Raw genomic sequence first — 142,469 nt, 5'->3', positions numbered from 1 at the left:
TAACTTGTCCTCATTGCCCCTCATCTTCTCCATGTGATTCCTTGTAAAAAGAGAGTTTCCACCTTCTTTGTAGCCATCCTTTAAATACTGGAATGTGGTCCTAAGGTCTCCCCTAAGCATTCTTCTCTCAAGGCTGTAGAAATCCATTTCTCTCAGCCTTTCCTCAGGTAGCAGCTTCCCAACCTTTTGATCATCTTTGTGCCCTGTTCTGGACCCTCTCCAGACTGTCCACATCATTTTTGTGTAGTGGGAACCAAAACTGGACATGATATTCCAGGCATGGCCTGACAAACACTGAGTGGGACAATGACTTCTATATCTCTGCTGGTCATGTTCTTGCTGATGCTACTTAGCATCCTGTTGGCTTTTTTTGCTTGTTTTCCACCAGGATCCAGTGTAAAATTGACAGTGGGATAGATTTGGTTAATAGGCAAAGTTTGGGAAGGTATCTGCACTACAGGGAATTGAGTCAGAGGGGTGTAAATAGAAAAGAGTTCTGCAAGACTAGTAACTAGACTTTTGTATCTTTTTTTTTTTGGTCTCAGCTGGCTGGTTTTCTGGAATAGAATACTCTGTGTTTGGTTCAAGTTCAAACTAGGTAGTAGTTTCTTTTTCAGTTGTTGAACAACTGAGTAACCAGTGATGGGGCTTGCTTGGACAGGTTTGTGTCACTGGTCCATTCCACAGAGCAAGAGCCTTGTGTGGACATTGCATCAGCAGTGCTCTGCCAGGAGAGAAACAGTTCAGGCAAGATCTTTAGATCCATGTTTCTTTTCTTCTTTTTGTTTTCTTTTTATCCTCTTTAAAAAAAAAATCTTATTATTTTATCAAACCTGCCTGCTATAAGTGGACATGCACATATGTTTTTCCTTAATAATGGACTAATTAATATAGGGCTAACTATGTTGGTGGAAATGTTCCTCACATGAAGGAATAGGTTCCACTTTTTCCAGTTTGATTACAGAGCAGGGTGTTTACTATTTCATAACTTGCCAGAAAATATTTTCCCTTCTGCTTCTTATTAAGAAATTATTGTTGAAATCTGTCTCAAGATATAATGTGATTACAAGGAATGTGTTCATGTTTTAATCCGTTTTCAATAGTTCATAAGTCTTTTGCCATGCAATTAATGAAACAGAATATGAACCAGACTTTTATGATTTCAGATGGATGTGTAAGGGGAAAAGTTCAATTCTGTGTTAAAAAAACTTGTGGGCAGATGATCTGAATTTAAAGGGAAGAGTAGCAGGATTTCCAGAAAAATTACACAGCATTAATAAAAATGTAAGATGAGTTCAAGCTCAGTTCACTAAAAATCTCAAGCAGAAGGAATTAGAAACTCTATTTCAGTTTGACTTGAGAAGAGCAGAAATAAAACTGCCCAGAAATAAATATCAAAAAATCTTGCTAGTGGTGTACATTTCTGTTAAAATTGTTGGGAATTACCAACATCCCTCCAAGCCTTTAAAATGTCTGTCAGACTCAGATCATTGTTCATAAAGGGTTAATGTATGTTCCCCCATTCAAAGACAGACTTCCAGAGGAAGATTAAATTGTAGTCAAGTGCTACCAGAGCGCATCAGAGAAGCACATCTGAAATAGAAATCCTTAGGAGAGTTTAGAGCTGGAAGTTACTGGATACTCTGTAGGCATCTCTTTTTTCAAATGTGAGAATCTGAATGCTAAATATCTAATCTTGACTTTTTGTTATGATAACCAAAGATTACAGTCTGGATTTTCAAATGCAACCAGTGGTAGTTTAGCTAAATTCTGGGGAGTCCCCAGATTCAGCCTGCGGCATTTCTGGGTCTGGTTTGCAGCAGCTGTCTGCTTTACACCTTTTAAGAGCAGAGCTGCTCTTGGACAGGCTCTTAAACTTGCAAAAATTGATCCTTGCAAAGTTACCAAAAATTACAGCTGGCTCTGGAGATGACTCTTGTTTTGATTTCCTGAAAGAAGTAAATATCCCGTGCCGAGCTCTCCTGTCGCTCTGCGGAGCTGAGTTAACCAGCAAACACAGGGCCTAGGAGGGCAAGTCCCGTGCAAGTGTTTAATGGAACCATCATTCACAGCTATTGACCCTGGTGGACATCTGAATACTGATAGGATAGGGAGGAGTTTGTATAGCACTCAGGGGGCCATGCACAAAGCTTTTTGTCTAATCACCTGTGAGGCTGTTTTGTGTCTCATAATGACCTGATGGTAGCAGTAAGAGCATTCACTTCAGCAGGAGGAGATGGTCTGAGTGCAGTGTAACACTCCTGGTGGTTTGGGCTGTCCTCTGTGGATTCCCATGCTGGAGAAGTGAGGATGAGTTATGATCCACGGTTTGTCATTGCCCGAGACGTTATGGCTGCATCCCTTCCAGTAAACTCCTCAGTGCCTGGGCTGGCTCCCAGGCACAGAACCACAACCATTTACACGGGGATGCTGTCAGCATGCTTCCCATGCCTGTGTCAGCTGGGGGTCTCCCAAATGTTTTCCAGGCACCGTTTAGAAGTTAGGATAATCCAGGGACCATTCCCAAAAGCACATTGCGTGCCAGGTTCTTTTTCTGGGCAAGAGTTTATATTAATTATGGATGTGGGCAAGACTGACTTAAGAGAATCAGTGGGCATAATTTATTGGTATAGGTGTAGTCTCTGGGTCCATCTGTTCAAAAAAGGTTTTGGAAATGGATAATACCTTTAGCTTTGCAAATCTCAAGAAACTTCTTGTCATTAGCTGTGGTAGACAAAAGTGAACCAAAGGCATCTGCAAAGCTCTCATAGTCTTCTGGGTCTGGACTTGGGAACAGGGCCATTTATAAAATGAAGTGAAGTAGTTTTGGGTCTGGGTGGGAGGAAGAAGCAATAGATTGGTTGGAGTTTTCTTATTTTTAGTTTCTAAGATTGACTTTTGACATCCCCATGATAAGATGTGGAGCATCACAATTATCAGCCATGAGGGCTGACTCAGGATTTGCACAGGTGGGAACCCAGACTCTCAAGCATGGGCTTCTCATGGCTTGTGGGCTTTCTCTTTATAGAAGATGAAGAATATCTCTTTATATCTTCTACCTCAAATCAAAAAACCCATTGGTGCTATGGTCTGTGGTATATCATAGGATCATAGAATGATATTGGGTTGGAATGATATTGGGATGAAAAGATCATCTTGTTCCAAGCCCCTGACATGGGCAGGGACACCTTCCACCAGACCAGGTTGCTCAGAGCCCCATCCAGCCTGGCCTTGAACACTTCCAGGGATGGGGTATCCACAGCTTCTCTGGGCAACCTGTTCCAGTGACTCATCACCCTTACAAGGAAACATTTCCTCCTAATATCCAATCTAATCTCATTTTGAAGCCATTCCCCTTGTCCTGTCACTCCAGACCCTGGAGCTACTCTCTCCATCTTTCCTGTAGGCTCCCTTCAGGCACTGGAAGGCCACAATTAGGTCACCCCAATTTTGGCAGGTCTCTCAATAGAAGAGTTAGAGCTGACAAAATGCAGAAAGATGCCTTGCTGAGACCTGGGTGCACTGCAGCAGGCTCAGCCCCCTTGCCCCTGTGCACATCAGCCCATTGGCAGCTCCAGGGGAATTAGAGACAAGGTGGAGAGATCCTTCGGTGCTTCCTGCTCTTCCCCCTCAGACACCAAGGCTGGGCACGAAGAACAGCACCTGGATTCACTCAGTTTGAGGGGAGTCAGTCAGAGCTTATCCACATCCCCCTGCCTTACCCATGTGAGAAAACAAAGAGATTTTAGCAACTTTTAAAGGTCCTGCTCCAGGATAGGACAGGACAGGAACTGCAGCTTGGGACTGGCTCAAAGACAGAGAAGCTCTTGTGCCGGGAATTGTTTCCTTGTGACTGGCTTGGAAATGTCAAACTGTTGAAAACAACACATAAATTTGAGTTTCTCTGAAATATTTTTCTCAAAACAGAGTAAAACATGTAGCAGAATGTTCTATTCCCATGAGAAGATCAGGGGAAAATCATTGGAAGTGAATTATTTTGCCTGATTTAATCAAACTGTTAAGGAAGTGAAAGAAAAGCTGAAAACTCTCTGCATTCATTTTCTCTCTCAAGGTTACACTGCTCTGCTGCCAAGATGATCTGTCTTTATCTATATTGGATTTAGTTTGACACTTTGCAGCCTATCTTTTATGTGGATACCACTCTTTAAGTTTTACTATTTTTTCCTCTTTTTATCTACTTCAGATGCAGCTCATATTTGTGACTTTTTTTCCCCCCCCTCTCTTCTGTTAAAATTCCAGGATAGCAGCCCTGGAGTGCTGGTCCAAAGGCAGCTGAGAAGCTGAGTCTGTCCACTGCTGTTCTGTTCACAACATCCACGTCGTGACTGTCCAGCTGTGGACACTACTGGGATGATTTATTTGTGACCAAAATTGCAATTTGCATCCTTCCTAAAGTAGCTGCTGCCTTTAATGAAGTGAAATGGTTCCTAGCATAAAGATAATATATCTCCACATCTCTTCACCTCCAGATTATCTGCAGCTGGATTTCCCCGCAGCCGCAATGCTCCCAAGGAAACGCTGCCCTCCCATGTTGCAAAAGGGATGAGTTTGCTGATGTGTAGCCAAACACGGCTATTGTGCTCAGCCAGGTACTTTTATTTATTTATTTTCAGCTGTTTAAAGCACAGACTGGGTGCAAAGTGCCCAGATTTTGCTCCAAGGTGGCAAGCCCTGTCACGGCTCTCAGGATGTGTCAGCCACCCTGTTCCCACACCAGAGCAGTGGAGATCTTTGCCAGGGTGAACAGAGCTTTGAGGGGAGCATTTGCCAACATCAGCATCTTCTGCCAGTAAAAATCACCTCACATGGGACTGTGGTAGGCACAGAAAAGGGTCAGTTGGAGCAACCTGCCTTTGTTCTGAAGGAGTCCTGAAATGCATGTGTGTGAGTGGCAGAGCTTCGTTCTTTAAAAGGGCAATTAAGCCTTTGTGACTTTTTTCCTTGGTTGTGTTGGGCTGGCAGAAGGAGAGAAAACAATGGTATGAGCTTTCTTTTGGTGTAGCCTCAGTGTAGATGAGTGAAATCAAAATTGCCCCCAGATCCAACTTGCTTTTGGTTACTGTTGGCTATTGCAAGGTTACTCTGATGAAACTGAAATGTTATCTCTCTCACAGGAGCTGTGGAACAGAATACACACAGCAACAGCTTTCTGAAGCATTTCTTCTACTCTTCCCCCCTAAAAGTGGTTCTAAATATGTGACAGTGGCCTTGTGACAGAGCCAGTAGAGTGGCTCTGAATGTGATACAGGGGCCCTCTGAAAGCAGGCAGGGATCCCAGGGCTTGTTTTGTTGGCTTTCTGTGAACAGGATCATGTTGTACGTGTGTGGTAAGCACAACAAAAGGGAAAGAGAATCATGGAATGGCCTGGGTGGAAAGGGATCTTTAAAGATCATCTCTACCCCATCTGGTCTGGAAGGATCAGACAAGCACCTAGTTCTTAGTTTCTAACAAACAGGGGTAGAGATTACTGGTTACACACCCTACCTCCACATGCTGTGTTCTGTAGCCAAGAGACAACTTTCAAGAGGATAAATTTTTACAGCTCCCTAGAGTCTTGACATTCATCTCTTTTCTCCCTGCCCACCCCCCTCCACCCATGCCCCCATTATTTCTCACTTCTTTTTCTGCCTCAAGACCTAAGATGGAGAGGATTTGGTTTCATTTCCAGACCCATTTGACACATGCATTTTGTCTTGTATGATAACACAACCTCCCACACAGGTGCTTGAATCTCTTCTTCTTCATTGTGTGCTGTTTAGAAAGAAGTCTGAGGGAAAGTAAGGCAGTCCCCTGACTGTCATCCTGAAATTCAGGTGTAGGCATAGAGGATTTTCTCCAGCAGACCTACACCATTTCCACTGTCAATGTTTTGCTGAGATATATGAAGTCAGGACACCCTTTTTGCTCCTTACAGCAATTAATAAATAGTTGCCATAGTTATGCCAAGTGACATTTTTCCAGCCTCAGGGAAGTTGCATCTCTCCTTTTTCCCAGTGCTGGTAGCAAAATCTGCTGCTCTCAGCCTGCACACTCCTGTGTGGCTACATCAGCAGGTCCCTTTGTGGTCCCAGTCTTCCTGACTCCTTCTGCACTCCCTGCACCAAGGGAATTTTGGATTTAGTGAAGTACTACATTATTCTGTCTCAGAAATCTGCAAAGAAAGTTTTACAGTTCATTTTATAGTTCTTTGGTTTCTTTGCTGTATCTGTAAATAGGAGAAGAGGTGGATTTCTCTCCTCTGGGGATTTCTGAATGCTCAAGGTTGTAAATCCTGCCTGTCTGTGTCATCAGGTAATACTGAAAAATAAATTAATATCTTTCAATTAAATCAGAAATCTAATAAGGAGGAGGCTGTGTACAAAATATGGGACTGTAGATCAACAAGGAAGCTTGCAGAAATGTTTCTCTTTTATAACTGTAGTGGCAGGATGACTTGGAAACTATGTTTACTTGTAAAAAATATCTTACAGATGCTCTGTCTCAGGAACTATGATTCAGCCAGTGTATTGATCTAACCCATTTTTCAGAATTAACTGACAAGTTAAGAACTTGGGCTCCTTACTCTCTCTAAATTTTATGTACTATGTACTCTCCCTTAATATTTTAAGAGAGCTTGAACATCTTCCCAAGGATAAGACTGAATTCTTTGGAATAGTCCCACAAACTTTATTAGAATTATTCTTACTAATGTCTTCCTAAAGAGACAATTGCCCGGTGGAGGAAAATTATGTTCTTGCTTTGTCTAAGCCATTGGTCAGTGCTGGGATAGAAATTTCTGAGTGGTTTACACGGCACCTTCACCAGTGTTGAGCTGGCTGTGATGCCTCAGCAGCTCAAAGCAAAATGATCACCTGGTTGTGGGGTGTTTCTGCTGCTTCCCCAGCAAGACTTCTGCTCTGCAAAACCCCCGTCAGTAATTTCACTCGGTAATTATTCCAGGGTCACAGAAATGGTCTCACACCTTATCTTGGGAAGCTGTGATTCTGAGGATAAATGTTTTTAGTGGTGTCACCTGAGGTGGAAGGGGGTATGTCAGTATTTTGGCTCTGTTTGAGGAGAAAGCTCAATTAAATTTTCTCACTGGAAGGCCAGACTCTTTGTAGAGGCTTCACAGAACAGGTCAGTGTTCTCTTTCCCTCAGCAGCATAGTTCACACCCTCCCTGAGTTCTTGATTTGCTGCCTACCGGAGAGGTAAATGAATTTTATTATTTTTTTAACACCTACGTTGTAGCCTCCTCAGTGTTCTTAGCACCCTGTGCTGGGATGGTTCCCTGCCTCTCCAGGACTGAAGCATCTGGGACCTCTACCAGAGAAACTCTTGTAATGACCACTGAACAGTCCTGCTTTATGGGGCTTGTAATATCCTTTACCATGTGGAGCTTTTCCCCCACCTTCCCCGGAGCCATCAAAAATAAGATGTTCTCCCAGCAGAACCAAAACTTCCCCAGTTTGGGTCAGCAGAGCTGTGTGGCCATGATCACACTTACTGAGAAAACGGGGTTTGAGTTGTGATAAAGAGTAGGCTAAAGGTAAGGCTAAATAGGCTAAAGCCATTCGTGAAAAGAGGAGATGGAGTAAAATTGTTGTATTTTTAATAGTAGCAGCTACAGGGTTCCTGTAGAGGAACTGTGTGCACCTCATTTCTACTCTGAAGCCATCTGAGTTCATAGAAAGGTCCCTGGATCTTCTTGTGCCTCCCTGCTAGGTTGCAGAAAGCTGTACTTGCACTTGTTTTCCTTCCCAGAAGTATCTGTAGACCTACAATCATCATGCCCTTGCTGCCTCACTGTATTTAAATGCAAGCTCCTCAAGACTGTCTGCAGAATGTTTGTAGTACTTTAACAACTCCCAGATTGTTCTTCTCAGTCTCCTACTTTTCCACTTTCTTGAAATGTGGGCAGCAAAGCAGCTTGTAATATTCCCAAAGCATTTGTACCAGTATTAATGCAGAATTAATAGAGAAAGAACAATTGCTGTCTGCATTTTATCCTGGCAGAAGGCTAGAATTTAATTACATCAATTCAGGAAGATGTTTTTATTTCTTTCCTTCTTCATATGGTTTATAATTAATTTTTTATATGGTGATAGCCTAATATTCTTATAGATTTAATATGTCAAATCAGCTGTAACGGGTATGTTTACAGTGCAGCATTTTCCCACAGATTAAGCCTAGCCTTAAAGCTCATCAAGATACTCAGCAAAAATACAGACCATTGCTCTGAGCAGGTTTATTTTTCAATTTAAATTTAGATTTGGTTTGTGAAGCCACAGTAGTTGCACATTCCAAAGCAGCACAAGCAGTTCTATATGCTTTTAGTATCTATTGGAGATTTTCTATGTTCACACACACAGAGTCAAGGTACATTCCTATAATCAGTGATGAAACAAAAAGACACATTTTGACTTAGTTCATTTGATTGTCTCCATGGGGAACACTTGGCTATTACCTTTTGGCTAATCAAGCTCTATTCAGTGCTCCCTCTTTTCCATGCAGTGTGAACCTTCATGGAAAACCCATAATTTATGGAGCAATTAGTCATCTGGGCAAGACTGACTACAGGGATAATTAAAAAGCAGGGAACTTTTTCAGATGTCAAACCATTGACAGCAATTGTATAAATGGGTAAATTACAATTCTTTTGGAAATTCATATTAGTTTGGCCTAGAGCAATGCAGATGTTTTGCTGTTGTGCAAAGCAAACACTCGGAGATGTGAACAACAGGCACAAATTAATTGTCTTTTCAAGTGGAAAACAATCTTGGGAAACATATCAAGCGTTTAACTAATACCACTCAACAAACTTGAAATTCCCCATGCTGGTGTTATTCCCACTGCATGGGGAATATACACTGATTCTAATAAAATGTTGTTTTTCCGAATCACAATTTCCAAATCAAAAAATGCTTGTGAAAGCTCATCTTTAGGGAGAGTGTAGCATCAGCACTTCATGAATTTACATGTCAGGGGAAAACATCCAGGACTGAAGGAAAATGGACCTGTTGGCTCAGATGATTTTAGCTCGGCTGATTCAGGACACAACCTCCAGCCAATCTGTCTCTGTTTTCATGGACAAATATAAATTCATCAAGAATTAATCACTCGTGATTTTGCTATTACGAACAAAACTGAAAGTCTGGTGATCAGGGGGGAAAATTGCAGTTGACTGCCAGAAGTCTTCACATCTCTGGTAGCTGAATATTTTGGGCAGATGAAATGTACACCTGCTGTAGTGCAGCAAGCCAGAGGCGTGCAAGAGTGGGCTGCCATGGATCATAAGGAACCCAGGATGCTTCAGTGGCAAATAACAGGGGACCCGAGCCGGGGGATAGAAATATAATCTGCTGACATTGTTTTCAGTTTAAAAAAATTAGGAAAAAAAACCCTATCTATGACCACTTCCCTGTTCCTTTTTCTCTTTTCTCTGCATGGAGAGATCTTGCACCTCTTTAGTACTTCCCTCCAAAATCCTCGTGAAGGAGTTTCCTCACACACCCTCCCCTTCAAAGACACGTTTGATGCTCTTTGGTATCGCTTCTCCTGAGTTTCTGTGCTCCTAAAAGACAATTTCAGCTCAATAGGGCTTCTTTCTTTTAATGTTATTCAGCTTGTATGGAGGCCTGCTCTTCTGGGGATGGCTGAACACCTGCCTGCCCATGGGAACTAGTGAATTAATTCCTCGTTTTGTTTTGCTTCTGTCCACAGCTTTTGCTTAACCCATTAAACTGCCTTTATCTCAACCCATAGGTTTTCTCACTTTTACTCTTCCAGCTCTCTCCCTGACCCCACAGATGGGGGAATGAGCATGTAGCTCTGTGGGGTGTAGTTGCCAGTTGGGATGAAACCTAAACCACGACACAAGAGCTGAAATAATTTCTTCTTTCTTTAGAAACTGGAGGGAATTTACTGTTATAAAAATATGACTGATGGGTTCCCCCCACCACCCCATCTCCTGTTCCTGTCTATATGGACCTCATTTAGAGTCCCACCAAGCTTTTCTGGTGGAATAGCTCCACATTGCTCCCATATCCCCCCAGTGTTTTCTTTTGGCAACTTCATTGTTCATTTGGCCACAGCTGAAACCAAGCCGTGGTAGGACTTGTGTGCCAAATTCATTTTTACTGGGAGACCTGGTGCATTTTCAGTACTGCTGGGGCTTCTTGGTGCCCAAAAGAGAAGGAACAGGTGAGGTGACACGTGATGAAATAGCAGTAGGTGGGATCCATGTGTTGCTGATGTGTCCTTGGTGTAAAGGCAGAGCTGCACTGGGATATGGAATTAGCAAGTAAAAATAATCCCCTGGATAGACACTGTGCCACCCTTATGATCAGTGTGTTCCTTTGCAAGAACTGGCTTTTTCTAAAATAGAAGTAATGATTCAATTATTCTGACACCAAAATATGAGTTGTCTCCTAAACCAAATTAAAGCAAGGGAAAAGAGATATCTAATTATTAAGCATATAAATCTTGCTTTCAACAGCTCAAATTTGCCTCACAGTGCATTACAGGCTCTAAGCTGTAGGTCTAATTTAGTGATAGAACAAACTACTAAAGAAGAAAAAAAATTACAGAACATATGAATCATTCTCACTGCAGGAAAGTATATTTAATGTTACAGTGAAATTATTGCTTTATCATATTTTTAATTATTTTTATTTAACTTAAAGAATCTTCCATGCAATATTATGCAAGTTTAAGCAATAGGAATTTGAGCTGCAGAAGTGTGAGAAATTTATTCTTATTTTTTAAACTTTCCTAAGACTTAGAACAGGTGGAATATAATGACTGCATCAGGTTATTTTAAAATTTGGTCACAGAATCCTAGAATGGGCTTGGTTGTGAAAGGAATGAGAAGGAGGTGCTAACTCCTAACTAAATTATGAACTTAGTGTCTTTCTGGAAAAAAAAACATAAAAAGAAAATTTACAGCTTATATTTTCTGTTAAGCTTCTTTTTTGGATTTGCAGTCAATTTATATGTCTGTATGCCATACTTTGGAATACAGAAGGAAAAACTGCCTGCCTGAGTGTTCATTTTTCTTTGGAAAAGCTGGTAATGCTTCCTGTTCAATAGCAATATACTGTTTCAACTAAATGCAAATGCCACACCAGAAATAGGCTGGTAAAACCTGTCAGGAACTGAAGTCCCTAAGTTGTCACCCTCCATGAATGCACTTTTCTTCAAAGGGGCAGCAAAAAAGTCATGAAAGTGCCTGTACCAACCACAAGGAAAGTGGTGTAGGAGCTGAGTTAGTTGGCAACAGATTTAACCTCCTACTGTGCTGGAATATGATTTGTCAAGTGAAGACCACTTGTCAAATAGAAGTTCCTTTGTAATGTACAGGGGGTTCAGTAATTGCTGCAGCTCTTCAACCTCTCAGGCACAAGTCACTGGAACCAATAATCAAGCCCCTAAATATTATTGCCTGTACTCTGGTGACTGAATACAGCCTTTGTCAGCACAGCGGTGTGTTAGCATTTAACACTGGTGTTCACCTTCTGCACGGGCCTGCACTTCGGTACAGAATGATTGCTTGTTCTGACTTGGACACTGCTCCTTGTCTGGCACAGCTGCCCAGGAGGTCTGAGGACTTGGGATTCCTTCAGCCAGTCAGAATTCCTTTGGAATAGTGCGTGTGTGGTTAAAGCCAGGCACTGGTGTGTCAGTGCTGGGAAGGTGTGAGCAGAAGGAAAGGGGGCCTTATGACTAAATAGAAAAGGTGAGTTTCTTTGGATTTTGGAATTAAACTTTTCCAAACGCTATCTCTTTTTCCAGACCTGCCAAGGGGAATTTCTACCTAACACAAAACATAGGAGAATGTGGCCTTTGGTACACGTTCAGAAATGTTGCTTTACGCTGTTGCCGCCAAGAGGCTGCAGCAGAGAAGAGCATTAATTCCTACCTTAGAGCAATGTGTAAATCAGAGCTGGGGCTTCAAAATCCATACACTAGGATTTTCCACATCATCCATGTCACTGGAGAGAAACACAAGATTGGTGCAAAGGGCATTCTAAATGTCATAATTATATGTGGCAGGCATATTCTTCTCTCTCTCAGGACTTTTTCATAGAGGAGCACAGAGAGAAGAAAGAGAAAACGATTTCTATTTCTGCTTCTTGTTTTTCCCATGTGAAATGTGTTTGGAGAATTGTTTACCTGGGGTGATTGCTTGATTGGATTCTGGTGAGGATTGTTTGAGCCTGATGGCCAATCCCATCCCCCTGTGTCTGGACTATCGCGAGAGGGTCACGAGTTGTGAGTGAGTTCGATACGGTAGCTAGAAAAGGTAGGTCTGTAGTTTTAGTATCTTCCTTTGTATAGTATATTAATGTATTATAGTATAGTTATAATAAAGAAATCATTCAGCCTTCTGAACTGGAGTCAGACATCATAATTTCTTCCCACCAAGTTCACCTGCATTTACAATAATTATACACCAGGTGCAGCTATTATTTTATTGAATGAGAAAACTGAAATGTCAACATGTTTGCGTGCAGGCTTCCACACTGGTCCTTTCAGGAATGCCAAGAGGAAGACAGAATTAGGAGAACTGCTCAGCAGATTCTTGTGGCAACAGCAACTAAGTACCAGTTCCTTACTTCCCCCATGCAGATCTGGTGGGGTGAGGTGAGAAAAAAAAAAGAAAAAGGAAAAAAAAAGGCAAAAGTAAGAACAGTTTAATAGCTGGAACAAAGTAAAATATAAAAATAATTATTATATTAAGGAAAAGAAGAGAAAGAAAGGAAAAAAACCTGAGATAGGAATAAACACCACTCCCCACTGAGTGATGCCCAGCCCATTCTCGAGCAGCTCATGGCCAACTCCCAGCTTACATTCTGCTATGGAATATCCCTTTGGCCAGTTTGGTTAATCTGTCCCAGTTTTTTGTACACCTGCTCACTGACAGACCATGAGAAACCAGGAAATCCTTGATTTAGGGTAAGCACTACCTAGCAACAACCAAAGCATCAGTGTGTTATCAATGTTGTTCCCATTCTAAATCCAAACCCCAGCACTGCCCCAGCTCCTGGGAAGAAAACTCACTCCATCCCAGCTGAAACTAGGATGCAGATCCCTCTTGGTGTTGCTCTGTAATAGAAGGACATGCTGCAGTCTCCCAAGATATTTATTGGAGGTTAGTGAGCTAGACTCCGAACCCTGAAGTTTGAGTTATTTTAAGGGCCATACTGAGCAACATTATTTTATCTTCTGGTCATCTGTTCTCCAGCATTGCTCAGAATCTCGTTTAAATACCTTCAAAATAAATGTCCTCTGCATGAACTTTTTAGTTAAAATGATGAGCAAAAGGATTAAACACATTGATAAAAAACTAGGTTTGGGACAAAAACGTGGCTGAGAGTTGTCAGAGCAATAAATGTTTATCTAAACCTTCCTTTTTCTCAAGCATTTGCTAGCAAGGAATGCTGGAGGAGCCTTGAGAAGAGAAGCTTTGGGGTGACCTAATTATGGCCTTCCCATACCTGAAGATATCCTACAGGATAAATGAAGAGAGACTATTTACAAGGGCCTGGAGTGACAAGACAAGGGAGAATGGCTTCAAACTGACAGAGAGTAAGTTTGAATATTGGGATTAAATTCTTCCCTGTGAGGTTGCCCAGAGCAGCTGTTGCTGTCCTATCCCTGGAAGTGTTCAAGGCCAGGTTGGATGGGACTTGGAGCAACCTGATCTAGTGGAACAAGGTGATCTTACAGGTCCTTTCTAACCCAAACCATTCTATGGTTCTCTGAAGTCTGTGGATTTCTTTTATATGTATCTCATCTATGCAAAATTTTACAGGTTGTTTTTCAATGGGCATTTCCCACAACTCTCCACTCACCACTTCACATAATGTTTGGAAAACAGTGTTTGAGCTCAGGCATAGCATTTAGACAACATGGATTCTCCCTGTGGATCAATCAGAAAGCTAAAAGAGGATGTGGAATTTATTGGAAAGAAAGGAATTTTGTAATGCCTTTCCAAATTATAAATCTAACAGGGAGAAAGCTTTTTTTCAGTCACTTTTGAAGGAGTCTCAGACTTTACGGGCCCCGTGTCTTTGTATTAGGAATTGTTTGGAACCTGTGACTGTTCTCTTGGATTTGTGAGGAGAAGGAGGAGGCTGGGATTTTGCCAGATCTCAGCTGCACAGGTCAAGAATATGTATTTGGTGTTGTTCTGCAGGATTATTTTTCCAGCTTGTGGACTGCTCTATTAATATGATGGATGCGGTGTGAGACTTGTGGATGAGAGAATGTGAGAGAGCTGCCAACCCTCCCTTCTGAAGCATTTGGATAGTTTGGGAGCTGCTTCTATGACTGATGGACCTGCAGTCCTCAGCTGGAAACACATAGCTTAAGTGGTGGACTCTACCAGCGTGAGAGAAGGGGATGATGCTATCTGCATAGTTGAGAAGGAAAGCACAGTTTGGTCTAGTTAACAGCCTGCAAGGGGAGAATGAACACCAGAACTGGCTTTTTGTTGTTGGACTTTTTCTTTGCAAGCAACTGCTGGATGTTTTGAAGGGGTTCAAGATCAGCTGAGCATGAGAGGGTAGAGTGGTACATTGAGCTGGAGGGAAAGGATGCAGCTCAGTAGCTGTGAGTTACCTGTTGAGCAGCTGCTCCCACAAAAAAGGTTCTAAAAGAAGGACGCCGTGCTGGAAGTTGCATTTTCTTTTGCAGCCTACAAACTGCACAGCCAGCAAGGCAAGGATTCCTGTTCCTTCCCCGCCGCATGCAGGAGCCCGTGCCGTCAGTGTCCAAGAGCCAGCATCCACAGCGGAGCTCCTCCCCGCACTGCGACCCCACGAACGGGGCCGGGCCGGGAGAGCGCTTGTCTCTTCCCGGGCACTGTCAGCGCCCAGCAGAACCACCACACGACGGCGATGTCTCCTCGCAAAAGAAGGGACCGCACCAGCTCGGAAACGCCCCACGTGCTGAAGAGCCAGGCTGAAAATGTCACTGCTCTCCAATCCACTGTGCCAGGACAAATTTGCTGACCTTCCCCTTCCACAGACTAACTCCTATTTGCATCACGCTCAAACGGCAACACCAACTGCTTTGCCCTAGGAAATCTTTTCACTCTCACTGGCTACAAACTTGAAAACATCAGGCACAGACAGAGCTCACAAAAGTGCTAGCTGAGAAAGCTGTGGCTGCTTATAACTTCAGCTGCACCCAAAGAGCTAACAGCACACCTCTGGCACCTGCACTTCTCAGCTCTGTGTATCTCATCATAATCCTTTAGAGAGTGAGGATCTAAACTGAACAGCACCTGAGGCTGCTCAGACTGTAAAATGTACCAGGGCTCAACAGCTTGGTTCTTGCCTTCCCACCTCAACAGCTCTTGCCCATAGAACTGCCTTTTAGGAAAAGCCATGAAACCCACTAAGACCGCATAATGTGCACAACCAAAGTTGTTTTCTTTGGCAAAGAGAGGAACTATAAGAAATCTCTTGCTGTAGTTTACCTGCCCATGGAACCTCATAATTAAATGACTCTTAGTCAGTACCTGGCCTTCAGTACCATTGCCTGGTTTTTCCTTGCTACCTTGCTTTGCCTTCCCTTGCCCACATCTCCCTTGCCCTGCTGTGTCTCCAGCTGCTTTGCTTTGCTTTGCTTTGCTTTGCTTTGCTTTGCTTTGCCCACTGCCCCTTGCCTTGCTTACTGCCCTTTGCCTTGCCCTGTCTTGCCCTGCGCTGCCTTTGCAGGCCAAGCAATGCAATCGAAGCGCAGGCAACTCCAGGCAAAGACAGAGCAAGTCAAGGGGAAGGAAGGCAAAGCATGGGAAGAAAGGAGGGGGCAGATCAAGGCAGGAGATGTGAATGAAAGGCAATGCAAGAGAAGGGAGGGCTAGCTAGGGCTAGGCAAGTCAAGGAGTGGGTTTGCAGAAAATGACAGCATTATTCTGTGGGATGGAGGCAGGCTGCCCATTCAGAAATCATCTGAATTTCAGCCAAGGCAGTAAACTTGAATTATTCATGAATGTCTGTTACAAGACTTGCTTTTTGCTTGCTTCTTTTTTTTTTTCTTTTTTTCTTTTTTTTTTTTTTTTTTTAAGAAAAGTGGATAAAATCTCTGCTTTCTTCAGCACTCTAACTTTGGACAGCTGGAAATCTCCAGTGCAAGTCAGCAATAATGAATGCAAGGAACAGACTAGATAATCATGTGGAATTTATCAGGTACCTATGGGTGTCTATTGTCAGGGTGCCTTTGTGCTTTATATAGGAGTTTTTAGAATGTGCTTGGTCAGCAATAATGATCAGAAAAATCAGTCTGAAAAGAAAAAGGCATTTATAGAAAGTTGGGTTTTTAAATAAAAGAAAAAACTGCATTTATTGCATGCAGGTCACTCATAAAACAGACGTAGCAGTTTACTTTTAATGCAACTATTCTGAAATGCATTGGATCCATAATGATATATTTCTATTTATAAATGAATGGCATGGGAATTTATCATCAATAATATGAATTTGTTATAACCATTATTTCTGTGACTCAAATCAAGGTATTTAATATTTTTATTGCAAGTCACAGTCTCTATTAGTGTATTTTATAGGTGTGTTGGAGGTCAGAGTAGCAGCCAAATTAATGCAGGTTTGGATCACAGACTGCAGTTCACAAACCTTCAGAATATGTGTCTTGGTGAGTATATGCATAAAGGCATCCCTATTCACCCTGCCAAACTAAGGCCTATCAGAGTTGCTTTTCCTCAGCCATTATATATTACTGTGAAAATTTAATCTGTTTAATTGTTTCAATTTCATAGTGTGTTATAGCTCCTCCCTTTTAAAACATGTTGGCATTTTACATGGGAGACATGCTTGTCTTTGAGTTGTCCCTGACAACCTAGCTACAGTTATTTCATTTTTTATTTCTTAGTGATTACAGTTGTTATTCCAGTTTTCACTCTTTACTCATTGCTTTAATTTCATGCTCATCATTTAGGTATTGTAGATACCTAATAGCATGATGACTGCTCTGTTGTAAATAGGACAAGAAATATGAGACATCTTAAGGAATTTATAATTGAAAATAGGTTGACAATCACAGTTACTGCATTGCATTCCAAAGTAATCCTCCCTGACTCTGTGTTTTTTTGTGTTTTTTTTCCCCTTCTGGCTTCCAAATATTTCACAAACTGAATTCAATTTAGAGCACTGGCTCTGTGGTTCATAACTGCTCACCAAATCCCTTCTGCAGCTTTTGCAGCTTTGTCTTTACTGGGTGTTGACACAAAGATTTGTACCTGGGTTTCACATTGCTGAGTTACTCCTAAATCCTTGAATAGGAGACTAGAATATGGAAAAAGAATTAATAACAAGTAACTAATGTAATTATTACTTCCTTGTAATAAAATTTTCCAGAATGCAAGTTCAAGTCAAAGATACAAGTAGATAATAAAAGTAAAGATTGTGTAAAGTGTATGCCATTTCTTTTGGAGAGCTCATGGTATGAAACATATATCTTTTATAATTTTAATTTCAAACAAGGAGTGTAATACTTTCTTCATTTTGTAAAAAGTAATCCTTTCTTTTGGAATTTTTGAGGGTTCTGTATCAGCCAGTATTTTTATTGCTATCTAGATTTCATTTATCTCAAACTTGCCCCTCTTCAGGTAAGGAGGCATGTCCTCAGGTCATGTCTGCATCCCATGGCATGAACAGTTCAACTCTGCAAGCAGGTCAATATCAGTATTGCTATTCATGATCATATTTCTTCTTTGCTTTTCTCAGTTTGGGTTTCTTTGCATAATCTAATGATAAACAGTTTAGATGAAGAATGCATTGACTTAGAAGAGTTTGGAGGACCCCTGCATGAAGTGATGTAGGTCTCTTAAAAATACATATCCTGTTTCTATCATCTGCAAATCTGACTGAAAGAGGGCTGCCTCAGAGAATGTCTGTGAATAGAGTGAAAAGCAAAACCTGGCACATGTAAAGAACTAGTAAGTGTGGCAGAGATTTAGGATTGTCACTTGCCATATGGGCATGCTAAGTAAAGAAATGCAGCAGTGTTTCTGCCTTCTTTGCTGTGGGGGAGGCTAAGGACAAATACCTTAATTTCTTTCTCTTCTGTTGCATTTCAGTTTTCAAGCATGAAGATTTATTTATGTATTTATTTATTCGTGTTAGACAATTATTTCTGAAGCCCGCTGCCCTCAGTGTTTACTTGTCTCCTTCTTTAAGAGAGAAAAAAGCAGGTAAATATGGAGCAAATTATTATTTCATTGTGATATCATTAGAATTTCCACCCTGGCTGCAGATGGCTTAAGGTCTTGTAGCCTAATTTTTGGCAGCAAGAGGCCTCTTATTTCACATCCACAGCTAATACTTCAATAATCTAAGCAGCTTCTCCCATGTAATTTTTTTTCAGTTTGTGATGAGCATCATATCCTCAGACTAGCAGAAGAAAAAAAAAATAGCAAACTGTCCTGTACATTCTACACAACTCTTTCTGAGGCCAAAGAGATGTAAAGATTAGATCTATGTTAGGAATCCCAGTCAGGAATCTGTCTTCATCTTTTGCCCAGAATTGCCTGGAACACCGTAGCTGCTCTCTTCAACTTCTTCTTTGCTTGGAGTTGTAAATGCAAGAAAATATTTTGCATTTTTAGTATTTTTGTAGGGACTTGTGTAGATTGCTGAAGAGGGAGAGGGTTTGATGAAGTAAGAGAAAAAGCCCTGCAGAATTCAAGGTGAGGATTAAGGAATTGCAAGTGATGGGACAAGGTGAGATCTCAGTTAATGCTACAGGAAGCTCCAGGAGAGCTGCATCCCTCAGTGCATCATTTTACTCCCCAAAAGGGGAAAGGCTCATGCTTATCAAATGAACAGTGTTCATCACCCCATTGGGCCCTGGACAAAGCCCTGTTGGGCTTACAGACATATTAGTTTCCATTGTAGTTACACTTACCTTGGAACAAAGTTTGTGTTTTTTTATGCTAAGGTTTAATGAGTAGTTTATATCGGTATGATGTTCTTGCTTGTGTGTTTTACAGGGCTAAGGTGCAAAGTCTGCAGCAGGTATTATAACATTAGGTGAACTAGGTGACAGGAGCAAGGTGTGGAACGTGTAATAGATTTATGTTCGGATTGCTACAATGCCTGCCCTTAGAAAGATGAAAAGGTCTCTAGTATTTGTACTCTTTCCCCTCAGATTATTGACCTCAATTTATGATCAGGAATTTGAGGTCAATCAGGAATTTATTGTCTATTGTCAATAGACAATAAATTGAACAAAATAAAAATTCCCTGGGTTGAGGCTTTTGCCACTAATTGTGCTGGAGGATCTGAATACTCAGGTGAAAAAGCAGAACGAAGGGTCAAAAGAAACTGTTTGAATAGGAGATCCCTGGTCCCAGCTAAAGAACAAGAGAGAGCAAGGAAATGAGGCAAGGATGGTTATGGGGTTTATTACTTTGTCTAGAACATGTATTTCTTGGCTAGAGCCAGGAAAAGCAGTAGTCTTGCAAGGTTCAGGTGGCATTTTTGGGTATGTACCTATATGACTGCACACATATGTTTACACCTTTAATGCATCCAAAGAGGTAACTAAGCCAAACATGACAGTTGTGTGTCTGGGGTTGGAGTGTGTTTAGGTCACTGCAGAGCTGGACCTGGGAAGTGATGCTAGTGTAGTAGTTCCCTCATTGGTCACCCTTTTAATGGTGTGATACCTCAAAAAATGAGATGTCTTTTGTCTACCTATGAACTTTTCCGACTTCCAATCAATGCATTTTGTAGAACTATTTACTACTAGGTTAATTATCTATTTTGTATCACAGGTCTCCTCTGTTGGAGATTGTCAGATCACTGTCAGGTGTGCTCAAGTGCTTAACTTTTGTGGTGGAATGAGGACAGGCTTTCCAGTCCTGAAGTCACACATTTCATCCTTATGCCTTATTTTGGCTTCTTTGAAATGTGGTCACGGGCAGATAAACTGCTGGCTTGTGGAAAGGGGAAAGTTGAGAGACCATGATCTTTGAGTCTTTTCATTTTTTGCTATTGAATTTGACTTTCCCTGAAGTCTGTGTATTTGCAAAATACCAGACTTAGACTAGAAATATCCGTGGTTCTTAGACTTGTGTCATACAATGCAGGTATATTTTTCTAAGAAGATTTTTAGAAGTGGGTAGGTTTTTCCTACAAGAATGAGGAGCTGTCTGGGTCTGTTTAGTGCCTTAAAATTTCCCGGTCCTTCACAGCACTTAAGCTGAGCATTTTTAGGAAAGTTTAATCAAATTGGCTGCTTTTGGCACGAAAAGTCTGTTTTTGAGTCATTCCTTCCCCACCAGAAAATGCAGCCTCTGTTACTTACGAGCTGCATAGGCAGCATAAGCATTACTCCAAATAGGGAAGCAGCTTAAGCTGAATGCTTGAGGGAGCTGGTGTGAATTTTCCTTTCTGGATATGGCTGCATGGAATGGTGCAGTGCTGTGTAAAGATATTCTTATTCCAATGCAGAAGACCTACTGAAGTCAGTAGGTTTGTATTTACAAGACTGTTTGAAACATCAGGTCCACAGCTTTGAATGTTAAAAACAGCTGATGGATATTCACTATAGCCTAGGTTGAAGCAAGATGAATATTTTTTATATGTGCACAATAATGCAGCTGGTCTTCATTCTTCTGAATTCTTCTACACGTACACATTTCTCTGTCAATATGCACTACAACAGAAACCCACTGGAGCAACTGCAGAGCATGAGAATATTAGAAATACGTCAAACAGTACATTTCTATCTGAAAGCTTTAATACATTATATGGTGTGTATTTAGAAAATGATGTGTTGTAATTTAAGGCCTATCCTGCTTAAGTTAATTTGCTGTGAGAAAGAAGAAAAGAACTGAGAATAAAGAATTAAAATTGGCTTTTCTGAAGCTCTTCTGAGCTGGAATGAGTATCAGCAATATGATACCTGTGTAGGGAACTGCCAGGATCTGCCTTACTGGAGTAGAGGTACTTCACAAAAGATCTCTCATGAATGTCACAAAAGTTGCATTTACTATTCTGATATAGTGTCATGATTGTGTCTAAGATGCAAAAATCTTATTTGTTCTCTCCGTTTCCTCTGCAGAGTCACTGTGGGGGGAGTAGGATCAGGCATTCATTAAATATTTTGTTCTGTGCTGTCAGTCTGCACCTCCCTCTCTTATGCTCCCTTTAATCTTTCTAAGCAATTTTCTCTCTTCTTGCAAGGGTGACTGAAATGATCCTTTGAAGCAACCAGCTTTGACATTTGGAAAAAGGAATTAAAAAACAAAAGAATGCTCTAATTAAGGAAAACATCAGTTAAAGCTCAAGAAGAAATCTAAGATTTTGATCAGTTCTTTCATGTGTGCCTGACAACTGCACAGCATTAGCAGAGGGGCTCATTAGAGGGTGCTCACCCAAAGTCCAGATGAAGAAGTAGAAATACCCATGAGTGATATGCAAGACTGCTATGTGGAGGAAAATGAAATACCTGCTACCCTTTGCATAACATAGGTTGTGATCTACTGCCCAGGTAGTTCAGGAAAAGAGAACTTTTGTTGACAGTGGGGCTATTTAACACTGTTTCAGAAGTGAAAATGGGCTCAAAAGGGTGTGTATGTTCTCCACTGTTGGTTTCACTGAGATTAAACAGGATTTGACAATCCTCTGGGTCCACGTGCTTGCCCAGAGGTCTGCTTAATTGTACCTGCGTGACTTAACGAATATATAGCAAGATTAAGAGAAAGGTTTTTCAGGGCCATTTTCTTCTTTGTTCAAGTGTTTTGTTCTTCCCTAGTGTTATCCCTGTCATAGGGGCTAATACTGGTACCTTGATGCTCACAGTATGGTAGGTTGAGGAAGTTCTGAGAGTACAAACTTCACCTTGTGTCTCCATGTTTTGTGGCCACCTGCTAGAAAATGCTGAATTTGGATGTTGTGAGAGCTGAGTCAGTGCTTTTCTACACAGGATTCCCCCAGCTCATTGTTCCAGCTGTGATGCCATTGTGGATAAGCAATTTCTTTTATTACGAAAGTTGTACACATTGTAATGAGATTTTGTGAAGGGTCTCTGCAGGGCTGGGGAGGACATCAGGGGCCAGTGGTGCCTCAGCCAGACAGTTCACAGAATCCATAACAGTAGTGAGATACAGTTAAAAATGAATAATTGTAGCATGCTAACACAGCCCTTTGAAAAGCAAGTGGAATTATATAAATTACTTGCATTGTTTTACTCACTTTCCTTTTTTTGCTGAGTGAGGAATAAATTTCTGCAGTGTGGTTGTGTGCTGCTGAGGCTTTTTGCCTTACTTTCTTAATTAATTTAGTGGTTTTGGGGGAAAAAGCTAGCAAGATGGGTGGAATTTACAGAAGCCCCTGGTTTCAGCCAATTTTGGGTGTGTCCACTTCCTGGAATGAATGGTCTTCATTTGATTACAGGGTTTCTTGCTCTGGGCCTGTAGACAGTTAACTGCATCTTTAAAAATACATCCACAAGCCTTCCTACTGGAAGGCTGCACACCCACAGGAGGCACAGTGGATTAAATGAGCAGAGAGGCAGAAGGTGACAGCACTTTGGTAGTCCCAGGAGCTTACTGCCTGCATTAATAATGTGCCTGCGCAGCAGAAATAAATTTTGAGAAGAGAAGGCTTGTGAAGGTAGTACTATGGTGTGAAGACTTTTCCTGCAAGAATCCATAGGCTTTATCCTTCAGTGTCTCTTTGTCATCAAACACCATCCCAGGGAACTGGGCAGCTTTTGCCTGGCTGCTTCAGGGGCTTCTCTTCAGATGTTGCTGACCTTGCCTGGCTTACATGCAGTTGTAACACTCTCTCTGCATGGACTGCAGAAGGAGCCTCCTCAGTGTGGAAAGACTCTTGACTGCTGGGGGAGCAGGGTTCTGGTATCTTCCTGCTCCTTCAAGAGCACCTTGCAGAAACTGCAGTGCTGGGGCTGAGCAAGAACCTTTTCCCCTGGACAGAAAGATCTTTTATGGACAATGATTTTGTTTTTTTATGGGGACAACAGACGAGACAATTCCTGACTACTCTGGTCATCAGACAACACAGTGCTCATGCACGTGGAACAGCTTCTACCCACTTTGCAGTTATCATGGTGGTGCTGCAGAGACCTCCATAGTATAGTTGAGATGTGAATTCCTGTGTAGCAATTATTTTCTCATGCACAAGTACAGCATGAGTTAAATAAAGGTGCTTTCTGGAAAAAATGTGAAGTACTGAAATCCTGAACTGCTAGCAGAACAAGGAAGCGATTGTTCTTTACTTCTTCAGTCATCAGGCTTTTGCTGACAATTATTTTGGCATGCACAGCACATACACACACAATGACTGACTATACATTTATGGAACCTCCTGAAAAAATGAGGATTGTGCTATTGTGTGATTCTGCAGCCCTATCTGATGCCCACTGTGACAGAAAATAAGATCTAATAGAGTAAGTCTAGTTTTAGTTTTATAGCACACTCCCAGAACATTTACTGGCAGCAGATATGGTGATACCATTTTAAAGTTGATTCCTTTGATATCTTCCATCAGATCTGAAAAAGGAGTCTGTTCCCAACAGATATTTGGGGCTTCTTGGCTGAAGCATCTTCCCAATCTTTTGACAAATTCAATGTCTCAACACTCTGAATCTAACACCCACCACCCCTAAAATACTGTCAAAGCAAGTGGCTTTCTTTAGAAATGCCCTTTTTCCAAGTTTGGGATGCTGCAAATTCCTCTTCAGATGCATCAAGTCTAGCTTGTGGGAGGATCTGATGATGTCCTCTCTTTATCTTCATCTGTAGCGTATCAGTTGTTCCTGCCCTGTAGCCTTGGTGGCTGATCCCCTCTGCACACACCCCTCTGGCCTGCCTATGGGTATTAATGAGGCTGGAAGTTTCTTGGTGCTCGTGCTGGTCCTGGAAGCTGCCACAAGCAAAGGCTGGAAAGTCAAGTCATGTCACCGGATCACGTGGCTATCGGTGAGTAACAAATATTAATGCCATGTGCTGACTAAGAGTGACAGTTCTGTGTGACAGACAGCGTGCATTTTGATTGTGCTTGCTTTTGTAGGTTATCTCCCTGTAAGAGGAGAGTAGGTGTGTAAAGAGGTCTCTGAAAAAAGAAAGGATACTCCTTCCCTTAGGGAGCAATTGAATCTGGCCAAGCGAGAGAGATATTTGGGTCCTAGGGTAAACCAGAGGAAGCAGCAGCACAGCAGCAATTTGCAGCACCATGGGGAAATGAAAGACTGCTGAGCAAAGCTGTGAGCACACTCCAAGCTCTGCTTATGTAAGAGAAAATGTCTTAGAGAGCTGAGTGTGCATAGCTGCAACCCACCAAAAACCCCTAAAAGACAGCCTGAGAGCAATGGTCTGCTTTTCTAGGACACAATGGATAGGGATTTGTTTAAAAACCTCTTAAATTATTCCTCTGTCCAAGTGACTCCTAGAACACTTGTCATCATCTGATCTAAAAAGACAACAAGTCAGGTTTTTGGTGTAGGGAAGACAAAATTTGAACACCTTCTAGGTTGTCTTTGAGAAACTCCCTGTGAAAGAAAAGGTCAACAGATTTGTATAAAAGCTAGGTCTAGTCTGGAATTCCATCAAACAATCTGGTGATTTTCATAAAATGAATTAGAAATCTGACTGGATTGACAATAATTTTTAGTAGTAAATAACATTTTGTTCTCCTGCTACCAAAATTTTTGGAAAATCATGGGAGTGAATCATCAGCTCACCATAAAGACGAAGTGCTTTTCCATTCTCTGTGCCTGGTCTCTGCAGATCTGCTCTGAGGGCCTTGATCTTTGCACAGCAGTTGACACCTAATGATCTCCTCCATCACGTATTGTACACCTCAAACACTGAGAACCAGCCTCCCCAAAATGTTTCTTCTCATTTTGCAATATTTTGGGGTGGGTTATGCTTTCCTCTGTCTTAAGGGGTAGAGGGCACTGGCAAGTGCTTGGAGAAGTGGTCACATTAAGTGTGTGAACCTTTCCTTGTATGGCTTTTCTCCTCTCCATCTCTGTTCCACTGGTATCTCTTGGGGCACAAACAGTCTTGCACTGTGAGAAAGAACCACAGTAAAGGGAAAATAGGTACTTCCCACAGGTGAAAAAAAAAAAAGAAAAAAGAAAAAAACAACATTAGTAATACACAGCTGAACTTGAAAAATGTTATACAAATCACTTTGAAACTCTTCAGTGGATTTGTAGCTGTTCTAACCAGTCTTCTACATCATGGAATCTTCCCCTACATATTATTCATTAAACAAAGGTAATTATTAGAGCAGCATGTGGCATAGATAACATCTCTAGTGCAGAGGAAAGAAGCTCTAATGAGTCTTTAGAACACACCTTGCTTTTGTGTGAATGGCAGGTACAACATATGCCTGAGGCCTAGGTGCAGGATTCCCACCATGGGAGCAGGTAGGAGCCAGCAAATGCCCTACAGTTGCTCCCACCCACCTCATTCATCTCTGGCTGTTGCTCTTGGGATGCTTTTCTGCCTCATTTATCCTGGATGCTCCATGCAGCAAACTTCCAGCTGCTCCTCGAGGGCAGCTTTTAAAATCAGTACCTTTCACTTCTTTCCTTGGGAGTTCCTGAATGTCTGTGATTTTCAGGTGTCCACCCAAAGATACAAACACAAAAGCCATCCCTCTGGCAGGTGGGTTTTCACTCAGCATGTAGGAGGCTGCAGAGTCAGTCACTTGGAAGATGTTTCAATTGAAAAGCTAAAAGGAGGTTAAAAAACCCAGATTAGATAAGAGCAGGAAGGTTATACTTGTAATTGTGTATGTTTTGGCTGCTGGATCATGGTCATATTATGGAGCAAAGGCCTTCTCCAATAAAGCCAAATTACACAGGCAGCATTTCTGATGACACACAGGCCTTTCCTTCAGTTATTTGAATAGGTTGTTCATCTTTCTGTACTGATAAGCATTTTTGTCTTTTAAATGTCTTTGAACTTCTCAGGATATCAGCACAAAAAAATGCCTTTTTAACTGTACCTTGCTTCACCATGAAAGATGTTTCTCTCACACAGAGCTGTTCTTTGCAGATGTCCTGATGTTTTGACCAGGAAGCTGAGTTGTTCATGACAGCAAAGTTGTCCTTTAGGCAGGAATGCTACATTCCTATCTAGGTATGTACTCATCTGCATGGATATGACTTGGCCTTCTGAAAATATAAAACCTACACACTTTGGATCTTGATGGAGTATTAAGCTACCTACTGATGTTTGTTTTTTTAAATCTTCCCAAGTCTTCAGCTCCTTCCTGAAGGAAGTAATGTTCATGAACAGCTGGAATTTTCTTTGTCTTCAATTATTGCTCCTCTCCCTCACAGTGGGTTGTTCCAAGGTGTCTGTGTTGATGCCTCACTGCTTTATGCTTAAGCTCAAAAAACTTCTAACCTTCAAATATAGAAGATTTATATTTGCTGTTGGAGAAAGGTCAGCTACAGGTGCTGCTGCAAACAAGTGTTAGCCAAAGGATAAATGAGGTAGAACAGATCTGAACAGTTCTGGGAGCAGTATGTCTGGATACATTGAGAGATTAAACACTGCGTTTTTTTTAATTTAGAAAAAGTAGTGTCTGTTCAAAGCCAAATATATGGGATATACTGTTGAAGTCTTACAGAAATTTTAGATCTTTTATGGTAATTTTTTGAAAGACTTGTTTTAGCCAACAGCAAATATGCAAGGATTTATGATTTCATTGCTTTTAGTCTAGTATCAGAGTAATGTTATTTATTAAGGTAATTTTGGTGAATGGATTTTAAAGAAGATATTATCATTGCCTACACCATTACTAGTGCACTGCTATTAGTATTTAAAATCTATTATATAGGGCTACTGTAGGTTTGTTCTTCAGGGTATTAAAAACAGTACTTAAAGAAGAAAACAGACTCCCTTAAGGAAGAGCCTCAGCAGCAATAAAAAATTGTTAAAAAAACAAATCAAACATATAGAATGAAAAATATTAAAATGAAAGTATTTTTGTAGAAAGTTGAAATCCCTGCAAATTATGCATGTGGGCTCTTTAGCCAAAGAGACCACTAGCACTTAAACTTTTAATGATACGAGATGTAAGAATCCCTTTTTGTAATCAGGGAAATATAGCCAACACTGGTATGAAATGTGGCAACCCCTTAGTAGCAAGTCCAACAGCAGTCCAAATTTATTAATCACCTAAAATCATAGAAAGATGCCCAGAGAAATCCTATAAGCAATTCCAAATCTGGGCCTGAATTGAAAGGGCAAGAGCATGACAGCAAAAAACTACCTGCATCAGTATGTGCAGCAGAGCACTGCAGAAACAGCTTTTACCTCCTGCAAGACTTCAAAATTCAAATTGTTATCTTTTGTTTGTTTTGATTTGGTTTCTTTTGTTGTTGTTTGGTCGATTGGTTGGTTGGTTTTGGTTTATTAGTTTGTTTTTATTAGAGCTGCTCTGCTTTTGAGGAGATCTTGAGACAGTGTCCTGGCTGGCAGAGTCCCAATACCTGCTGACCAGGGAGAGGCAGGGACAGTGTGGAACATGAGGGAGGTTTGGGAAATGAAAGGACAAGGGAGCAGAGGTGTGTGCAGCCCTACTGCAGGGTGAGGAAAAGTGACCCTCTCTCCACAGGCCTTGCCAGTATGGGTGGGAATGGGGTGAGAGGGCAGCAATAGCTTCTTTGGTAGATTCCTTTTGCTGGTAGATCTTGTGCTAGGGACTCTTAGGATTCAGGCTGTCACAGTGCAGTTTTCTCATGTCCAACAGGAAGGTCACGGGGAAAGAGCCTCTTTCTTTGCCCAGTTCATAGTGAACAATTCACACCAAGATTAATAGTTGCAACAAAAAGACAGAGATGGATCCTCCTTCAAGCAGCCAATCACTGTTGTAGTTTTGTTCCTACAGATGCTGTGTGAGACCTGCCTGTAAATCCAGCAGTTGAATCACAGCAGGACTTTGGGTCTCTGGCATTCTGGACAAGCATTTTCAGCCCTCAGGTGCATTGTGTATTCTCAAGGCAGACTCGCTGACTGGGATCAAAAATTTCAGGTCTTCCTAAAGAATGCTTCACTCAAAAATTACCCAGTACTGGTTAGTTTAGGCAAACTCGAACACGGGAGGTTCTCTCTCCCCACTGTGGTTCATAGTGGTCTCCTGTCTGGGATGGTGGGTTTGTAGCTGTGGGCCCCTGCCAGACTTCACTGAGTGGGTGAAGCAGCGCTATGTGCAGAAAGAGCAGAGATCCCAACCAGCATCTCTGCAGAGTACTACAGTGCTGTAACAAGGAGTTTTGCTCAGGCTGACACTGCACTGAATTGCATCGTCAAAGATGCTGGGTTTTGAAATGTCAGCTGAACCATAGTTTCTTTTCCTTTCCTGCTGTCAAGTTGAAACTTCTGGCTTATTTCATATATCCTCCAATGTTGGCCAAAACAATTCCAAAACAAAAAGTGGTTTGAATGTTCAAACCTGTTTGTGCTGAAGCTGTGGTGGCAGCCATCTACTGCTGTACTTATGTTTAACTTACCAGGACACCTGGAGATACCTTGACGCTGGAAAGTTCTTGAACCTCTGAGAAGCAATAGGAGATGCGATATAGGATATCTTAGACACATCCGTGGTCCATCACTGATTTGCTACATACCCTTCAGCAGCTCATACCACCTCTTTTATTGTAAGTAACCTTCATTTTGATGTTTGTAACCGTTCATTTTGATGTTTTAGCTATTTCAGCTATTTTGTAAAATAGTTATCAACATCTCAGCTAGATGCTATGACAGAACCAATTAATTAACATTAGTGAAGCATTTGGTATTCTTGGATAAAAGACACTAGAGAAAAACAAATTATTATCCCTTTGCAAATCAAAATTCCACTCTATTCCTAAATAATTGTATTATCTTTGGCTGATGGCACAAACCAAGACAGAGTTGCCTGAAGGCATCCTTAATCAGAGATTTGTCCTTTTCAAACGAAAAAAAATCCTTCTGCAGTGAACAGTTTCACTAGCCAAGAAACAATAGAAAGGCTTCCATGCTGAGGTGTTAATTACTTTGTGGTTAGAGAAGGGAAGAAGCCTGAGACAAGCATCCATCTTCTAAACTATTCAGGCTATGGAGGAAACTAAAGGCCTACAGCTCCATTACGAACTAGAAGTTAGAGGTTTTTATATCAGGAGTCCTACAGTTGAGAAAATTATTTAATCACTTTTGCCTTGGTTGCCTTGGTGGGTTCCCTTTTCCACTCATTGTGACTGTACTTTTGTACTATAAGCCCTATTTAAAATGTTGTGTTTAGAGTTCGTCTTGACACCCCTTGAGCTTCCCATCTTCATCTTCCCTGATAACAATACCTAGATGCAACAGTAGGGACATGTAGAACAAGTGTGCACACAAACACTGTAACTGTGTCCAATAAAGTAAATCTGGCCTTATATTAATTGTAACCAGCTGGTGAAAACCAAGCTGTCTCTGCTTTTACTTCAAGCGTTTAAAAAGATGACTGGTAGTGAGTTTTTGTTCTCGCAGATGGAGGGAAATATCTGCCTCCAGTAATACCTGTGGAATGAAGTTGCCTGGAGTGGGCATGCCAAGGCTTAACCAAGGCCACTGTGGCAGTCATATTCTTCCACAGTGTGAAATGGCACTCTTCCACAGTCTTTACCTAGTAGCAGGACATCAGCCTTTTCCCATTAACTTGTCCTTCCTGCAGCTCTGTGGCTTCCTGTGCTTGTTCTGGTGTGAATTTCCTCCCATCCACAACTTTGTTATGCAGCTTTTACTTCAGGAGGCAAGAGGTTTGCCTTTGTTTTGATAATTGGGAACTGCAGAGGCCACAAAAATGCACTACCAGCTATCACCCTTCATTTCCCAAAGCCCTACAAACTCTTTCTTGAAGACCTGCCTTGAGCTTGGCAGCCCAGCCCAGTATGACTTCTTCAGATGTTCTCACTGCTCACTTTGGACTTCACTGCTGCCACTCAGGCTGCCCTGGTCATTAACACGGTTGGCAAGGGAAGAATTAATGCTTGGTTCCTGTGTACAGATAACTCTCCACCAGGCAGTTTTGCTGTCCTGGGAACTGGGGCTGACTACAGTTTATAGCACTCCTAGTCTGCTTCCTGATGCACCTATATCTGTGTGGAACTGACAGGGAGCACTAAAATCAGTTGATGTTTTCTCTGAACTATTTTCTCCACGTTAGAACTGTTTCCAGTGTAGTTCTGCTGTACTAAACTCTGCCCATCATCTCTTGCACTTACACTAGCAAGAAGTGCAAGTACGCAGATTAGACCCAAGCAGGAAGATGTTGCTAGTGATAATTTTTTTTTTCTAATGCAGCTGGATTCATGTGACTTGTAGCAAAATATTCTGACTGATGTGACTCCATCTGACACCAAGATTTATTTGAAATCTTTGGTGTTTTTTCCTGCTGTGAAAACTAAATATTTCTCACACCAAGATACCATATTGGGGTGGTATTTCACTTACCTAGCATAATCACAAATTAATCCAGCAAAGTGAGGCTCTGATCCCCTAAGAGGTTCCTAACAGAAGTTCAGTGCCCGTGCTAGTTTTGATGGAAGCCAGCAGAATTGCGGAAAAGTACAGAGCTCATTCAGCTCTAGCTATGATCCTGTAGTCATCACTAAAGTTCATTATAAGTACCAATTTCTCTTGGGTTTTTGTTTACTTGTAGATTTTAAAGCAAAGCTTTTGGAAAACTTCCAGAGAGAATGTAACCTGTGCATTTTTTGCTTTGCAAATGAATGTATTTGGGGCTTCTGATGACAAATTCAGATACCCATCCCTACCAAAAAAAAGTATGGCCCAATAGTGATTCTGTAACAGTTGGATCAAAGATACAATTCAGGTTCCTTTGCACGATACATAATTGTGTTTTAATAATTTGGTTTAGATTTGATAAAACAGAGACAACTTAAAAGAAAACAGACAGTGATGAAAATGTCTCTTCCAAAGGCTTCAGTTTGTCCCAGGGACATACTGTTTGAAAAAATGCTGGATTTGGAGAAGAAACTGCTCCTCAATTCTAAGATTAACTCTTCTTTGCATTCAGGGACAAGGGCAACTAGGGAAGTTCCTCTTATTCCTCCACTGAAGATTTGGAAGGGCAAAGTTGTCTTTCTCAGATTTCTGGGTCACTTAAGCTGATGAAAAATCATGGCTTACTTTTATGCTGGATTGAAGCTTTATGGCTTATATGACTCTTGTTCTACTTAGTCATGAACTTGGTTGTTTCACCATTTAATCATTAAAGACTTAATGAATTTGGCAGGTATATATGATGACCCAATAACAACTCATACACTGCTGCTGTTTTCTTTGCAGTCAGGAAATAGATAACAACTGCTTTTCAAGTGTAATGATTTGCCCTGAACTTTGCCAAGGAGGAGACCTTTATATGATCCTTATTTCTCCTCTATTAGATTCCTTCATATACTGTCACCATTTAAAGTCATTCTACTTGGAATGCAAACTGGATCAAATAGTTTCAGTAAATGGTGATGTCCAGCTTCCACTGGAAGACTATGAAGCATGAGCAGTCCCTAAGACTGTGTAGGTTGAAAGCCATGGTACTGTGACGTGATATAGTGGCAGTAACATGCAAACACGGCTGTTATTTGAACTTGCTTATTGGCACTGTCATTCCCTCAAGCAGGACAGCTGAAGCAGGTATGAGACCAGTGCCTGCCAGATATCCCAAGCTATGATTTGATGTGGCTGAAAGTCAAGGTGAAATTGATTTATAAAACTTCCTTTGCAAGGTGCAACCCTTGCACCGTGTACTTAAAATCTCATAGCTCAGATCAAAACTAGCCCTTCCAGCCCCGGCAAAACCACCCGTTTGGGATGATACAGGGGGCCGTGAAGCACACTCCGGCCAGTCCCACGCTGCACTGCATACTCCAGCAAAACCCTCGCCGGGACCGCTGCATAGCCGGGTCCGTGTGCCAGTGGAAGAAGGTGTGATGCTTCTTAGTGGCCTTCCACCTCCTCCAGCACTGGAGCACCTGGAGCAGCATCACTTCTCCTTGACAAGCGTAAATGCGCTGCTGCCTCCATCTGCACCTTTCTTGTGTCTGTGTCGCTGCCTGGCCGCTACTCCCTTGTTTCTCTGTGTCTGGAGCAGGGAAGGGCCCATTGGCGGGGCTTTTTCCGCAGGACAAACCGGGGGCCGCACGGCACCGGCCGTGGCGCAGCACCCGCCGCGACCCACGCCGGGGCGGAGGGATGCCCCCGGCGGCCCTGCCGGGCTGGGCTTGGGCGGGTTTAGCGGTCTGAGGTCCTGGTTTCCAGCCAGGTTCCGCCCGGCGGGGCCGCCCCCCGGCCCGCCCGTCCCCGCCCCGCCGGCGTGGCTCCGCGGCCGCGCATTGTGCGCCAGGCGCTGCCCGGGCGGAGCTCAGGGAGGGGTCGTGGCCACTCAGCCCCCCCGACCCTGCCGGGCCTGGCCGCCCGCTCTTCCCTCGGGGGCGCCGTCCGGGCTCGGGCGCGGTGAGTGCGGGTCGGGGGAAGCGGGTGATGCCGCCGCCGGGTCCATCGAGCCGGGGCTCGCCGCGGAGAGCTGGGCGCAGGGGGCGTAGGTCTGTACTCGGCCCCCGCCGGGCGGCCGTGGGCTGCGGTGCCGGCGGCTCGGGGAGCGGCTCCGAGCACCCCCCGGGCCGGGCGGCGGCGGAAGGTGGGGGGCTCTCGGTGGGAGCCGTGGGCGCGGGGGCTCCTGGCTTTGTTCGCGGCTGTGAGCTGCGGTGAGACACAGCCCTGGCAGTCTTTCGGAAGGTCCCTGGGAATGCCGGAGCTCGGGCTCGCAGGTTTTACTCCCTGAGTATTCAGTGTTTGTGCAGACGCTGCTCTCCTTCTCTTCCAGTCTGCAATAGCGATCTCAGGTAACTGGAGTTGGCTGTAAATGTGATTCCTGTGGTCTGACTGCTGTAAGCTTTATTTACACAAGTAAGACCTCCATGCATGAGTAAAATATTTTTTGCAGAATGTTTTTGCATGTTTCCACCTTGAAATGCACAGTCTCCGATGGCTCATGCAGGAGATGGGCTTGTCCCTTTCAGTGCGTGTGTGTATTTGCAGTCGCTGTTAGTTTTGGCAGCTCCTAAGTGATCATTGGTAAAGGTCGGGTGTCTTCGTGCTCTTCAGGAATGCATTAGGCTGGATGTGTGCCTGTGTTTTGATATTGCAGAAGCAACAAGAGTGAACAGCCTTTAAAAAAGGTTAAAGGAAATTGTTTAGCTTTCCTAATGCTTATAATTTCCAGCTGACATGCTTGTAAGCAAGTCATGGTAAATTGCAGGAAACAATTAGGTTTTGTATTTACTAGCACGCTGATGAATAATAGAAGATAGGTCTAAAGCTAAATTTTGATGTTTCATTTAAAATAAATTCTTGTCATTTCTTCTGTCTGTTGCACCTGTTAGCTCTTAGGAAAATACGATTATTAGGTGATGATTAGGCAGCTTTCTTAGAACTTTAATTAAAGGAATACTTCACTACAGGCCAGCTATAGAATAATGGACCCACTTGTCGTCTCATACGTAGTTGAATGTAGAACTGTGGTACTGCCTGGCAAAACTGTTCTTTGTCTGTAACTTCTCCCACAGCCAAAGCAGAGCTAAAACTTTATTCTAGGAGTCAGGTGAATACAGTGTATAAATCTAGTTCCTCTGTGGTAGACCAGTGATAAGTGGCTTATTATGAAATATGTATTGACAGGGATTTCATATCTATAACATACATCGTTGACTGAGTGACTTCATGCTTCATCTCACTATTTCTTATTAATAATCTAATTAGGGGAAAACTCTGGGAGGAATATGGAATTAAGACACAGTCCCAGTGGAACGCAGTAAAAAAGATATTGCAGAGCAGACAGTGTAAGAGGAATTTCCAGAAGTACTTACTCATCGCCCAAGACATAGCCAGATTTTGAATACTCCTAGCTTGTATTTAGGTTCCAGAGTTAATTGCTAGATTTTCAGGTCTTTCTTTTCAGTATTCAAACTTTTATATCCAGAGTACTTTGGAAGACAGTGAGGGAAACGTGTCTATTGTAAGCCAAATTCTCTATCTTCAATGCATAAGAAAATCACACCCTGAACACTTAAAAAAATCTGATCCTTGGATTGCAGTCATAACTCCTACCACTTCCATTCTGGAGGCACTTCCATTTAATTTGTGTAACAGACAGAATTATAGTTGTAAAATCTAGCCACAATAAGGCACGCCAGTAAAATTACTTTAATTAATTTTTGTAATGTAGAAGCTGTCGGGATTGATGAACATCTCTGTAAATATAGTAATAGTATGTGGCACTTAATCTCTGAACAAAAGTAATAGGTAATGGCTAAAAATAGTATTTCCTCTTTCAACAGGAGAGTTAAATATTGGTATTAACTGCAGCTTGATAGATTGGTCCAGAGCTGGAGGCTCAGATCATTCATGCTTGCTGACGTGGCCTACTTCTTTCTTTTCCTTTAAAGTATCACTTTTGAGTGTGTGTTTGATAATAAGTCACAAATGCAAATCAAAAAGCTGTTCTTTAAAGTGAAAATTGGAGCATGTTTTGCTGCACCATGAAGGCGGTGTAATTTCTAGAATGTGTTCTGATCCCATGCAGCTCAGCACAAACTGCTGAGCTGCGTTGAGGTTGTGCCTCCATTTACATGAGTGGCTGGTCTCACACGTGGGCAGCAACATCTCTGCGCCAGGGAGAGCCATTAGGTCCGGTTCTGATTATTTAACACTGTTTGAAGTGGTTCAATGTCACTGCTCAATAAATGCCTTCATAAAAAGTCAGTGAAAAATTTGCCTCTCCAATAGCCCTGTCACAGCCTCTCAAGGAACTGTTGAATTATGAGAGCTGGTGATTATCTGCCTTCATGTGTGGCCCGGGACTCATTGACACTGAGCACAAAGTAGAGAACAAAATCACAAGTGCTTGTCCAGCAGCACATCCTCTGGACAGTGTTTGCTTTCCCCCAGTTTCATAGGATAAGACCGGTGAGTTTGAAGTGTTGCTAAAAGAGTGATAACTAGTGCATATTTAGCCCTTGGAAGATGGAAAATAATGCATGGAGATGATTTGAATTAGGTGCTTTTATTCCGTGCTATTAAAGAAATTCCTTGCCCGCTCTGTGTCTCAAGTTGGAGCTCTGGGCAATTTTAAAGCATTATTTAAGCTGTGGCTTAGGTTTCTTTAAACAGAAGAGTGAGGGAAAGTCTTTCAACAGGAGAAAATAGTATGTAAAGATTTTCTCGTTTAAGCCTTTTTTTTTAGTAGCAGCAAATATGTGTATATGGGAATGAGGAAAAGGGAGTTGAATGGAACTGAGCAAGGAACTGTCGTGTGAGGTAAAATTCTGATATTGTTCTCTCAGGTCATCCTGGAAATACATTTGCATTTAAAATTTCCAGGCAAACCAAGCTGTAGGACCAGTGCAGAATGCTAAATGAAACCTGACAGCTAACCGAAAACGCCACACAGTGGTGCTGGGCATTCCTCTGCTCACACAATTGAGTTGAAGATTGTTTCTTTTAATGATTATGGATCTGAAATGAAGACTGGTTCTGAAAACAAAAGGGATGTCAATTTTATTCTGAGATATTTTCACTTGAAAGATGTTTACTTTCTGTCACATTACCCTACAACAGCTTGAAAACTCTCAGAAACTGTAAAGTGCAAATCCCTTTCTGCCCATCAGATAGTCACAATATACTCCTTTGTGTTGCTTAGGCTGAAATTCAATCTGCTTGGGAGGCTGATGAGTGGATAGGGGGACAGTTGTGATCTCAAAGATACTGGGTATCACCACAGAGGTACCTTTATGTTGCTTGTGCAAGCAGACAAAGTAGCAACTCTTCTGGGAAATGTGGTGATGCATTTCCTGAACAAGAGTAAAACCTGTTTCTGCTTAGGAGTAGTGAGATGTAGAAGCTAGGATGATGGCAACTGGGGAAGGAATGTGAAAGGAACCATGAAAAGCATCAGAAGAGATTGGTGAGTTTTACCTTTTCATGTGTCAAACTTGTGTGCCTGCAGTTATTGGCAATAAACTGTCACTGTGCAGACACACCAACGATGCAGAACAATCTGAGGAGACTGAGGGTTGGAAAGAGAGAAGAAAATGATTGGTAGGTTAATGTGTGTATTGGGTGTGAAAGGGCACCTGCAGTCACAGGGCTGGAACAAAATCAAGGGCCTGTGCTTGGCTGTGGCTGCTGCAGCGCAGCAGTTGTACGGACAGCACACTGGTCCATGATGTCCCAGTTATGAATGGAAGAATAACAGGCTTTACCTATGCAGTCTGGATGCATATTTGGCTCCCTAGCATAACTGTAGGGTGCTTGCCCTTGGAAAGTTTCTGAGGGAATGGAAAGAGTTGATTAGGAGAGCAAAGTGACTGATTAAATTATCAGTCTGAGGAATTATTAAAAATACTTTATATAGACCATCTGAGAAGCAAAGACTCCATTGATTTCAGGTATGATTACTCAAGAAACATAATCTCTAGCCTTTGCAAGAGGGTGTGATTAGACATAATGGGCTGCAAAAGAGAAGGTACCTTGAACATCAAGAAAAGCTGCTTGCAATGAAGCTAGATAATCTTCTATGAAAAATGGTGGTAATGTTGTTTGGTGTTGTGTGACACTCACAAAGAGCTGGAAAAAATGTTCTGCAGGGCTGGCCATTTGGAGTCACATCTTCCCTGGCTGAGCTGTGCCTGGTGATTAGGGTGGAGGTTTTGGAAACAAAACTCTTCAGTCTGCCAAGTCAGCTCCTCTGTTGAGAGCTGGCTGCTAAGCCCCCCTCTGTAGTCTGCTGGAAGGGCAGTCATTCCCTGGTAGCTTGGATTTGTATGGATGAATTAATAGGCCTCATTCCATCTTTAGGCTCTGATCCAGGAAATACCTGAGCATCAGCTGGCTGCTGTTATTCTGTAAAACAAATCTTGGAGCATCTTGAATTCTGTTCTGATCATGTGGTGAGAGAATATGGGAGGAGGCAAGTGATGGAAGGTGCTCCAGTGCTGAGCACAGCAGGCTGGGCTAGAAATGTTACTGGGTTTGCATTGACTTTGTTAATTTGTGTTCTTGGACCCCTTCTGAATTCTCCTCTTAAAGAAAAGCTGGAAAGCAACAGGCCTGAGGTATTTTCTGTTTAAAGATTCAGCCATTACTGGCAAAAAAACCCTAATGGATAGTGGTTGGACAGTAGTTGCCTTCTTGGACAGTAGTTACCTCTTTCTTTGCCGAGCCCAGTAATAGGCACAACTTGTTGGTAAAATGTGAAGAGCCATTTCAGAGGGTTGTGCAGCTCTGGGTTTTATTGTGTTACTGCACAGTCGTGATATTGTTCTGTTTCTCTCTTCAGATACGAGGTGGGTCAGTTCATGAAGTCTGATCAGACCACTGAGAAGTACAATGTATGATAACCTCTGTCTCCTGGGCGATTTGATGTTGTAATAGGCAATCTCTCCTCCACTAAACTTCTGGTATCCCACAATAAACTAAGAGTTTATATAAATTAGACATGCTCTTCCTGCAGAACTGGTGGAGTTATAAGGGCTCCAAGACAGTATGTTGTTGATAGATAGGGAGGAATTTGTTTATTCTGATTCATAGTGGCTGCTTTAAAAATTGGAGACAGTTTGTGTGTCTTCAGCATGAATGGTTTATTGAAGGGCAGGCAGGTAATACACGGACAAGCATTTACAACACTGGTTTAAGGATGAACCTCTTTTAATTAAGTGTAACTTGAGTCACTGAAGTTCCTCATCTGGTGACTTGGAATAAGGTTTTCACTTCCTGCATCATCCATTTGTAGTGAAGATGTAGAAGAAAAGAAGTTCTGATATTTCATTGTCTTGGTTGCAAAGGAAATCAGAAAGCTGAGAGAAGTTAAGTGACTTCCCAGCTTGGATGTGCTCATCCAACCCCTCTGAAAGCCTGCTGGTTTTCCTTTCAACATAATATTAACTTTTCTTTCTGTAAAATACTCTGTTACAGCTCTCTCCAAGAAGAGTGGAAGGCCACTTCTCTTTTCCTTTTTTAACTACTATATCCTGATCTATAGAAATACCAGTAAACTGATTGGATTTGGCGATTATCAGGTAAATAAATTTTACCTCCTAATTTCCCTTTAAAAGGAATACCCACTGTTGTTGAGATAGGTATGATTTGGGTTTATAGTAACAATTAGTTTTTAAAATACAGGCCCTAAGATCTTCATTGCAGAGTCTCGGTGCACTCCTGACTGCTGCACTGATGGTTACCATGACTTTGTTGGCATGGTTTTGCTTGTTCCTTTTGCTGGGTTTTGTGCTGTTTGGGCTTTTTTAAAATTTATTTTCATATTTGCTGTGGAGGATTAGGCAGAGGCTGCTGTCAGTGGGTTATCAGATGATTTGTTTGGATTGGCACAACAAAACCACCGCTCCTAAATAAAGCTCCTGGTATGAATTATCCTGTAGTGTATCCTATTGTTGGAGGCTAGGATTTTTCCTTTTTTTTTTTTTCTTTCTCTCCTGCAATTTTGTCCCATCTGTTGCCTAAGGGACAGTAACAAATGGTACTTAAGAGAGAGAAAAAGAAGTGGCCTGGGTGGGGTGAAGGGTGCAGCTGGCTGCCCTCTTGTAGCTGAGGGGCTTTCTCTTGTAAGGGCAGAGATAAGAGATCTTGGCTGGCAGGTGAGGGGCTGGGCTCGGCTCTCTCTCTTGGATTGGAGACTGCAGGTCTGCAGTTGCTGTGGGGAGAATTCAATTCACTGCCGCTGTGGAGCTCTGGCTTTTACTGCTTCTACCCTGAGTGAGCCTTTGCTCCTAAGAGCAGCCAGTGAACTGGGACCTTATTAACACCTTACCCCACTAGAAAGGACCCTCACCATCTGCTCGGGTGCCTCAGGGAAAAACCCGTGACCCCAAGCCCCTTTGAGGGAGCCTCCCCCGGCCGTGTCCGAGAGCCCGGCTGCCGCTGCCCAGCCCTGCCGCTTCTCTGCCACTGCTCCGGGTTTTTCACTACGCTGTAACCCCACCTCCCCTGCCTGCCGGGACACCCGCAGCTCCTGCTACAGCTCTGGAGTTTCTGATACGTTTCGTTTGCTGCTCTGGGGTCGGCTCGTCCCTGCGGTTCCTGCTCCAGCCCATCCCGCCATCCAGAGGGGCGCCGGGCCCGGCTGCCCCTGTGTGCTTGCTAAGGAAGCCCCTTTTCCATCCCGCCCGCCGTTAGCCACGCGCAGAGAGGCGGCGGCGCTCACGCCACAGCGCCCCCTGCAGCCGCGGGGGAATCACTGCAGCCACCCTGCCCGGCCAGGAGCCAGCAGCGCCCCTGCTGGCTGTGCCCGGAACTGCGCCGCAGGGGAAGCGCCTGGGACCGGGGTTGTGTTCTGTGTGCCTTGTTATACACTATTTACATACTAGTAAGGAACTGCCATTCCTTTTCCTGTTTCTTTGCCTAAAAGCCCCTTAACTTCAAAATTATAATGATTTGGAGGGAAGGGGGTCATATTTTCCATTCCAAGGTAGGTTCCCACCTTCCTTGGCAGATACCTGACCTTCAGATCAGGACACCTATCAGTGAAATCTGGATCAATCCAGTTCATAGTGCCAGGAAAAATAAATACTTGTGGTAATTCTGGCATCCCTGATGACAGAAGGTATTGGAAAATTTGAGAAAGCCCTCATTCTTATAAAATACCCAAGCCACTTTTGTCTAACTGAGAAGCAGCTTGCAAAGTTCAGATAAGAAGCCAGATGTTGGCCCGAATTAGTGAGATTTGCTTGCATGAATCAAATTTGGCATTACAGCATGCTTCCCAAATTAATTCTGTCATGTACAATTCCAGTGTGAGTTGATTTTCTATTTTATTCTGCATGACTTCTGTTCATTTATCATTATTAAGCTATTTCCTGGAGATATTCAGGCTTAAGTGTGTGTGACTATCAGAATTGTCTGCAGTTACACAGAAAATATTAATCCAGGTTAAAAGGTAAATTTTTTCCCATGTGTTATGTATACTGTGTTTCAGTCACCATTTCTCAGTTTACCTGAATATTTGATTTGAAGAATTATCCCAACCATGAATAAGATACAAGGTTTATGCTTAGCTTATTGTACTCATGTACAGTAAATTCTTTCTTTTGCTGTTTTTAACATTGGTAATACACTTCTGGCATCATCTCTTTTAATTTTTTTTTCTGGGAAAAGAGTATGCAAAAGAATATTTATTAGCTGATTTAAATTCAATTAACTTCATTTCCCTTTCATGGAGTTTTTAACAATGCTTAATGAGAGATGTAACTGAATTGCGGAGCTATTACTTCTCTCTGAATACATTGAGATCTTTGCTGAATTCTCATGAAGGTTTCTTGATCATTCACACTTTAATCCTGGCCTTCGTAATTATTTTGTAGCTAAGGAAAGTCCCATAGATGCTAATTCTATTAGCCTTTGCCATGCTTATTTAACAAATAGTTCAAGTTCCTCATTTATCTGCCTTAGTATCTGTTGTTTATTGGTGATTTTTTTTTCTGCCTTTAAACCCCTGGGCTGAGGCACTAAGACCACCCTGTGCTAGGCAGAGTATAAACACAAAGCAAAGTGCATTCCCTGCCTTGCACATTAACACTTTCATTTTATGGCTATGTGAGGGAGATTCTTCTTAACTGCCTTGTACTCAGACCTCCACAGACACTGAATTGCCACTTCAACCGAATTTAGAAAGTAAATCTCCAGCTCAGGGGAAAAAATAATTAAAATGGAGCACCATTGTTGCTAAAAAAAAATCTTGTGCTTGTTGAAAGATGCAAGAATTTAAGTTTATAAAGACTAACTATCATCTGCATGCTTAGGCAAAAATGTGATGCTCTTTCCTCTCTTCTCTGCCTTGCTTTTGCTCTCATTCAAGCCAATGAGCTGATAAATGCTTGGAAGTTGTGTATCTCTCCTATTAGCCTCCTTGTTTGCTTGCCTTCTCTCAACAGCTTCTCCATTCGCAGTGTTAAGCAACAGGAGAAGAAGCACACTTATAAAATTAAAATGCTCTAATACCGTGTAGTCCTGTGAAGAAGGGTGTCCTGCTTCTCCCACAGATGGTCAAACTAGAAAGGTTCATTTCTTGTCCTAAAGTCTGTTATGGCAAGAAGAATTATAAAAGCACACTGAAATTGCAGATCATTGCATTGCTGAACGCAGACTCCTATGTGTGGAGTGCTCTGAACTCCTGGAAAACTTGAGCCTGGAGTGTGATTTTGTGGGCAGCACAGCTTCAGAGGCAGAGCTTGTGGATGGTAGGGCAGTTAACTTAGCTAGGCTTTTCCCTAAGCATTTCTTAAGCATTCCTTGTTTTTCCTTTGGTTTTCCATGCAGGGGCACAGATGTACATGGATAAACGTGCAGACATACGGTGTTTACAGACTGAGCAGGATAGCTGAGCCACTACTCTTGGACCAGCGGCCCCCGCTCTGCTGGGTGTGCAGTGTGTCCTCCCTAGGGCCTGGTGTAACCTGGTTTGTGGAATTACGTGGCATATGACTTCCAGAAGCACACATTATGTGATGTATTTCTTCTTCCGGCACAACTGGTAGAAAATGCGTTCGAGGCTTGCCATTCTTTTCAGCCAGGAGATGGCATGTCCAGCCAGACCCTGGATGGCCTCTCTGAGGTGATCCCATCAGCTGCTGGGAAGGTTGGATGCAGCTTTAACTCTGGGACATACCCTTGAATGCTCCTTGCTTCGTGCTGCTATAGGGAACGCGGAGAATGCTGCACAGCCGTGGAGGCCACATCTGTTGGGATTCCTGCTCTATCCATCTGAGTTTTGCAAAACCTGGTAGAGCCTTGAAGAGCTCAGAATGGCTTTCTATCCACAAGCCCTACTGAACAATATCTACATAACTTGGGGCAGTGATCTGATCTTTGGGTATGACCCAGCTCTTTATGGGCTCCCATACAGTCTGGAGGCGGGTTGTGGTTTGGGATGGCCACAGCGATTAGGAGACCTCCTGGAGGGACATGAGGGAACTTAGGTAGTCATTGCTACTGCTTTGGCTGGCTGCAGAGCTCTGCATGCATTCAAAGATCCCAGATATGAGCAAATAAAAGCCTTTGCTTTGGTTCCCCCTTACTGGTGGTTTGTTTTTTTCTTTAACTCCTGAATCTACTATGATGCACATTCTCCCACCTGCCTGTATGAATGAGACAGCAGTGGAGCAGGTTTATTAGGCTGATAAATAACAGGAAAAAGAAATGCTGATAAAGAACAGTGGATTTAGTGGAATTTGAAGACAGTCCATACCACTGAGCAGCGCAGTATGCTGTGCTGGGATCAAGTGCTGCAAGATGGTGCCCTTAGTCAGGATTTGCAAAGTCATAGGGGATATTTGAAGCTGTTTAAGAGAGACTTGCTTTGATTGTGCTTTAAAAACACTTTCTTTTGCTGACTACAGCAAAGCCCTTATCTTCCTAACTTGGGAAGAGAAATCTCTAGGATGTGAGTGCTGCAGATCCTGCTGAGACCAATATTCCGTTTTGTTCTTAATTTATGATGGTTTTGGCTTGCTGTGAGGAAGTTAAATGTATTGTGGCTCTTTGGGAGGTGACAGGAGATGTCTGGGAATAGTGACTCCAGCCCTGATGCAAACAGATCTCAGTGTTCATGTCTTGTAGCTGCTACGGGGGTGTGATGGCCCGGGGCTTGCACTGTCCTGGTGCATACTTGGGTGAATTCTAGAGAAGCACATGGGTAAGAAATCAGTGAGTGTGGAGAAGCTGAGTGATGCCCGTGCATTTAGAATAGCCAAAGGTGCCCATTATTCAGTACTGAGTTTTTAGGTACAGCAGCACCACGTGCCCTCTTCCTTGGAGCTTTTCCATGCCGGCAGTGCTGTCTTAGGCTGTAGCTGAATCCTGCAGCACTGACAGCCGTGTCTTGGCGCTGTCCTGCTTCCCATCCCTCCTTCCCCACCCTCTCAGATTATGTTTCAGTTTCTTCCATGTAAGAACTGTAAATTACTACAGTAAACCTATTACTCTCTGGGGTTATGTTTGTCTGTTGCTCATTTTAATAAATGGAACTGTGCAACAGCCTTAAAGATAAAATCATGTGAATTAAGGTACTAGGTCATGTTGGAAGCTTTTACTTTCTACTGAAAGTGAAGGCAAATATTGCTAGCCTGAAGAAATACAAGGGAAATATTTACTGCGTCCTTTATACATGGAATAACTTGGGGAAGGATGCAGAATGGCCAGCCCTGCTGTACCTCACCTAAGTGAAGTGCAGTGCAGCTCTCTGGTACCTCAGTGAAAGATGGATACTGGCACAGCACAGCTGGATGCAGCTTGTGCCTTGTCCCAGCAAGGTTGTGCAGTGGGGGACAGTGGCAGCAGGAAACAAGGGCAGAAAGGATTCCCAAGAAAACCTGGGTCTTCTGAAGTCACCATTTTGCAAGTGGTTTCACATTCTCTTCCAGCCTTTATCTGCCTCCTTTTTCTCAGCTTTGTCCCAAGATGGAAATCAAATTTGCTAAAGATTAGAAACAAATACGTGTAAGAGGGATTAACCCGAGTTTTCAAGGCTTGAAGATGACTATGAAGGGAAATAAAGTGCACTTACATCCCTCTTTAATTCTGTTGGTTTTTTTTTAATATCATGCCAGATCCAGCTCAGCCTGTTTCTGTTACTGTAGTAGGACAGGCAGGGCAAGAGGGCTCTTGCATTTTTTTCTTTAGCAAAATTTGAAGATGTCTGGTCAAATCCCACCACCTTAGATAGGTGGCATATAAAATCAGCTCTTGAAAGCCTGCCCACAGACTGCTCCATCCCTGAAGAAAATGGACTTGGAGAGCTGGGAGGGAGGAGTGTTCCCTTCACTTTGATTTTGTCCTTACTTTTGAGGGCTCCTTTTATTTGTCTGGGTGGTTTGGTTTTTGTTTGTTTGTTTGTTTGTTTTTGTTTGTTTTTGTTTCTTTTTTTGTTGTTTTGTTTTGTTTTGGTTTTTTGTTGTTGTTGTTGTTTTTTTTTAATTTCTTTGAGCATCATTGTCAGGACAGAAATGTAACCTTTTAGAGAGACTGTCTCTCTTTTCCTGCCCTTTAATTAACAGGTGAGAGCTACTAAACATCATCCCATCAACATTTCTGCAAAATCAGGGTATTTCTGGTGTGTATATAGAGTAAACAAATTGAAGGAAAACCTTGGATTTAATAGCAGTCATACAGTATTCATAGTAGTCTTTCAGCTTCTTCTGAGGCTTCAGGATTAATTTTGAGGCATGGAACTAATTTTTTAATTACCTTTAAGCGAAGTGCTGCTGAGGAGTGAAAAAAGCTGCATTGACGCTGTGTGGGGAATGTAGCACCAAGGATCTGGCCCATCTTTCCTTGGGAACTGCTGCCTTATCATTATCTCAGTGACATCTTTGGAGTTTAGTGAGATGCTGACTCAGCATGGCCTAAATGGAGTCCACCAGCCTTTTGTGACATCTTGACTTTTTCTCCTTTGTTGTTTGAAAACGAAAGGATATAGGAGTTTTCAGGTTTGTTATTTAGTCATCTGGCTTTCTGCTGTGAGATTTTGTGGAAACACTTTCACTGTTCTTTAGTTACCCATAAATGATAGTGCCTAGAATGTATCCTGGGAGAACACATGCTTCTATTTTTGCTTAATGCTTAATTATCTTTTTTTGTGCTGCAGCATTCCCACAGCATCTACCTCTGTCGAATTTTGGTCTGTGAGTGTGTGACTGAGGTTCCACAGTTCAAGAATAATGAAAAAAAAAAAAAAAAACCCTAAGAAATAAGAATTCTGAATCTTTCAACACAACTGCTTTTGTGCTATTTGGTAAATGCTTAGGAACCTGCTCAATAAGGCCTGGGGGGAAAAATTGCCTGACTTGCAGTTAATTTTTACTGAGTGTAATCACACCTTCAAGGTGTGATTGCCCTTGACAGTCAGAGAGAGTTTTCCCTGAATTAAAAGACTAAGAAATGGTGCTTAGATTTGTGCAGGCTTTTGAGCATCTTTCTGGTTTGGGGTTAGTTTTTGGGGAGTTTCCCCTCTTAGTTTGCTTTGCCTGGACCCTTGGCAGCTTCCCAGCATTGTTCTCTGATGTGCTGGGAAGGAGTGGAGAAACAGTGCCCTCCAATTCAACAGAGGTTGGGTGATAGCATTTTGTGAAGGTTACAGCACTTACCAGTTGGCATTGTCCACCATCACAGATTCAACAAGCTCCCCAGTATGCCTTGATACCCAGATTCTTCCTCCTCTTCAGTTATCACCTAATTTTTGCTATTGTAAGATTTTCCAGAGTCTGGTTTCATATGTAGCAAAATCTTCTGGTTGGGTTGTGCCACTGGATGTAAAATCTAAATTGTGTTGTTCTTCAGTTACTTGTCATATCGGATCTCTCGTGTTTCCTCTGTTTTCATGGAAGCTTGAAAACTCTTCAGTATCATCTTTTGTTGAAGAAGCAGTTTTGTTCAGTTTTTAAATGACTTCTACTACTTGCACGGGGTTATTACCTGCTTGCAATAGGGCAGTGGAACTAGTGTTTAAAAAGCTCATAGGTTTGTGTTCTTCTTGCCCCATCAGAAACTTGCATCGAGGCTTTTGATGGATGACTCGGAGAAAGCACAGCAAAGGTGCTGCACTGCCATCAACTTTGCAAACTACTGTTTCCAGTTAAATTCTGGAGAGGCCCTTTTGCCTTGGCTGTTTGGTAGTGCCCCTTTGCCAGCAGTTAGTCTTGCATGTGTCTGCTTAGCAGAACAGAGCCAATTAGGTAAAATCAAAAAGCTCAGGTTAACCTGTGGATAGGAGATGCTTCAATGAGGGTGGCTGTTCTAGTTCTGCTCTGGCTGCTCCTCTTCTGGCCAGGCAGGGGTGATTCCCAGGCTGGTGACTGCTTTAACCCTCCTGCTTGCACCCACTAAGGGATCTATTTGCACAGGGTGACAGTGTCCAAGCAGAAGCTTTGACTGGTTTAGATAAATCTATTTAACTGTTCTGGCAGTGCTGGAGGGTTCCTGTGAGCTTGGATAACATTAGTCTGCAAAATGTTCACCTTTACATTCCTCTCCAGATGGTATTGTTTTTCCATCAGCTCTTTGCCTCTGTTTTGCCTGGTGAGAGGCTGATGCTTGAGACTGAGTCTCTTTTTTTGTCCACGTGCCTTTGTACAGGCTCACAAAGCTCACAGAGTACCATGTTAGTAGCAGGAGGCCTGTGTTCTCTCAGGAGGTCATACCTCTTCCTTTGCTGGAAACAAACTCATCCATCCATTTGTGTGTGACAATTTCAGTGGTCTTGAAAATGTTGGTAGGAGTGACAGTATGACAGTGAAAGTCTCTGAGGCCAACCTGGCAAATGAAAATGGAGAAGCAAAAGACACCACCACCACCACCCAGACTGAAAAGGGTTTTATTTTAAACTTCAGCCAAGCTGGCGACCTGTTGGGTGGTCCAAGGTAACTTGCTGCTTTATCAAGTGAAGGAGAATGGGGAAGAAGTCCTAGGTTGTTCTTTATATTAATGAATTGGTGTTCATTTTACTACCTTCCTTTCGTGGTAAGGTTGTTTATCTTTAATCCATCTAATACCAGTCTTGCCCTCAAGATGATCCTGAGGCATTCTTGTTTGTATGCCCACAACCATTGCAGCTAGATGCCACTGAGGATCTGAGAGCCTTCTTCAGTCTTCTAATAAAGGCCCAGTGCCAACTGGCACGATCCAAGAATTAGTGGACTCATCCATTAGGCTTTTCTCTGATTAAACCACCAGCCACTCTGCAGGAACAGCTTCCAAATCGCACTTCCCTCTGCAACAGGCAGGGATTTCTTCCTTGATTTCTTTGCAGCTCATGAGCCAAACCAACATCACACCTGCCTGCCATTCATCTGCCAGCACTGCTGGTGCCAGACCAGCTGTGCAACAGCAGTTGCTCTCTGTCTGGGGTGAGGACAGATTGCTACTACAGAGACTCAGGAAGTAATTGGATCAAAAACATAATTTGCTCTTTAAGCACACTGAGGTCCAAGTAGATCTCCTTCCCCCACCGAAAGACCGGGGCAGGGGAGAGGGGGGTTGGATAAAATAAGATGATATAGGAAGGAAATAAAGAGAGGAAAGAATTGAGCTGCATCCTCGCCATCTGTCTGCTTGGAGTGGTGCAGCTGCTCTGCCATTGACAGGTTGCTGTCTCTCCATTCAGTGCAGACAGCCAAATGACTTGTATCATGAACAAAACAGCTGAAGGTTAATACTACTAAATAGCCTGGTCACAAAATCTACCCCGAGGCAATGCTGCTAGAAAGCCTTAAGAATCCTCTCCCTCTCGATTTGCACTTCTCTTCAGAAACTTATACCATGTGGGAGCCAAACATTTCAGCACACATGCTTTTTCTGGATCAAATCCTGTGTCTTTGCAGCACAGTCAGTTTTGGAACATTGATAGGTTATTTAGAAACAAAGGGGAATGGCCAGTTGGAGTTACAGTGGTACTACTACTGTGCTTAAAATTAGTTAAGGATGTGTCTAAATGCTTCATTAGCTCAGGGTCTATCTGCTACCCAGGGCTGCACAGTTTTTGACAGTCCCAGTTCCAGGGATTTGTGGAAGATGCTCTCCTTTTAATTGTGAAGAAAATCCTCTTTGCATCAAGAGCTGTGGAAAACAGGCAAGCACGAACTGCAAGGTAACAGACTAAACAAAAATTCCAAAGGTATAGTGTGCTCTTGTGAATGGCTGTAAATACCTTTGTTGAAATATCAACTGGGCACTCAAGAGGTATCTGAGGGATTCACCCAGGGCAAGGAATGTGGGGTTTACTTCTCCTCTCCTAGACTACAGACTCTTTGAGGTGGTCTCATGACAACCTGGGTCCTGATCCAATACTGTTGACATCCACAGAATACTTTGTGTACCCAACCTAAAAAAATAAAATCCAGCACAACACAATTTTGGATACTCCTCTCCTGGAATTATTAATGATGATAAAGATTTTCCAGAGATGAGTCATGGGCAAGTGTCCCTTCCTGAGCCTGAAAGACCATTCCAGCAGTTGTTAGTCCCTGAGAATAGTTCTGCAACTGAGTCTAAATTACAGAAGATCTGAATATGGTTTAGGGGCTCAAGGTGTCTCTCAGAACTGTTCAGAGAGGTTCATGATGAGATGGCAGTCTTTACATCACGTATATTTGCAGTGTGGGACTATAAATTAGTGATGGCAGGAGCACAAAATGATAGCTGAGTTGAATCCAAGTGCTTTTTATGATAGCCCTGTAATTGCTGCTACTTCTATTCAGCTCTTCTTTTTTTGTTAGTTTATTTCCCACAAAACCATTCCCTACATACTGCCTCCAGCACACCAGGTCCTAACTTTGGTGCACAGCTTATCCAGCCTCTGGCTGCTTTCAGTTATGGAGAATCAGTGGAGCCATGAAGTTGGCAACCTCTGTAGAAGTCCAAGGCCTATACCAGCCCAGACTTTGTGAGCTGAGAGATGAGAGACCCGCTCTGTCTCCTCCCGCAGTAATTTGTTCTCTGATGTCCAGGCATATCATCCTCACTGGACAGGAGGCAAAAGCTTCTTTTATATCCTTTTCTTCTGTTATTCTCAAGGGGTTCAGGCAGTAGTGTGTGCTCCGAAAACGGCAGCAGATGCAGGCTGTGTTCTCATATTTCTGGGTTTCCTGGGGAAGCTTTTGACTAAGCAGCTGCCGTCTCATGCAGAGTCAGAATCTGAGTCTCAGAATGTGGTAGAAATGTCAGAGGAAATACAAGAAGTTGCTGCCCCCAGCTATTCGCTGCCTTTCTTCAAAATCTGCAAGGCTGCTGGAGCAGAAAGTTATCTTATCTTGTATCTGGCAGCTTCAGCAAAGCTTCACCTCCCTTGGCAGCAGAGCTGATACCAGCAGAGCTGCTGGATTTACACAGCAACAGTGAAACACAGCCCCACGACCATCCTTGCTTTGGTAGGGCAGGAGGAGGGGCAGAAGGGATAGTAGTTTCTTAAATTTACCTTTGCAGACTTGAAAGCCATCTCTAATGAGCTTAGGATGAACTGCCTCCTTAATATTCTTATTAATTTTTTTCCTGTTTCCCTCATACTATTAAATGCAAGCGACAATTATTTATGTTTTCAGGATTCATGATGGTAGAGTGCTGTCCATGTAAGGATTGAACTCTCTTTATTTTTGCCTTTTTTTTTTTTTTTTTAACATTTCCCTGTAGTCATTGTGGCCTGGGAATTGAGAATTACAATGTTTTCCATTCCTTTCCTTTCCTTTTGCCCAATCCCTGCCATCCATTCAGAGTTTTTGTTTGCCACTGGGGCCTTGTGAGCATCTCTTGTAAAACTCCACTACATCTTCTCCATGTGCCTCTATCTGGTGCTATTGCTGGCACCGACTGTGATCCCCACCATGGAAATAAGTAAGCCCAGCTCTGCTCTGAAAATAGATTCATGTGAGAGGTGAATTTCTGAAAGGTGGTGTGCCAGAAGCCTGGTGGTTTGAGTAGAGATGTTCATGATAACCTTGGTGATCCTTAGAGCATGTTCAGCAAAGTCTACAGAAGTGTGAAAAGAGACAGATAAAGTTCTCAAGGGGGTTTGTGGGTTGTGACTTAATAATTCCTTTTTTGCAATGCAGACTGTAAATTCCTGCTGCACTGGAAGTCACTCTTGGCTCTGCCCTGCTGTCAGGTGCCTCTCTCCCCCTCTCCTCAGTGCTCCTTCCAAAGCTTGCTCGCTGCTGGCCGTGCCAGGAGCAGTGGCTTGGATGAGAAGGGTGAGATTTGTTTCCCTAGGCTGGCTGAGAGTCCAGGTTGCCCAGGACCCATCGCTGTCTTAATCTCCTTAGAGGGTTGCTATTGTTCTTAACAGGAAGCTGCTATTCCTGAAGATGTTTTCCACATGGGGTCTGACACCTCAGCAGACAGACTGAGCACTGGGCTCATTGGGTGAGGATGACTCTGAGCAGGATCCCTCCCCATGCAGGAATTGTTTATAAATAGGAGGACAAATTGACATGTTCCCATTTTCTTTTCCCACCTCCTACAGTTCTTGGGAATGAGGAAGGAAGCCAATAAGAAATGTTGATGTTGGCATTTGGCATTTGAGTCAAAAGCAAAGGAAGATGAAATGAAATGCCTTTTTTTTTTTTTTGGTGGGCAGAGAAGTGTTGCTGCAGAGGTAGTGCCAGGCTGCTGCCAGGATTTGTTGAGTTTTCAAATTCAGGGGGAAAACAGTTGACAGTTTTTATCTCTGAGATTCCTAAAGTGACTGAGCCAGGAAAGGAGATCCAGCAGGTTCTTGACTGAAATTCTTGCAAAATGACCTCGTTTACACTCACTGCATCCTCTAGCATTAAAACCCTTTAAACACTACTTCAAAAATTCAGGAGTTCAAGTGCTTTAATGGAAGCAAAGGAGACACTTTTCTGTTTTGTCCTGAAAGAGCTCATGGAGAGTTCAAAGGGAACTTCTAGTGTGTAGTTATGCTGCGCCCACCCATCCAAGAGCTTTTCTCCTTGAGTTAACCTGAAGCTTTAATGTTTTCTTGAAATCACTCTGGGACGTTGACTTTAATGTGAGACTTACAAATGGGCAGCCTGTAAACCAAGGCACTAATAGATCAAAGGTGAATTTAACTTTGAATTATGCACTATGAATAGGATTTTCTAGTCTTTTCCTGATGAAATTGTTCAATATTTTTCTATGATTTTCATTAAGGCAGAGCTGAGACAGTGCAGAAAGATTTAAAAATCTCAGTCTATAAAGACACTTAGGAATTTGAGGAACATTGCCATCAGGATGGTTTTTTTATCTGTTTTGTTAAATTGTAGCTCACCCCTTGAAAAATGTGTTACTCTTCTACCTCCAGGATTAAATTCACAGCCTGCTTGCAGTGTGAAAATGCTGGCAGTTGCATTTGGAAGCTTCACTTGCGAGGTGTTTTCACTTAGCTGAATATGAATTCAGCTTGGGGTGCTGTTTTCGAAAGGCAGTTCACTTGGTGCTCTAAGCAAAGTGGAACATCACCACTCTCACCCATGTAGGCAGCTGGCAGAGATCTGTGCATCATTGTTCCTGTGATCAATTAGTCCTCAATGTTTCAGAGTCAGTCTATGGCAAGTGAAGAATGAGACATTCTAAATATGAATTCCTGGAGTTGTGAGTGTGAAGAGAGCTTTTAAGTAGGAGCCTTGAATATTGAAAAAGTCATAATCTGAGATAAGATGGGGGATATATTGATGCTTTTAGACCATATTAATCCTGTAATCAGCCCCTTAAATTTTCATTTTTGTTTTTGGTACATTCTAGTGTTCTCTTTGTCTCCAGAGTTAAATTTGACACTTTCTAATGCTGATCTTTCTATAACTTTTTCATCTGGCTTCTTTTAAGAGTAGCACAAAGAATTTTTGTAATTATTGCCTTCAGGTTTTGATCTTCATTAGTTTATGTCCTCAGAGATATAAAAGTAGACTAAGTGTAACTAATGCAAAAGAAGTCAGAATTCATGCAACAGAAACAGGCTGCCAGGAATAACATTCTGGTTTTGAACAAAACTGCATCACTAAGCACACTACACCTTTTCCTCCTCTGCCTCACATGTAGCATTTACCTGGAAATTGTACTGCCCTGTGGCTCAGAGCAGTTTGAGATGAGTCTGGATTTTGTGGCAGCTTTACGGTTCAAAAACCTCTCGAGTCATGTTTCTATCCATGCTGGTCAGGAGGTCTCTAAAGCTGCAGCCTGAAGGTAATTTTGGGTCATGAACAGGGATTCTTCTGAGAGCCTTGAGTTGCTGCTATCCCTGGAGTGGGAAAGTAGGCCAGCAGTGTGTGCCTGAGAAAGCTGTCATGCAATTCTGAAATTCCACTTCTGGGAAATGCTTGGTTTAAGGGATGGTATCAATACTTGATGACAAATGAAATCTTCATTTGCTTTATCTGCCAAAGAATGCACCGATTACTGAGCTGGAAGAAGGAATATGTAATTACAGTCTCCTGGAACTTCTATGCAACAGCATCATGAGTTGGGTTTTTCTAGGCATTCTCTTTTTCTCCTGAACCTATAAGTAGTTTAGATATACTGAATGTTAGATAAAGGCAAGATAAATGTATTTCAGCAAATTAAAAAAAAAACAAAACATACTTCATGCTTGTATTGATGGAATAGCTGAGCTTTAATCATCAAAGTTAGGTCAGTTTAAGTAAAAAAGGAAGTGGAATTTTATTCTGAAATGACCCCCTTAAATCCTAAAGAGTAGCACTATGATGTAGGTTTATTATGCTGGTTGATCAAATTATCACTGATTATAGGCAAAATGGAGGATTTTTTTTTAATCTGCTAGCATAGAAATGTCAAAGCAGGTTCTCCAAGCAAAACACTATTTTCATACCCATAAACGCTTCATTTTTTGAGAGCCAATTAGCTATTATTGTGCTCTCTGTTGATAATATCTGTCAGAAGTCAGGAGGTGTTCTGCCAATTGATGGGAGCAATTTAAAGGACACAGACACCAATGGAAAGAATGGTCTTATTTTACTGTGGATTTTAAGGCAACACAAAAGTAAAATGATACATACAGTAAAGCTGCAGGCTTGGCTTTAGCAACAAGCAAAAGTAAGAAAGGTAATGCACCTAATCATTACTATACAAGAGAAAGGATAGTGATTGAGAGAGATACATCACCAATTGCCTAAATACTCCACCATCATCCAGAGCCCACAGTCCCTGGGGGGCCCCGTTTCACAGCGAGGACCTGGAGAACCCTTCCTGGCAATTGGAAAAATCCTACACAGTGCTTCCACCCACAGGTGAGGTCTCCAAATTCACCCCAAAAGTGGGTCCAGCGTTTATAGGCGCAAAGCAGCAAGTCAAAGTGGCTTGATTGTATTTTATCACAGAAACTCCTGGATCTGATGGCACACTTCCCAGTCAGGAGGGACCAGGGCTTGGCCAGGGCCCTCGCCTTGGCTGGGAGGGTTTCCCATAAAATACCCTACAACCAAGTCTCTGTTCATGTCAGTTGGGAAAGATTCTTAAAATGCTAGATTTCTTGCAGGTGACTACGCAAGGTTATGTGAAAGTTTCTAAAGCAGTCAGTTTGATGTTAAACAGATAGCATCAGCATCTCAGTCATGTATTTTTAGCTAAATAATACTGATGGTGTCAGCAGCCACATATTGCCCAGGGTCCATCTTGTAAGTCAGCTCTGGCTGAGGCCTGCTCATGCCTCAGCACATCAGTGGGATTTCTCATACAATTAGAGCAGTTTTTCAAACACTCCTGCAATGTCCAGCTGTGTCTGCAGGAATTGTTGCTGCTCTGGGTGATGATGTTTGTACCTTTTGGTTTTGCAGCACATCCCTGGTGTCGATTTTGTTGATGTGTTATCTCCCGCATGCTGCTGAGGGGTTGCTTTCCCAACCTTGGCCCAGGTGCTCAGGACACCAGTGCAGGGCTCTGCAGCCTCCAAGCTGAGGGTGATTTCTCCAGTTCTGCAGCCTCTGCTGAGCTGCTGTGTTTGTGCTCCTGAAGGCAATGCAGGCAAAATGCACTGACCTTGCCCAACACCCTGACTAAAGCCAACACCTCTAAGTTCACCTAAAATAAGGCGTAACAGAATGAAGCTGATACTCGTGAAGCAGACAAAGGGGGAATATAAGGGGATTGTTTCATTCTCTCAAGTGCAGCAAAGATTAACTTCAAAATACATATTTTTGAACACATGTGGTCACATCCTTGCAAAGTGAGTATGAAATGTCACAAAACAAAAGCAAGAATGATTTATACCCAGGATGAACTAAGCCAAAAAGGACATATATATATATATATTCAGTTAAATTTAGCAGTGTGTTAGAGTTGGTACTAAATACTATGCAAAGTGCAAGGCATGAAGAACTGTACTGAGAATGTGGATGCATGTGAATACCACTGTGTATCTATGTGTATGGTATATGTATGCATGTATATATACATATATATATATGTATGTGTGTATATATACACACACACACATATATTATTTTACTAATGGCGTTCTATGTTTATTGGCCAGTTATTTGCAAAAATAATCTTTAAATTATGAAGGTGTTTATGTTGGGGTTAGAAGTCACATAATTCTTAATTCTGTGCTTCACCTATTTATCTGCTCTGGGGTTGTTAACTGTGTTAATAGTCACCTCAGAGGGACACTTCAAGACCAGCCCAGGGCAGGCGGTGATATTGTGCCCATCATTTGAAGCCCTAAAGAAAATATTTCCAGTACTTCTAAATGATACATTTAAGACTTTTTTGGGCCTTCCAGGACATCTGCTCTCCAAAGCTGATCACAGTAGACCATGTAGCATATTTCAAACTTTTTTCTGTCACCTCCTTAATGCTGGGACACAGAGCTGCTTGCACTGTCTGTGCCCATGGAAGTTTTCTTTCTCTTCTTTAGAGGTAAGTGTAGCTTTTAATATTGGTGCCAGTGAATTGCTCTCCATGAAGAAAATAAAACAGAAAATGGAAAAGTGCAAGAAGAAATATTTGAATCAGCAATGAGGTAGAACAACACTGATTATTGTGCTTATTTTACTTATGTGTGTGTGATTATGGGTTTATTAGTGCACTCTTTAAATATATTGTAGAATAGCAATATTTACAATACTGCTCTTTTGTTCATCTTTTGTTGCAGAGGTGACTTTCTTGCAAAGGCCTGACTTTTTTCAACTAGTTTGTATTGCCTGTCAAGAATTTTCATGCTGACTCTCGGAAACCTGCTGCAGAGTCTTCCCTGTTTACTATTCAGTGCTGTTTTCATCTTCCTTTAGCAGGTAAGCACATGTTTCTTCAATACTAATTCCAACTGGAAAATGTTCCCAAATTCAGACACCTGGAGAGTTCCATTTTGTTGGACTCCATAGGGTTAACATCTCTCCTCCAAAATTTCTGCCACAGGAAAATACCTGAATAATAGTGCAGTACTTTGGAGTCTTAGCATCAGTGCATGTCAGTCTGCATCCATCTAGCTTTAATGCAACTCAAAAAATGCTGTGCATGATCTTTCAGTTGGGAATCTATTTAGAGCTGAATCAGAATTGTGAGCGAGCAATATAGAAAATTGCTTGAATTGTTGCTGCCTGAGAGGAGCCTCTAAATAACTTTATGTCCTTGAGGAAAAAAGCCCTGAAGAGGAGAGCCAGAGTGGGTGATGGAAAAGCTGGGGTGTCACCCCCCAGAGTGCCCTCAAGCTGAACAAGAGCATTCAGCTACTGATCACCAAGATCACAGTCAGTGTTGCAGAAATAGATGTAGCTGTCCTGGCTGGCTGTGCACTAAAGCAACAAGGGATTCTCAAATGACCCATATATAATTTTTATATATATATATATATATATATATGTATATGGGTGTGGCAAGAAGGGACACTGAACAGCTGAGCTGTAGCAATGTCTTACACAGCTGCAGCTTTTCTGCAGGGGGGCCTGGCCAAACCCTTAATATTCATTGTTAGAATTGGATTTGTGTTTGAGATTCAAGGTTTTTAGGAAGAAAAAGATTTTTAATGATTTCTTGAAATCACTTTTGTTAAATGCTAGTCATCAAAGGAGAGTGTGTGTGGTGGTGTGCAAGTGCATTTATGTGAAAAGAAAGTAAATGTGCTTACTCTGTCTTTGATGTTGTTCTGTTTTCCTTTTAACATTATCATCGCACATAGGAACTCTTGGTTTTTTTGAAACAACTTAGAAATTTTCCCAGAAAACCATTGTCCATTTCCTCCTGCAAAAGGATTTTCTTTCTGAACTTATACAGATTTATTTACTTTATCACTAAACTGCAGAATCTAACCTCTGCCATGGCTTCGGGATTTTTACTTTTTTTTTTTAAGGAATTAAGTCTTTTCTAAAGGGTGTTTTTTAAGGAATGAGGTCTTTCCTAAAGGGTTGGCTCTTGAAAACTTGTATTTCCATTTCCTTGGTAGTAATGCATGCTTTTTTCCCAATCTGTATGACATGGGAACTCCTGTTCTGTGGGACTTTATTGCAGTGATAGCTGCGTTTTCCTACAGTGTTACTTGGTCTCATCCCAGGCTGCAGGAGTAAATGGTCCCCTATAAACTGCAGTTTGCCAGAGCCTTGCTTGGCTCTAATCATAGTCACAGTGTTGTGTTGGAAGGGACCTTGAGGATCATCTTGTTCCAATCTCCCTGCCATGGGCAGGAACACCTTCCACTAGAGCAGGTTGCTCCAAGCCATGTCCAGCCTGGCCTTGAACACTTCCAGGGATGTGTGCAAGGCTGAAACCTAGAGCAGAGTTTATCTTGTGCTATAAACTGGGCACAGATGTTTCAAACTAAGGGGAAAATGAGCCCACTCATTTTTACTTGTGCTGCACTTCTTGTCCCTTAGGATTTTGAGGGTGCTGTTTAGGTACTGCCATTCTGGATTCCCTGGCACGTGAGTTAAGGATGTCAGTAGCAGAGAGGGGATATTGTACAATGGGAACTTAACAGTCCCAAGTCATGAGGAGTATGGGCATCGCTTTTCTCTTCGTAAGTGATTCATCTGGAAACGGTGAGGGAAGAATTACTCAGGCAGGAAATCCCTGCTATCTCTGCCTGCATTATTTCAAGCATACCCAGAAAATTTCTGCTTCTGAACTTTACAACCCTCCCTAAAACAAATACCCACATCTGCTCTTAGCTAAATTAACAGTCCACCAACTAATCTGCTACTAAACATGAGTTCTGTCAGCTGCAACTCCAAATACTCCTAGGAGGATTCAGCCACTGCCAGCAGAACTAAAAGCTGCTTTCATGCTTCACTGGAATATTTTAAACATTCACTGTGTACAACCCATCTTTGGTTTTTTCAATGTTAAACTTTTTGTTCTTGGTATTCTAAATAACTCAGAATAAATAGAGACACATGTAAGCCCTGTTCTTAGTGCAGCATTTGCAAACTATCCTATTATAAACTGTTTATAGATTGCCATGTAATCTGTAACCTTACTGTGATGGACAGTCAGATCAGAGTTCCCACCATGCGAGGAGACATGATTAAACATTATGCCTTGAGCAATTTACCAGCACCTTGACAGAGTGTTTGCTGACTGGAAATATCAACATCTTATGAAAAATCACTGCCTTCCCACTGCAAACCCAGTATTTTATAACCACTTGTTTTTTTTTTTATTTGCAAAAATATATTATTTGGCTGGCGATATAGTAAACTTTAAGCAATGCTTGCAGTTTTATTGTATTCAAATTTTATTTTCCAACGTATTTTTATAGCCATAAGTATTACTTGCTCTTCATTGTGGTATGGTATAATCTAAAGAACTTAGGAGTATGGCTGTACTGTAACAGGGGCCATAGAAAACAGGTATTGAGGGCTTCAGGCCCCCGTTAGTTTCCATCTGCAGGCCACAGCCTTTGTAAATGTTTGTACATAGGCAGTATATGTACACAGGTTTGTACATTACTTTCTGGTTGTGTCCTGTGTTATTTCATGGACACGTCACAGGTTTCAAATCCAGCATATGCAGAAGCCCTGGCATGTCAGGGCCAATCAGGAATGGCAAAGTGACACATTTGCTGTCCTCATGAGGAGACAGAAGTCAGTAGGAGAGTGCTGAGATAATAAAGGAGGTTAGAAGGGTTTACTGTGTCACAGCAGAGAAACACTCATTATTATAGTAATTAGGATTATGGGAAATTCCTGGCAAAACTGTGACTCTTTGTTTGCTCCCTTTTTCATCTCCAAATACAAAGAAGAGAATCTGGCACTATTTTCCTTTATTGTTCCATTGTTGTTCACTGCTGGAGGGTGTAACTGTAAGCTGAAGTCTCCCTAAAATTTCATTTGATTCCCTAGCCAGAAGATGTTCTTAGCCAGTCTTTCTGTTGAGGTTGTCTCATGAAAGCCTTTGTCCTTTCCCTCTCAATCTCTCAATGCCTCTCAGCAGCAGATTCTTCAAGAAATACTAATTTAATATCTCCCAACTTGAAATACCAGCTGAGCTTGTACCAGTGATAGCTCTGGAAGATGTCTTCATCCAGGGTCAGAGCATGTTCTTGAGGTAATTAAACATTTGTTAATTGGATGTCAGATTATTTGCACAATCAGGCAAAAAAATCTTGGGAATGGCACTCATGTCATCTAATTTTAGGTATGTACAGCTTGGAATACCGTGTCCATACCTGAACTACTCACATTATAATACCTTTACAGCCAGTGGAGAGAACAGGCACATACCCAGCGTGACCTTCTCACCAGGCTGAAATATCCTTTAAAGGATGCATTGCACCCTGAATGTGCCCAGTTTTCTCCAGCAATTACAGAATGAGATCTGAATTTTCCTGTACATTTTCTAGTGGCTAGAGCTGAATGAGCTTTAAAAAAAATGGAAGACCAAACTGGAACGACAGAACTTTCTCTCAAGAGTGTCTTAAATGTACCTTCCGGTTCTGACCTCCCAGGCCACTGCACTGCTGTTGCTGTGGTCATGAGTGTCTTGTCTCTCTTCATAGCTCTTATGGAGAATTTAATCAAAAGGAAGAAAGTAATTCAAATGCTGTTTCCAGTTTTCATCCTTTTACTTATTTGCCATCTCACGAATGCAGGCAGTAGTAAAGTGTAGGTACAAGGAAAATATTCTATCTATAGATCTACCTGTTAATACTATGTGAAATAATTCTACCATATAACAGCTTAAGTCTTACTTTTATTACATTGAATTTTGCAGTAATAAAGGTAAAAGTAGTACCTTTCATTCCTCTTCCATTTTCTCCAGGAGGACAGGTCACATCACTGAGGTCTGAATAATCCTCCAAAAGTTAAATGATGAGGATTACATTCCACCTGTGTGATAACTCAGATGTTGATACCATGTTGTGTCCTATTGAAGACTGAGACTGGCTAATGAGCTCCAGTGACAGTGAAAAGTTCTTCCAAATCGTGCTGTGGAGTCGAAAAATTTCATCACTCTGCCCTTTGAGATAAATTATTTCCCAGAGCATCCTGAGGAAACACTCAAAATGTGATACATACTTGAGAGGTCATAGTACTGGACTTATTGACCTGGTGAAATGAAGATTTAAAGGTACAAGTGTAAAATAATCTGTGCAAATAAGGCTTTTTATACTCTAGCTTTTTCCACTGCCCAATATGTCAGTCTGAAGGGACAGTCTCAGCATGAGAAAGTGTGAAGGATGTGTGTGTGAAGGATGGAAAAAAGTCCCCATTTTTAAGTTCCTATGAAAGTTCCATCACACTGAGTGCTGCAGAGTCCAAGTGCACAGATAGATGTTGCAATTTTGGATTGTCTTTTCAATCTCTCTGGCAATTTTTTCCATTCAGAAAGATATCCTTGTGAGACAAAGGGAGAATGATGAATTTTCTGAAAGAATCCATTTGTATTGAACACTAGGCTTTTGTTGATTCTTGCAGGACTACAGGATTTGTTCCAAAGACCTATATAGTACCATGCAAATAACAGCAGTGTAATACCACCAGAGTCAAAGATTCCCTAGGTTTGCAGAGCTGGCTCATGCATTGCTCAGGTCTGAAGTAACTCTCCTGCCTTGGGCACAGCAGGGGACAGTAATCTCAAGGCACAGTTCATGTTTCTAGCCATGCTCAGAGAGAACATTGCACAAGCAATATCATGGCTTTGAGAGAAAGACAGGATATTGTAACTAACAGCTGCCCACCAGTGCAGTTCATTAGAAACTCAGTGAGTTGCTCAGTGGGTTTTTTATCTTGGTGACCTTCCAAGGCAATCAGAGCCTTCTTGGAAGACCTTGAATCAGAAATATTTAGATGTAAGAAAAATAGCACTGTGCAGCACATGCTTCTGATCTCTCAGGGTTCACAGATTTGGAAGGCATGGTACCATGTATAACTGTAGAAGACAGCACTGAGATACTGTAGCTGCTGCATTAAGGTCATGGTGTTCTGGGAGCCAATTAAAATTATGCAAGATGGCAATTTAGGAAAGAATTGACATAGAGCTCAGGAAGGCAAAAAATTGTGTATTATGAGCTCAGTTAGTTTGTAAGATTAATTTTCCACTATCTCATGATCTTGTAATACGAGCACAAAGTATTTTAAATGTTTTATTTACTTATTGATCAGAACTCTCGAGACCTTGCTTTCTAAATCAAAATTTAAGATTTGACTCCCGTTTAAATGTAAAGTTGTGAGCTTGTCTTGGAGTATTCACTGGTTACAATGGGTTGTTAATTCACTGAGTGGGCAACAGTAATACCTGAAACAGGTACATTTGGCACTCAGAACCCCATCTCCTTTCCTGGGGGCATGTGAGTGGAAGGTGGTAATGCCACAGGTCATGTCATCCAGAACATTGGTTCTCACTTCCTCCAGCAGAACCACTGCATTTTTTTGGACCACTGTCTTTAATTCCCAGAACCTTTACAGAGATAACTAGGAGTAATACTACATGCCAGGAGAATTGATTTATCATGGAAAGCTTGATATTTTTGAAGGGGGTGTAAAGGGCCTATTCCTGTCAGAATTCTCTCCTAGTGCCTTTATCCTGAAGAACAAGACAAAAAGATTTAGCTGTCTCCTCTATTTCAAGAACTGCTTGTATTGCTATGCTCTGTAAAACAAAAAACTGCTGACAAAGAGGGTGGGATTTCATGGATGCTTTCAGCAGGTATTGCTCAATTCACAACCTGTGTTAGATTATGCTGGGGAATGGGGTCTACATCTGAGTTCAGGACCCTATTTTGCTGGCTGAAGAACTGAGTGAATCCCCAAAGTGAAAAGGGTAAAGAAGAGCTCACAGTCCAAACAGGTGAACTGAAGCCTTGATTCCCTGAGAGCCAGCTGAAGAGTGGTTTGCAAATACTGTGTTAGTACCAACTATTTTCCTTTCCCTTTATATTTAAAAACTGCCTGAGAAAGCATTAGCTAGCCAAGAGAGACAAAAAACTAAGAGGGAGTACAAAAGCAAAGGGTGAAGGAGAAGCAGGAAGGAAGCAAGGTGGGGAGCTCAGTGTACAGGTAATAGATGTCATCCATCAGCAGACTGTGAAAAGAAGCTAGAATTGGATGGTTGCTGCAGTCTGGATGGTTCTTTGCTCAGATGTAGGCCTCTCTGCTGAGAAAGCCTCCTAGGCACACTCAGGCTGCTCTGCCTCACACTGAAAAACTTCTGGAAGGGAAGGTCCAGGAAATGGGCCCTGATTGTCTGCAGGTTGCCATGGCATGGATGGCCATGTTTGGTAGAAGCCAGTGTATCTCTGAGGCAGGCAGTGGAGCTGCAGCAGCCGTGGGCTGCCTGAAGGTCAGGTCTGAAGCTTTCCAGGGTGGACTATTAACTGCAGAAGTAGCGACAGGGGCAGAGCATTCCTTTCTAGCCCTAGTCAAAGGGCTCTTCCTGGGTGTCACCTTGTGATTGCTTAGGGAAGAGATACTGTCATGAGCATTTCTCTGTCACAACCTAAAAGGCAGATACCGTGTATGAATCCCACGTGGAGGTGAAGGGGCAGAAAGCCTAACTCTGTCCAGAGGGAGGCAGCTGTGGTCATGCAGACATGGTTGGTCACAGGATGCCGAAGTACAGGAGGTGTTCCAAAGGCTGGGAAGATGTCCAAGTAAGGCTAAGTCCTCACTTACAAATCAGTGCTTGGCTGTGGTGAGGGCAGAAATAAGATAAAGGACTAGCAAAACCAAGGGTGTCCTAGGACTAACCTCAATAAACAAAAAGGCATCCTTAAGAATGCCTTTATCTCCAGAGGTTGCAGAGAGTCAGTGGGATGGAGGAGGAAGGATGTAAATAGACCCTGTTTGGTTTCATACTTTCTTTACTCTCTTTATTCTTTGTTTTCTGATGATAAAGGAGCTTTATGTAGATACTATAGCAAAGGAATTGATGAGTCATAAGGTTACAACTTCATTTCTTCCTGGCTCTTTTTATTTTTTCCTGATGATTGCATCTCCTTCCTTTCTGCCTCGGCCCTTGTCTGCTGGCGTGGCAGGATGTGCTGTGCCTTTAAGAAGGCTGTGCTGCTCTGTCAGAAGACTAATTCCTGAGCTTTGGCATGTGTCAAGGCATGCCCTAAGTTTTGTGGTGTAGTTTATGAAAAACTAAAATGCATTTTTCTAGGGAGATTTTTAACTCCTTTCTGCCACAGAGACACTTTACCATTCTCTTCTTTGGTTGCAAAGTGTACACCGCTCAGCATCACTATAGGAAGTTCTGCTCTCTTCTCCAAAAGGGATAGGAAGATGAAGTGAAGTAGTGGGCTGCTTTTTTCTTTTCCAATTAAAATTTTTCTTTATTGAGTTGTTTTGTTTCATGGCAAAGCTCTGAATGGTGGATAAAGCTGAGATGGCAAATTCTCTTACTGTTTATATCTTCCCACTGGTACCAATAGCACTGCAGTGCTCACCTGTTGTTGCAGTAGCAGAGTGGTGTAGTCTAAAACATGCTGACCCATAGCAGTCACAGGTTTATTATGAATTTCATATATTGTGAATTTCCTAATGTTTCCCATTGAGAACATTACTTTTTGCTTCTTTTTCTCTCTCGTCATGCTCAAAAAGAAACTTGTAAGTAGACAGTACAATTAAACTGTAAAAAATAACATTAGTAAGTAAAATGTGTGGTTCTTTCTTTTTCTTCTATATTTTTTAGCAAATCTCATTCTTTTGAAGCCAAGTGTATGCTTGGGGATGACTGCCTGGATTTTGTTTTCTAATGTTTTCTAGGCACAGCAATACAGTCTTTAAACCACAGGTCCCAGTCGGAATGTTGCAGACGTAACTGACGTATCAGGAGGTAACGGTGGAGTAACCCTTGTGATTTTGAAAGCAGTGTTTAATAGTAGGTCCTGGATCTGTATGTTAACATGGTTTTCTAGTAAAAGCATAAATCCTCTTCAACTTCCAGCCTGTATTTATCTACCTATATATTGTCTTAGGCCTTGAGATAGAAGTAAGTTCAGGTAAGCAGAAATTCCCCTATGGCTCTGGCACTCTGGTGGCTCTGGGACTTGCTGTGCAGTCACTCGCAGGATGTGGGCCCCACAGATCAAAGAATTCTTTCTAGTAGAGACAGGCCTGTTTTTACAAGGAGAAATGTTGGAGGGGAAGAGAAGGAGCTAGGGCTGGCAGTGCCTTCCTCACTGAGGTGGTTGTGTGGCTCAGATTAAACTACTTAACCTTTGAGCTGCAGGTTTTGTGTGAGCTAAATAGTGGTATTAATACCATGTACAGCATGCTGGGTTTAAATGAATTAACCTACCAGTACTTTACAGACTCAGCTCTGTGATTGTGCTGAGTACAGTTGTTCTATTTAAGAAGCTTGTAGTGCTCCTTACTGAGCCTTTGGGAGGTCTCCCCCCAGTCCCCAGTCTCCCCTCCTCCCAGGAAGTCCAGCAGCGCTCTCATCCCTCTCCATGGCCAGTGGCGAGCAGTCTGTGCTGCGGAGCTGCTCTGGAAGCAGTGCTCTGTTGTATTGAGAGCTCTTCCCCAGGGGCTGCAGAGGCACAGCTCAGCACAAGCCCTTCCCCTGCATTGCCCCCTGGCTGCCCGGGCCCCAGAAATCCCCAGCTACCTATTCCCTGCAGGATCCACTCGTTCCTCTGCTGGAATGGGAAACAGAGGTCCAGGATCTCCTGATGTCTCTGCCACCTGCTTATGGGGTGGCCTGGGCAAGTCACACCACCTCTCTCTTTACTCATAATGCTGAAGTGCAGATTTTATCTTCTCCCTTCATACCCAAGAGCTGCTTAGGTCAAGTTAATGAATGACATGAAGTCAAGCATGTCTGTGGACTCACAGCATGGTATAATCTGCAATTATGGGTGGAGGTAGCCCTTGTTGAAAATTATTTATTTTATAATAAAATAAATTTTTCATTTTATCATTTATTTATTTTATCATAAATCAACATTTGGCCAGGTGTAATCATAAAAAGGAGAAAGGAGTGTAAAGAAAGCCTGTCCTCTGTTAAAAAATTACAGGAGATTGAAATGCTGGCTCACCTGTGTTTTGGTGCATGCATTGACTCTGAGTCTAGTACTGGTTACTGAGATTGATGGGGTGGCATATAAACTGAATGACTTCTACAGGTGTAGTATTTCACCATACAGATGGAATCAAAGAATTAAAAAATCCAAGGATCTAATCCAGTATAATAACATTTTGCAAAACCTATCAAATTCACAGCAAGTGAGAAACAGAAAAGCAACTCAGCTAGGTGGAAAATGAAATTAGAGGGAATTACATTGCCCCTTGTTTGTCTTACTAGTTGTTTCACTTAACAGGGCAGACAAACATTTTATCTGAGCCCTTAGCAGAAGCTTAGGCCGAGTTGTGTTCCCCTGCTCTCCCCAGCCATATTGTCCACAGAAATGGAGTGCCCTTCATCATATTTGGATAAAGCAGTGTTCTGCTGGAGCTGTGTTTGCTCCCTCGTGTGTATGCTGTAGAAGACATCTCATCCCTTAAAATATGGATATATATATATATAGAGTTGTATTTATTTTGCTTTTGCTGCCATATACATAATAGATTGCTGTTTGTTTGAAGGATTTAAACATCTGGAAGAGACTGGGGATAGTATTGTCTTTGTCCATAGGTTAGATAGGGCTGCAGGTCCCTTCCAAAGTGAAATGTTATATGCCATCTACTGTGATGCTGGTTTGTATACTTTCGAATTTTGGTGTGGGAAGGGCAATTAATACAATGCTAATTCAAGCAGCTGGATAAAACAACTATGGCTAGAACTGGCACAAAGTAAAAATAGATTTATTTCTCTAAGTAGTCCTACAATTGGTTCCAATGGAGTTAACACCAAATACAAGTTTTGGAAGTAAATATTTATATGAAATAATCTTATCTGACCTCTGTTGAATAGTGAGAGGAATTGGTGTTTTACTAAAACATGTCAGTATATGATGCACATGGAGCAGAGCTCTCTGTGAGAAATTGAGTTTTCCTGTAATGTAAGCTTTCTCATGTTATTTGGACACCAGCAAATCTGGTTATAGCCTGAATCTAGACAATGGGCTATCACAGATGAAAAGAGTAAGTAGAAAACAGGAAGGGAAAAAAAAAAAAAAAGAAAGGATAGGTTCTTCTATTGCAGCCCCTTTGCACTGAGTGTGAGGTTACTCTGCAAGGAGCCTTTGTGGCTTTTACCAGAGTATTTGCAGATCAGTGCCGTAGTGACGACAGAAGAGCCGTTCTTACGTTCTGGCTCAGTCTGTTGCAAACTATCCCAGAAAATTGGCCAGGCACTCCTGGATTTAAAACAGAACTGCAAGTGAGTGACAGCGAGCTAAGCATGGGGTGGAGTCTTGCAGCAGTATATCCTTCAGCTCCACCGCTGCAGTCAGAGAGACATTTTTCCTTTGAAGATAAGACACTTTTGTAGAAACTTTGTATGCCCCAAGTTGTGCAGCTGTTACTGCAATTTAAAAATAAAACAAAACCAATAAAAGGCAGAGAAAGGCAAAGCATCTGGCTCTTCTGTGCACCACCAAAAATTCCTCCAAATGCTAAACCCCAGACCATCACTTTCATTCCACAGTTATATTGCTTGTGAGTCCTTTGTGTGAGGCTTTGAGCCAGAGCAGCCTCTGAGGGTGTGGATGTGGATGTATGAGTGAGAGCACGAGTATTCAGTGTCGTAACGTGGCAGGGCACAGGCAGTTATGAAACTTCACAATAAAGTCTCAGTGCGTCAGTGCTGGTTACTTAGGTTTGGTGTTCTGGTTTTTTTTTTTTTTTTTTTTTCCTGTCTGTTGCCCTCCAGTTTTGTTTCCAGTGCAGAAAGAAGGGGGAGAGGTTGGGAAATGCTGCAAGACACACCCCCCCGCCCCCCCAGGCTGCTGAAGGAGCCAAGCAGTTCCTATGACAGGTGGAGCACCGCAGTGCTGAGCGAGATTCCTGGGACATGGTGCCTGGGGCCACGGGGAAGGGAAGCCTTCGCACTTGGGGCAGCTGTAGTTACAAGGGGCCCCTTCAATGTGCTGTAGCAGCAGCCAGAAGTTTGACTTATTTTTTGAAAGGACTGGAGAAATTATTAACCACAGTTGATGACGTCAGAGTTGATCTGATTAAAGGTTTGTTTTCTTGCTGGCAGAGGTGTGCTCCGTAGAGACTGGTTCTCTCTTCTTTTTTTTTTAAGTTTCTTTTTTGAACAGCAGACGGAGGGAACTGCTCGCACTGCTGCTGCTGCCGCTGCTCCAGCTGCGTGTGTATGTGTGTAAACAGGATGGTGTATCTGTAGCTGCCACACGCAAACACACATTTGACCATGAGGACTCTTCGCAGGTTGAAGTTCATGAGTTCGCCCAGCCTCAGTGATCTGGGCAAGAGAGAGCAGGCAGCCTTGGATGAGCGGGGGACCCAGCAGCACCGGGCCTGCTCCAACGCTACCTGGAACAGGTAAGGTCACACGCTCTGCTGGCTCCTGGCAGTCTGCCCGTGCTCCTGCAGTGGGATTGACGTGCAAGTGGCTGCTCCGTGGGCTGCAGGCTGGGCTGGCTCCCACCTCGGCAGGCTCACAGGCTGCCTTGGTACACGCGCTGGAGCTCCCACTCAGATAAACACAGGAGTGCCTTTTTTCCCCATGCTCTTAATCTTTCTCTGAAGGCTCATAACAAAGAGGCGTCCCTGCCTTCCCTTCAGCCTTTGTGACAGACAACAACTTGTTTCATAGGGTCTAGCTACAAATATATCTTTGTGTCTATCTAGATATTCTCATTCAAAGTTTATTTGGCTTAGATTATTTCTTTTTAAATTACATGTGCACAGCTATTAAAATGCATAATTTTATCTGCATATCTATGTTGCTGGTAGTTGATATAGTTATGACAAAGTCTCCTAAGTTTACTCATGTTAGTACAAATAGATGTGTGCATGTGTGTATGTACACATGCAAGCACCTGCACTTTGGACAGGGAAAATAAGCCCTGATTGTTTACTTCATTGTATTTATACATTTTAATTCTATGGCTGTTTTACAAGAAAACCTATGCAAACATTATGTTGTGAATGTATCAATTAGCTCAGCTATTCAGAAAGCATCTTACTGTCCATTTTGGTGACAATCTTAAAAGATGAATCTAAGTCTCTTAATCATTAGGAATTAAATCCTTAGGTCATTTTTGAAAATGAAATGTCACCTCCTGGATCACAGCTTGGAAAGTATGATCTGTAGTATTTTATAATTGTATGGTGGTACAACTGTAGGAAGAAAACCAGTGAACTACACACACATTTGCTAAAATTCTGAGAAAAATAAAATATATAAAATGTCATATCTTCTGTCCTTCTCACTACTCGATTTGTGGTTTCATGTCTGTATTAAGAATTAGTTGTTGAATGCCAACAGTGTGCTAAACTCTGAAACTGTGCTGATCACAGAAGAGACTGAGTTTCTTCTCAAATATCATGCTGTTTGTATGACCCTGAGTTGTACCTGATGTGTGGATGGATGGTGGTGGTAGTTCAAGGATAGATTGGGCCATCTTGAGTTGTGCCAGCTGGGACTTTATTTGGCCAGTAGCCCTAAGGGAAGCAGTGGGGAGTAAGACTCCTGGGAGGGGATCAAGGTGATGGAATGAGTCCCCAGAGCCTTTCTGTGATGGTGTGCTGACAGCTTTTGTTGGCACAAGTTAGTTTTTCCAGGTTTTGCATGTGGGGAGGGAGCTGTGGAGGCCGATGTGAATGGAGAGCAGGTCAGGCACCTGGCTTGCTGGGAGGCAGAGAGTTCCAGGCTTGGGGCTGCTGATATTCAGACTAGAGGATTTTCCTAGTTGAGATGAGTTTGTTAGCAAGCAAGAGTTTGTAACTTTTCATTACAACAGGACAGGTACAGCTCTGGCCAAAAGTGCTTGGAGCTCAATGAGCTGGACATCTGCACGTTTCATCCAACCAGTTACACAACTGTCCCATTGCCTGTTCCTTGACTAGGTGTCCGTGAGTCATCCTGTCACTTCTTTGCATGAACTCAGACCTAACCATGCTTTCCACCCCTGGGCTGGCTTTTCCCAGTGTGTGGGTTGCCAGGCTGTCCTGTTGATGGCATGCTCCCCTGAAATGCCTGGGAGCACTAGTGGGGTTGTCCTGCGGGTGCAGGTCAAGTGGGCATCATGTGCCTGTGTTCACAGCTGCCCAGAGCTGTGGCAGGTACTGCAGATCTGAGTTGGTTACACTCCATGGGCAAAGGGAAGGTCCTTGATTTCTTATTATACAGGGCAAGGCTTTCTTCGGAGTGAAAGAGTGAGGGGAATTCTTCTTTCAGGCTCAGAAAGACTTGTATCATCTGTTGCTGTTAAGGAAGTCAGATATTCTACAGGCTGTAAAACTGGGTCTTTATCCTGAGGAGGGTCAGGTCTTAAATGATACTGAATTAGATAGATTAAGAAATTACCTATTGTACCTTCTGCCTATAAACCAGTGCATGCCCATCCTGACATATATAGCAGGGTCTAGTCCTGAGGGAGTCTGTGTTCCTCTCTCCTGGGGACACTAATGTTCCTGGACATCTAAAGTTTGACTCACCAGAAATCTGGTCTGGCTTTTTAAAATTTTGGGCTGTGGAATTTCTTTTATTTTTCTGCTGCAAAATTGAAACAACCCAACATAGGACACTTTGCATACTTTGGTTTACAGGAATATTTTTCCTTCCAAATTAAATGATTGTTTGTGTTGTTTCATTCTGTGTAAGCATAAGAGCTTGCTGATCAAGCAAGTCAAGATGCACCAGCAGAGTTCTCCCCTCTCACCAAGGCTGGCTGTTCTATATTTAAATGTCTGCTGTTTTCTTGCCTAATGTTAGCAGCTGTGCCTGGGTGTGGCATGTGTGTATCTGCTTTTCAAAGAAGCTTTGAATGAAGTTTGTGAGAACTGAAGTGGGGAGAGTTGAAGCGCAACACGCAGCAGGTTCGGCCGCGCACAAACAGGCCGATCCCATGCTGAAAGGCAGATCTTTGAGGCAGAGCAAGGATGCTGCCCCTGGCCATGCCAGGGACTGAAAAGCTGAAGTGCTGCTAGTGGGGTCTTTTACAGGACAGCAGCTCTGTCACTGTGGGCATTTTCGGAGGAGGGGGTGATGCATGCCTGCCCTTCTGCACTTGTTCTGTGTGTGGGCACTGTGGTCCGGTGATGTCCCCTCCGCCACCTCTGCCCCCTTCACACCAGTCTCAGCTCAGGCTGAATTCTCATACCTGAGAATTCTTTCTGTGTTTAGACACCAGGGGAGGGCAACCTGAAGGAGCCAAATTCAGCCTGCTGGGGGAATGTAGCACTGTGGTAGCAAGGAAGTAACTTCCTCCCTGGGGACTTCCCTTCACGTCTAAACTAAAATGCAGTGAAACTTCCCAGCACTGTGACATCAAAGGGAATTTGGTGCCAAGCTGCTGCCTGCTATTAGGCAAATGAGATGTTATATCATGGCTTTTTCAGAGCTTGCTTTCCCATGGACCCCAGATCTGTGCAGCAAAACACTGACAGTGCAGTTAACTAGCAACCAATGGCAACACAGCAGAACAATATACTTCATTACAGCTCACAGAATTTCCATTGGATTAAAATAGTTTAGATTTTTTCACTAGCACTGTATTCAGTTCTTGTTCTCCCCCCAAGCCCCCATTTCTGCTTCAGGCAAAAAATGAGGGCTGAATGCTGACTAAACCAATTGGACTGAAGAACCCAGGGGTTTTAATCTTGAGCTCACACACCAGGGGGCTCACTCAGGCCAAATAAAATCCATGGCAGGGTTTTTCATTTTGACTGAGCTAGCACAGAGTGCCTGATCAGGAGCTGATACTGAGTTGTGCTCTGGGAAAGCCTCTAGTCAAAGGCTCTTAGACCCTCTTTGATGTAAGAAAATATGGAAAATTCAGAGAGACATGAAGGTGTAGGAGATAGCAAAGAAAAGGTGAAGAAAACAGGTAAGTTGCTTGTGACATTAGTGAGATCAGCAGTAAATCCAAGGAGACATACCGTATCTGAAAGGATTTTATGGTCTGGGCTAATTTTTTACAGGGTTGTAGGAAGCACAACTTGCTATAAAATAACTTTTACAGCCATTAAAACCATATTTCGTCTCCTAATTTAAGATTCATGTTTTTTCAGATCACAGGAAGACTTTCCTAGTGGAGAAAATATTCCAGATCAGCATATTTTTCTCTTTCTTCCATTATTAAGTTTTTATTTAGAAGAATTTTTAAATATTTCTGCCTATCTGAGGATCACCTTTTTTTTTTTCCTGACCCTTTATTTGAAGCCCTCTGTGGAGTGTTCGGCACTCTGTATGCTTGGGGGCAGACAGAATTTCACTGTAGGCTCAGAGGCAGAACAGGGCTAGTGAAGGAGACTTCCCACTAGCCCAACCACCACTGCTCTCCATGGAGGATTTTCCAGCCACGGCTACAGTAACAGAAGGAGATGGTGGGAGTAGGGAATTGCTGCTCCCTGTAGCCCTCCAGAATAACTTACACTTCCTTGAATGCAGGAAACCAGTCGTCCTCGTCCTATAGTCCATAGAGATATTGACTCTTAGTAACACCTCTGGGAAGTCCTCTCACCTGTCTCTCTCAATTTCTTGATGTGTAAGACCAGTGTTTATAGTTGGTGATGTTAGTGAACCAATGCCTCCAAACTCTTTGAAGGGGGAGCTTTCCAGAGCAGCTTATTTTCACTTGTATGACTAAGTGCTTAATTGCAGGCTATGCCTCTTTGCAGGTTGCCTTACTTTGGGTAGAAGTTCCAGGAACAGAAGTAAACTAGTATCTGCAGGCTTATGTTGGAAGGGTCAAGGCCTCATGGAAAGCTGGTGGAATCTCAGCTGGACTGAAGCTGTGCTGAAAATGGGCTCTTCCCAATTGGATTAAGCTAATTCAGAAAAATCATGTTTTACTCTGGAGCAAGGGTGTCTTCAAGAAGGTTTTGATGCAAGTATATCAGGTTAATTATTGTTAATTAGCTGTTCATGTAACTGTGCAGAAGAAATTTGCCCTAACTAATTTAGTCCCTTTTGAAAGTGAAAATACTGTCTTTAAGTGCCTTGTAGTCAGAGAGTGTGACTATTCACACAGCATTGTTTTTTCTTCTGGACTTCACCTGGAGCTCTGGGAAGGGCAGAATTTACAAACGCTACATAAAAATCACAGCAATGTTTTCACCTATGCTGTTTGCACACAAAGGCAGTGGCTGCTTTAGAGAACTGAAATTATCTGTGTGATGCTTATGGGATATTGACACTGGCCAGTCCTGCTGCCAGGAAATGCCAAGCTGGGAGGGCCATGGCCACGGTTGAAACACACAGCAGATCAGGACTTAAAAGACTTGCAAGTACAGCTTTGGAGTTGTTCCTCATCTCTGTGGCCAAAGTGATTCTGACAGAGAAACTGTTTTAATCAGAGAAGTTTTTCCTTCTTGGCTTCCAGATGTCAGTAAGAGAGCAGTTATGGGTGGTACTGGAGGGAGCCAGCCTCCCACCCCAGTGGTGTCTGGATGGACAAATAGCAACTCAGGAGAAATGTATGTTTTGGTGGTAATGAGCTCTGTAGGCAGTAGCCTATAACAGATTGATACTATGCAAAAATCAGAATAATCCACCCCACCATGCCCACCTTGACCCTGCCCCTGTTGGGCTGGTTGGGGATGCCATCAGCAAGCATCCAGCTCTGTGCTCCAGGGATTTGCACCTTCCAGTTCCCTTCAGGGTGAAGCTAATGGTGGGGAAAGTCTGTGCCGTGTGTGCTGGAGCTGCCATTCACCACGTTTTGGTCAGCTGGAGCCATCTCATCCTCTGGAGGTTCAGTCAAATGAGGAATGAGTTGTCTTTTGAAAGAGATGAAGTTTCTTAGGCTGCTGAGTTGATTTTTGTGGCTGTGAGTGCTGCCTTGGTTGCTGGTAATTTTCTTTGGCAATCTGTAGCTACCGTGTGATGGAGAAGTACAATGGCTACTTATGGGATAGATAGATAGATAGATAGATAGATAGATAGATAGATAGATAGATAGATAGATAGATGGCTCATTGCTGGAGCCAGCTGACATTTTGTTGTCATTGTCTAAAGGCAACCCCCAAAAAACCTGGTCTCTTCAGTATTCACAGCCTGATTTCCCCTTCTCCAGCGAGCCTGCTCTGTGGAGTTTTTTGGGCTCTATCAGACTCTTTTTTGTTTCCTGCAGTACCATGTTCCTGTGCACACACTTACACACAAAGCAAATACAGAGAAGGTGTTCACAGTAATATTAGTGCATGAGGGCACCCATTATTAACTCTCATGTTATAAAAGAGTTACAGAAGGGAGTTTACAAGGCATTTTCAGTTCAGGTTGTCTATTGCAATATAAGTTTAATTATGTACATCACTGACTTAAGCCTGGTTGCAGGCACAGGTAAAGTGATCCACCCACCTCAAGCATCTTTCAGGACTTCTGTGTGTAAGCAACAGCTCAGATTTTCTTTACACCAAATGTTGAACCATTCTGACCAATTCTTTTTAAGCAATCACTTGTTATAGATACCCATTGATTTAATGAAGATCTGCATTTGTTTTTTTCATTAGCTTAAGGTAACTAAGAATATTTAAGCAAACTTTTCATTATCCTTACACCAACTGAGGCCACCAACAGCATCCCACGTAACCTGCAGGCAGGGGCTATATCCTGCACCCTCCATACAAGCACTGCTGCCTGTGATGGGAAGGAAAGGCAGGTGGTCAGCTTAATGAGCCTAAGATTTATTTTCCAGACAAGGATATTATCCCTCACTACAAGGGAGATCCCAGGCAGATTAAAAGTTCACTGCTAGGATGTTTTATGTAGATGCTGTTCTATTATACAGACAACAAGTTAAATGCTCACAACCTGTCCCCTTTAATTCTGGTTAAAAAAGCTTTCTCTCTCTTATTTCTTTGAGGAATAATAATGAACCTGTTAAGCTGGAGAGAGCAGACCTCCTCCCTCATTTAGAAAGAGGTGCCAGAGGGAAAGAGAGAGAGCACATTGCCTTTTAGGAGAGATATTTAGTCATTCTTCTCTGCAGAAGTCTGGCAGGGATCATTGCAAAGTTCCTTTCTGAATCAGAAGAACATGTAAAGACTGCTTGTTTTATTCACTACATTGATCTTATTTCCCATATTACTCATAATATTAAAATTCTCAAGTCACTTCACTCTATACCAAAGACATTTATCTGCTGATTTTCAGGTAATCATAAATGGAGTGTGTCTGTATGAGCCAGCCAAAATAGTCTGGGTTAGATTGTGAATGTATGTCTGTGCTTGTGGGTGGAGGGGGTGAAGAGGGACTGCTGTGGCAGCAGTCGTGTGTAAGGCCTCGGAAGCATCTTCAAAGGAACAAAAGAGAGAAGAGGATAATGGTTCTTATTTCTGTCTGCATCTGTATTTCTCTACAGCGAGTCAGACCCTTCATCTGCCACTTTTAGTTTCCTTTTTCCTTGGATGAAGATGGCTGAGCTTTTCTGATAGTGCATCTCTTTGCTATTGTGTGCCTGCATTTTGAATCTCTCAGTGAACAGGGTGGAGTTCACCTTCCAACCAGTCCTCTGTTCCCAGCCAGCATTGAAAGGAGCTGTCTTATCATGGGCCTGGGAAAGTTTAACGTGGACACTGGCATTCCCAAGGCAATCTCTGCTGCTGCCTGGCATAGTTCCTGCAATGACATCCCCTTGCAGTGGGAGCAGCCCTGTGCAGCTGGATCTAGCCCTGAGTCAGGCCACAGCTGACCAAGTCTTCAGCACCTTAAGGGAGCCTATAAGAAAGAAGGAGAGAGACATTTTAGAAGGACATGTGGTGTTAGGAAAAGGGGGAATGTCTTCAAACTGACAGAGAGTAGGTTTAGATTGGATATTAGGAAGGAATTCCTCCCTGTGAGGATGGTGAGGCCCTGGCATGGGGTCCCCAGAGAAGTTGTGGCTGCCCCATCCCTGGAAGCATTCAGAGCCAGGTTGGATGGGACTTGGAGCAACCTGCTCTAATGGAAGGTGTTCCTGCCTATGGCAGGGGGTGGGACAGGATGATCTTTATGTCCTTTCCAACCCAGGACATCCTGTGATTCTATGATAAGCTCTTCTTCCACCATCAGGAATCCCCTGGAGACCTTATACCAGATACCGACCACCTTTAGCTCTTCTTCACAAGGCACAGCAACCCCACACCCTCATAGGTACAGGATGGGCAGACCTGGTCCTTGTCCTGCTTTCCAGAGATCTAAAGATGATTGCTGCTGCCTTGCACAGACTCCAGTGCAATGGAAGCTGTTAATTGTCTCTGTACTGAGCCATAGAGATAAAAACTATACTTTCAAATGCTTCAAATATACTTAATATGTGAGTGTATTAAAAGCTATAGTTGGCATACTTGAACTACTTAAAAATACTGGCCTAAGTTTTTGAAATTACTGATTTCAGATGTGCAGCTGTTGAAGTCACTGAGCTGGAAAATCAAAAGGAACTGATTTTCAAAGATGTTATCTATTTCCTAGGCAGTAATTTCCTTTTAGGCATCTGGGATGGGTGGAGCACCAGAAGTCATCTATGACTTTTAAAAGGTCCTGAAGTGTCTAGACAGAAATGCTAGGATAATTGTGGAGGTGATACCCTTCTTGAATCTTGCTGGGCACTAATGACTCTTCATGTCCTCTTTCAGTATCCACAATGGAGTGATAGCAGTATTCCAGCGTAAGGGTCTCCCAGACCATGAGCTTTACAACCTCAATGAAGGAGTCAGGTAAGAGACTCGGCCGCAGGGTGTTCTCAGCCAGGTGCTCAGTTCTGTTTGCCAGCCCTCACACTTCACAGCTTCTGCGGAGCGTTACGGTTTTTCTCCCAGTGGCACTTGTGACCAGCACAGTCCGTTTAGCCTCAGTAATCTCTGCTGCTGCTGTGTGTCAACACCTCACTGTGGGAGACAGCTGATCCCTCCTTCTGCAGGAGGAATTCAGCCCTGAGCAGTAGGGCTTATTTCAGAGTCCCTCTTGATGTGCTGGTTTAAAACTAAGGAAGGGAAAACCTGGACCTCTGTAGTGATGCAGCCCTATTGCACAGCAGTGATAATGCCATTTCCAGAGGTGCCACTCTCAGGTGCTTCCCTTGCATCCATGGAGGAGGTAAAGCCTGCAAGCACTCAGTGAGACATGGCAAGGAAAGATGTCCTGCCTGGTGGTCCCTTAGATCTACTGCTCCTTCCACACAGCATGAACCTATGTGAAGTGACAAAGCTGTCCCGTTAAACACCATGGCCTGGGTAACACTGTATATGTTTCCAACTCTTTTCCCATATTCTGATGATGCTGTCTGAAACAGACTGACTTTAGGCCAGTGAGATGTATGATGGGAACTTTCTTCCCTTTAAAAAAAAGTGAAAATCCCACCATTTGAGTTATTTAAGTTAACAGTTGAAAAGAAAACTTAGCAAGATATAAGCTGATATTTAGATTTACTACGCTTCACATTTTACTACTTTTTCAGCACTTATTATTACTTACCAAACCCTCTCACTGGCAAGGGCAAGGTAGCAGATTTCCTTATAGAAATTTGTCCAATGCTTTATAAAATAAATGGTGGAAAAGAATCTGCACTTACAAAAGACAGACACCTTATTACATTCCCTAGCTGTCTTCAGATATGATCTTTGGTTATTCCCTTTCCCTTACTGCTTATTGCTACTCTGTCTAGGCACTGGAGTCAGACTCTCCAGTATATCCCCAGAATACGTAGATATTCTGGGTTTATCTGTCCCTGTCTGATTCCCAGTCTGGGATAGTTGACCCAGTCTGGTTCCTTTAATTGTGAAAATATATTCAGAAAAGTCCAGGCAGATGATATTGAGCCTATGTTTGCTCTTCTTGAAGTTAAAATAAACTTACTCTTCAGTTATTTCTTACATTGCAGGTGAGAAAATGGCATACAAAGAATAGCTTTTCTAGGATGTCTGTCAGTTAGCATGATCCATCAATCATGTTGAGTTACTTACTGGAATAATGGTTAATCAGTGTTATTATTATAAGTGCCTTTAGGATTATTCAGCTTCATCTGAATGACAAAAAAGGTACTTCTGGACTGAGATTTCTTGGCCCAATGCATTTCCCTTAATATATTCATCTGCTCATGAGGGACAGAAGAGAAGAAATTTGCTGCAGATGTATCAGACAAATATAATCTGGTATGAAGCAACGAATAGATAGAAATGTGCCCAAATTTTGCTTTGATTTACTTGGCTATAAACCTTGCACCATGATGATGCTTGGTAATGTAGTTGAGGTGAATTCATTGCAGCATCTCATGTGGCTGAGCATGCAAGCTGACTAGAATACACTGATTTTTTTTTTTTTCCATTTTATGGAGGGCTTTGCAGCCACTTGATAAGCCCATTTCTTTTTGTTTGGGTAGGGGTAATGCTGCTTTGTTGGTATCTCAGCTGATAGCTCACTTCAGGGAGAATGCTTGGTGCCTTATACCTGAGCTGATGATGAAACTGCTGATTTACCACATGCCAAAAATACCTGTCTTGCTGCTTTTGTTATTTACTTCAAAATAACTTTTATTGAGGTAATGTAATTCTTGAGTATAAAAATACCTGATATATAAACATGACTCAGAAGGGGAACAAGTGTATACTTGCCTTATGATTGTTTTAGATGCATTTTCCCACAAGTACAAAATGAGATGCAAGTCCATTATTTCCACTGGGCAGAATTCAAGTGTGGAAGCATTCAGGTAAATGGTTAAAATTAGTTAGTTCGTTTTTTGAATAGTTACAGGACATTAAAAGAAGTTATTTTGCTTTACCACTTTAATTGGAGCAGATTCTGGAATATTTTTCATAATAAACCCCTGAATATCCAACTTGACTCACAGATCAAGTGTAAATATTTGAACAATATTTGCACACCATTGTTTTTACTCAGGAATGTCAGGTATATTCAACTACCGTGTGTCACGTGCATGCAAAAAAATATGTAAATTTTCTTCTGAACACACCTCTCAAGGTTTTGAACCCTGATTATTTAAGGAAACATCAGTGGGTACAAATCTGTATAGTACCATTTACTTTTAAGTTTGGCTCATAAGAGCTGCCACTTGTTTACACCAATGCCTTTTGACACCATTCTTGCATTCCTGTGGCATTAGAAAGTGGCCTTAAATACAGAATCACACACACAGCCCTCAGAATCCCTATTGCAATAAAACCAGTGTGGGAGTTGAGTCTCTCTCACACTGCTGGAACTCCTGAATTCCTCTGCTAAAGCTGATGAAGCACACTAAAGACCCAGGAACTGGGAGTGTCACCAGTATGTGACCTGTGCATTCCTTCTTCTGGGCCCTTTCTGGGTGATTTATTAGGAGATTGAGTCAAAAGTCTAGTAATAAAAATCTCCATGCATATATGGACTGTTTAGTTTTCTCTTGGTCCGTGTCTGCAATATTAGTAATCAAATAGTGTTTTCTCCTTCTTCATTTCATGTACCTTATGTCATTTCAAAGTGTTTATTTTGACCACTTCTAAAATAAAGAAGAAAAAGAAGCAAAGGGAAACACAGTGGAAGCTGGATGTCCTGTATTAAAGCTAATGCATATTTATAGCTGCCGCTTTTCTGAGTTTCAGGATACTGATGTGATGCAAACAAAGCACATTTTTAGTGGCATTTCCTCTTTTGCAGCCAGAGTTCAAACCCAGTAAAATCACTTGTTTGCTTCATTTAACTTTATTTAATGTCTATTATGCAGTGTTACACTTTCCATTCTGAGAAATGTTGCAAGAGTTAATTTTAAAACGAACCAATGAAGCAGCATGAGGGAAAAGAAAAACTCAGGAGCTATTTTAGCACATTTTAAGGGAATTTATGTTTTCATCTTAATTTATTAAGTCGTTAAACAGGCAATGAAGACCTGATATCAGTGATAGAGAAGCTTTATGAGTGCAAAATGCCTGCTTTAAAAATCAGATGTACTTGAAATAAGATCTGCTCTCTGGTCAGGGATCTCTTTTAGGTTTAGTCAGATTTTTACCCAGATTCCACCATGTTGTCCACATGTCTAGAGAAGGTTGGTCAGTAATTGAAATTATCTAGGATCTGACAGCCTAACTGGTTTTTGTTAAAGGAAATTAAGCAAGGATGAAAAAGAAATTGCAAGCAATGTCTTGGATCCAGTTTTGCTGTGGGTCTCTTTTAAATTAATATATACAAAGAATATCAAACACCAGTGTTCTGATCTGGCCTGAGGGCCTCACTAGAAATTTCACTAGAAAATAATTAAGTAGCTTGAAGTATCTGTATTATTAGGGATTCAGAAAGCAAGAGGCATGAATTGTGCAGTCAGTTCTTCTGCCCTGTAAACAGAGATGTTAATGTAAGCCTGGTGTGGTGCAGTCCAGTGCATATAAACCACCAACAAGCTGGTTGTTTGATTTCAGTTGAAAAAATGGAAGTATGGTGGGATCTTGTTTTCTCAGAGAGCTGGCTATTGGATAAGTAGAACATACATTTTTATTTCCTGACCTAAATACCAGAATTTATCAGTAGAACCTAAAATACTAAAAGAGAAGGTAGTTGCACATCACCTCTTCAAGACCGTGAGGAATCCATCTGGAGCTGCTAGCATGAGGAGAGGGTAGAAAATTAAGCAAGATCTGTCAGCATAAAGTACCAGTATTTTCTTGAAACAGTGGCACAAAGAGATACATGAGAATAAATTGTCGCTTTCATAGAAAAATTAAAATCTGCAACTTTCTTGTTAGTTCAACCTAAAAATGGTCTGTCTATCCATGTTCAAAGTACAATGAACCTTTGGTGTCATCACTTGTGATCCAGAAAAAAGTCACCTCACTGGAACTAAATCTCCACTTGGAGTGAACACACTACAATTTGGCTGTCACAACTTTGTTCTCCTTGACTTCTCTTAAGGCACTGGAACTTGAGCAGCCTTTGAGTGAGGTGGGGTTTAACCCCTGCCAAGGGCTTGTCGGTATTACTGTTGAGGGCAGTCTTAGGGCACTGCCAGAGCTGTCCTCTCCCTGTGAATAATGCCTCAGCTGGCTTTCAGAACTTTTCTCCATAAACAGTTTGTCCAAATTAATCAAGTTTCTAGCTGAAAAGGACATAGATGCTTAGGAGCATCTGAAAATGTCCTTCCGTCTGTTTATTTTTTGTTTAATTTCTGCCTCAACTTTCCAGAGCTGTGAGGTCATTGTGACATGTGCTTAAGGATAAATAAAACAAGATACCATATTTCAGCTTCCTCAAGACAGACATACTCCTCTCTTCCCTGAACTTGGAGGAGCTCTCAAGAGGCTGTGCTGAAGCATATGTTGGAAAAACATCAGAATCAAGTCCTGTAGACTTTCACGGAATATAGGGATTTGCTGGATTTGGTTTGATGTCTCATTGTTTGGTAGTTAAATAATTTGATTTATCAGTTGTCAGTTAAAGATATAACACAAAGGGATAGATGACATGCTATTGAATATATAATTAACGTAATTACCCTAATTGAAGTGAGTGTTTAGATTTTAAGTCACATTTGACATCACTTCTTCATGGAACCTGACATGGTCACACAGACAGGTTTTCAAGAGATTTAGATGTGTTCAGAAAACCCAGCTGGGGCTGCTTTTCTGTGAGGTCCAAGCTGTTGTTTATGCATCTAAATAGTGACCTGAGTGAAGCGAAGAGTTACCTAGCATCCAGTGTGTGAGATTTAAATAACACACCTTTTTAGCCATGTGGCTAATTTTACCTGGATACAAACAGGCTTATGGACCGAGTTGAACTCAGTTTCTGAATTTGAGAGTTCGTGGGAGTTTTGTTTTGCATGGCAGTTTTCATGAGAGTTGCTCTCTGAGGTTGCTTTTTAGGTTTTAGTGTAGAGGGATCATGAAAGGCAGAGCTAAACTGTTAAATTCTTCCCTGCCTTTTCATTGAAACCATATGAAACTTCAGGTCTAGTCTCCTGAGTGGATGTAGGATGGAAAGCATCCTCTTTTCATGGAATCTTGTTTTCCTTTCAAATGTGCAATTGAGGCATTTAAAATGACAGCAAATATTTTTCAACACGCAAAAATGCTGGTTTGAGTCTTGGTATTGTTGACCCTGTTTGCTCTCCTTGTAGTTAGTCATTAATGACAGTCTCTGTGCTCATACTAAAGTAGTTTGCTAGTAGTGACTTCTCCTCATTCATGCAGTGCACAGCTCATGTGATTTGCTGATTACACAGATTCCTTTCTTGTTCTTTTTAATACAGGCAATTACTGAAAACAGAACTGGGATCATTTTTCACTGAGTATCTGCAGGTAGGCCTGTGTTTTCTTTATTTAAATCCAATTCTGTTTTATGCTACTGAGAAAAATAATTTTGCCCGCCCTAAATGATGACCTGGAGACCCTTGAAACTATTTAGAGATGTCCACTGACTTCTCTGTGGTTTTGAAATGAAAGGATTAATGAGATTGGGATTTTATATACATACATATAGTTAGATAGGGAAAGCCCAACCTGTCACAGTGTTTCTGTAGGTCACTGCTGTCTGTCTTGAGGTTTTTAGCTTAAAATTGAAGTCCTTGAGTAAACTAGTGAAGTTCATTGCAGTAGAGTTACTAGGAAAAACTTTTGGAAGTAAGCATCACTGTCTGTTGAAGCAATATTCTTTCTGCTTCTCTAAGTACATGTTTTGTAGGTCAATCATTTGAAGTTCAAGAAACACTTTGTACTGCACAAAATACATCCTTTGTCCTAAAAACAGCAGGTGATTATAGCATCATTTCACAAGTGCCCCCAGTGAGTTAAATAAGATGGACACAGCAAGAGTCCTTTGATGATTAATTTTTAAAATAAAAGACCCCCTTCACTGTCTAAAGTTAAGAATGAACAAAATGTGAAATATCATGGCTGTAGGGAAGTACAGAATCGAGTAAATGTAGTCTATATTTTATTTTCAGAATCAGCTGCTCACAAAAGGCATGGTGATCCTAAGGGACAAGATCCGGTTTTATGAAGGTAACTTGGATTTTAGCATGGCTATGTATGTCACAGGTGTGTTAGCAAATGCACTCTGGAGGCACTGGAATGCTTTCCACTATCTTCCTGGGACTATGGATTATGTCTCAATCTATCCCTACAATCTCTTGTTGGGTCCTGCCTTGGTGCTCTCATTAACCTTCATAAAGGGGAGGTGATGATTGCCTAGAGCAGCATTGAGGGAGTCAGGGAAGGATTGCCTCCAGCAAGGACACTTCCTTCTCCTTCAGTTACATCCTGCTCAGAAAAAGTGAAAATAGACTGAGATATGTAATAAACAAAAAACTAAGCACAAAGATCCCAGTTAGTTTGAGTATCTAAGTCCAAAATAAGGCTGTAGCCTTGTTTTAAGAGTTATTCTGGAGTCATGCTGACATAAATGAGGCCAGGCACTGTCTCTCTTGTTTTAAAGGCAAGGCTTCATTCAGCTGTCTACACCTTCTGGAGGTGCCACCTCTGGAAGTAATATCAAGGATAAACTTCCACCCAGTGTGTTGCTTTATATTCACCAGTATTTTGTCTTACGCTATTATGTGGCGTTTAGATGTGTTGTTAAATATGCTGTCTTGTCCTAGATTTGGCATGCAAGTTGTGCCAGGTGAAGTCTAGATTGCATGTTATAAAAAAATTTCTTCCCCAGAGGAGTTGTTCAGGCATTGGAATGGCTGCCCAGCGCAGTGGTGGAGTCGCTAACCCTGGAGGTATTTAAAAATCATGTAGGTGTGGCACCTGGGGACATGGCTTAGAGGTGGCCTTGGCAGTGCTGGGTTCATGGCTGGATTTGATGATCTTGGAGGTCTTTTCCAACCTAAATCTGTGATTCTGTACTTCAGATGGTGAAATGGTTTCATAACAGCTTCAAGAATTATTGCCCATGTAAACATTCAAAAGATCTTTGGGTAGAGAAGGCAGTTTCAAAGAAACGCATCTTTCCTTTTTTAATGTCACTTAGTCTAAATATAATGCTTAAGCAGGAGCTTGGAGATAGCTGTTTTTCAGCTATCTATAAATCCTGGATGTTGACCTTTCATTACTGACAGTACAGTTGATCAGATTAAGGTGGTGTTATAGAATAAAGTTTTTCTGATGAAAAGACAGTAGCCCTGAACATCACAAAAAGAGAACCGATATCACATTAAAAACCCCAAAGCCCACAAAAAAGTACCAAAAGTCCTTAAGCTGAACACCATATTCCACAGTTATATAAAATAACAGCTTGGAGAGCACAAAGGGAGCTGTAGGGATAGCAAGGTCTTCATAGCTGCTTTGTAAATCACAAAGGAAGTTATTTTATAAGTAAATCAGCAAATGAGATACAGACCTACCTACATCCAATCCTTTTTTTTCCCCCTAGTATTACCAGCTTGAAAATCAAAAATACTCTATCTGGTGTTTGAGATCAAAGCTTACATGAAAACCTAAAATGTGAAACCACTAAAGTGCTTTCAAATATAGGACCATGATTAGGAAATAGCAAATTTCAGCAAGCTGCTGACTTTAAACTCATTTTGGTTTTTGATTTAGTGTATCATTTTGTGGTTACCCCTTAAGTTACGGTCAGAAATTCTGGTAAGGTGAGAATTAAACTGGTCATGGTTTTTTCCAAGTCTATGATCAAAAATGTTATCTCTCTAAAACTGGCAAGTCACAGGAGGGTAGCAGTAATTCAGGCATCTGTTTCGGATGCAGAGCTGTTTCTGACACACAGCTTTCCTGGGGAGCTGCTGGTAGACTTGAGTTTCCAAGGCTGGCATTTGTGTTTATTGGCAGCAAATGCAGCCCTGCCCCAGAGTCCATCCTGTAGTCAGTGTCTCTGTGGCTCTCAAAACACCCAAGACAGAGCTGGAAGCATGGAAGTCTTGGAGCTCCCATTCTGAGCAGGGCTTGCTTCCTGGGTCTGCAGAAGCAGCAGTCCTGCCCTCAAATCTCAGGTTGTCCCCATCCCATGGTTTGAGTTTCCGTCTCCGCTTGAAGTTTTAATAAGAGAAAAAGCCCCACACTTTGGAGGGGTTTTGTCCTGCAGAATGTTTTGGAAATCACAGAATCACAGCATAGTTTGGGTTGGAAGGGACCTTAAAGATCATCCTCATCCACCCACCTGCCATGGGCAGGCACACTTTCCACTAGACCAGGTTGCTCCAAGGCCTGTCCAGCCCAGCCTTGGACACTTCCAAGGGTGGGGCAGCCACAGCTTCTCTGGGGCAGGGCCTCACCACCCTCAAAGGGAAGAATTTCTTCCTAATATCTAATTATTTATGAGTTTCAATTAACCTTTGGAAGCCCTGTGAAAAGTACAAAAGACATTTTTATGCCATACAAAATTGACTGTATTGTGCTTCATAAAAATGAGCATTTAGAGTAACCCAGTTTCCTGGAATCCAGCAAATGCTTACACTAAGTGTAGAGATCTTTGCCTGACAGTAAGAAAAGGATCTATCATTGATAGCACATAGAAGTTACATTCCTTCATGTGAAAGATGATTATCATCAACAAATCACAGGAATTCTTCCACAGCTCTCAGTAAAAAGCTTTCCCACCTAAGTCATTCAACTCTGCAGCCTTTCTGAGTTGCTGTGCAGAAATTCATTACGTCTCAAAACAAGCTGCCCACAAGATGGAATAAGTGCATGATGGTAAAGGCATGTTTACCTCAACAGAGTGATTAACTTCATACTATTCTAGCAGCAAGATTTGAAAAGGACCAGATTTATAAGGGCTTTTAACTTCACCTTGTGGGAACTAGAACTAAATTTAACTCAAAACTAAATTTAACTCTCTAAAACTCTGCCTTCAGGGTGTAGTGGTTGGGCTTCTCCTTCGTGTTCCAATTTATATCTTGGAAGCACTTTGGTATTTCAGACACTGATACTGGATGTTAAAATGCAAGGTTGTTTTTGTGATTTAACCCCAGCCAGCAGCTCTGCCCCGTGGAGCCGCTCACTTGCTTCTCCCCGTGGAATGGTGTGGAGAGTTGGAAGGGTAAAAGTAAAAAAACTGGTGTGTTGAAATAATGACAAGTTAATAGATAAAGCAAAAGTTATGCACACAAGCAAAGCAAAATAGCATTCATTCCCCACTTGTCATGGGCAGGCAGGTGTTCAGCCATCCCAGGAAAGTCAAGCTCCATGATTCACCGTGGTGACTGGAGAAGACAAACGCAGTCACTCCAAATATCCAACCTTCCTCCGTCTCCCCCCAGCTCTGTATGCTGACCATGGCACCATGTGGTCTGGGAGATGTCCCTGTGGCCAGTTGGGAAAAGCTATCCCAGCCATGTCCTCTCCCAATCCCTTGATTCCCCCAGGCCCTCACTGGTGGGGTGGGAGAGGGGCCTTGGCTCTTTTCAGAAAAGACCCTGCTCAGCAATAACTAAAACATCCCTGGGTTATCAGCACTGTTCCAGCCCCTACCAGCTACTGGGAAGAAACTTATCCCAGCCAAAACCAGCACATGTTTATTATTACTATTACTACTGCTGCTATCATTGTTATTATTACTACTACTTCTACTGTTACAGCTGCTAGAAATTTTTGGAGTTCGCTCCCTGCTGTATTTCATTAGAAATAATGAAAAACAGATTTTTAAAAAATGTTTTAAAAAATGGAAACAGAGAACACCCTTTTCAGTCTTGTGCATGAGTGTGCAGGACAGAGAGAACTCCTGCCTGGTGGTGCTGAAAATAAGACCCTGGTGTGTTCCACAAGCCAGCAGCTGCAGTATAGCATGATGATCCACATCTGTCACTGAAAGCACTTAAAGTCATCAACATGGAAATAATTCAGGAGTTGCAGATTCACCAGAGCTGATGCTATTCATCATATCCTTAAAAAGGCAAGGGGGATCAAGTATCCAGTAGTAAAGATTGGCAGTTGGCTAACTCTGAGTGCAGCTAGCAGTGTCAGTGCTTTCATTAATAATTTCTTTGTGATAAGTGTGTACTTCTGGGCAAAATATTCCCTAGCTGAGGCTCAAAGTAATGCTCTAATACAAAAATTAATAATAGCTTCACATTCTGACACCAATAGCAATATTGGTTGATTGCTACTGAATTAGCTTCCTGGTAAGTCATATTGTCTTGTCTGAATAAGCCAGAACCTCTGATGTGTTTTCCTTTGCAACACTTGCTGGTGGAGGTGCAGGGGCATTGCTCTCCTCTCACAGTTGGGTTGGGGTCATAGCAATGGTAAAGAGCTTGTCCAAGGTCACATGGGCCATTTTGGAGAGCAGGTATCTGAAGCCAGAGCCCACCTATTGAACCAGATTTCCTCTGTGGATCTTGGCTCCTGCATTTGCCTCTGTGTTGTGTAAAATGTTCTGTGAGGAACTCAGTATCCAGCTTGGTTGAACAGCCTGGCCCGAGCTTCTCCAGATTCTGCTGGGGAGGATTCCAGGTGGCTGCAGCTTGGGAAGGAATGCACATGGAGGTGGCCTTATTGTGAGGACCATGGGGAACTCACCCCATAGCAAATTCTAACTGCATTGCTTGAAAGTTAGAGTAAACATTACAGCCCTAACATTATTGTTCTTTTCCATGGACTTGGGTGAGTTTTTCTGTGTAAGTGGAAAAGGGAACAGTGGAAAAGCTAGAAGGGATCAGTTTGAGAGGATGCTTTACAGAGCATCTCCACAGAGTGTGGTTTGCTCTCCTGCCCTGCAGCTTGAAAGGCAGGAGGGAGCACAGTTGGGTAAGTTCCTCTGCAGGAACCAATTTAACCTGCTGTGTCCTCCCCCTCTCCTCCACAGTCCTGTCCAGCAAGTACTACTGCAAGAGGAAGATGTAACCTGGGCCATTACTCTTCATTCTTCACAGGGTTTTCCTGAGTATCCTCAGACTCTCTGAGTTTATTAAGAACATTAGATGAGTCACCTGAAAAGACACAAATATGGAAGGATCTGATACACCACTATGGAAAACTAATTCCATACTACTAATAGTAGCTGCTGCATGATTCATCTTAGCATACAGTAGCAGATTCGCATTGTTTCCTGCATGTTTTACTTTTTGCAGCTAGCTAATTTACAACCAGAACTCTTCACTAGTTTGTTTTGTGTTTTTGCAGGGCAGAAGCTACTGGATACCTTAGCTGAAACCTGGGATTTTTTCTTCAGTGATGTCCTGCCCATGCTGCAGGCTATTTTCTATCCTGTGCAGGTGAAAAAATTACTCTATTGTCATAGAATCTTGAAAAACTAGAAAAAGCAACTTTACAGGTTCATCAGCAGATTGATGCAATCTTTAAGTCTCTCTCCTTGGGCCAACTTAGTGCAGCTGTTCTGTTTAGTCATGTCATGCAAATAAGTTACTTATGCAAATGGTTTGAAGTGCTCAGGTGGAAAAGATGAAGGGGAACTTTGAAAACAAAAGTGGAGTGCAGGGAGGCTGGTTAGTCCATCTGCCAATCACACTAAAAGTCAAAAAAGGTTATGAATTATAAACTGAAGTGTTGCACAGTGAAATAAATGGAGTTGTGTTGATTTAAATATATGCATTTCCTTCTCTGCAATGTGAATCTTGTCTTTGAAATATCTCTGCTTTTGAAAAGGAATTGTATTTCTGAGATCAAATTCTGTGCTATGGTAAGTGGACAGCAAAAGTCAGTGGAGTTTGATGAGCACAGATTTTGACTCCAGTAATTTTAAATACACAATAGGTACTTGATCTTCTAATTAGTGATAGCCAGAGGGTATTGTTTATCACTGAAGTCTCAAGGAAATCTGTACCAGACAGGTGCAAGTGATCTTTGCAGTTGGTCATAGATGCCTACAGATTTTAGTGGGAACTGGGTGCCTGAATATATCTAGGGAAACTTCAGAAACCTTCTCCCATTTTTTCAAGTGGACTTTATGCCGAAAATGACTGCCCAAATGTTAACAATATTACCATTTGCATCTTCAGACAGTTACAGGTATGAAGTCTGAATTTAGACTCTATTGTATTTCTGAGGCCTTTGAAAATATTTTAGTAACACAAGTCTTATCCCCTATCAGATGGAAATAATTACTTGAATTTCCAAAAGAACCTTGAGGGTTTAAGAATCCTAAGTCCCATGTAAATTCAAATAGATCTCATTGCTCATGTTCTGAGGTTTCTTCCAAAAGCCCAATTGGTGCTTACGTGCTCTTGTAAATTCTATTCATTAGCAGCTGAAACATATTTGTGGACTTCTTTTCTTCAGTTTAAATAATTTAGGAAGTGAAAAGGAATGGGTTGGGTCAGGCTTATTTATTCCAGACCTAAGTCAACACCAGTTGAATACCAAACCTCCCATATGTACAGCCAAGTGTACCCAAGGGAAAACCCCTAATGCCAGAAAGAGGAACAGTTTCACAGCTCTGCATGAGGCGGGCGCTGTTATTCTCTGCAGACAGAGCTGGAGTTGTATTCTTCAGCTGGGAGTCCTCCTCAGTGAGAAGGTATTGCTGAACCAAAGACAGATGGCTTTGAAAATGCAATATGAAACTTCAGCTCTGCACCTGCTTTATAGTGAAGTCTCTCAAACTGTACAGAGAGGAGGATCCACAGGTGGGCTGAGTCACGGTTCCTGCCAAATTTGGAGACAGTAAACAGGAGTACTCAAAATCTTACAAAATAATGGAAATTCAATCAATTTGCAGCCCTGTCTTTTTTTTTTAACTCATGATACATTTAATTTGTGATAAACTTGTTAAAATACAAAATATTCATATCTCACCCAGCTCTCATCCCACCCCAACCCTTCATCCTCTCCCCATGCAGTCAGACGCAGTCGCCATCTGTAGAGTTCATTACTGCCAAATCAAATTTACTGTGCAGACTTGGGGGCTGCTCTCTGTCCTTTGTTATGTTTCCTTTGTGTTTCATTTAGGTTTACCATTCTTGTAATCCCCCAGGAGTGGAGGAAGGAATTTGAACAGGGGATTTTGAAACTCATTTTCACACTGCTTATAATCTGTCTTGCTTTCTTTGTGTTTCCAAGGGAAAGGAGCCCTCAGTTCGGCAATTGGCTCTTCTGCATTTTAGGAATATAATTACCCTCAATATCAAATTGGAAGATGCATTATCCCGTTCCAGAGCCAGAGTTCCACCCTCTATTATTCAGATGCTGTTAATACTTCAGGTAAATTGGTTACTTTTCTCAGCCTGTCTTTCTGTACTGCATTGCTGAAGTATTCTTAAACAGTCTCTGATTTTGCTCATTCATTGAAAACGTCTTACCCAGAATGCCAGAGCTTCTATGCTCCTGTGGTCATAATATCTAAATCCTAATATTCTAGTATCCAAATATCCGAGTGTCTAGTGTCTAAAAATCTTATTAACCTAATATCTAAATTATCTAATAGTTTAATAATAATATACTGTATATTAATATGTCATCTAGCATAGAATAGCTAATAGAATATAATAATAAATAATGTGACATATAATGTTATAATAAAATAATAATTGTAATGTAATAATTAAACTATCTAATATCTTAAAGTAGGGACTGTAGAGATACCGTAAGATCCAGAGAGTGTGAGAGCACAGACTTGTTTTGCATCTAGGCCTTGAAACATGAAGTTTTGCAAGCTGACAGGTGTGTGGTGATGACGTGATTTCCATTAGTTGCTGTGTGTTGCTGCATTAGCAGTTCAGGATATGAAGCTTCACATCTGGAATAGCCATCAAAGGGAATATACAATTAATGCAACAGTGGTTGAATCATGGTCATATTTGGTCACTGGAACCAAATTTTATCCAAATTGGTGATATAAAAACAGTAGGACAAGATACTGGTATTTGAACTCAGTGTTAGATTTTTTTTCTCTGTGTGTGTGTAGTAGTAGGAGAAACAAATTGACAAAATCCAGGCAAAAGGCTATTTTAAGATATTTTTATTTGCTTAATTAAATAAAAGCATGAGGTATGATGTGGAGAAAAGGAATGAGGCAGAAGGGAAAGAGACAACCAGGGGTGGATTTTTAAAGGGTGAGGGAATTTATATTTTCATGGTTTCTGATTTTTTATAAATGTTTATTTGCTCTTCATCACAGTATGAATTAGCTCTGTATCTGAAATTGTTTTGAAGAGCAGGATAATCTAATGAGGCCAACTTTGAAAATGGAGGAAAGGAGTAAGATTCTGTCTGCTGGGTCAAGAAATGGGATTTCACCTCTCAGTGAAATCAGTGATATCTCAGCTATCTCAGTGTCCATTTGTTGGGGTGTTTAATGGTGTGTTTAGCCTGATGGTCTCAGAAAAAAATGCTTATCATATAGGAATGTCTACTTGGTCTTGTCTCCGTTCTCATAGCCCCCACCTTCCAGAAGCTTCTTGAAATGCTGGCTGATTGTGACACAGTGACAGCAGTATGGGAGTCTCATGGAAACTGGTGTCTGGAGAGGAGAGGAGCCTCAGGGAAAAGCTGGAGCGTGGACTTAAATGTGTAATGAAGCACAAAGGAACTGACAGTGATTGAGCCATGAACCTAGCTGTGTTAGCAGACACCAGAGACTCCACATGAGACAGTACCATTGCAAAAACCTTCTTCACAGGGATGTTTTTAGGCCTCAGCCCTTCTGAGGTGTGAGGTAAACTGCCCATTCTAAATCAGGCTTCAGCAGCATTGCTGCTAACAGGTCTGCAAGCTTTTTGTGATTACTTTAGGGCATCTGTGTTGGCTGTGGGCAGGATCTGGCTTTGAATGGATTCAGTGGTGAGCTGGCAACTGAGTACCATCCTGATTTTTTCTTTGCAAATCTGCTTTCTTCAGCAACCTGAAGTCTTAACACCGTGGATGCCTTTTTAGGGCAAAGGGTCAAATCCATTCTTCTTGCAATGCTGTTCATGGAAATCAATAACCAAATGAGAGGGAATTTGCCCTTGGGTGTTTATTTCTGCATACTTTGCCTACAGTTGTGTGGTGGGGATGGTGAAAATCTTTTCTTGGCAATAGCTCTGCTAATCCTGTGGTTTAAAACCTAATGGGAATTGTGGGAAAAGGTCAGAAGAAAATCTGGGAATTAGCTATTTACATTCTTAGCGGTGTTAGTAGTTGGAATTCAGAGCAAAGACTTTTTTCTGAATTCAAATGTCATGTTAAACAAAAGCAAATTTTATACATTAGTGACATTATGAAATTTTCTCAATTTAGTTGAACTCCATTTGTTAATAGGACTGGAAGAGAACAATTCAGCTGTCCAATGAGCACATGGTGGTCTTGCGGGCTTTGATTTCCTGGACTGAGAGATGGTGTCTTGATGGGGATGTTGTCTCATCCTGATTTGTGACCACTGTGAATACCTCTTCCATAAGAAATTCGGTGACTGGAGCAGACTCCCAGGGATGGAGGATGTTGCCAGTGATGGCATCTCGACCAAGTGTTGAACTTAGTGCTGAGATTTCCTGTTTCTGTCCTTGACAGCCTCATGCACCCATGTGATGTAGTTAAGGAATAGCTCATGTTCTTTAAGACAGCAGTTGTAATGTCAGAGGTTGAAATGCACCACTCTGTTAGACTGGATTAAAGTGGCAAAGCTTTGGGAACTAAGGCAAGGTGCATCTGGTATTATGTTTTACCTTCTCAGGATATTGGGGAAAAGCTCTGTTACTTTGTCAGGAGAAGACACTTTACTTATTGGACAGAAAGGGAAATTTTTTAAAGAGGAAATGGAACTGCTCCATTTAAAGGAGCAGAGATCAGTTCTCAGGTTAATTATTAGACTTGGGTTCATCAGTTCAATAGAGCTACTTCTCACCAGTGCTGTAACCTGGTGGAATTACAACCAGGAATCTTTCAAGAAAGAGAGAACTCTGGGAGGAATGATATTCTTGTTCTGGCAGTCAGTGGTAGTTTTATCACAGCTTGAAACTCACTGAAACTGTGAGTTGCCAGCATAGCCTGACTCAGTTACAAAGCACAAACTGAAATGTTAATCCTTTGTGGCTGCTCACAGGCAGCACAAGCTGAACTGCCTCCAGGATGCTCCTGTTTAAGTTGCAGGGAGTTCAAGAGCAGAGTTATGGATGAGGGAAGGAAAAGAACTAAAACTGCTTTTCAGCACTGAATGATGCACAGGAGCTCAGTCTACGTTAAATGAGGGTACTAGAGGGAGAGGGGTAAGCAGAGGAAGAGTTTAGAAAAGAATTTCTGAACCAAAAAGCAAGACTACCACTATCCGACTTGCTTCCCAAAGTATGTTGTCAAAGATTACCCTGGCTGCTGGAAACTGGAACATCTTATCTCCAGGTATCTCTCCTGAGGTCTGAGAAAGCTGAAAGAGAAGAACTAAAGAGTGTTCATCTGCATCTTTCAGTTAACGTCAGGATTATTTGAATTCATAGACTCTCTCAGGGGCACCTGACATATTTGAAAAACCAAGAAGAGCACAACACAATATCTCTTGTGCTGAGGGAGGAAGCCTCACAAAGCATAACACAGTATCTCTCATGCTGGGGGATGAGGCCTCACTAAATACAAGCTCTGAAGAAAAAAATAAAACCTGTGGTTTCCTCTTCGGCTCTCTGTGCCTCATTTGAACTCCCTTGCCCATTGTCTCTCTCTGTTGAGAAAGACAAAATAAGCTGCCCAGTGTGACCTTTTTGTTATTTCTGCGAAGTTCCTTCCATTTTAAAGGAGTGGAACAGTACATTGCAAGATCTGAAAGTGAAATGCAGAGTGCTGGTTTTCCATCTCAGCAGCCACACATCAAACTAAGGACAGCATAGTGGTTAAAAACAAAATACCCTTTGCTATCAGAAAGCTGCAGCTATAGAGGTGCTGTAACACTGTGATGCCAGTTGTAGTCAATTCTTTATGGCCACAGGCTTTCACAAGTGGTGGTTGCTTTTAGGAGGTTTTCTTACTAATTCTCTTAGACCTGAAGCGTAGGTTGAACAAAGTGGTGTGGGTGTGAGGTTTCCACATCCTTTAATTTCTCTTTACCTTTGTCTGAGTTCCTGGTTTAGAAGACACAAAAAGAGCAAACCAACCAATAAATGTATTGTAGACCTTATTTAAATATAAATCACCATGTAAAAAACCTATACTTTATCTGGGTTGTGCATAAATTGGGATGTTTTCTTCCTTCCTGGTGAAAGGGTGGTTTGTTTGTGTTCTTTGCATCAGCCCTATGAAGAGTCAGGTAAGAAATCTTGCAGCCAGGACACAAAGGGAAGAGCCCTCTGTTGCTTTGTCTTCAGACACACAAACCTGAGAACCAACCTGGCCCTCAAGATTCACACTTGAGAGTATTCTGTAGATACGTTTATTTCTGTGCAATATTCTCTCTTTTTCTAGTTTATTTATTGTCTCTATCAGCAAGTGCAGTTTCCAGAAGTTAAATTGACATAGGTTTGTTACCCTGGAATGAATTTGTATTGCTGGGATTTTTAAGAAGGCATAGCATCTGGTGAGGAGTACTTGTCATATTTGATTTTGAGTTTCTTCATGTTGTTGTGTCTCTAGGGGCAGAGGTGGGGGAGCACTGGTGGTTACTCCTGACCATTCCTGACTGGCAGGGGCTTGTTCAGTAGTGACTGCAACATAGCCCATGCTCCTGCACCACAGACCTCAATAGTTCTGCACTCATGTGGACCCTCTTTGTAACTAAGGCCAGTGGAAGTCAATTGCCACTAAAAAGAGATTTTATTTTCAGATCGAGTACTCTCCAAAACTAGCTCTCAACATATTTGACAATACCATGTGTTGTCAGTTTTGTAAACTTAAGCACTGGAAAAACAGGAAAGCAACATAAAATGATATTGTTTTCCTGTAATAAGTATAAGAGAAATGTGTTTTCCTTTGATATATGTGAACCTGTCTCATGCACACCATGTCATAGTAATTTAAATGTGCATCTTGTCCCTCACCTTTAGCAGAAGGATGGTTTTTCAGAACACAACCATAACTTTGTCCATACCAATTAAACACAATTATTTTTGAAGGCAGTTTGCACTGTGCAGATTCCCTTTGGGTATTACAGTCATGGTGCATTTTAAGAGTACCTCAGATTAGGTAAGTCAGTTCTGTGAAGGATACTGGTTACTTAACCAAAGGTATGTTTTCAGGTAGAGTTGGTTAAACTAAAATAAATGTCTCTAGTGATGAAACGAGTCCAAGTACATTGCTAGGCAAATCCTTTATCCTTATCAAAATAGAGTGAAATCAGTAGAATCATTCTTAACTTGAATTAGCGTGTCATTGCAGACCCTATAACTTTGTTGAGCAGGAGAAGGAGAAGATTTTAACTAATTACATTCGTCTATACAGATGTCTTTTGTGGACCCATTTGGGCTAGTAGATTAATCTGGCATAAAAGATAGCATAGAGATTTTAACTGCTGAAAAACTCTGAGCAGGAAGTGTTCCCACAGTGCAAGAATCCTTTGAGTCAGGGTGCTTTAATACTGTAATTCATGAGTTGGCTACACAAGGAATAGAAGAAAGTTAAACTAAGCTACCTTTAAGGAAGATTAATTAAACTCCATTAGAAGTCTGTATGGACACTCATTCTGAGAATTAAAGTAGTAGGAAGGGAGGCAATTAATGATGCTTCAATTCTCCATCAGAGGCCTAAGCATAATTTATCTTAACAGATTTCTGTTCTTAATTCAGTTAGTGCATTTTCATTTCCCTGAATGACCCAAGGTAGACAAAGGCACAAGGGAACAGTGGCTTTTGAATTGCCCAGGGCACTACAGGTGGGGGTCCTCGGGAGGTGGCACGCACTTTTTGACTGTTATCACAGACCACAGAGCTTTGAGCCATCCCAGGTGCCACCAGCACCCTGAACAGTGTTTACCAGCACCTGGCACTGGTAAACACTCCTGGCACAAAAGATTTTCTCTCCGTGACCGAGCTGTGTCCATGCAGGTAGCAGGGACAGCCAAGCCTGTGGTCAGGGTCACTGCTGCAGCATGTCCCATTCTGTCCTGGGGGATTCACTGGGCACTAGTCACAAGAAGAATGTCAAAAGAGATTTCTAAGAGAAAAGCTGCATGGGGTCATTTCCTAGTGTTGCAAACATGATCTTTCCTGTGGTTTTTGTAGCCAGGTCACCATGGGTTCCCAGCACTGAACCAGGGCAGGGTGTGCCATAGCTTGGCTTGTCCCTGAACGGGTGCCACCATGCCTATACCTTCTTAAACTGCCCAAAGTTTTCTGTCCAGGCACAAGGTGAGTAGAGAAGCTTCCTGACAGGAGATTGAGAGGCAGCCCATGTGCTCATTCTTCTCCATGAGCCTTTCCTGGCAGAGAAAGGGCTGCGCAGTGCTCCCTGTGTTTTGAACACTGGTACTTGCTGAGAACAAGGTGGGCATTGGAGGAGAGAGAGCCCAGTACGTCCTCCTCCCTGTGTGTGAGTTCCTACAGTGGGTATAAGAGCGAGATCTTTGAGTTTTTCCTTAGAGTGCTGTGCATGGCCACTGAAGATGGAGGGCATGTGAGCAGGAGACTTCAGGACAATGCTCTGTGGTGCAGTAGGAGCAGCAGCTCCTGAACAGCTGTGTGCTAGAGGAAGGCTTCGGCTCTTGGGCAACACTTGCTGCTCCGAGAACCACTGTGGTCTTGTCCAGAGCATATGCTGGATGGGTTAGACAATGAAACAGTGCTGTAGAGCAAACAAAAGCTGTACATAGCTGGCAACAACTCCTGAGGCCTCTTCTCCACTAAGTAAACCATAATGTAACTTTGTGCCATAGGTTTGTGTGTGAGTAGTCTGTGATTTTGTCTTGAAGATCAGTGCAAATTGGATGATTGGTTGTAAAGTATGTGCATCTATCTCTTCTAAGGAAGATGGAGGACTGCAGATCTCCATCCAGAATGTGACCCACAGTGTAACTGGGAGCATATGCTGTGCCATTGGTGATGCATGTGGCAAGGACTAGTGACCCATTTGTCTCCAGCTTGTCCCCATATGATTTCTTGCATGCCCTGAGGCAGGATTGTCTGTGTTACTCAAGTGAAAGTGAGTGCAGTGAAAGTGAGATAACAAGTAGTCCTGACCTGTAAGGGCACTGGTTTGCAAATGCCTCACAAGCAAGGCTGCTGCTCTCTCTTTGGCTATGCCAAGCAGCACATCTTGCTGTTTATGTGGTCACCAGGGTGTGCAGATTGCACTGCACCAAAAGTCTTCACCACCAGTGTTGGCTGAATAATGTATTTTCACAACGGATATTGTTCTGCATCTGCCTTTTGACATTTAATTTCCGTTTTCTCTGGGAGCGTTTGGGCAACAATTGTTATCCAGTATGTGTCAGATTATCACCATTGCCTAAGTGTTTCTTTTTGTCATACTGAGTTTTCCTTTTCTCCAAGGAATTTGCTGCTTGTAAGCAGAAAATAGTTACATTTCTTAGCTGTTTGCCTCTGTGGTTAAAACAGGGCAATACATGAGGCCAGGACCTCATTTTGCTTTCAGAAGTGATCCTGTAAATGCTTCTGGCAGTGTTTCCTTTCACATAGCACCAAGTCAGGACTGTTTCAGCATTTTCTTGGTAGCAAGGGTGAGTCCAGCCATCAAGGTTACCCCTGATGTCCCCATACAGAGGATGCTCCAGGAGACTGAGGTCCAGAGTGTGTTCTATGGCCATGAGCTGAGCCATACACAGTCACTTCTTGTCTGCAGGCAGAGGACTTTGCTCCTCTGTTCCATTAAGTTACCAAGAGTGATCATTGCTGAAATTACTTTGTTAAATAATCCAGTAGTTTGCCTTTTGCTCCTTTCTTTCCTAAGTTCAGAAGTTGGTAACCAAAGCACCAAGCCATGCTGTGCGTCCCTTAGTACTGTGTCTGTTACTGGCAGGGCCTGGGGCTTGGGTCCAGAAGGTCTGGTTTGTTTGTTCCCCTGGGTCTGGAGGAATACAGATTTTATTTATGTTTTATTTTATTCTTTTTTATTTTTTCATTTAAAAGCTATCCAGCAGTTTGTCAGTTGAAGCAGACGACAATCCTTTGCACCAATACTTACTCATGTACACATGCTGATCAGCTGAAGTGTTAAAGCTCAAGGTGAGTGCCTTTAATCAATGACCAGTCATTGATTTAGCACATCCACAAGTTTCAGGAAGTAGTTCCTCCATTGTGTCCAGTTTTTAAGGTACCTTTAGACACTAGAGATACTTTTCAATGTATAATTTATTAGGTAAATGGTCTCTTAATAGCCTGTGCTAAAGAGGGATGTGAAAAGCAGCTGAGCAATACTGCCATTTCTAGGTGTTACAGGTGGTGGGTACTATTAGTCAGAACTGGAAAACACAGAACTGTGACCTTTTATAAGTACTGAGCGAAACACTGAGTTACTGCTGGTCAATTAAAAGCAGTTTGGGTGTGTAATAGTTGTTCATGGTGATATTCATACACAGATGAGTGAGGAGTTACTTGAGGCAATGTGTGTGCAGCTGTCCAGCCAGAACTGAAGCAGCCTCTGGTAAAGGTGAATGCAGAGAGGCTTATGTGGCAGAGGTGCTCAGCAGATGATAGGGGGCTTGCCCAGGGACTGAAAGAGGAGCTCAGGATGGGTGTAGGGTATTACAAAACAGCAGATGTCAAAGGGATGAAGCAAAGGTTTAAAATGGAAGGAATCAGGCATGAGAGAGTGATGGCCAGATATAAATCCAGCTAAGGCCCTGAAGTGGAATTACGTAAGGCAAACATCAATGGAAATCAGCTGGGTTGCAAGAACAGCCAGCAGCCAGGCTTGTTTCTGGTCTCTTGCCATATATGAGACATCCTTTAGGGTGTGCATGATGACCAGAGGATGTGATAGCTTTAGCTGTAGCTCTTTTGTCTCCAGCTGTTGTGAGTTCTGTGCTTAGTTCTCTGGTCTGGTGCATTGCAGGATTTTTAGGGTAAATATTTTTTTGCCAACATCTCAAGGCAGCTGGATGGGGTGGTGAATATACCATTCTTCTGCTGGTGGCTACCAGAAATACTTAAGAAGAAAATTTCACCTTTGTTCTACATAGTGCTGTGCTAGCAAGTACTTGTGAACAGGCTGTAATTCCCAGAGCAGAGGGGCAGAAGCTGCTCCATGATCCAGGAACAGGCTCCCATGTAGTGGGTTGGATACAAGGCACCCATCAAAGCCTCTCTTATCACTCACCTCCACAGCTGGACAGGGGAGAGAAAATACAAAAAAGGGTTGAGATAAGGACCAGGAGAGATCATTCATCGAATACTGTCACAGGCAAAAGAGAGTTTAATTAGAGATACTAATTGAATTTATGGCTAACAAAATCAGAGCAGGATAATGAGAAATAATATAAAACCTTGAAAACATCATCTTCCCACACCCTTCCTTCCCAGCTCTACCTCCTACCCCAGCTGTGGGAGGGAGACAGGGAATGGGGGTTACAATCAGTTCATCACCCACTGCTTCTCCCACTACTCAAGGAAAGGAGTTGCTCCCCTGCTGCACCATGGGGTCCCTGCCACAGGAGACAGTTCTCCATGAACTTCTCCAGCATGAGTCCATCTCACAAGCAAAGATCCCTGTGAACTGCTGCAGTGTGAGCCCATCCCATGGGCAACACTCCCATCAAGCTGCTGCAGCATGGGTACAGTCTTTCAGGGACAGGCTGCTCCAGCATGGGCTCCTCCTTCCCACGGGGTCACGGCCTCCTCTCAGGCATCCCCCTGCTCTGGCAGGGGTCTCCTGCATAGGCTGCAGGTGGATCTCTGCATCCCCCATGGATCTCCATGGGCTGCAGGGGCACAGCTGCCTCACCATGCTCTGCACCATGGGCTGCAAAGGAATCCCAGCCCCAGTGCCTGGAACACCTCCTCCCCTCCTTCTTCACTGACCTTGGTGTCTGCAGAGTTTTCCTCTCACATACTCTCACTCTGCTCTTCTCAGGCTGCAATTACAACTGTGCAAAAACTTTTTTTTTTTTTTTTTCTGAAATACATTATCACAGAGGCATCACCACCATTTCTAATTGGGTCAGCCTTGTCCTGAAGCACATCCATCTTTGGAGCTGCCGCCAGACATGGAAGAAGCTTCCAGCAGCTTCTTGCAGAAGCCACCCCTGTACCCCCCACCTGCTACCAAAGCTTTGCCATGCAAACCCAGTACAGTTGTATTTCATTATTGGTCTGTCTGTGCAGGCTATTAATGATGGGGATTTGCCACCTCTTTGTTCCCTACTACAGGTAGAAAGGAGATCTGCAGCTTCACATCCAGTTTTTTGGGGTAAGGAGAGGAATAAGCAGCAAAGGATGCACAAACCCAACTCCCATTCTGCCATGTGCCAGGTTTCCATGAGACAGGAACATAACACACCCTACCTCTGCTCAGAAGAGTGTGGGGAGCCTAAAATTCAGTGTCCTAATTCAGTCAGACTGTCTAATGATATGGATCAAACTATCAGCAGCCGAAATAGTTTTTCATGGCTGTCATTGTCTTTGGTGAATTGCTTCATGTCTGGGTGTCTTACCAGAGCCTGAGGAAAGGAAGTAGCCAAGACCAGGTGTGAGAAGTGGTGTAAGGCAGGTGATTAATTTCTGAATTCCTTTGCGACTCACAGTCAGAGCAGCTCCCCAATGGGCTGGGCTTGGGCAGCCTGGTTTACAGTCACTTGGAAGTGCTGGTACCATCTGGTGAAATGTTAGGTGTCTTTTTAAAAGAAAAAAAAATGAAAGCATTTCTGTTATAATGGTGAATAAAGAGCCTGGGTGCAGCAATGACCACCTAGTTGCAGAGGGACAGAGGCTGCAGGCAGGTTTGTATCCTCCACTGAGTTGGAGCAATGGCAGGATTACTTGCCTGCATGTTTGCTGCTTTGAGGGAAGAATAGGGTGGGAAAAAATAATGTAATAGGAAACAGAAGCACAGACTTGTGACTGTGCTTATTTCGTTGCCATGGTAAAATAAAACAAGGACATTTGATGATTTTTAAAAATTTATTTATTTAAAGAAAAATTGTGGCAAATGTTATCAGAAGCGTTTAGGTTTCTGGCAGCTTTACAAGTCAGGTAGCCTGTGCCTAGATACAATGTTAATAATGGCTTAGCAGTATTTTTTGTAAAATTTATGTTCATTAAAAATTCTTCAAAGCACTCTATATTTGGTGAACAGCATATAAAAGGTGAATGAACATTGAACATGTTTTAAGATTTTCTTTGAGAAGCACCCTTTACATCTCTAAATGCCTGCCTGAGGTGGCCTCTGCTTTAGGACTTTAAAGCCTAAAGAAATCCTATATACAGAAGAAATTCTTCCCTGTTACAGTGGTGAGGCCCTGGCACGGGTTGCCCAAAGAAGCTTTGGCTGCCCAACACCCGTGGAATTGTCCAAGGCCAGTTGGCTGGGTTTTGGAACAACCTGGTCTAGTGGAAGGTGTCCCTGCAGGGGATGGAATGAGATGAGATAAGTTTTGAGGTCCCTTCCAACCCAAACCATTCTCTGATTCTATGATTGTACATATTGAAAAAGGAGGCTGTGGCCTTATGTGCTTAGGTACAAATACCTGTTCTTCTGAACATAGCTGTTTACTCATTTATTCTTGCCTTTTTGCTTTCACAAGAAGCCCTTGTGCCCTTCAAAAGCTCAGTAGGAGTTCATGGTCAGTTTACAGAATTAACAGGGATGGAAACCTGAGCAGTTTGGTGCATCCCTACTTGCTGGAATAATTGTGGATTTGACTTAGCAAGAAAAGTTTTATTCTAGTGCCACACTCAAGCGTAGCAGTGGGGCCTGTGTGCATGGCTGATCCAGCAGATGGGGCAGTGCCTTCATGAAGTAAATACATAAATAACCTGTAGTCTTCAAGGATATGGCCCTTCTGGGAGTGCTTGCATGTTTACATATCAAAACCATTCATGCATAGGGCCTTTTTAATGCATTTGAACTACTATAGAAAAATTTTGGTTTCAAAACCATTTAATTAAGGTTAATGAAGTTTGGGACTTGGGTACTGTATCTCATGCAGTAATACATGTCTCTGTTCTTGATAGATGTCTTCCATTTGCAACAGCAATTACATATTCAGGACTCAAATCCCCATTATCCCCAGGCCCTCAGAGTAGGGCAGGCTCTTGTCATAATTTTACATTATAATCCTTTCCAAATGGAGACATAATGACGTGACCCTTGTTGCATTTTGAAACAGTGTGATCAGCGTGAGGATTTGATCGAGCAGTTCCACTCTTCCAAAAGTACTAAGGTGCTTGCAATATTTGATACTGAGCTATTTTGGCTCCCAATTGCAAAATAAATAGGTCAGGCAAGGCCTTTGAAAGGAATTTAATAGATACATCTCACAGTCACAGAGAAGCATTGAACTCTTCTGCTAAAATGAGATTGGGTTCATGAAAGGTCACAGTTATCTTTTAAAATATGTTTTTGCAGGTCTGAAGAGCAAATATTGCATCAAAGATATGGGTAGAATCTCTGTTTTACTGATAATGCTCCAAGTTTTATTTTTTCTCTAAATTGTAATAGAGCTTCTTGTAAGCTAAGCAGCCAGCCTTATGACTTTTGCTTTATTGCTTCATAGGGAAATACTCAAATAGTAAGGCATTGAGCAGTAAGTACAAGAAGAAGCATAAGCTGCCAAAATAACAGCAAAATACTTCATTATTATTATTATTATTATTATTATTATTATTACTATTGGTGACTTTTAAATCCTGTCATCATTTTCTCAGAAACTGTTGTGACACAAATAACCATCCAAGTTGGCTTAACTTCAAAGTTCACTTTGTTTGCCTCTATAAGCACCAATCACTTACAAATTTGGGGAAGGGTCTAAAAAGGACTTCATATAGATAACTGATGTAGGTGGGTGTACAGATGTCTATATATATTTAGCTATCTATCTATCTATCTTTATATACAAATAAATGAAACATTTATAATACTTACATACTTTCTTCCATTCCTAAGCTTCTATCAGAAGTGCTTTTCTACTGAATTTGGTGTTATGCAAACAGGTCATTGCACATGTGGCACAGGAGATGGGTTAGAAACCTCTGGTGGGGAGACAGGAGTTCAAATGCACTCTTGGGCCTGGAATCTAAATCAAAACAAGCTTCTTCCAGGCTCCTAAAGCTTGCTCTGAGCCAGCAGACGCTTCTCTAGGCTACGTGGGCTGGGGTGATTAATAAATTAGTGACAGTGTCATTACATCATATGGAAAGTTTAGATTGGGAAAGCTGAAATTGTCCTTGCTGAACTTTGGGATGTACTTTTATTTGGTAATACAGAGGCCCAGAGGATGTTTGTCATTGAGTATCACAGCAGGAAGGAATGCAGGAAAACCACTGTTTTGCGCGGTCAGGACAGGATCTGCACCCTGTTGTGCTCCTGCTCTGACAAGCTCCACAGCAAGTAAAAGGTTTAAGGAGGTTGCCCCATCAGGCCCCTGCAGGAAACCTTTGAACAATGGTCATTGCAGGAGAGATGTCACAGGTGATAGAGCATGTTTGTGCCAAGGCACAGTGCAGAAGTCAGCACTGGCTCCAGTGAACACCACATATTTTATGAGTTTTCAGTATGTTTTTCAAAGTATCCCTTGGAATGCAGAACTGAGGATTAAAACTAATAGCAGGCTGTGTCAATACTGAGTGGTTTTACACTGTAATGGTAGAATTCTTCACTTCAAAGGTGGCAACTAAAAGATGCTGAAATGAAAAAGAGGTGGAGATGAACAATGCTTTGAGAGAGCAGAAATGAAGGTTGAGGGCAAGACTGAAGAAGAAGCAGATGCAGGTAGTGAGGGAGTTGTGTTTTTGAGAGAAGAGAGTGTTTCTCAGGAACAGAGAGCCAGTGGGCTCTCCACATACAGCAGCTGCAGGACAGCAGTGCTGGGGATGAGGTGAGTCTGTGCCCTGCACAGCTCCCTGGCCCCATGATGGAGAGTTGTCCCAGTGGCTGTAGCTTGGGGGTCGAGTCTCCATCCTCTCAGCTTACCACAGGAGCCTATCCCAGCCCAGCAGAGCTGCTGGAAGTCTCCTTGTATTCCTGCAAGAGCAGCTGTCCATGCAGAATATAGCTCTGGCTTTTGAGGAGTTCATCAGAACATATAATTCAAAACCAAAAGAACTCTTCAAACCTGAAGGCTGATAGGAAATCAGACAGCGTTAAGGTGCCACCAGGCAAGGACACTTCTGTTACTCATACAGTTCTGCTGGTGGTAAGAGTAGGTTCGTGAGCAGTGTGGCACTAGTGAGTTACTGGGGTTTGTGAGGAGCTAATTTAGTTTTGATTTGTCTCAACACTTGATTGTCAGAGGCATGTGGGGGAGAGGGTGCACACGTGCCACGTGCAGGAGACAACTAGAAGAAGATGGGAGAAAGCCTTGTCTCTGGGGGGACTTTGCAGGGCAAACACTTCAGAGCTTACATGGGACAGCAGGAGACACCGCATTCCCCAGAGGGGCTTCTCCGCTCAGATGGCAAAAGGTCTCCACCCATGGAGCGCAGTGGAAGGCTGGACTGGGCCAGTGGTCTCCTGCCAGCGGGTGAACTTGAGGAGGGGCCAGGGGGTATAAAAGTAACTGCATCATAAGCTCTGGGGGCTTTTCCAGACTTGTTTTCTTGGGGCTTGGGGACTCAGGGGCTTTTTGAGTCTGGAGGCCTTTGAGTCTTGTGGTTTTGCTTTGGCTCCTGCTGAGGAGCCTGCTGAGGTCTGCTCCTTTGTCCTGGCCCTAGCCTGCTTTTTTTATCCTTTTTTCCCTGTCTTCAGCCTGCCTCTTGGCTCTCCTGTCCCTGCTGGCACTTGCTCGCCCTCGCGTCTGCCCTGCCTCCCTGTGTCCTTGACCACTGCCGTGCCGCTTTGCCCCTGCGTCCCTGCCTGAGCCACCTGCGTCCAGCCCTGCCTGCCTCCGACCCGGCCAGTGCCGCGGTCCCCGCTGTGACCGTGTCCCGGCTTCTGCAGCTCCTGTCCCAGCGCCCACACACTCACGGTGCGTCCAGCCGCCCGTGGCAGGGGAGCTGTGCCTGTGGGGCTGCCCGTGCCTCTGGGGCCGCGCCTCTGCGGGAGCTGTGCAGGCTCCCCAGCAGGCACAGCTCATACCCCGCTGCCTGGACCTCAACAGCCACTCCCCATCCTGCTGGTGGTAATGCTGCTTTCCCTCTCTGTCTCCCCTCTCCCTCTAGTTCTCTCTCTCCCGCCATTCCTTTTCCATTTCCCTTCCTCCTGCTCTGTCTTTTGTAACCCTCTTTAGTAGGGCAACTTCTTTTCTTCTTGTTCTTGGTTTTGGTTACCAAGAAACAGTTCTCAGATACGAGGTTGTCTCGGTTCACTTAATTTCGTTCTAGACCATCCATTTTAAAAGAACTCCTCACAGTTCCCCACCCTGCGACACAACAGGGTTCTTTACCTACAGCTGATATTTAGCTGCTTGTCTTTCACAAGTATAAAAAATGCTAAAATGGTAAAAAAGTAAATAAAGCTCTACAGCAAAGCCTGAGCATGAGAAATGCTAAATATCACTGGCTTCTGTCACTCATATATGTCATGTTTGGAGACAAGTTCCAGTGGTATTTAGTGTGAGAGCCTGATGCGGGATGTCCTAAGCCCTGGCCTTTGCCTGATGTGCTCATGATGGGTTTGTGAATATGTAGTAAGGTAGCAGGTGTGTTGCCTTTCTGAGGGCTTGACCAAATCCCAGCAAGAAGCCCTGGAACGGATCTCAATAGGCCAGTAATGACTTGGAAATAATACACGTACCTTCAGTAAGTCTTCTGAATAATTCCAGTGTTAATTTTGCCTGGTGGAATAACTGTGGGCTCATTCTGCTGTTCCTTTGATGTTTGCAAGCTTTTGGATCCACTGGATATGCCTTTGTGTTCAAATTTGTATTTGTGGCTATCCCAAGGTTTTTCAGGACATAGCACATCAACAAAGATTGTTATTTGTTATTCCAAAAACGCTGGACTGGAATTCAAACTCTATCCAAATTCAAATTCTGTCCAAATTTGAATCCTCTGCTAGCCATTATTCATTTTCCATTCATAAACTTTTATCAAGTGATGAGGCAGTGCAGCAACCAGGGGGTAGAGTCATCCATTCAGAAACACATCTGAGAGTCCCTCTAGACTCTGGTTGGTGAGTCATACCGAGCTGTGAACAGATCCTGAACGTCAGGATCCTTTCACACGCTGAAGGAAGTGTTGCAACTATACTCATCTGGTCTTTATATTGCTCTCCGGAGGCTTTCATTCCAATCAGTTTCTTTTTACAGTAGCTCAGGAACACGTTATGAAATCTCCTAAATTCTGGCAGAGTTCTTGCTGAGTATGGCATTTAGGATCTTAATTCTGCAACATGATGTGTTGAGCACGTGGAAAGTGTGAATTTGCTCCATATTGCAGGAGGTATCCTACTCAAGAGTGTACAGGGCTCTGCTCAGACCACATAGAAGCATGCACTCTGCAGCTGCAAGCTGAAGGGAGAACACAACTCTGCAAAGGTTTTTCTGTCACCTCTGCAGCCTAACAAGTCTGCTTGTGGGTGGAAGTGCAGAGTTAACAGCTGAAGGCTAAACATTTTTTCTGTGGGTGATTCTTACCATGCTAATTATAATGTGACTTTTGCCTGGGAAATGATAGGTGGCAGGGGATGGATGAGGAAAGAGAACAAACTTCTTTACTGTAATTATTGGTTGTGGAAAATATCCTGGAAGAAATATTTCTGAGGGTCTTAGTTTCACTTTTTTCTTAATGCTGTTGGTATTGCCGAGATGGCAGTGACACCTTGTGGTACCAGATGCGATCATTCAGGAAGTCACTGTAAGAATGCAATAGCAAAAAGTCCATGGATGTTTTTAATTCCTTTTTACAGATCATGTCCTCTATCCTTCCCTGCGTGCTGTGCACTAAGTAGCATGTACTTTCCTGGATGTACCAGCGAACCAGGATCACATTGCAGGGCACCTTTGTTCTCACTCAGTGAAAATGCTTGTTCTTCTTTGGTTGTCCTGGTGAGCCAGGAGAGCTTGTGATTGGAGGGGGCAGTGCTCATCTTGGGTATTTCCTCTTTTTCAGGGGGTTCATGAGTCAAAAGGTGTGTCTGAAGATTATTTGAAACTGGAATCCCTGATCCAGAAAGTTGTTTCTCCTTACTTGGGCACGTACGGTCTGTATTCCAGTGACGGACCCTTCACGCACTCTGCCTGTATCTTGGGTAAGAACAACACAGACTCCATTTGGCACAGCATGGGGCTTCCCAAAACCTTGCTCCATGCAGGGCCAGGGCTTGCACAAGAGGTGACTGCCAGTGCTTACATGAGTACATCAGGCTTCTCTTCTAAGACCATGCAAGGTGCAGAGTCGCAGTGAAACTTGCAGTGACAAAAGATGAAAACAGATCATCATAAAAGTGCTCAGTAATAAAAAAAATCAGTAAAATGAATCTAGAGTGTGTTTAGCATTTCCATTCTACCTTTTAACAAGAGAGCTTTAACACAGGATGCTTTATGGACAGTGAGAGGAAGAAGCAAGAAGCCACTTCTAAAGTACTCAGTAATTCATTTTCATCAGTGTTCATTAGTACACAAAGATCATACAAGGCTGTTAAAATTAGGGAAGAGAGTAGGAATTTGTCTTAGAGAAGACTAACACATAAGCTTTCAAGCATGTAAAAGTTTTTTCTTAAATACAGAAATTGGCTTTTTTAGTAGTACAGCATATGATTGGAATTTGTGTCCAGGTAAGCACATAATTGCACAATAGCATAATTTTAAGAGATTGGAATATGTATAGGAAATTACAGAGTTTGCAGGGAACATATACCAGCATCCTGATTTAAAGCAGACAGTTTATTTGCAGTGGCTGTCATTGACTTCCAGAGAGTAATTTGATCCCCGGTCCAGTTTTGCCTCCTTCATGGGCTGGCAAAGTGAGAGTAGCAGAAAGAAAGCTTCAAAAGTGAGACCTATTATTCACACCACTTTTTCTTCTGATAGCAGGAGTGAATCTGAGCACTGAGACCTGCACAGAGTTTGAGTGGTGGTCGTTTTGCTCATGATGGTCATTTTATTCACACTGCCAGGACATTCCAGTGCTAAACTACTGCCAGAGAAGCCGCTCTGTGCTCACTTGCTGCCATCTGCTGCTTATTTTTTGGGAAAATCCCACTTGGTTAACAGCATTCAGGCAATCACTGCTGGATTTAAGGCAGATTTGCTCCCCCAAAAAGAGGTTTCTGTGGGCACTGCCCTCTAGTTAACATTTTCAATCACTCCTGGTGGTCTCCCCCATCTGGTCTCTGAACTTTGAACGTTTTTCCAGAATTAGTAGAAAAACTGCCTGTTTAAATCCTCATGCTCCAAATTTGAAGAGACTTTATTTTCCCAGGATGAGTGGAAAATTTACATTTCAGATACTAGAAATGAGTAAAAACATTTATAGCCTGAAAAAAGAACAGAATTGCACTTTCTGTTCTTGTCTAAAGGAAGTATTTACAACTGTATATCACCTCTCTCACTGTGTTTACTGTTTTATTTCAGCTGGTGAAGTTGTGTGAATATAAGGGAATCTCAGTTATTATTTGTAAAGATAGTTTTGGGGTCTTCAGTATGCTAAAGAAATCTAGGAAATCTGAAACCTGTGAATCTACAAAATCAGCAAAATGTCTTCTTCTAGAAAAGTTTCATTCAAGAAAAGCTTATGAATAATCAGGACTTCACATTTCTTTTGAACACTCATAATTATTAGTACCATAATAGGAGACTTTGCAGATACTACTCTGGATGTTTGTTTACAGAGAAGCGGTTCTTCAGACGTTCCAAGTCGGGTGACATCCTTGCCAAGAACCCCGTGGTGCGATCAAAGAGCTACAACAATCCACTGCTGACGCCGGTGGCCGAGTATGAAACTGAGAGCATAGCTGCCAACGGAACCGGCATCCGAAGGCACTCCGTCTCAGAAATGACGTCCTGCTTGGAGCTCCAGGGGTACTCCAACCTCACCACCATCATGGACAACGGTTCCAAGAGCTCCGTGACAACCATGAAAAGCTCACTGCCAGGAGACCAGGAGAGGCCCAGCACTGGGTCAGTGCAGTGCGCCAGCAAACTCAGCACGGCTGAGCAACAGAAAGGACTCTTCCACTCAACTGGCGACCCACACAGGTCTTTTGAGCTAGACAGAGACACTTCCTTACTTCCAGTTCCCTCTTCCAGCCCTGAGAACATAGTGGATCAGATTTTGGAGTCCATCGACTCTGATTCTGAAGGCATTTTCATTGATTTTGGCCGAGGCTGTTCCAATTCATCAGCATACAATGTGGATGTGAACAGACAGAGCATTGTGTGAAGGATATTAGGAGACAAACTGTGGGGTTTTATATTATATGTGAAAGTTGCTAAGACAGTGTGTCAGACTATGGGCAAGCTGTCTATGCCTGGGCAGATTTAAGGCAGATTTGCCAGGTCATCATGGCTGTACTGAACAAACACCATTTGTTTATAGTAGGTGGGAATCTGCTGAGGGAGAAGCAACTTCAACCGCTTTTCCCCATCCCTGTCACCCTGCAGATGGATTTCCTATTTCTTTATAAACTTAGGAGTTCACAAACTCACAAGTGTCTGGTAAAATACTATTAGTGCAGCTGGCAGTGTTTGTTCAGGAAAACAGCTCAGCAAATAGCTTTGCTCACTTCTGATTTTCTAAAGAGGTTACCTGCTGATGGTTGGTTGTTCTCTGAACTGTAACACCTCAGCCAGAGTAGAAACATATCCTTTCAAAACAAACAAAGAAACACAAAAGGCTTTGGGCTTTCATGCCACAGAATACAATAATAAAAAAGTCTCTTTTAATCTTTTTTCTTGTACATCCTTGTATGCACTCCTTTGCCTAATGGTGACTTAGAGTTCTTGAAGAAAGGCAAATAAACAGAAATACACTTCCTGATGTTCCACAATGCCTAGTGTCTCATTTTCTGTTTCACTGTTTCCTCAGCCAGTACCTTGTGTCTGTGAGAGTTGTCTCAAGACTTTCAAGACTGAAATTAATTTGCTCTGAATGTGGCACTTCTGAGAAATCCATACTGTCAACTTCTGAAGCATCTGTGGTATGGAGAGATTCCATCATATTTCAACTTACTTGTTTCCTAAATAAATGAAAATATGGCCTCTCAGGGGAAATCATCATTATATATTTATATTCTTACAGAAATACCATAATGCATCTGCTGTCAGTTATGGTTTTGGGAAGTGTGAACCTTGCAGCTCTTCTTATCCTGAGCACACCCAGTCTTCCCTTGCAATAACACAGTGGTGTAGGAGCTGGATCAGTAGTTTTGCAGAGGATTGATGCATGTGATACCAAGGTGAAGCAGAAATCCTGTTGCACAATACAGTTTTGATCAGGGGGTTTTGCAGTGAAGGCAACTCCATTTTGTGCCTGTGCTGTGGTGGAAGGAGTCAGTTGATGTCTCCTGAGCTGCTCAGCAGACACTGGTCTTTGGTTTGGTCTGGGCAGTGCCTGGTGCTTTGCTCAGGGACTGTTCAGCTTTGCTCTGTACTTGCACTGCTGACCCCAGCAATTGCCACACTCTTCCCCAGGCTTTGATTATGTTTCTAGACTCAAAGCTGTGCTTCTGACACTCAGTTTCCTTTGGCCTCACAATATGTTAGCTCAGTCTTTTTCTACCACCCTGCTTCCCTGCTCAAGATTTCAGTTGCTGGAGAGATGTGCAGACTCCCTGTAATGCAGAGATCTGAGAAGCTCAGAAGCCATCTGAGGGCCTCCCCCAGAAATGAGGCAAGGGTTTGGTGCCTGTTTAGCTTCTCCGTGTTTGGCAAGTTCAGCTGTGCAGCCTGCCCTACAGGTAGGCATTTAAGTTAGATCATACTTAGAAGTTTCTCTTATGCAGAGATAAATAATTGCTTCTGTACGCAAGTCTCCCACCTCAGCCAGTGAACACAAGATGTGGGGCAGAATCAGTGAGGAGGGACTAAACACCAACTGCCTGAAATGCAGGTGTGGTGCAATATACCCTCAGAGAAAGCAGCTCCGGTGCCTGGGGGGATCTTTGAGGTCCAATAAATGAAATGTCTTAGGAAGCAGGCTATCAGACTATCCCTCTGGAACTGCAGCTAAATTTAAGTTGCAGGTTATCAGATCATCCATTTGGTCTCTCTGTGGCCATGTCAACGCCTACACAATCCCACAGCTGTGCTCCATGGCACATTCAAGAGTATGCTGGCAACTTGATCAATCTGAGGTCCTACCAATGGGTCTTTGCACCCCTCTCCTTGCTGGAGGGCATGATGAGCCCTCAGTCTCAAGGAACTCTTGCCTTATTTGGCTCTGTGGAAACCACAGGAGAGAGTGGAACTCTTGCTGAAATTGGATCCAGTATATGACAGGAGTGATGATTCCAAATGTGTCCTAAAGTGGTACAAGTCAGCATGCTGGCACCCTCAGTCTCTACTCTCATTCTTTCTGACAAACACTGTTCTGTTTCCTAAATTACTATTTTATTTGGAGAAAAAGTGTCCACAGCCTTGCTTTAAGGACACAGTGCAGGGAGGAAAAGATAAGGTTCAAACCATTACATAAAAATATAACCCCAAACATAACAAATATAGTGGATCATATAGTGCCTCCACACATCTTCTTCCCTTAAGGAACTTTAAATGTTTTAAGAGTCATAAGCATATTTAATTACTGGGGAATGTTTAAGCATAGTTTTTTCAACGGAGGAAAGAAGAGGACTGCTAGGATCCTTCCCACTGGAGGTTTTGCATGGTTAGTGCCTTCTGCTCTGATGGAAGACCTTGGTATAGAGGATTCCTCTGATGGAATCCTCTGGTATGCTGGCAATTAACTAACTTTTCCTACCTTGCACACGTGGAGATAGGGAATAAAAATTCTCCTCTATTTGTTTTAGAAGGTTATTAAGAGACTGGGTTCAAGAGAGTGACTGCATAAGAGAAGTTCTCCTAACAGCCACCTCAGAAAGCCTCAAGAAGGAAATAGCCTTGTCTTCAGTGTTTCCACTTGTCCAAGACAGGCAGCCTGGCATGGGTTCACTTCACCTTCTCACATGCACTGTTAGGGGATTGCCCCCAGTACCTGGGGTACTGGGGCATTGCAGCCCAAGACATCCAATTCGCTTTTACATTTCCAGCTCTTAAGAGTGAGGTCTTCAAAGTCACAGTTCTAGCAGCAACATGAGAAAAATCTCCTAGAGGTTTTCATTAGCAGCACTTAGCCTCCTCAGAAGATAGAGTCCAAGGCCACTTCACTAGGACTGCTCCAGAGAAGGACAAAAAAGAGAAATTCAGCCTAGCCTCGCCCCCAGAACTTTGATTACCAGCTGAGGTAGGGTTAAATGAGTATTTAAAGAGGTTGGGTTCACTGATAGCTGCTGGGATTCATTACCTCTTGTTAGGATGAACTATGAGTTCTGCTGAGCTGAAGTAAAAGGCTTATATTTGTCCTCTTTAGGATGAAGAGGATGTCAGTTTGCTTCAGTTAATGTAAGTTGCCCTGATGATGCTGTAGTGGAACAGACTAACCTGTGGTTTAGAGCTTGCTGAATTAAATTAGTCATAGGTGACAAATGCAGTGTTCACAGAAGTCCCTCTCTGTCTGCTGAGCTGCAGCTCTACTTCAGGGGGTAATGAATAAGTAAGGAATAAGCGCATTTTGACTTTCAGGGTTCAAGCTACACTTCCATCTTTTTTAATTAAATAAAAGATTATAAACTCAGCAGGCTTGCTCTGAAGACCCTGAAAATTACAAAATTATTAAGGTTAAAAGGGACCCACCAGTGGGGTCATCTGGTACAACCACCCTGCTCAAGCAGGATGAAAATGTCTGAAATCAGAGTTCAGTTCCCTATTGCAACAGTGGTAGGATGGAATTTTGTCTCTTTTTCAAGTTTATGTTAAAAGGCGTAGGCAGATATGATTGTAAATTGTAAAACTGGATGTGATGGTCTTACTGGCCAAGCCCAGTGTTCCTTGACTTTAAATGCTGCACAGATACAAGACTACCTAAATTTGTGATCCTCCTGCTAGTAATCCCAGTGCAAGTGTGTCAGGGATATGGAAGTCCTAGAAACAAACCACTGAGTCATTACAAAGGAGAAATACATGTCAAAGAGAATAGTGCAGGTTCTTGCCAAAATGTATTTATGAAGTGATGGACTTTGAACTGTTCAAATCCTGCTATAGGGCAGTGTCACTTGAGCTTTGCCCTAAAGTGGCATTCTGAGTATGCCAGTTATTCCATTATTTATGCTCCCCGTTACGATAAACTGTGGCACTTCATGTCCTAATCCAAGAATCAAAAGCTGTTCTTTCCCTGGCTGGGATGGGTTCCAAAGCCCTATGAGGGTAATACAGAGCAACAGATAGCACTTAAAGCTCCTGTCATATGGCACTGCAGGGTGAACATTATGCAAGCGAAAGGAACTGGGAGACTATAAGAGATCAACCTAATGAACAGCTCCTGAGCTCTGTGGAGAAGTAATACAGCTCCCTGGAGCACTGCTGGAAGTAGCAGAATAATTGCCTGCAAATAATGCTGTCCAAATAGAGGGCTTTTCTGTCATAGAAATGGAGAAAATTACTTTCATTATTCAGTACGCTCCTGGCACATTGGTTTCAATGGTGCTTTTGACTAAATCTGAACCTCCAAGGTGTGGTAACAGAAGAACTGTGTGCCAACTTCTCCTAAGGCCATTATACAGACATGTGATTATGTGAAAATAACTGATACCTCTGTCTCTAGTTCTGGTTAGAGATGTATGGATTGCCCCTTTACTAGGATAATATGCTGTAAGAACATCTTAAAAATGAAGGTGTCAGAAGTTCTTTAGTGTTATTTTTCAGCTGTGGTCTGCAGAGGTGTAACTGTCATTCCAGAACTTTGAGAAAAGTACCAAAATTTGGAGGCAGGGAGCAGAAACCCAGGTATCAATCGAGCCAGCAATGCTGCAAAGAACATTTGTAGCCATTTTAATAAAACATAAATCCTTGCCATCATGCTCTCCAGGAGAACAAAATGTCCAGTTTGCAGTCGTAGTCTTGTTTGCACCTTTCCACAATGTCAAAAGTACACTTTTAAAAGGAAAACAGATACATTTTATGCTGAAGAGCACTGAAGGTATGCAAGGTGGACCCCGGCCTTCCAGATACATACAGATTTGGTAGGGGCAGCTCGGCTGCTGGAGTTTTGGGTGTTAATTTATTAGATGGCTTTTGTTAGATGCAGATTTTAATTTTTGAAAGTTTTTTTATGTAGTGGTTTTAAGGTGGTTTTTAATAATTTTTGTATTGTTTTATTTTGTTTGCAGTTGGTGTATGATAAAGGATATTGTCTACTTCTTTAATGTTATGGTTCTTAGTTCAGGTGTGGATTATACTTTTTTCTTAATTTTGTTGTTGGATTTTGTTTTTGTGGGGTATTATGGTTTTAAAGTATATATTTTTTAAGGTGTAAGATGGTTTCTGTGAGCCATAGCGTGAGGTAGAGGGGAGGTTTTTAATTATTTTGTAGTGGTTTTTATTATTGTGAGTATATAGTGTTTGTTTTGATGGGTTTGAGGTAGTGTCATGTAGTTAATTGGTTAGGGTTTTTTAATATTGATAATTGTATTATTGTTTATTATAGGGGTCTTATTTATTTGGTTTTATTGTAGTGTATGTTTTATGGTTGCGGATAATTTTGGAGATCTTGTTTATGGTTACATTTATCTCTTGGCTTCGTGTTTATTTCTAGGTGGTATTTTTGATGGTTTGAGGCATTATGGGTTTATTGAGTCAGGAATAATTTTTTGTTGATTTAAGTTTATTTGTGATATTTAAAAAACAAGTCCACGTGAGCCTGGATGCTGATCTCTATTGCTGGTCAGTGAGAGCATCTGACAGGTCAGATTTCCAGCTGTTTTATTTAACAGGAAACTGATTTGTTCCTTCTTGTGAGTAGGATCATTGGCTTTGCATGGGCAAAGCCACTCCAGATTTTCCAGCTAGGAAAAGAGCTGGGGAACCCTTTTAAAACACAGTCCTGGAGATACCAAGCAGCTTGGCTTGGTAATCCTGTGGGGAAATAGAAGAATATCTGTTCTGATTTTTCTGTCACCTTTCTTCCACAGCTGTTTCTCTATTCCTGACTTCCCTTCACGTCAGGGACATGTGGCTTGGAGCACAGGAGCCGGATTTGTCACTTAGCCGCGTCAGGTTGGTGCAGGTTACGAATTACAGGGTGACTCGGAAACAAAGGGAAGAAATTATTATGTCTCTTAGCAAAAAAAATTGGCTACATCAGGGCATTAATTCAGGGGACTAACACTTCACCTTTAACATTCTTCTGTGCTCCGTCCTCATCACCGTGAGCATCTCCTGACTGTTCCCATATAGACCTACCTTGTTTGGTCAAAAAAATCACTATTTTATTTCTGTGTGCAAACTCAGTGGGAAGATTTTATTCAACATCTCTCAGTGGGACATTAAAGCTTCAATTTCCCTTTTCTTGAACAGTTTGAGAGACAATATTACTTATGTCATTTTTATTACATTTTTATCTTTTTGAAGAACCAAAAAGACTGTTTGTGCATGTGTGTGCCCTTAATATCCATCCTCTCTCTAATACAGGATGGGGGAAAAAAGGCTGCAGAGCTTCCTCCAGTGGGGTGTAATTGCAAAGAACCAGGAGATAGAGGTTTAGTCATGATGATTTATTGCTTCTTGGAGAGCCTGGCTGATTTCATGATACCAAAACCAGTATGAATAGAAGACTGGGTTTGGGAATCAGGACGGTCTTCTTGGGTTTAAAAAGCTTGAATGGCACTTCAAGACACTTATGTCAGACCTGGTTTATTTTTATTACCCTTTTTTTAATTTAAAAAAAAAAAAAAAAAAAAAAAAAAAAAAAAAAAAAAAAAAGCAAGCCCTGATCCATCGCTGCTGCTGCGATGTGCGACAAAAAACCGTCTTCCCTCCGCTTGGAACAGGTGAGAGATGGAACTAAACCCCAAAGGATTTTCTGCTCAGTGATTATACGTGAGTTTTACTGGGAACTCTCTGGGAAATCTGGTACATTGTTCTGGAATGTGGCCAGGAGGGTAGCTGAGCATGCCAGTCCAGATCTGCAAACATGCAGTGCCAGAGCGAGAACCTTTGAAATGTAAACCAGGATTTATTCAATTGAATCACGACTGTGTGCTGCACCCAGGTCCTTTGTACAAACAGTGTACGGGAGAAAACCAGAACTACACTTTCCTTGTGACATGTATGGAATTTGGGGGGTGGGGGGGTTTTAAATAAAAACGAGATGCAAATGAGGGAATTGCTTCTACATGTAAATATTCTTGTCCTAAAGCAGCCATCAGCTCTGTCCCGAGAGTTGAGTTACAATTATATTTCTTTAAAGAGCCGCAAACCTTTTAGAAGCGGCAATTTGTGTCATGTAGAATGAGCCGCCCTCAGGAAATCTGTGAGCCGAACGTAGCCGAGCCCAGCCGAACCGAGCCGAGCTCTGCCGAATGGCCGAATCCAGCCGGGTGTGGCCGATAATAGCCGTCAATAGCCGAGAGGCAGCCAATAGCCGAGTGTAGCCGGGAAGCGCCGAGTGTAGCCGAAGAGACGAATTTGGCCGAGATTTTCCGAACCGAGACGAATTAGGCGAAAAGCCGAACCTAACCAAGTTTAACTGAAAAGAACCGAACGTAGCCGCGTTCAGCCGAACCTTACGAGGTCGGCTGAACCGAAGCGAACCAAACCGAGTTTTACGAGCCCGGCCGAACCGAACCGAACCCCGCCGAACCCAGCCTCCTGCTCTCATGACCATTAATTAGCGCGAGTGCAGTCACCGCCTAATGAGCTCCTGCCCAACCGCGTGCTCCCGTTCGTCTCCGTGCGATGGCCGGGCCGCCCGCGGGACACGGCAGGAGGAGAACACCGAGCTTTGCGTGTTTAACGTGAGGCGGCGCCGCTTCCCCGCGCGGCGCCTCGGCCCCGCCCGCGTCGCCCTCAGGCAACCGAGCCGAGCCGAGCCGAGCCGAGCCGAGCCGAGCCGAACGCAGCGAGTGCCTCCGAGTTCAGCCGAGCCGAACCGAGCCGAGCCGAGCCGAGCCGAGCCGAGCCGAGCCGAGCCGAGCCGAGCCGAGCCGAACGCAGCGAGTGCCTCCGAGTTCAGCCGAGCCGAACCGAGCCGAGCCGAGCCGAACGCAGCGAGTGCCTCCGAGTTCAGCCGAGCCGAGCCGAGCCGAGCCGAGACGAGCCGAGCCGAGCCGAGCCGAGCCGAACGCAGCGAGTGCCTCCGAGTTCAGCCGAGCCGAGCCGAGCCGAGCCGAGACGAGCCGAGCCGAGCCGAGCCGAACGCAGCGAGTGCCTCCGAGTTCAGCCGAGCCGAGCCGAGCCGAGCCGAGCCGAGCCGAACGCAGCGAGTGCCTCCGAGTTCAGCCGAGCCGAGCCGAGCCGAGCCGAGCCGAGCCGAGCCGAGCCGAGCCGAGCCGAACGCAGCGAGTGCCTCCGAGTTCAGCCGAGCCGAGCCGAGCCGAGCCGAGCCGAACGCAGCGAGTGCCTCCGAGTTCAGCCGAGCCGAGCTGCGCCGAACACAGCGACCGGCTCCGAGTTCGGGCCGAAGCGAGCCCAGCGTCGCCGAAGAGGCGAATCTAGCTGAATGCACCCGATAACAGCCGAGTCTAGCCGAGTGGGGCCGAACCGAGCCGAGCTCCGCCGAGCGCAGCATCCCGGGCAGTGCGGGCGCCGGGGCGGGCTCGGGGTGGAGTCGGGGCTCTGTGCGCCTCCCCCTCCTGTCCTTCTCGCTATCCCTCCTTCCTCCTCCCCGTATTCCCCTTAGTTATCTCTCTTTCCCCCATTTTCCTCTCTCCCCACAAACCCGGCTCCTTCCTGTCCTCTCCCTACCTCGCTACTCCATTCTGTTCCCCGTGTCTCCCTCCTCTGTCCACCGTCCCTCTTCCCCCGTTCCCGGCCTTTCCCTTCCCCTCCCGCTTTCCTCCACAGCCCGACCTCCCTCCCTACCCTTTCTCATTCCCTGCTATCCCTCCTCTCTTCCCGTCCCCCCTTTCCTTCTTTCCCCCGCAGCCGCGGGGCTCGGGGTACCGGAGAATAAAGCCCAGAGGGCCGGAGCCCGGCGCCCCTCGGCCCCTGCAGGAGTCCCCGCACGGGGCCGGAGGCTCTCGGCGGATCCCCCCGTGCCGGTCAAACCCCGCCCGGCCCCGCCGGACCTGCGGCTTTGCCAACATCACGCTGAGAGTGACCCCCGCTCTGTGCCGAGCCGTGCCGTGCCGTGCTGAGCCGAGCCGTGCCGAGCCGAGCCGTGCCGTGCCGTGCCGAGCCGTGCCGAGCCGAGCCGAGCCGAGCCGAGCCGAGCCGTGCCGTGCCGAGCCGTGCCGAGCCGAGCCGAGCCGAGCCGTGCCGAGCCGAGCCGTGCCGAGCCGAGCCGTGCCGTGCCGAGCCGTGCCGAGCCGAGCCGAGCCGAGCCGAGCCGAGCCGTGCCGAGCCGTGCCGAGCCGTGCCGAGCCGAGCCGAGCCGAGCCGTGCCGTGCCGAGCCGAGCCGAGCCGAGCCGTGCCGTGCCGTGCCGTGCCGTGCCGAGCCGTGCCGTGCCGAGCCGTGCCGTGCCGAGCCGAGCCGAGCCGAGCCGAGCCGAGCCGAGCCGTGCCGTGCCGAGCCGTGCCGAGCCGAGCCGAGCCGAGCCGTGCCGAGCCGAGCCGAGCCGTGCCGTGCCGAGCCGTGCCGAGCCGTGCCGAGCCGAGCCGTGCCGAGCCGTGCCGTGCCGTGCCGAGCCGAGCCGAGCCGTGCCGTGCCGTGCTGAGCCGAGCCGTGCCGAGCCGTGCCGTGCCGTGCTGAGCCGAGCCGTGCCGAGCCGTGCCGTGCCGTGCTGAGCCGAGCCGAGCCGAGCCGAGCCGTGCTGAGCCGAGCCGAGCCGAGCCGAGCCGAGCCCTGCCGTGCCGTGCCGTGCTGAGCCGAGCCGTGCCGAGCCGTGCCATGCTGAGCCGTGCCATGCTGAGCCGTGCCGTCGCGTCCCCGCCGTCTCTGCCACTCCCTCTTTCTGCCCCTCGCCTGTCACAGCGAGGCTTGGCAGGAACTTCAACCCTTCTGGGGGCTGCTCCCCCCCTTTCTTGTTCTAGCAGAGTCCCTTTCGGGGGCGATGTCCCTTGGAAAGAGTTCGAAGGAAGTGCTGCGCTGCTGTCCAAAGCAGTTTGACTCGTTCTGTGCCTTCTTTGGGGGTCAGGAAAAGGGGGTGAAGACTCGGGGCTCTGATGTCATTTGGGGCACCCCAAGGTCCCTAGGAGAGGGAGGCACACTGCGGTGGAGGAGCAGGTGGGTGGCAAATGAGAGGGGTCATGCTGGGCGTCGTCCCCCAGAGGGACCCAAAGCTGCCACAAAATTCACAGGGAGGGGTATGAGTAGAATACTATAAAACCTGTTTCGCGTTTTTATAGGTATTGGTAAAGAATAGGAATTTATCGCTAAATTAATTTGGAAAGAAACCCTCTCTCTATCCACTCATTTGTAAACAGGAACGTAGGAAACTCCGAGTAGAGGTGGGTAGTAGTTTTGAAAATAGTGCCATAACGTTTTTATCTAGGAATGAACCAAGCAATTGCCCTGAAACCATGAGAACTGCTGCAGGAACTCAAGGGAATAGAAAGGGCTCTCTGGCACCTTTTGCCTCCGTTCTCTGCCAGTCCCCAAAACGTGTCGCAGAAGAGGCGTTTGTCATCCAGACTGCCAAAATGAAGACCTGTAAAATCCTAGCTCTGCCTTGTGTTTAATGTGTTTTTACTTAATATTTATGTCATCACAGAAAGCAAGGAAAGAAGAAATGTGACTGGTTCCCACTATTGCTGTGTGAAGGCTTTTTTTTAAAGGCTGGTGTACTTATGTTCTCTTTTTCCACTCCAAGCTTGACTTTTCCCCTCCTTTTTCGAGGTCTGCTGCTTTGGGTGTCCCAAGGAGGGCTGGGTTCCCCAGCAGGGGTCTAAGGAGTTGGTGCTGATTTCGCTTTTTCTGTAGGCGTATCAAGGTGTGCTACCAATATGACTATTTTCTCCACTGGAAAGCTTTCCCTCAATGACCATCAGTGCGTGTATGTGTTTTAACCGTGTAACCAGGTTGACTAAGAAAAGCCAACACCCGCCGTAGATTTCTGTTCGTTCTGTGTCTGTGAGAGGTGCTGTTGGAGAGTGGCAACAGCCCCAGGTGTGAGCTGTGAGGATGAAGAGGGGGTGGCTCCTGCCGGGGGCTGTTTTAGGGGGTTTGCCTCAGCTCACTTTTGCATGGAGCTGCTGGAGGAGAGGAGTTTATGGGGGGGTTCCCGGGATTGTCTCATGGAAGGACGGTGAGAGCTTCTGACAGGGTGCGGGGGAGCACCTGGACACGCGGAGCATTGCTTAAAGGAGGTGCAAAAGGGTTATGAGGATAAATGAAATTCAAATTGAGGGACGCAACTGCTCTTCCATTATTGTCTGTGTTTCTGTGTTTGAACTGGGAGGGATCCCTTCACTTGTGATTTTGAGGGTATTGATTGAAGGAAAACCTGACTTTTCCAGGGTGTTAGGGGTGTCCGGGAATCCCTGTGTTCTTTTTTTAAATGGAAGGGGAAAAATATTGTTGTCGTATGATGGGTTTGATCTGAGGGTAGCCCCCCCCATTTTCATCATCCTAAGGTTTAAATTGAGGGCGCAGCCCTGTTGTCCCTCCTTTTAAAGGGTTTTGAGGCAAAAGTCCCCCTTTTACCGTAATTTGAGGAAAACCCCTTTTCCTGCTCTTACAGGGGATGAAATTGAAGGGGAGAACACATTTATTTGCCCTTGTTGAAGTGAGGTGAGCACCTGAGTGTGGCGTCAGTTTCGGGGGTTCAACTGAAAGAAGCTGCAGCCCTCGCAGCGTTTGAAGGGTCGAAACCGGGGTGTGCCGCCGCATTTGAGGGCGCTTCCTCTGCCCCTGGGGAGTTGCTGAGGTGGGAGGGGAATTGGCGGGGCTGCCGGTGCGAGCCGTGCGGAGCCGAGGGGAGCTTTGCCGGGCCGGCGGGCGGGAGAAGCGGCGCGGGCGCTGCGCCGGTGCCGGCCGCTCCGGCCGCTCCTGGGCCCGGTGCCGGCCGCTCCTGGGCCCGGTGCCGGCCGCTCCTGGGCCCGGTGCCGGCCGCTCCTGGGCCCGGTGCCGGCCGCTCCTGGGCCCGGTGCCGGCCGCTCCTGGGCCCGGTGCCGGCCGCTCCTGGGCCCGGTGCCGGCCGCTCCGCCCGCTCCTGGGCCCGGTGCCGGCCGCTCCTGGGCCCGGTGCCGGCCGCTCCGGCCGCTCCTGGGCCCGGTGCCGGCCCCGCCGGGCAGGGGGAGCGGGCGGGGGTCTCCCGGCGCGGCACCGCCCCTGCCTGCCGGAGGAGCCGCTTTCCTGCCGGGAGCGCGGGATTTAATATTTGGAAGCTCTTTTATGTAGTGGTTTTGAGGAGGCTTTTAGGAATTTATTGTATCGTTTTCTTTTGTTTATAGTTAATACATGATAAGGAATTCTTGAATGTTCTTGGTTCAGGTATTGATGACAAGGATTTTTTTGAATTTTGTTGGTTTTTTTTTTTTGTGTGGGGTATTATGTTTTTAAAGGATATGTTTCTTAAGGCTTGCAATGTTTTTTATGGGTCGCAACATGAAGTAGAGGGTAGGTTTTCAATTCTGTTGTGGTGGCTTTTATTAGCGGGAGTATGTGGTGTTTGTTTTGGTGGGTTTGAGGTAGAATCATGTAGTTAATTAGTGGGTTTTTTTAATACTGATAATTGCATTACTGCTTATTAGATTATAGGGGTTTTATTTGGTTTATTTGATTGTAGTGTATGTTTTATGGTTACGGATAATTTGGGAGATATTCTTTGTGGTTACGTTTATCTCTTGGCATCGTGTTTATTTCTAGATGGTATTTTTGTTTTGATGGATCGAGGCATTATGGGTTTATTGAGTTAGGAATAATTTTTTTGTAGTTAATTTAAGTTTATTTGTTTGGGTTTTTTTGTAGTTTGATGTATTTCGTTGTTGTTTTTTATTTATTTTATTTTTGGGAACGTGGGTATTTGGGAACGTGGAATTTTTTAGGTAGTTTTTTATTTGGATAGTTGGTTTTTGGTTTTTAGGGGTTTATATTTTTTTAGCGTTTAATAGTTTGGTTTTTAAAAGTTAATTTTATATAGTATTGGTTACTCTTTAAGTTAGTGTAGAGGTAGAGGTTTGGCTTTCTTTTTTAGTAAAGTTCAGGGTCAGCTGTACAGTTTGGAGTTTAGTAAGCTGGTTGGTTTTCTTTCTTTTAGTGTTTTTTGTGATTTGCTGTGTGGATTTCTATATGGTTTTTGTTTTTTTTTTATTTTTGTGATGTGATAAGAATTGTTAGTGAAAAGAGTGTAGTTTTTTTGCTGGTAGGTGGTTGTATGGTGGAGTTGTTTTAGTTTGATATTTGTTTTTGGGTTTTTTTTGTTAGTTAGAGATTAAAGTTTTTATTTTGGGGTTGATTTGTAGTTATTTTTAAGGTTTTAAGGCTATTTAGACTTTTGATATGGGTGCACTGTATGATGAGAGCAATTATTTGTTTTATGTGGAGTTGATTGCAGGGTAGAGGACTTTTTTGTATAGAATGTGTTTTAATCACAGTAGTTGGGATGGTAGGAGGAGTTGTGTTTTAATCTTTGTTTTTGAGGAGGTTTGGAGTTTTCTTATAGCTTGGGGTTTTTTGTTGGCTAGTGGAGCAGTTCTGACTTTTTTGATTATATTGCTGTGAATTTGAAGCTGCTTCTTTTGTGATTTTATTTTTAGGAATTGGATTTTTTCAGTAGGCTTTTTGATTTTGCTTTTTTTTTTGATGGTAAAATAGTTTTTTAGGAGAATTTGGATGATTTTTAAAAATATTTTTGTTATACTTTCTATCTAATGTTGTTGGTTTATTATAGATGTTTTGGAATTTTATTTTTTTTAGTTTAATTTGGATGAATTTATGATAGATGGTAGGACTGTATTTTTTTTTTTTTGGGGTAGTTGGTTGTAGGTGTATTGTATGTTTCTCAAGTGCAGGTAAATCTAGGTTTGTATTTGGTTGTTAGAGGAATGGAGAAAAATGTATTGGTAATGTTGATAGCGGCATGTTTGTTGTGGATTTTATTTTGTATTGGAGTTTTAATAAGTTTGGTACAAGAGTGTTTAATGGTGGAGTTATTTAAGGTATGATAGTTTATAGTTAATTTTTTTTTTTTTAGATTTGTGTGTCGGTTAAATGTGGTTGTTGAAGGGTGAGTGGATTTTGTTGATTATTTTTTGGTGGTTGAGTTTATGGAGTATTGTTTGGATGGGAGTTATAGTATTTTGAGTTGTTTGGTGTTGTTGGTGTATTGTTGAGAAGGGAAGGAGTATTTGTGGGGTTTTTTTTTAAGAAAGTTGAGGTCAGGTGTTTTATGTTTTTTGGCTTTATAGTAGTTATTTTAAATGTTTGAATTTTTTGGGTTTTTGAATTATTTGTTGTGGAGGAAGTTCATGTTTAGAATGTATGAAAATTTGGGTTAAAATGGAAGTTTTAAAGTTCATTTTTAGTGAGGTTCTTTTAGGTTTTATTACAGTTAAATTTTGTGATATTTGTGTTATGTTAATAATAGAAATAGGTTTTGTTTTATGTGTTGTGATGAGGGCAGTGTGTACTGCGTATTGGTGCACACTAAGGTTTTATATTCTTGTGGTTCTGATGTGTTATGTTAATGAATTTATGTAGTTTACAAGACATGTTTTTTTTTGTCTTTATTTGGTTAGAGGCAGAGCTTTTTTGGCATAGATTATAGAGGCTTTATTAAGGGGATTGGACATGGGGTCTTTGTTATTGTATTTGGTAGCTTGGTTATGAGTAAATGCAGTTGACTTTTTTTGGTGGAATTTTTGGGTTTTGTTATTTTTTTAAATTTATGTATTTGTGTGGCTAGTCTAGTGGTGTTTCTGCTACAGCTCTAAGTGTCTATTCTTGTTTGTGTGCTTTAGGTGGTCCACTCGTATTACACCAAGACCCCTTCAGCAACCGGCCCACAGACCCGCTTCGTCGCTCTCATGGGAATTTGGGAAGAAGTACACGGCTCTGTGATGAAGCCTTGACCTTTTCCATTTGAAGGTGTCACCCGGGGAGCCTTCAGGAGCGGCCAAGGAGTTGCTCTGAGTCGGGGAACTCGTGAGGAGGAGCCAGGGTCCACTCGAGTTTCAGAAGTGCCACATCACCTTGTCAACTCATAACCCAGGCAGTCCCTGCCACGAGGGCGTCGGCCTCCGAGCACGGCTGAAGCATGCGGCCCGAGGAGCTGGGTGTTCTTAGGAGAATGGTGAGTAGCAGAATTGTTGGGTTTTGGCCACTGTGCAGCTAAGATCATGCAGTGATGTTTGGTGTTCTTGACTGTAGTTGAGCAAGGGACCACAGGTCGGTGACTGTAGGAAATTCCCAGTGGGCAAGGCAGCCTTCTGTCGCACCCGACGTGTATTCTCATCCCTGGACGTCCTAGAGATAAGTTGAGGGCCACAACCCTGAGAGAGGATGAAAGCGAGATGCTGGGAGGGCTTTTTGAGCCAGCTTTGGAGATGGAGATGTGCAAGAGGTGGCCCCTTAGGCCATGTGAAGGGAAAGTCTCACAGTGCTGAGGTGCTCAGGGCAGAGCAGTGCCAGTGCGTGGCGTGTCACTTGTCTGTCATGCCTTCTGCGTCTTTTGGGTGTCTCGTGTCACGTTTCTTTTGCCTTAGCCCTTTGAGGGGCTTATCAGAAGCCGAGGTGTCCATCTTTGCATCTCTGATCTCTGTGTTCCTTGGCCCAGTGCTGATTCCATCGAACCTTTGACTCGGGAGCCCAGACAGGCATTGGCGTAGCATGTCTCTTTCGAAGCATCCAGTCAGATGTCTTCTGAAGTCTTGTTCTGAGCTGTTCTCAACAGCTGTGCACCGCAGAGATCTGTTCTAGAGGATTAGGACTTGTACGAATGTGATGATCCTTAGAGCATTCTGACTGTAGGATTCTCTGGCATCCATCTTTGTGGTGCTTGGAATAAGTCATTCAGTTAGCATCTTTCTCCTGCAGGGTTCTCTGAGTCTCATCAGCTCACCATCAGTGTCACCTCGGTCATCACTTTCTGCATTCTCTCAGTCCTTGAGGAGATTCTTCTCACTGAGAGCTTTCTGCCCCTGTTGTGTCTCCTGGTTTGTCTTGTTCTGTGTCACGGGTGGTATCTGTGTATTTGGCCTGGAGCTGCTCTGCCCTGCTGCATAGTCTGGTGTAGGTATAATAGGACATGTCCCAGGGCCTGGAAGGTGGTAATGTAGGGTGTAGTTGGACAATTGGTAGGATTTTAAATTGATACGAGATGTCTAGAGCTGTTAAGTTATCCTGCAGCACTCTGACTTTTGTCCTAACATTCTTTCAGATGCAGCCACATGGAATCCATGGCAGAGGGCTTCATCCTGGGTGTATGGGTTCCCCGACTAAAAGTTAAATAAATACAGCATAACATAGTTCAAAGATATCTTGTGTCCTAATGTTGTCACAGAAGACTGTAAGAAACCTCTATCTTTGGGTTTCTTTTATCTCTTTAGATGTACCTTATACTTATTCCCACAATATGAGAATGTTTATGACAAGATTGGATGACCTCATGCAGCCTTCTATAAGTAAAGAAAGAGAAGCCAGAAAAGAAAGGCAAAATTGTTAATTGCAGGTGGAAAGAGGGAGGCCAACAAAGCAAAAAAAAAAGAAAAATAATAATTAAACCCCCCCACTGTTTTCTGTGAAAAGGCAAGAAAGAACGACTGCAAAATTTTCAGAAAAATGCACTTTATCTGGCTCATGTATTTTGTGGTACATTTCTTAATGTTTTCTCTTGCCAAACATCTTAACCATTGAAGATGTCCCTTTTCTCTTTCTGAAATACAGCTAGAAAGATGGCTGTGTCATTGCTGACAAGCTGCTGTTCTCAGAGGTGTCCAGCTGAAAGTCCTATATCAAGTGATTTGCTCTGTCACTTTAATATGGCATGACTTCAACCACTTAGAGTTTCAGCACCTGAAGCTGCCCAGCCCTACCCATTCTTTGCCCCTTGAATGGTTATGCTCCTTGGCAACTGGCATTTGGAAGGACATGAAACTATGCAGAATTTGCACTATGAGATGATAGCAAATGAGTCACACTGGTAGATTAACTAGGGCATGCAAAGCAGAGAGGGGGAATGAGAGCACAAGAAGAGTCCTGTTTTTTCTGCAATAGGGCTAACACCATAGAAATCAAAATTGACACAAATCCTCCTAGGGGTAATTCTTGCAAAAGACAAAGACTTCCTTTTTTGTTCACAGGCCTGGAATATTTAGCTTTGGAATATCAACTCAGTTACAAATGTAACTGCAGGAGGGAGCCACCATTCTTATGATTAACCTGTATAACCTTTCGTGGGGATCCATCTTTGTCATGCACATCAAGTTTTATAAGAGAAGAGGCATTGACCTTGTAGCTTTAGTGTGTGAGCAGTCCCTGGTGCCATTCCATTTGGAGCCTGGCTCTGTACCTAGAGGGTACCTAGAGCTGAGAAGGGAAGTGTCAATAGCAGGGGTTGTGTGTGCAGTTTGATGGCTGCAGTTGAAACTGTAGACAGCAAAGAGCTGTCTCCGCCAACAGTTTTGTGAGCTCTGTTTTTGGCAGATGTTTTCAAGTTTGTTACCAGACTAAATGAGAATAAAAGAGTTTGTTAGGGCAGAGGAGTTGGTGTTGGCCTTTGAGTGTGCTGCAAAGAAGAGTATCCACTTGGAAGGGGAAGATTGGTGAAATATTTTTGTCCTGACACAGCTGATTTGAGAGTAGGGTCATTTCTGATTTGGCTGTGTCCTGGTGGTGGTTTTGAGCTGGGCTCCATGCGTGTCCTTGTTTTGTGAGTCGACAACGCCATGGTGTGGTTATTTTGATGAGTGCTGACAGTGGCCAGGAAAAACAGAAGTGCTTTTCTAGCCCAGCCCTGTTCATATGGGAGCAGTGTGGGGGCAAGAGCTCCGCTGTGGATTCTAGCTCTTGGTCACTGACAGAATGTGATCCTGCATGTAGCGGAGAGGGAAGAGGAATAATTTCATTGTTGGCTGTGCAGTTTATAAGCTTCAAAATAAAAAGCAATTGGAGCATGGCCTCTTCCTTTTCAAACATTTTCTGTGCCATCAGCTGCTCATCATGTAACTTGCACCCACTGAACTGCATCCAGCTCCCTGGAGAGAGGCACTTTCCCTCAAGGTCTATGTACCATCTTGCACTCTAACTCTCGCAGATCCCACACCCCTTCAAAATGTCCAGCAGCTACTCTCAAAGAAAAAGTCCTACAAGAAAAATCTAGTGCTGTCCTTAATAGTCCCTTTGCAGTCAGTAAACTAAATGAAACACACTAGTGATTAGCACGCTCCTTCTCAACAATATGTATAGTATCAGCACATTCTCTCAAATTGGCAGAGTCTACTGTTACAGCAAAGTGTTTCCAGCTGCAGTTCTGACTGACAAATGTGACAGGAGAGAAGGCATTTTCCAACCTACCCTCTTTCCTGTGCAACCTGAAATTAGCAGCACAAATATTTTTACACACTTTCATTGTCCAAGCAGCTAAGAGATCACGCAGATGGAAATGTCAAGACAGAAAATGTTCTCAAAGTACCTCCTTTTATTAACAGTTTTAAATTGTGCACAGTGCTCTGTATCTTCTTTCCCAGATAGACCTGCCATCACTTTTTTCACTCTCATGTCTTCGTTATAAACGTCCAGCAGCTGCTGTCATAGAAAAAGGCTCTAGAATTAAAAGCCAGTGCAGGGCTGCACCTTCTCTGTGGCCTGCATAAGCCATGTCAAACTCTGCTGCATCTACCATTGTGTTGTCTGGATCTTGGAGCCTAAAGGTCAATGCAATTATTTCCACAGAGGTGTTGGAAGAGTCTCATGTAGCAGCACAAGGAGCTCTCACTGAACTTTAATCCTTACGACTCCCACAGTGAATTTGGTTTGGCAGACCAGTGACAGCCACATTTTTTACAGCCAGTTTGCTGCAGCCACCAGCCCAGTGCACTGCAGCTTCATTCTTCATCTCTTGTAACTGGTTGTGCTTTTACTCTCCCAGAGGTGAATAGGCATCCGCTTCTTGCTATGAATACTGTGCCGCCGCCGAAGGGCTCCAGCATGCTGCTTCTGCTGAAAGATGCTTGGGCCAGGCACTTACCTTCTCAGCGCTGCGTAGGCCCGTATTCTGCACTTCTTGACATCTGAATTTAAATGGAAAGCTTTTTGGCTATGTCTCGCACAGAGGAAGTATGCCAACACAACAAGCTTGCCAGGAGTGTAGACCAGAAACTTGTACTTGCACCACATTCAAGGGGCAGCCCTCTTTCCTATACAACCTGCATACTGCTGTCAGATAGCTGTGCTCTCTGCAAGCTCCTTCCCAGCTCAAAGTACCAGCATGCACATTATAGCCTTGCAAGGACAAAAGATCCTGAGAGATTTCAGAGTGCATGCATGTAGCACAGATGCTGGCAAGTGGCAAAGCTAAATGCCTTCGCTGAGCATCAATTTTGTAAAGATCAGAGCCACTGTGTGTTTTGCACTCTTTCAAAGTTCCTTGGAGAGGGATGACTTTAAGGACACCTTGTGTTCCTGGGCACTGGGGGTACAAGCAAACACCAGCTCTGGGCATTCCCGGTGCTGGCAGATGGAAATTGCCCAATCTGGCACAGGCAACACCTGCCAACACCAGGTCTTTCAGCAACAGCTCATTCACAAGCACAGTCAGCTGCATATGTTCTTGCTTCTTGACAATGTAATGCAGAGCCATGGGAGCTCATCTCTAAACATGAACATAAGCACTTTCTTAAATGTTCATTGTGCCAGGTTTCTGTGGCATGCAAAGCGTTCTTTCTCCAAACAGCTTTGGAAGAATGCACAACACTCTGCTGCTTGGCACTCCCTGTGTCAGCAAGACGTGCCATCCCATTTTTCACCCTCACAACTCTCCTGACAGCACCTGCTCCCATTGCAACAGGCTGTAGAAGTAAAAGCCAGCCATGGACTGCACTTTGCCTTTGCCCAGCATAAACCACATCAAACTCACCAGTGCTCTCTGTGCTATCTTTTTCTTCTGCAGCTGCCATGGAGTTCTCTGGATCTCGGAGCCTAAAGGGAAGTGCAAGAATTTCCACAGAGAGATGGAGGAGGACTAAGTAGGTGCACAGGAAAGTTGTCCATTAATATCTTCCATACACATTCTAACGTGAATTCAACAGGCAGGAGAGTGGCAGCCACCGTTGTCTAGCAGTCTGAAGGCTGTGCACACAAGTCCGCTTCTTTGCAGCTTCGTTCTTCGCCTCTTACAAGCCACGGCGCTCTCAGGCTTCCGGAGGCGAAGAAGCGGCTGCTTCGCGCACTGATCACTGGAGCGGCAGCGGTGCGCTCCGGAGCGCCCCTTCTGCCCAAAGACGCCGGGGACCGGCACTTCCCTTCGGACAGCTCCGGAGCCCCGTATTCTGCCTCTCTAGTCGTCTACATCTTAGCGGAAAGCTTTTCAACTATGCCTAGCCAGGAGAAACTGTGCCAGGATAGCACACTTGCCCGGAGCTTGCGACTGAAACCTGCATATTCAAGGGGCACCCCTCTTTGCCAGTAATTTGACAAGTAAAAATTGATTTTCCCCTCACAAACTCCATATAAGCACTCTGAACGTTCATGAACCATTCGATTTTTCATCCCTTTCTCCTCACAAAATTCATTGGGAATTTCCCCTTCTTCCCCTGCTGAAAAAACAGCTCTAGCACTATCCAAAGATCTGTCTCACTGCCAGTGGGGGCGAGGCAGTAAAATTCTAAATGGGACCTAACTTACTTCTTTGTTTTGTCCTAGAGCCAGTGCCATAACCTCCTGAGGGCTGTAAGGGAATGTGTTGTGATGACTCAAGGCAGGATCAGTCTCAGCTGCCTGGTGTGCCGTCTGCTCAGGAGCTGGAGGGAGTCTGGGGAGGTGAGCAGCACTTTGGATGCTTGGGAGTGTAGAGTGGGTTTTTTCTCCCTCAGGGAATCTCAGGGCAGAACAGTGGGAGTCAGGCATGAAGCAGCAAGATGCTCAGGAGATCTGGCTGATTTTATAGAGAAGTTCTGGAGAACTCAGGGAGGCATCATCCCATTGTATAGGAGGGCAGGGAATTTTACAAGATGCATTTCGTGCTCTGACAAAAGAGAAGTTACTTACAAAAGCATTGCTTAGGGACATGGTCACAAAGCCCAATTTGACATAAAGCCAGCAATGGACATTAAGGAAATGGCTGGTTGAGGAGCAGGGTGGGGAGATATCCTGAATACACTGACGCTTCCCTATAGCATATCCTACAACACAGTCATTTATAAAGGAGGAAGAGACAAAAGGGCTGCTGGGAAAACTGGTTTAATTGCCAGACTCAGAGGACAGTGGTCAGCAGCCCCTCCCCTGACATGTGCTGCTCCTGGGGAGCTCTGGAGCCAATACTGGGACTGATACTGTTCAACACCTTCAGCAGTGATGGGGAGGAGGGCACAGAGAGCGCCCTCAGCATCTCTGCAGGTGACACCATAGTAGGGAAAGTGGCAGAGACAAATGCCAGAGCCTCCATCCAGAAAGACCTCAAAATCCTCAAGAAAAGAACCAACAAAGACTGCAGTAAGAACTCATGTGAAGCTCCACGCTGGGGCAGAATTAGCCCACATATCAGCAACTGGCTGAGCAGCTATTTTGCTAAAAAGGACCTGGGGTTACAGTGGATGCCTGGTTGACTGTGAGCTGGCAGGGTGCTCTCACTGCACACAGACCATGATAAGCTCCTTCCAGCTCCTGCTCAGGGCAGCTGGGCCCACCTGGAACAGAATGTCCACAGAAGGACATGAAGAACCTGAGGAGGGTCCAGCAGAAGGCTCACAGATGGTGAGGAGCTCATGTCTTACAAAGGGAAGCTGAGAGACATAGGTGAGTTTAGTCTAGAGAAGAGGAGGCTGAGCTGTTGTCAGCTCCCCACAAAGTACTGAAAAGGCAGAGCACAACTTCTCTCAGGAGTGATTGAGTGGAATAGTGAGGGCTGTAGCTGTACCTGTCTGCCCTCCTGTCTCCTGGAGAGACCTAGAGCCTGTGCTATAACCTTGCCTCTGGCCCCATCTCCTCTCCAAGCTTTCTGGATGAACCCTGAAGCTGGTCCATTGTGCCACTTGGTTGAGGGCTGTTAATGATCACAGGTCCTTGTGGGACTGTGCCAGAGGGAGGGAGGCATGAGGGCACCGCTGGTGCAGTGCTTGGCCCCCCGCTTACAGCTTGTGCTTCCTTGGGGAGCAGTTTCTTCCCATTCCCCTTGTTGATCCTTGGTGTTTCACGGACCTCTGTTTTCAAGGCCAAAATTGACCGTTATATGATATACTTAGATTTTCCCTTCAGCAGAAGGAATAAACATTTATCTGGTTGAACCTTTGACTCTAACAGCCTTTCACTGACTGACTATCTAAATGCTTCTGGGGATTTTTTTTGCTTCAGGTATTCCCCTTGGTTAAATAGAATGTGATGCTCCAATCTTATTGGATTTCTGTTTGGAACTTTTAAGACTTTTAGTTAACCAATAACTCTATTATTTTGTTTTTAAATTATATTTATTACAGGATAATGTCTACTTGTTTTAAATATTGATACTTCATGCTATAATTGATCTTATGGTTAAAACCACCCCTCCCAGACAATCTTACTCAATAGCTGTTGGAGAAACTGATTTGAGCATTGTGAGCCCTTAATTTTTGAAGAGCGCTAATCTGGATGCCCAGCAATTGCTTAAAGGTAACATTAACCATCTGGCTGCTGATCAAAGATGTTTGAAAGTGGAGGAAATCTGCAAATTTTCAAAGTAGAATCAATGTGTGCTGAGCAAATTAACATTTTGGTGTCATGAAGCACTGATGCCTGTGGAAATTCCATTCCTTCTCTTTTCCTTCATATACATCTTAGAAAGCCAGAAGAGAGCAGCACAGAGACAACGGACGAAACAATTGCTTCTCCAGAAAATGGTAAGAGGTACTCGTCCTGCAAGTATATCTTACCGTATTATATAAATATATTCAAAAATTTTTGCTCTATAAGCTCAATTTCCCTTGTTTTCCATAGAAACTAGCAGCACAGTCTGTAATAATGGCCAGCCTTGTGCAGATCACAGGGCAAAAGATCAATCCATGAATTATTTACATGGGAGTAGCAAGTGTCCTTGTCATCCTCAGATCTGGAGTGTTTACTTAGGTGCCACCATGGGCAGAAATTCATGCAGTGTTTCCTCCACTGAAGTCTCACCTGCAGCCTAGAATTCAACTTAGGAAGCTCCATAACCGGGTACTGATGGTTCCAAAGACATACCGAGCTTTAGGCACCGTGACTTTAAAATCATGTTTTAGGAAAAGGAAATTCTTAGCTGAATAATAATGTGGACAATACTTCACTGTTGCAAACAAAGATGAACAGGCAGGGCTTGATGGGTGTTCCTGAGGAAGAGATGATCTGACATAGAAAGTAACAGTGCAGTTCCCACCATAAGGCTTTGATGTCACCCTTGCGCCAAGAATGACAAGAGAACAGAAGAGGACACAGTGTAAAAAGGAGGAAAAGAAGGTCTTTATGGAAAGGAAACTTCGGCTTAAATAGACTGACACGTTACATTCTATTTGATTGGCTAATTAATAAAAACATATTTCTCACACCCCGTCCTTGAGAGGAACAGAAAAGCAAGGTGGAAAACACCACCTGCAGATTGTTTAGACTAACAAGTTATCACATTCCTACAATTCCCTGACAATTCTCACAAGCCACTATGAGAAACGATTGCTGTTTCTCTCTCCCTGACCAGGCTGGCATCCACACTTTGGGATGGGAGGTGAGCCCCTTTCTTTGGGGCTTTCCTCTGTGGATTCGGGGTGTTACCCACCCTCACGTTACATCACCGTGTTTCTTAATACGTCACACTGTTGGGAAAATTCCCAGAAAGACCAAGATCACTTTTAAGTGCTTTAATCCACCACGTGGCAAGATGACACGGCTGCCTTGACAGCTGGCTGACAGTCAGGAGGACTCAGCAAAAGCCGTGACTCAGGCTAAGGATTTGTTTAAAATTTTTATTATTTTTAATTTTTAATTATGTCAAAATTTTGTTTTAATTTCGTTTTAGTTAATTTTAATTTTAATTGACTCGGGAGAGGCCCCCGGCGAGGCCGCCCCTTCCCGCGGCGGCGCCAGGTGGCGCCATGGAAGCGTGATCGGGACAGTGCCGGGACATCCCGGGCTACCCCCAGGATACTGCCTGGATACCCTCGGGATGCCCTTGCGACACGCTCGGAACAGTGCTGGGACACCCCGGGATACCGCCTGGGTACACCCGGGACACTCCCGAGGCAGTGCCCGTAAGGGACACGGATGCCACAGCGCGGTTTTGGGGAGCAGGCAGGCTCTGGGGGTGTTGGTCACCCGCGAGTGTGGGCTGAGGCTTCTCACTTCCACACAGGCACATCTGCCCCGGGCCTCACGGGTCCTGTGCACCCCTCCTCAACACCCCCCAAACTCCCTCTGTCCTCCAGTAGGATCCCATCCTCTGTCTGGAGAACACAAACCTGTGACACTTCCCTCTCACACTGGGCTGCATCAGTTCAAAACCAGCGGTCAGTCTATGGGAGAAAAATGTGTGGTGGGTGTGCTTTAGGGAAACAGACTTTGATGCTAAACATTTTTTGCAAGGGGGGAGAGAAAGGGGAGAACAGCTGTTTTTATTTTTCTACATTGGAAAGGAAACCTTGCCTTTCATGTGTGTGCCTAGCCACGGGCAGCTTTTCCAGCCTCCCTGCTCCTGCCTCACACACTGTGGTTGCCATTGCCTGCTGTCTGTTCATCTGTTCAGGCCTCGTGCTTTGCTGTTTCCTTACCAGTTTTAGTCTAAAGCCTCGCTCCACAGATTTTCTAGGATCAAAGACTGCCTTCCTCACACCTCTCACCCCCTGGGGGGTAGTTTCTACGCAGCTGGAGCAGCTGATCCATCACCAAAATATTGAGGACCTACCTTGTGGGATGGTGCAGCAGAGGAGCCTTGGAGCAGAGCAGGCCCAGAAGGGTTTGCACAGTTCCATCACAGCTCACTACTGTGTGTGGCCTTCCCTCCTCTGTCACAGGCTCGAAGGTGCTGCCATGTGAAGTGTCCTCTGTCAGTCCATTTTAAACCTGTTTGATCTTACTCTAAAATGTTGACATCATACGGTTTCCTGTGTTTGCCTAGAGCTGGACGTCCCTCAGCGTGAGAGAACAATGAGCGATGGTTTTTCTCCTGCTCTTGAGTGGTGGTTTGTGTGTGCCTCTAGTGTCACTGTCAGTCCAGCCACTGCCATCAAGAGGAGCAACCCCTTCCTTGCTTCCCAGTTTCTACTTGCTGGCACCACCCTTTGTGTGATTGCACACAAAGTGATCTGATCCAGCTGAGAGCCAGAAAAAACAAAAAGTGCAAGAGGGCAGGTGGGGGGAAGTTAGTTTTCAGTTAGATCAATTCCTTGTTCCAAACACTTGCATAAGTGAAACAGAGGATTTGGCCTGGGCACAGGAATAAACAGCGTGGGCACAGAGGGAACACAGTGTCCGTATCAGCTAAAACTGGTACTGGTAACTTGTGTGTCAAAAGATACCCAGAGGGCTCTTGACATGAAAGTAGTTGAGACATAATCTTCCACACCTAGACATTCCTGATCTTACCCACTGAGCTGGAAGTGGAGGAGCTGAGAGTTGATGGTACCAACATGCCTTCACAAGGTGGCATTTTTTTCTCTGGAATACAACACGTTTCACAGGGAGGGAGGGAGGCAGGAAGGCAGGCAGGAAGGAAGGAAGGCCACAAACCAAAATCCTCAATTTAAAAAATATAGTCATTCTATTCCTAGATTGTTTTTCTAGTGCTGCATCATTAAATGAAGAAGCCTTTTCTACTTCCCTTTCCCCTCTCCTCTTCCTGTGGCAAAATACAGAAGGACCCTAATACAGATGGACCTTAAAGAGAGGGGCAGGGGGGAAAAGTCACGTTGATTCTTGTGAAGATGTTGCTTTTGTTGTCTCTTTGTTACTGCATCATGGATGAAAACAGATGTTTCTTCTCTTCACAAGACACTGTATGGCCTGTCTAAAGACAAGGAAAACAGCACTTCTGCAGATGGCGCTACGTTCCAAGGCTGGAATAATCTTTTTCATAAGGCAATTGTGCTGTGATGGATAGTTTGATGAAATCTGCATCCAGAGTCATGCCTGCATGCAAAACAAATGAATGCTCATTTGTTTCAGAAAAATAATTTGCTAGAGATCTGTCTACCAGACAGTTGTTTGCATTTAGGGAATACCTTTTGCACAAGATTAAGTGCTTTGTCTCATGACCAAAAATATAAAGAGTTTTTAAAGTGTGAAAGCAGACAACAGACTGCTTTTTATGGTGATGCTTGCTGCTGATTTTGTTGCAATTGTTTGTAAGTTGGAATGCTCTGTTTGCAAGAGGAAAGCTCTCATTGGGCAGGTAGGAGTACAAGAGTGGACACTGGTTTTGTGAATAGGAGTGCTGAGGTCACCTACATATTGGCAGTTTGGAAGCACTGAGTCTTGCTTGGCCACAGTCGCCAGCCACTGAGTAGAAAAAACTCAAGTCTACATTAATACGCTCACATAAACAGTTATGGAGAATTTAAACCTTGAAAGCATTCACACTAACAGTCAATCTTGTTTTCTCATTCAGCAGTTGGGTTTCTCCACAGGAAGTTCCTGACAGTTTGCAGGGAAGTAGCTTTGGGTTTTATTTGGAGCTAATTTCTGCTAACAAAAATAACCTTTGTGCTTTTACTTGCTCATGTGTACGTCTGGAAAATCTTGACTCCTGAGCAATTAGTGTGGGTAAATGCAACAACGTTTCTTGCCCAAATAGCTGACGGTGGCCAGGTGCTCCTCTGAGGGTGCTTGGTGCCAGTGACCCTGTTCCCTCACCTCGGCATTTTTGGATGGAGTCACTTGGCCCCAGAGGCCACGCCAGAGAGGCTGATTCACTGCCCCAGGCATCTCCTCTTTGGCAGGCTCCTTGGACATGTGCATGGGTCACTGTCCTTGCTGTCACATATACCTGGGGGACAGAGTGGGGACCTGCTTTGCTGAGGTTTTTATTCCCTTTTGGTTTCCTGGAACTTCCTGAGTAAACTGAGAGGCGTTTTCTTTATAAGGAATTGTCTGTACATCCCACGTGTCCCTCTATTGTTCAGGCTGAGGGAAACTACACTGCAACAGGATCTTTGTTTCCGGCACTCCCGTCCCTCTCCCTGTACACAGGCTGAAGTCATAACCCTCTCCATGAGTCCTTAACATTGGTTATTCTAGAAGAAACTGTGTTTTTGTAGACAGCTGTTTATAATTTCAGGTCTGTGAGGGAATGAGTGACGAATTTAGAGAAGTAAAGCTACTTGAGAGACTTTTCCCTATTTGCTGGAAAGAAGTAAAGGAAAGTTTGGGAAAAATAAAGCAACTGGAAGGCAGGGAGACATTGCAAGAAGTGGGTAGTTGCAAAATGAACCTTATAAGGGAATAGATGCTTGGCCTTACCAAGTTTAGAGCACTAGACTTAGAAAGGCATCCTGCATAATTGCATTTTACAGCAGCTTGAGTCAGGGAGCAGGATGAAACAGTTTTTCAGCTCTTGTAATAAGTTATGAGCTATTGTTGTTTTTAGGAACAGAGAAAATAACTTGTCCCCTATTGTCATTCACCTTTCTTTCTCCTTCCCCAAGCTGATCTTCTGCCAGAATTTTTTCCTCACTGGTCCCAAGGCTCAGCTGCCTTTGAAATTAGTTTTCATTACAGGTTACACACAGTCCCTCCCAGTCTTTTCAGTGAGGGGACAGTGGCACACAGCATTGGAGTTGAGTGATTAATGGCTTTTATCTGCTGCTCTTTGCTTCCTAGGCAGTGTTCCTCTGGCCGTCCTAGGGTTGCTGCTGTGGGGTGGGACCTCCACTGGAGGCAATTACTCAGGGGCATCTCTAAATCAGTGAAAACTGCCATCTTGGAAAGTGGGTCTCCAGCCATGCCCTCAACATTTTCACCCTCCACATCCTTTTATTGCTCTTCTACACAAATCTTCTCAGTGTTTTTCCTGCATCTCTTCACCTGAATCCTCACTTGTCTCCTAACAGCTGCCACTCATGATTAAATATATTTGAGTGGAGGTGCCATGTTCTACTTTAGTTGGATATTTGCTCACTGTGGACTGGTCCCATCTGTTTCAAAGCCCCAGGAGTTGGCTGGGCCCAGCCCAAGGCAGTTCATGGGCTCCACAGGTCACCCCCACAGCCCCTGACAGTGAAACCCTCTCAGTTTTGCCCAGTACATCTCCTTTCCCAAACGGCCAGTTCCCCCAGTTTACTTCTTGTTTGTGTCTGCCCAATGATTAAACTACCACTTTATTCTTAATGCAAACTCATAACTCTTGTGCTTAAAGAGAAAATCTTCAATTTGTAAATTGTAGCAAGTGAAATAAAAAAAAATATTATGGGAATTATTTCTGTGTTTTAGTTTTTGGAGCCAGTTCATGATGTGTAAGCCCTAAGGGTTTGCACTATCATTGAAGGAACTGCTTCTCTGCAAAATGATAATAACCTCTGTAACTCTCTTGGGTTACATAGAATCCCAGGATGGGTCAGTTTTGTCATCTGGTCCCACCTCCCTGCTCCTGTAGGGCCATCCCAGAGCACAGGGCACAGGATTGTGTCCAGAGGGGTCTGGAATATCCCCAGTGAGGAGACTCCACACCCTCTCTGGACAATCTGTTCAGGGCTTTGTCACTGCCCAGGGAAGAAGTTCTGCCTCCTGCCCAGGTGGAACCTCCTGGGATCAGTCCCTGCCCGTTCCTCTGGTGCCATTGCTGGGCCCCCGGAGCAGAGCCTGGGCCCTGCTCGGAGCCCTCCCTGCACACAGGGACACCCAGGCCTGAGGGCCCCTCTCAGCTGGGGCTCCTCTCGAGGCTGGACAGCCCCAGCTCAGTCCATTCTCTTAAGAGAGATGCTTACATCCCTACCAAATTTGATACATTTCAGCACATCTTTGTCTGCTTAGGTCACAGCCTCCAGTGCTTTACAAACTACTAGTCGAATTCATGCATAGTGATAAGAATGGACATGCTGCACTGTTGTATTGTGTTTGCTATTACTATGGTTATTGCCCGTGTTATTAAGATGGTTTGCCCCTGTTGCTCCCCCACATCCCTTTTGTTCCTTCCTTGTCACTCTTCCCTTAGATGACCCCTGGACTCAGCAGAACTGCTGAGTCATTCCTGTGTCCCCTCCCTGGTGCCCTGTCCATCACTCGGCAGCCCATTCCCACCACCTGGAAACTTCCATCAGGGGCGTCGAGTGATTGGGTCAGGACCCGGGACCCCTCCCCTACCTTCCCTTAATAGGTTGTTATCCATGTCTGTTTCCTCGAAAGTTACTCCCCGGTTTATCCCTATTGGTTGTCCTCCCTTTCCACTCCCCCCTTTATAAGTCGCCGCAGAGCCCTTCTCAGGGCTCTCGTTGGCTGGCTGAGTTAGGTACTGTTGGAGCTCTTGGAGCTAACAATAAAACCTGACGTTTGCCCCCGAGGAGAGTCAGCCTCTTTGCTCAGTGTTCTCGCCGTCCCGTCGCTCCTCCCGAGGCACTCCTGGCAAGCCCTTCGGGGAACCCAAAGGGAGTGCCCACTGCTGTCGCCGTGTCACCGAGCCGGGTCACTCGAGCGACCGCTGAGTGGACACGACGGCACTGCACAGCATGGTCTACAGCAATAAAGAAGAATCTGGATTTAAAAGAAAAAATGACACTAATGTTGCCCTTTATAGAGAGTATAATGGAAAATTAAATTTCTCAGAATCTCTGAAAGTATCAACTCCTAATTTTGAGTCCCTTTTGCAAGATATTTTTCTTAAAAATAAAAAAAACTAGCTCTGTGTTTTCACCCATAACACTATCTTCACCTTCCTTTGCCAAATTAAAAACTGTCAAGTATAACTCAGCTGCTCACTCATTTTAGCCCCTTAGTTTAATAACCTCAAGACAGCCAAACCTGTCATCTTCTAATGCTAAAATCTCTATACATCAGAAATTGTTGACCAAGAAACTAATTTATATTTCAGGGGTGACCACAGCTACACTTTAGACTTCCTGGAACTCTAGACCATGGAAATGGGTCTTTTGAATCCATGCTATGCCCTCAAGGCTTTTTTCACATGTTGAAGCCTTGACCAACGAAACAGTACAAACCGAAATTTTATACACAGTGCATATGGTAGAAGGCACACACCAGGCTGCTTTCTACTGCTGCTTTTTGCTGGATAAAAAACCACCACAACTCAGCTCGAGGCCTTGCAGGAGGACATCAACACAAGTCATCATGAATAAATATGATGTTGTTGGGTTTTCCCTACTTTTGCTGTGGGGATTGTTATGACTATACCTGTGGAAACAACCTCTGGACAAGGCAGGTCTGTTTCCTGCTTAAAGCCAGCTCAAAGGGTTGTTTACTTGTGATAGCCCCAGGGGTGTGGCAGCCTCACCTTGTGTTTCTCTTGGGTTCCTTGGCCTCAGCCTCCACACGCCTTCAGATGGCAACACCACCCCTTCCTGCAGCTGTCAGGGGATATTTGAAAAGACAGATATGAAGGCATGGAGAAATGTGGCTGGGTCAGAATTCAGCTGAGCTGCTGCAAGGCAGCACACACTTGGAACAGAGGCTGCATATTCACCACTGAGATAGATATGTGTAGTTCATTTGTATCAGCAAAGAGGGAAGCCAGGCTTGAAGCTGAAGCCTGGAGCTGTGTACTGTGTGGAGAGACCACCTTGAAAGGCTGTGTCTGAAGATGTAAGTGTTGAGGGCTAAGTTTGCCATTCCTGGTTCTTAAAATTGAGACATTTGATTTGACATGGTTTAATGAATCTGTGTGTCCTCAGTCTGCCATGAGCTGACTTAAAATCAATGCAATCCTGAGGTATAAACCAGACCTAAAATAAAAAGAAAATAAAATTCTCAAGAGATTATGTCTCTTCTTAGTCTTTAGTCAGAAATTATTTCCTCTGTGCAGTAGGTGTGGTCCATTACAGAACTACAGAGGAGCAAAAAGAGCTTTTCAAATATGAAGCATGAAGGGGTAGCCATACTGTGCTGAGCGTTACATGCTGACAAACAGATCATTAATTCCAGCTTCTGGAGTCAATTAAATATGGAAAATAATCTGTGTACTCATATAAAAAAGGAAACAGTAAGCAAGGGTATGCTTTGGAAACTTTGGGAAGTTGAAGTCAGACTTGCAGTTTCTGAAGCCCTGATTCACAATTCCTGAATGTGTGGGATTGCTGATGTGGTCAGAGATTTGACCCTTGGAGCATGACAGGCAAGTCATCTCCTGGCTCTCTGATGAGGCTTGTCTTGCTTGTGCTGCATACTGGAAGCCCAGAAACTCCATGTTCCCAATGTATGGGGAGAGAAGAGTTGTCCCCATTTTGTGAATTCTTTTTTTAACACCTCAAAGGCTTTGCAAGCCCTTATTCTACCTTACTCCATCCTCATCACCCATCTTCCACATATACCTTGCAGCAACAAGCCAGTCTGTGCCTCAGCTGCAGATGTCACCTAGCCCTTCCCTGTCCTTGACAATGTCCAGCCTGTTCCCAAGCAGTAGTCATCAAAGGAAGTCTTTATTTCCAGGGGCAGTTAAGTGACTAACCCAAGATCAAACAGTGGGTCAGTAGCAGAGGCAGGAACTGAAATCAGGCCTTCTGACTCAAGTTTCTCTTGGCTACAGCCTCTGGGTTACACAGCAGAATTCATTTGTGCTGTGAGTTTCAGCAGTTGCTGAGACGAAACTAGGTTTTCTTTCCCTGAGATACTGTATCTGTGTCATCTTGTTCTCTGCCCACTAGGAAGCAGCTTCTTAGCACTGGACTTTAAAAAGGGAAGGCAAGCAGGAAATGTTCCTAAGCAGTTGCACCCTTTTGATCGATGAGATAGGTGAGCCGAGTGTGTTCCAGTGACCTCCTGCTATATAAAAGCTTGGCCTGCCTGACAAGACTTCTGGCTGCCGAGTTGCTGTGAGCCTCAGCCTTTACTGCTTGGTTTGATGCGGATTTTTACACCAGGCACTGCAGAATTGAGGTGGCCTCTCAAATATTTGCATTGCTTGGCAAGCAAGGCTATAACCGGGGGTGGATTCAGGAAGTTCTGGCAAGGGCAAGCACAGCTGGTGTTAAGGTCTTTGCAGGGCTCCTTTGTGTGTGTGTCTGTGTGTGTGTGTGTGTGTGTGTGTGTGTGTGTGTGTGTGTGTGTGTATAGGAAAATAGCAAGGCCCCTGGATTTTTTTCCAGCCAGGGTTCCTGGGAAAGGATGAGTAATTTGGAGATTTCCTGTTACTTTTGGAGTGAGGAATAAAACCACTTCGCCTTTTGGGGGAATCTTTTTGGATCTTCCACTATTCCAGTTTTTCCCTGAGTGGCACAGAAGCCTCCTCCCTGGACTCAGCTTTGTTTGTGGCAGCAACACGAGCTGTGCTGTGCAAACACTGAGCTCTGCCCTTGTTTGCCTGGACAGTCCAGGATCAGATTGGTGCAATTCCTATTGCCTCCTTGAGTCTGCTTCAGGAACTAAACTCCACGTAGGGCACGGGTACCTGTGGTCAAGCTGTGCCTGGCCTGGGATGCTGGGAGTGTTTCCCTTTCATGTCTGAGAGCATCAGCCCTGCCAGGGAGGGACTGTGTGGCCACAGAGTGTTTGTACAGCACCTACCATGTCTGGGCTCCGGTTCATGACTGAGTCAGCTGGGTGCTGCTGCCGTACAAATGAATAAATAGGAATAACAGAAGAAATGTGGGGGTTTCCTGTTGGCAGAGGTAGAAAGGAGTGAAGTACCTCAACTCTGAAGTTATTACTATTTATTATTTCAATTGCAATACTCCCTGCAGGCTGCCTTCAGGGGCAAGGGCTGTGTTGTGCAAGGTACGTGCACACAGCAAAGGCAGAGCCATTCCCCACCCTGAAAAAATGTGTTCTCCAACTGAGGCAAGTTGTTTGAGCCCTTTGAGAGCAGGGATTCAGGGGCTGGAGTGTAAAGCAAGGGGTGCTGCTGCAGCCAAGAGCCATACACAGGCAATTTGGACATCAGGTGTATGTCCAAACACCTGCTGCTATTATTTCTATATTCTTGTCCGCCACTATTTGGCCACGACTTTCTCTAACTGGTATTTCTTGATGTGTGCTTAGCCATTTCATGTTCTAAGTGCTTTACAAATATTATGTAATTAGGAAAATAACCCTCTATTTGCTCAGGCAATTGCACAACCACATGTTCAAAATTCAGCCTTCAGAAATGCAGCTTCAACTGAAATTTCCTTATCTGTTCCTAACTTTCCCAGCTGCTCTTCCCAAAATGATTTTTCAACCCTACAACCCCAAAACTGACTGTGATGACAGTGATAAAATGAATACAGCCTGGGCAGATAAACTGCTCTTCTCTGCAATGTAAAATGTAAGGCTGGTAAAGTAAGGGCTGGTAGGGAGTACATGTTTTAGATTCCAGTATCAGTCCATTTGCTAAATATGATGGCTTTTAGTGGAGGAAAATCAGTGCAAAACAAACAGCCGCATCCCCCAGTGTCTGACATCCAGCTGCTGCAATAGAAGCATGGGCTCAGCAACAGCCCAGTTGCTTCCCTTTCTCACAAACTTTGGTGTTCGGGTTGGGGAAGGATTTCTCCCTATGAGTGCCTGTATGAAGTGTGAGCCCTTGACACCAAGCTCAAGAATTTTTTCCCTACCAAAATCCAGGGTATTTTTGTTCTGTTTTCCCTTTATGTTTTTTCTCTTCTTCTCTCTTTCAAAGGTTAAATGGTTCCCACAGGGTGCAAGAAAGGCTTATTGAAAGCAGCAGGTCCACTTTTGAATATTGCACTTCTGGTAAATCTCTGATCCAGCATCTAGTGGTTAACCACTGATACAGGAAATGACATTTAACGTTTTATCACTCAGCCAGAAATGGAAGAACAAGGCAAGTCTGTATGTGGTGAAGATGGATCATTGCCTACTACCTACCCCTTAAAGGCATATCATGCCATTTAAAAGGAAATGTTTTTCAAGCAGGGACTTTTTTCCCCTCTTTGTGTACCTTTCTGCTTAAGGCAGACCAAAAACCTGGAAAACAAATCCCCTTCTTCTCCCCCCACTTCCCAGGTTTTGCCTGCTAAAATAGGGGTTATGGCCTTATAAACAACTTAAATCCTCTTTCCTACTCTTTTGTATTTTTTGGAAGTGTATCCCAGGCCCTGGAGGAAGCTGGGGGGGAAGTGGGGTGGGGGAGTAACCGCTGATGGAAAACTTGTGTTTCAAAAGGTGGCACTCGCTGCCCTGACTCAGGTCTCAGCTCTCCCGGCACGATGTGCTGCTGCCTTCAGTCCAGGCAGTCCTGAGCAAACATGTTAAAGTGGCAAAGGAAGAAAACAGTTAAAAAAAAAAAAAATCAAAAGACAGGGCCGGAACTTCAGCAATGGTAAATTGTTGTGGGTTATTGATATCTGTGTTGCTGCACGTTTTTGGTTTACAGCAGCGAGCACCCGCCTGTTGTCACCACGGCAGCCGTGCTTTCTGTGGGAGCTGCTAAAACTTGGTCTGATTGCCGACGAGTGCATATTCAAGAAGCAAGTAAGCAAGCTCAGAAATTCAGTGGTTGTGTACAGTTCAGCTAAAATTCAAAAGGCTATCAGATCTGCCTATATAAATTCTAAGAGTTTCAGATTTTTTCCTCATACATGCTGGAGTAAAAAAAAAAAACCAACAGAAATATGCAGCATGGCACTTTCCTCCTGCAAATAGGATATGTGGGCAAGGACTTTAATTTTTCAGCTGTTCCAGAGGTCATTTTCACCTAATGACATAGTGTGAGATATTTTCCAAAAAATGAACTTCACAGATTGCCAAAACTTTCCTGGAAGTGAGCACAAAAATGCATTAGAAAGCAACTTTTTAAAGTAACCAGCTCTCCTGATCTGTGGGGCTGCAAAACATGATTTTCATGAGCCCAAGAGCCACTAGAAGCAAATTCTTCAGAGAGCCAGTGAGTGGTGGCAGCAGCAGAGTCATTCATGAGGAGTTCAAAGACTATGGATGAGGGCAGCTCTCCAGAAGTCCTGCTGTTCTCTGGCTTGGCTGGAAGTGAAGCTGGATGATGGGGTGAGCACTTGGATGCTGGAAAGCTGACTTGCTAAGTCCTGCAGCAAGGATCTTGGATTCCATCAGCCAGAACCTACCAGCACAGCTCTCCTGTAGCTGAAACACTGGCTCACTCAAAGTGTTTGAAACCCATTCTTGCAGCACCACACTGGTAGCTTAGGCAGAGAAAATCAAATTGTGTACGACACAGGAACAAGTTCCTATTTGTGTTCAGGCGGGTCTGATGTGTACTGGAAATGGGAAGT

General features: G+C 43.5%; 1 protein-coding gene and 2 long non-coding RNA genes across 9 annotated transcripts; 1 reads left to right on the top strand and 2 right to left on the bottom strand.

Moving 5' to 3' along the window:
- Nucleotides 1-32,439: 32,439 nt before the first annotated feature.
- On the top strand, nt 32,440-113,120 carry PRR5 (proline rich 5). 7 transcript variants are annotated; one of them, XM_053978672.1, is made up of 10 exons: nt 32,440-32,518; nt 54,708-54,846; nt 66,328-66,441; nt 74,683-74,763; nt 80,277-80,325; nt 80,970-81,027; nt 86,110-86,201; nt 88,006-88,146; nt 104,997-105,135; nt 106,717-107,874. In XM_053978672.1, the coding sequence occupies exons 3-10, from the start codon at nt 66,338-66,340 to the stop codon at nt 107,265-107,267; spliced, it is 1,215 nt and encodes a 404-aa protein (XP_053834647.1). In that variant the 5' UTR covers nt 32,440-32,518; nt 54,708-54,846; nt 66,328-66,337; the 3' UTR covers nt 107,268-107,874. The 7 variants fall into 7 exon arrangements, with proteins under 7 accessions (XP_053834647.1, XP_053834648.1, XP_053834646.1 ...); XM_053978673.1 differs by lacking the exon at nt 32,440-32,518 and adding an exon at nt 32,885-32,907; XM_053978671.1 differs by lacking the exon at nt 32,440-32,518 and adding an exon at nt 32,923-32,971.
- On the bottom strand, nt 37,687-39,205 carry LOC128807941 (uncharacterized). The gene is made up of 2 exons (XR_008437321.1): nt 39,055-39,205; nt 37,687-37,892 (listed from the first exon to the last, which is right to left on the bottom strand). It is a non-coding gene; the product is annotated as an uncharacterized LOC128807941 (long non-coding RNA).
- LOC128807942 (uncharacterized) lies at nt 87,294-89,295 on the bottom strand. Its single transcript, XR_008437322.1, has 3 exons — nt 89,182-89,295; nt 88,528-88,681; nt 87,294-87,591 (listed from the first exon to the last, which is right to left on the bottom strand). It is a non-coding gene; the product is annotated as an uncharacterized LOC128807942 (long non-coding RNA).
- Nucleotides 113,121-142,469: the final 29,349 nt, after the last annotated feature.

This window comes from Vidua macroura, chromosome 5, assembly GCF_024509145.1.
Source record: "Vidua macroura isolate BioBank_ID:100142 chromosome 5, ASM2450914v1, whole genome shotgun sequence".
NCBI lineage: Eukaryota > Metazoa > Chordata > Aves > Passeriformes > Viduidae > Vidua > Vidua macroura.
Note: the sequence above shows the minus strand (reverse complement) of the source record. Positions and strands in the feature narration are given on the sequence as shown.

Coding starts and splice junctions, on each gene's coding strand:
- PRR5 (XM_053978668.1), top strand. CDS start 66,311: ATGAGGACTCTTCGCAGGTTGAAGTTCATGAGTTCGCCCAGCCTCAGT. Junction 66,442..74,682: donor TCCAACGCTACCTGGAACAG/GTAAGGTCACAC, acceptor GTCCTCTTTCAG/TATCCACAATGGAGTGATAG. Junction 74,764..80,276: donor AACCTCAATGAAGGAGTCAG/GTAAGAGACTCG, acceptor TTTTTAATACAG/GCAATTACTGAAAACAGAAC.